This window comes from Anser brachyrhynchus (assembly GCF_964034855.1).
Source record: "Anser brachyrhynchus genome assembly, chromosome: Z".
Classification (NCBI taxonomy): Eukaryota; Metazoa; Chordata; class Aves; order Anseriformes; family Anatidae; genus Anser; species Anser brachyrhynchus.
The window spans coordinates 31,891,467-32,035,645 of record NC_137697.1 but is presented as its reverse complement, the minus strand read 5'-3'; the positions used below and the strand labels follow the sequence as shown (position 1 = coordinate 32,035,645).

General features: G+C 39.5%; 4 protein-coding genes and 1 long non-coding RNA gene across 12 annotated transcripts in view; 3 read left to right on the top strand and 2 right to left on the bottom strand.

The window, feature by feature from the left end:
- Positions 1 to 2,103, top strand: part of SLC24A2 (solute carrier family 24 member 2) — a 145,072-nt gene extending 142,969 nt beyond the window's left edge. For both annotated transcript variants that reach the window (XM_080574494.1, XM_080574490.1), the window contains one exon: positions 1 to 2,103. This exon is cut by the window's left edge and continues 449 nt beyond it. The gene's annotated coding sequence lies outside the window, so the exon portion shown is untranslated.
- Positions 208 to 28,113, bottom strand: ACER2 (alkaline ceramidase 2). Of its 5 annotated transcripts, none has more exons than XM_080574505.1 (6): positions 27,296 to 27,487; positions 20,390 to 20,504; positions 19,345 to 19,486; positions 16,615 to 16,752; positions 4,233 to 4,370; positions 208 to 3,553 (listed from the first exon to the last, which is right to left on the bottom strand). In XM_080574505.1, the coding sequence occupies exons 1-6, from the start codon at positions 27,470 to 27,472 to the stop codon at positions 3,367 to 3,369; spliced, it is 897 nt and encodes a 298-aa protein (XP_080430631.1). In that variant the 5' UTR covers positions 27,473 to 27,487; the 3' UTR covers positions 208 to 3,366. The 5 variants fall into 5 exon arrangements, with proteins under 5 accessions (XP_080430631.1, XP_080430633.1, XP_080430632.1 ...); XM_080574507.1 differs by lacking the exon at positions 27,296 to 27,487 and adding an exon at positions 26,800 to 27,017; XM_080574506.1 differs by lacking the exon at positions 27,296 to 27,487 and adding an exon at positions 26,312 to 26,782.
- LOC308185869 lies at positions 22,789 to 23,303 on the top strand. The gene is made up of 2 exons (XR_013943794.1): positions 22,789 to 22,930; positions 22,962 to 23,303. It is a non-coding gene; the product is annotated as an uncharacterized lncRNA (long non-coding RNA).
- A 138-nt stretch (positions 28,114 to 28,251) lies between the features above and the next one.
- Positions 28,252 to 33,799, top strand: RPS6 (ribosomal protein S6). Its single transcript, XM_080574502.1, has 6 exons — positions 28,252 to 28,641; positions 29,297 to 29,428; positions 30,084 to 30,294; positions 30,646 to 30,792; positions 32,752 to 32,909; positions 33,657 to 33,799. The coding sequence occupies exons 1-6, from the start codon at positions 28,267 to 28,269 to the stop codon at positions 33,750 to 33,752; spliced, it is 1,119 nt and encodes a 372-aa protein (XP_080430628.1). The 5' UTR covers positions 28,252 to 28,266; the 3' UTR covers positions 33,753 to 33,799.
- A 4,400-nt stretch (positions 33,800 to 38,199) lies between these two features.
- DENND4C (DENN domain containing 4C) lies at positions 38,200 to 113,109 on the bottom strand. 3 transcript variants are annotated; one of them, XM_080574479.1, is made up of 33 exons: positions 112,934 to 113,109; positions 89,657 to 89,984; positions 82,428 to 82,680; positions 81,439 to 81,508; positions 80,032 to 80,201; positions 78,234 to 78,475; positions 77,235 to 77,301; positions 76,516 to 76,574; positions 75,068 to 75,212; positions 74,527 to 74,702; positions 71,156 to 71,256; positions 69,489 to 69,707; positions 68,339 to 68,484; positions 66,256 to 66,291; positions 65,876 to 66,006; positions 64,914 to 65,046; positions 64,239 to 64,445; positions 63,442 to 63,570; positions 62,557 to 62,701; positions 62,071 to 62,217; positions 59,760 to 59,885; positions 58,824 to 58,964; positions 56,279 to 57,430; positions 54,774 to 54,950; positions 53,438 to 53,547; positions 51,614 to 51,789; positions 50,685 to 50,867; positions 49,506 to 49,695; positions 48,376 to 48,621; positions 46,897 to 47,014; positions 45,123 to 45,276; positions 43,927 to 43,991; positions 38,200 to 43,223 (listed from the first exon to the last, which is right to left on the bottom strand). In XM_080574479.1, the coding sequence occupies exons 2-33, from the start codon at positions 89,965 to 89,967 to the stop codon at positions 43,087 to 43,089; spliced, it is 5,862 nt and encodes a 1,953-aa protein (XP_080430605.1). In that variant the 5' UTR covers positions 89,968 to 89,984; positions 112,934 to 113,109; the 3' UTR covers positions 38,200 to 43,086. The 3 variants fall into 3 exon arrangements, with proteins under 3 accessions (XP_080430605.1, XP_080430606.1, XP_080430607.1); XM_080574480.1 differs by lacking the exon at positions 112,934 to 113,109 and adding an exon at positions 107,921 to 112,898; XM_080574481.1 differs by lacking the exon at positions 62,071 to 62,217.
- Between the last annotated feature and the right edge of the window lie 31,070 nt (positions 113,110 to 144,179).

The following is a 144,179-nucleotide window of genomic DNA, read 5'->3' as shown; positions in this document are numbered from 1 at the left end:
TTCTGCTTAGAGATTACTTTCCTGGACAAACTGATTTTTTTTTTCATCTATCTCATTGGAGGTTTATCATCCAGTGTTTCTCCTCCTCTAAACTTCTTACCTTTGTGAGGGAGAAGTTACCCTCACTATCAACCGTCCTGCTTCGAAGTATTATATTGGCCGCTGCATTCCTCTCCACAAACGTGATATATGAAGAGGCAAACAGCATTTGTTCTGAATACGATTTAATGTTGCAAAGTATTACATGCTTTCCACAAATATTCAGTATACAGACTTCAACTGAGATGGAAAACAAAACAAAACAAAACAACCCCTTACATACTATTTACTGTATTTTTAGTAACTGTGAATTGGGCAAGTGTTTGCCATCACTGAGAGCTTAACATACTTTCTTAAATACTCTTAAAGCTTAACATTCAAGGAATGATGGATATCACACACCGATATAAACAACCTACATTATGCCCAACACATTACTGCATCCCACTAGTTAAACTAAAATACTAATTGAACCTATGATCCAGGAACCCAGTCACTTCCTACCAGCAATGGAAGAAAGCATTCCTGGATTTTAAAAGCTGAGGGTGCATATACATCACTTCATACTCCAGTACAATATGGCTACTTGTGCGCTTGTCTATTCATCTGTATGATCAGGACAGTGCACAAACCCTTAGTGTGCCAATCACATACTTCTTTGGGTACTGATGTTATCCTGAATTGGAGCCTTAGTCCAAAATATAATCTGTAAAGCTGCGAATCTGGTAAAAACTGCATGTTTTTTTTCTTTTTGGAAATAAAGGTGGCTTTTGCCAGAACATTTAAGTTAATATTAACTTAAGGTAAAGTGCAATAACTGTATCTAAAAATGCTGGACTGCTGTTACAAGAGGAATACTCCCAATCAGTTCTACAGTGGAGTTCTGTATAACAGATAGAGGTGTTTGTTAACAGAATCTCTATGAACAATACGAAGGTTAGAGATTAGTCAATAAATATGCAGGAGATGATTCTTGGCCTGTACCTGCATACATTCACTTCTGCAGTAGCTGAATGCACTACTGCCATTTTTTAAGTTATAAAATCACTTCTTTGTGAGCAGTAAGACTAAAGGGCAGAAAACAGCAGTTGTTTGCAGGTGGATTAGAACCCTTTAAATCAGTTTTCCTACAGATAAAATATTAAGTAGGAAGGCTCCAGTCATTTTGAACAGTACATAAATCTGCAGTTACTAATTCCCCAAACAATACTGAAAATAACTTATTTATTGTAACATAATAATTTAATAAACAATATTGCAGAAATCTTACTCAAAGTAGGGCCATGTCAGGCAACAGCAACCTTAACTGGGTTCCAGCCAGTAAGCCTATCTGTATAAAGGTTCTCATCATAAGATTAATACCTGAGAAGTGTTTGAAACTGAGCATTTCATATTTACGGAGAGAGGAATTAAAAAGGAAAAAAGCAGCTGTCTTTCAATGAGTAGCAAACATTACTGTGTGAATTATTACAAAGTTTGTTTCATACAAAAAATGTGTGTTCAAAAAACACATTTCTCCCAGACAAATCTACTAGCAAGTGGTATAAATGTTCATTGTTCCAGTGAAGTAAACAGATTTGACTGCTTTTGTGATCCGTTAATCAATCTGAGAGTAGGCTACTTACCCGCTTTGAAGTTCTCAAGAAGTCATCTCTTACTAACAACTTGGTTTTAAGTGTAAGAGCATACACCTCAGCTCTTGTTTTCTGTGCATAAATTTGAATACAAAAGTTATCTGAAAGTTTTCACAATGCTTGAAAGGCTAATTGACCCCAAAGTTCTTGTTAAAAGCCATTTTCCTAAAGATGATACTGTATACAGTATGTTTTCACACTGAGAAAAAAATAAGTACAACATGAGACTTACTAGCAAAGCACAGAAGAAATATTATTTCCTGGTCTAGTACTCAAAAAAGAAGTAGCACTTTACTAGAGATGTACATCCAAATCCTTAACCTGCTTACGGTTCTGATATTTGGTGGAATGTAAGCAGACCCCATGTTCTCCGAGACTGCAGCTGTTACAGCTACAACTCCTAAGATTAAAAAAAAAAAACATGCCTTCACTTTGCATCATTTTGTTATCAGACCTAGCGTTAATAGCTTGCAAGAACCATAGCAATTCCTGAACCTCAGTCCCAAAGTACAATCTTAAAACTTGATCTAAACATCCCTTATCCTTACAAAACAAGCTGAAAACAAACAGAAAACCTGAATCTACTATTCCTTTGTAGGAATGCAAGACTGAATGTCACATTTCTTCGATTATTCAAATCTAATTTTTATCTTTGTTTTTAAGAAGTTATCTACGTTACCTACTTTTCCCTAAATATAACTAGCAGAGCACTGGACTATGTTCATGTCACTTTGCAAAACTTTGGTGAGAAGTTAACTCTCAAATTAGACACATAGCTAGGCACACAGGAATCTTTGTAATTTAACCACACTATCAGTCCTTGCTGACCTGTGCTCTGACTGAAGTTAATCCTCACACTTCTGTGTGAGCTTCAACGACAAATTGAAGACCAAATGTGTCTGCAGAGGTAGGAAGGGATTTCCATAACATTCCTGTAAGAAGAAAATATGCAGTATACAAATGTCCACAGATCAGTGGAATTACAGAAACTTTAAAACCCCCTGAATTCCCATTTAGTTTTAGGGACTGAATATTCTGTCAGCTATTTCCACTTTTACACTGCCTAGCTGCAGTGATCCAGATATCCAGTGATAATCACTTTGCACAGGTCTCCTGCTGTACTTAGGGAAACAACCACATGCTCTGTGATTCAAATTGATGCACATCCAGCCTCCCTGTCTTACCCTCCTGGCTGGGAGGAACATGTGCTCTGAGCACACTCTTGTGGTCGTGTGCAAGTACAACCAAATGAGAGCTGAGAAGGACACAAAGATGGCACGTAGGCATCTTTGACAAACTTCTTTTACAAGGAAGGCCTCAAGCCAAGAGTTAACAAAAGTAAATCAAGCACCGGAAGTGACCTACTGCAGAAACATCGAAACGTCATTTCTTGACCCTGATATTTGGAATTAACTTTTGTCAAGTGAAATGCTACATTGAAAACAAAGTGCAAAATAGAGTCAACCAGAGAAAACAGTTGTTACTTTAGTGTTCAAGAGCCTCCAACTTCCTGCCGTCTCCCTCCTCTCCAGAAAGAGGAGGAAAGAACACACTTGCCACGTGTTTCTATGACACCTGGAAGTGCTGCATATCTGAAGAAGAGGATAAAATACAACCCTATTCATTTATCATTATTTAGATACTGTCTGTGCTGGAATGTAAGTTGAAAATCCATCCCATTCCGTGGCTAACTTCATGTGATCTTCACAGGTGACTTCTTGTGCGCGCAGAGGAGGGTGACGTAGGGAACGCCGATGAATGCCCATCTCTCACTGGGCCAGAACTTTATGACAGGGCCCTGCTCGGGGATCTCGGAGGCAGCGTCGAAGTAAGCAAAACAGACACAGCCTAGGTAAGCCGCAAGGCAAATCAAGATGTGCCTGGAAATAGACACCCCCCCGCAGAAAAAAAGAAAAGTTCAGTAACATGACTTCAGTGAAGCTATCAAACACATCAGTAAACTTTAAAATCAGTCTGTCCTTCACTTTCTTCCCCAAGTCCCCCACAGGGCTGCTGTCAACCCTTTGCCTGTAGGCAAAGAATACAGAGAATAAGGAAAACTACAAAACCGTAGCTTATCCTCAGTCTAAACTGACTGCAGCTTTTTGGTCTCTTTCCGCCTTACAGAGTTGGCTAGAAATGCTGAGATACAGCACTTTGGATAAGAGACCACAATTTGCTGGGTGGTAAAAGAGAAAAGGCATCAAAGCTGTTCACTGCTCCCACTTCATATCTAGCTGCTAACAGTGGATGTTTGAGCTTTTATAGTCTGTGCTCCAGCTGAGCAGTGCTGTGGGATTTTTAGCAACCCATATGGCAAGGAGTTCAGTTGCAATTAACCAACTTAGTGCCTGAAGAATCTGATCAGGCCAAAGAGCTTCCTAAATCTGCCACCCTGGATAGCGTGAGACTTGCTCCTGGCTTACAATTTTATCAGTAAATCTGTTTAGCGCTAACCAGAAATAGCCACCAGCAGCCTACGCACACAGCACAGAGTGGTGCAGTGCTGAGGACCTGTCACGTATGAATCAAACTGTGGAGTTTATGCACAACACTTACCATACACAGTGTAAATAGGGGAAGTTAAATGAGGACCAGATCTCACAAAAAGCTTTGTCACTGATCCAGCAGAAAAGTGCTAGCATCCACCAAAGACCTGAAAACAGACCCAGTTTGTACACGCGCAGGTTTTCACACCTGAGGAGAAAAATGCAAAGAAGCTGTTGTAAAACAAAACAAAGTTTGCCTGATGCTGTTTGGCTGTATGCACTTCAGAAACGGGACTTATAAAGCCTCACACCCCTTTAAAATGGCTCCACTAAAAACATCGTGAAGAGAGCTGCTTTACTTGCAATAAATATGACTCTGATACAAGGCACTGGTGAGGTCACAAAAACATTTTAATCAGTAACTGTGTTTTGGGCGTTGTCTTAAATGCCAATGGGCAAATGGTGGGCAAACACTGAAGCATTCCCACACTAAGTGGATAATGTAAGAGGACAAGTGATTAGTTACACATCCTGCCTGGTAACAAACAGCTACTCAGCAAGTGCTCAGATTTGTTCATGTTCTATCTTCTATTGAATTATTACTATATAAGATTGGTAATATAAAAGAACTGGATGAATTTTTGTTTTGTTGGTGGTGGTTTTTTTAATTGGTTTGTTGAATTTTTCCCCCTACTATGCAGCAGTTCCAGAGAACTATGGCATAGGAACCTCTTCCCAGAGGACCCAAACAAGCATGCTTCATCAGATGGTGCCAGCATCCACAACTCACACAGAATTCCTCACACTGCCTAAGCTGCAGTGCTCTCCCTCCACAAGAAAACATACCCGTTCACACAGAGGCACACTACGGAGACAAAGAGCACAGACACTTGCTGTGGTCACAAACAGCATGGTCTGCTGTTGATCATCACTGAATAAGACAGATGCAAGGCTACTTGCACAGCAGTATCTGTGTTGCAGGTCTACGCAAAAACTTAGTTTAATTCCTCAATATGATGGTTTGTTCTTTCCCACGTCTTGGAACTATCCTAAGAGCTGTGCAGCTTTGCTCAAATAGTAAAAATCAAATGAGAAGAAAACGGAGGCATACATATAATCTTCCAGTTCCAAAATGCTACTGAAGTCAATAATCTGCCCTCTGCCTACACTTGCTATTTTGACGTTAGGCCTCTTGGTTCCACTAGATGCAGCTCTGCTGTTACCGAAATCTATAATGCAAAGCTAGACTGGGACATGACAAGCACTATGTGGCTGTGGAAGGCACAGCTCAGCTTCCCTGCCTTCTGCAAGAACAAAGCTATGATTTGGGATTTTTCCCCATGCTTCTTGTTGGTTTGGTTTGTTGATTTTAGTTAATTGTTAAACTCTCAGTGATTTTCCCAGGGATCTGTGATCCTTCCAGTGCTACTAGACAATTTGTGCTTCAATGAACTGCCCTTCTCATGTCAGTGATGTATACAGTAAGCACTCCCAAACCTACTAATCGCATGACAGAGTACAGAATCATAGAATATCCCGAGTTGGAAGGGACCCATGAGGATCATCAAGTCCAACTCCTGGCACCGCACAGGTCTGCCCAAAGTTTAGACCATGTGACTAAGTGCACAGTCCAATCTCTTCTTCAATTCAGACAGGCTTGGTGCAGTGACTACTTCACTGGGGAGCCTGTTCCAGTGTGCGACCACCCTCTCGGTGAAGAACCCCTTCCTGATGTCCAGCCTAAACTTCCCCTGCCTCAGCTTAACACCGTTCCCGCGGGTCCTGTCACTGGTGATAACAGAGAATAGGTCACCTGCCTCTCCACTCCCCCTCGCGAGGAAATTGTAGACTGCGATGAGGTCCCCCCTCAGCCTCCTCTTCTCCAGGCTGAACAGGCCAAGTGACCTCAGCCGCTCCTCCTACGTCTTCTCCTCTAGGCCCTTCACCATCTTCATCGCCCTCCTCTGGACACTCTCCAACAGTTTCATGTCCTTTTTGTACTGTGGTGCCCAGAACTGCGCACAGTACTCGAGATGAGGCCGCACCAGCGCAGAGTAGAGCGGGACGATCACTTCCCTCGACCGACTAGCGATGCCGTGCTTGATGCACCCCAGGATGCGGTTGGCCCTCCTGGCTGCCAGGGCACACTGCTGGCTCATATTCAACTTGCTGTCAACCACAACCCCCAGATCCCTCTCTGCAGGGCTGCTCTCCAGCATCTCGTTGCCCAGTCTGTACGTATAGCCAGGGTTGCCCCGTCCCAGGTGCAGGACCCGGCACTTGCTTTTGTAAAAATTCATGTGGTTGGTGATCACCCAGCTCTCCAATCTGTCCAGATCTCTCTGCAAGGCCTTTCCACCCTGATCCGAGTCCACAACTCCTCCAAGTTTGGTGTCGTCGGCAAATTTGCTCAAAACACCTTCTAGTCCTACATCCAAATCATTTATAAAAACATTGAAGAGGACTGGCCCTAAAATGGAGCCTTGAGGGACCCCACTAGTGACCATCCACCAGCCAGATGTGGCCCCATTTACCACAACCCTTTGAGCCCTGCCCGTCAGCCAATTGCTCACCCGTCGTATGATGTTTTTGTTTAGCTGTATGCTGGACATTTTGTCCAGTAGGATCCTATGGAAAACCGTGTCAAAAGCTTTGCTGAAGTCCAAAAAGATCACATCAGCTGGTTTCCCTTGATCGACTGGATGGGTGATCTTATCATAAAAGGAAATCAAATTTGTTAGGCAGGACCTACCCCTCATGAACCCACGTTTGTTGGGACCAATGACTGCACTGTCCCCCAGGTGTGCTTCAATAACTTCAAGGATCATCTTCTCCATAATTTTACCAGGCACTGACATGAGACTGACAGGCCTGTAATTGCTAGGGTCTTCTTTCTTACCCTTATTGAAAATTGGCACAACATTTGCCAGCTTCCAGTCCAATGGGACCTCTCCAGATTCCCAAGATCGTTGAAAAATAATTGAGAGAGGTCCTACGATGACGTCTGCCAGCTCTTTAAGCACCCTGGGATGAATCCCATCCGGACCCACGGATTTGCATGGATCCAGGTGGAGCAGCAAATCCCGCACACGTTCAGGGTCGGTTTGGAGTTTGTCATTCCCACCATCATGGTCCTCCAACTCAGGGTACCCTGGGTCCCGAAGCCTATCATCAGTGTTGAAGACAGAGGTGAAGAAGGCATTAAACGTCTCTGCTTTGCCCATGTCTTTGTCTATGAGGAGACCCTACCCATCTAGCAGAAGACCTATGTTTTCTTTGATTCTCCTTTTTCCGTTCACATATCTAAAAAAACCTTTTTTATTGTCTCCCACAGACACGGCCAGCTTCAACTCTAGTTGGGCTTTGGCCACACAAATTTTCTCCCTACAAACACGAACAGCATCCATGTATTCCTTCCTCGTCGCCTGACCCTCCTTCCAGCAGCCGTACACTTTCTTTTTTTGCCTAAGCTCCAGTAGAAGTTCCCTGGTCAGCCAGGCCGGCCTTCTGCCCCACCTGCCTGACTTCTGATATTTTGGAATCGCCTGATCTTGTGCTTTTAGGAGGCAGTGCTTAAAGACTGACCAGCACTGATGGACGCCAATGCCTTCAAAAGCAGTTTCCCAGGGGACCTTGCTGACTAGTTCCCTGAGCAGCCTGAAGTCTGCTCTCCCCATATCCAGGGCTGAAGTTTTGGTGACAGTTTTCCTTCTGTCACCATAAATTCTAAACTCAACCGCTTCATGGTCACTATGACCGAGGTGGCTGCCAATTGCCACATCTCCCACAAGACCCTCTCTGTTCTCCAGCAACAGATCTAGGAGGGCACCTTTCCCAGTTTGCTCACTTAGCACCTGCACCAGGAAGTTATCATCTAGGTGCTTTATGAACCTCCTGGACTTGCTCGTGTCAACTGTGTGATGATCCCAGTTGACGTCTGGCAAGTTGAAATCTCCCATTAGGACAAGGAGAGTCGATCTCGAGGCATCTCTTAGTTCTGCAAAGAATAATTCATCAGCGTTGTCGTCCTGGCCAGGTGGTCTGTAATAGACTCCCACAACGACATCCCCTTTATTTGTTTGTCCCTTAATCCTTACCCAGAGGCTCTCAATTTTGCCATCGCCAACTTGAAGTTCCACACAGTCCAGCCCATGCTCCACATACATTGCCACCCTGCCCCCTCGCCTACCCTGCCTGTCCCTCCTGAAGAGCCTGTGACCATCTATTGCAACACACCAGCCACAGGACTCATCCCACCAGGTTTCAGTTATGCCAATGATGTCGTAGCTGCAGGACTGGGCCAAGACTTCTAGCTCATCCATTTTATTCCTCATACTGCGTGTGTTGTGTAGAAGCACTTCAAATGTGCCTCCCTACACACAGCACCTTGTGTAGCCAACCGAAGGGCCTCACTAGCACACAGTCCCTCTGATTCTAGCACACCATCCCTTAGCTCATCACCAGCGTGCCTGGTTTTATCCCCTTCCCCCTTCGACTCTAGTTTAAAGCCCTATCTATCAGCCCTGCCAACTCCTGAGCAAAAATCCTCACCCCTCTCTGAGAGGCGCATCCCATCTGGTGCCAGCAGGCCCGGTGTCACGTAGACCTTCCCGTGATCGAAAACCTGAAATTCTGCCGGCTGCACCAGTTCTGAACCCATGTGTTAATGTGATGAGTCTGTTTGTCAGCATCGATCCCCCCCTATCAGAAGGACAGAGGCAAACACAACCTGTGTCCCTGATCCTTTTAGTCGCCCCAAAGCCCTAAAGTCCCTTTTGATCACTCTCAGGCTTCTCATTGCTACCTCGTCATTACCAGCCTGAAAGACCAGTAGCAGGTAGTAGCTGGTGGGCCGTACCAGGCGCTTGACTTTCTTAGCGAAGTCTCTCACCCGAGCCCCACCCAAGTAATTTGTCTAAAGTTAATTGTCTGAGCTACATATCAAGAGTCAAGCCAATTGTCCAGGCAGAACAATAAGGAAAATTCAGCCTTCATTGGGGGTTACAAGCCCCTGCCTTGTTCTACATCCTAACAGGAAAATAAGTCAATGCCAGGTGCCCCACAGCCCCATCCTCTGTCCCAAGGTCCTCAAGAGGGGCTCCTCGTATCTACATCCATCTTCTTACACCTCTTCCAAAAAGTTATTGAGAATGTTTCCACGCTTTTTCCTCCTCAGCAGATCAAGAGTCAGCCTTCCTCTCTGCTCTGTAGACTTCAACCCTGTCACCCCAGTAGACTTGACACCAAATCACCTTTCTTCTCCCATGCTGATTTACCTCATGTGGGAGATGAGCGAAGCCTGGCAAATTGATACTATAAAGGAACACTTCACCTTGTGACACTCAGAAGCAATCACAATCAAAATGTGTACCTCTGGAGGAGTGAGTAGGAATACGAAAGCACTTCTTTATCCTGTGCACTGCCGTGCTATTTATGGTCCCTGATCATCTTTATACACAACTGTCCTTGACAAATGAATAATGCAGTCTTCTCATAACACAGTGCAGCACAAGCCAAAATGCTCTTTAGTTCTTCTTTCTTCCACACCAAACATTTGGCAGTCTGAAATTTGTTGTTCTAGTTTGATACATTTACAGAGTTCTGTTTTTTCCAACATTAGCTGCTAATTGTCTCTATGGCTGCATGCAGCTTACAAGCTACAGGCTATACTCACTGTCAGTGAAGTAGTAATGCCAACTGTGTCCCCAAGACAAAATTTTTCATTACATCCTTCCTCAGGTGTGAGATGATCTCTTAATTACGTAGTATCAACCAGCAACAAGGATACCGATATATAATGCCTCCTGCCTCTCTGTGGTGGAAAAGCAGAACTGCAACTGCTGCCATGGCTTTGCTAACGGAGTCTAGCTAGGCATTCAGGAAAATCAGAAACATACACGAAGTACGCTGTCCAGGAACACTTCTCTGAATACACTGCCGGTACAGCAGTCTACATGGCTACGATGTATTGCAAGCTAAAAAAAATCTGCAGCTTTTCCCACAAATCTATTGGATATTTTTCACTCTCGAAATGCTGTTTCAGTTGACATTTTAACAGGCTTAGGGATTAAGAAACTCCTACGGGTGAGTGGGAGGCTCCTTTTTAGGTATCGGATTAATAACAAAAAAGCTACCTGCTACTTAGTAATGTTGAAAAGCTAATTTTCTTCTTATGCACAAGCTGGCTTTAAGGTCTGGCATTACCTTCTTAAGCCATCTATAAAAAATGACACATTCAAAATCATCACACCTATCTTTATTTATTAGAAAAAAAGGAAAAAAAAAAGAAAAAAGCTTCAACTACTGTCTAAACTCTAATCTCCTCCAGAAATAGATATTACAATAGTTGTTTCCATGACAAAGACACCTACATGGCTTCCATAAAAAAAAAAAAAAAAAAACAACAAAAAAAAAACCAGTATTTCACATGGCATATAAACCAAAGTGACTTTTTTCTTGGAACTGAATTCTGCAATCCATTTGACAAACAAAAACCACACCGTCAGAGGAGACAGGGCTGGCCCACGATAGCTTCAAGATGGCCTGTGCTGAAAACAGTAAAATAGGTATCTTTCTCCCTCCTCTGAAATAGTGTCTTTAATCTTTAAAGGCTATAAAGAGCATGAAGAAAAGGATAAGGAGATTTTTGAGTTGCGTATCAAGTTCCAGAGCATAGATACAAGAATTCTTCCTCTTGTGAGACAACCCACTAAGAAACATACCCACGATTTGGCACAGTTTTGTAAGTAAAATTATACTAGTTTACTAATCCTCCTCCCTTTCAAAAAGTAAAACTAGACTGCTACTCTGGGCATTTCTGCATTCTGACAGAGCAAAGGGTATGTGTACTGAGAATATGTAGACTTTCCTGGACCTGTCTGAAGGATATAAACAAACACGTGCACTTGCATCCCATTTAAGATAAGAGGCTTGACCTCAAATAGACAGCTCCTTTAGTCAGTGACCATGCCTGCCAACATCTGAGTAGTTTGAATACCAAGAAGAGAGAACAAGTAACATGCATGGTTCAAAGAGTTCAAGGTTGCAAAGGAAAAATGAAAGCTTATTGAAAGAAACTTTCTTATCACGAGATCAGCTATAGAAATGGTACAGACTGTAATGACAGGTTAGTACCACCATCAGGAATCGCAGTTTATTTTTATAACCTTAAGACTAGACGCTGCAGGGTGTGCTGCAAAACACTACTCTGAGGCAGAAAAAGTCAATCACAATTAGCCGAGCACAGACTGTTAATCTGTGCAACACTGCTGGGTTTTCTGTGATCACCCATCGTAGATTCTTCAGCTCCTGCTGTAATCATACTTCCTATGTGCTGAGGAAATGCACGCTAAGGCAACAAGAGAACTGCAAAGCTACATACCTGCCACTGTTTTTACCACAGTGAAGAGAGGCACTGCAAACACTACCTGAACACTGGCAAGACAAAAACCAGTCACTTTTACTTCTGTATAGACACTTACACTGACCATTAAAAGAAGCACTGAAATGGAAACCGTCAGCTAGGGGTCTAAAAGTGCCGTTCATCCTGCTGTCACATGCTCATACCCTAGCTCAGTCTAAAAGAAGCTAGACCACAAAAGCTTGCATTTTCGTTAGTCCCTTTTGCCTACGCAATGCATGGTGTTCTCTGTTTTAACACAAACAGCCACTATTTTGATACAGGAGCCTCTTCAAACACTGGTGTACCCCAGGCATTTGCTATTTGAGGGACTGTGCTGGTACACACTTCCAACAGCATTACCTTCCAAAGTCATTGCATCCCCAACAAAACATAACAGCTTTTCTTCACACCAGTGCAGCTTCTGGATGTTAACAACTTGATTTTGACACAGATATCTCCTTTTACACCCTAATAAGTGTTTTAAACTTTTAACAAGTTTAACCTTTTAATCGAGAAAAAGATAACTTAGAGCAATCTGTGACAATGAAGTAGGGTTCCCCCACATCTAGATATCTAGTAGGAGAATCAAATGTGAGCAGACAGACTTGAAGGTAGGGTGAGCCTTCACTGCTCAAGATTCAGATGTCAGCTGAGAAACAATACCTTACCATCTATCTGCTCAGGGAGATAGTTACACACCTGATGATGACCCACTAAATCATACTCATTTAATGATTACTATAATCTCCATTGTTCTTGGCTTGGAACTGCAAACAACAGGATCCTCATCTGCTTTCTCTATTATCCCATCCCCTAAGAGAGCTCAATCTTTTTCTGTGAAACACATGAAGGGATTGCTTTGGACAGAAATAAGAATTAAGTTTTACAATTTCCTTGTTTTTCAGGAGCAAGTACGCATTTAACTACCTTTTGCTGTTTTCATCATCTCACACCCACAGTACTTCCAAGCAGGGTGTCAAACCTACTAGTTCTGCATTTAAGAGCATAATGCTCTTTAGTGACAACAGTCTCTCCTCACCAAGGATGAATGAGAGGCAGAAAATTCTCATTTGAAAACAAAGTATTTTTGATTCACCAAAATTCTGTACAAGATTTACAGCAGCCTAGAAAGAGAACACCACAACGTATTAGAGCAAAACACCAACTTCAGCATGGAACAGAAGAAACTACTTTAAAGGCTCTTCTCCTTCCTTCCCAGAATACCTGTTTCACAGACTAAGACCCCCTGTAGTCTGCAGGATTCATGTGTGTAGCCCCCTACCATCTATGGTAGTGGAGAACAGGAGAATCACAGGCATTTTACATAATACTTATGTTATCTTTTTTTTCTGAAAAAGAGATGAGTCAATCCCTCTGGGTTTGCAAGAATTTATCTCATTTAAATTTCCCAGTGAACAGCATGGCTGTTCTCAGTCAAACATAATTATTTGCCTTTTACATTTAGGAATTCATCAAGAAACATCATAGGTATTACATCGTCTTGATACACAATTGGCCATATGTCACTCTAGGTCCCTTTTGAATCATCATTTCAGAAGAAGGTTTGATTGTGTCCGTAATTCTCAAAAGAACAGGTAAACTCCACACATTTTAATGAATAATGACCTTTCACAAGGTCAGTGAGTTTCAACAACAGAGTTTCAAAAAGCAAGTACATATAGCCATGTGAATTCCCAGATATAATCCAATAGTATTTAAATCCATAAGACACTAACCATTCATCCTCTCAAGTTACTCAGGAGCTCACGCCTCAAAAACTGGACTGTAGAGAGGTCACATAGATTGCTCACTGACACAATCAAATCTCCTATTGCTCTGTCAGTGGTTTCCTGGTGCTTCCATCAAAATGAGATGCCTCCACTAGCATTCTTCATCTCCACAGCTAACTTCTGTGCTGTTTCCCAGGTTTCTCTGACAACAGAAATAGCTGCTGCTTAGCAGGACATCTAACAAGAAAAGACTCAAGAACACTTCAAAAAAGCATTACTAGCAGAGGCTTCCACTCTATGGGGAAGTAGTGGCAGAACAGGGAAAGGTGGGAAACAGGAAAAGTTCCCTGCTCTAACAGAAGCAGTTAAAATGCAGGCATTTTGTCCTACTCATTTATTTCGATGGACATTTACAGATGCAGTGTGTAAGAGAATATCCCAAGTTGGAAGGGACCTACAGGAATCACAAGGATCATCAAGTCCAATTCCTGGATCCACACAGGACCACCCAAAAATCAGACCATATGTCTGAGCATCATCCAAACGCTTCCTGAACTCCAACAGGCTCAGTGCCATGATCACCTTCCTGGGGAGCCTGTCCCAGTGCCCAACCACCCTCTGGGTGCAGAACCTTTTCCTAACACCCAGCCTGACCCTCCCCTGTCCCAGCTCCATGCCATTGCCTCAGGTCTGTGATACTTTTACTCAGCTGAGCAGCTATGCTCTACCATGGCCACTCTCTCACTCCACCTCCTCAAAGGGAAAGGGTATATTCCCATTTACGATTGAAAGGGCTCAAGGGTTGAGATAAGGACAGGAAGATCACTCAACAGTTATTGTCAGGGGCAAAACAGACTCAGCATAAGCAAGATTAATGTAATTTATTACCTATTACTAACAAGCTAGAGTAGTGACTCAAAAAAAATAAATAAAAACACCTTCCTCCCAGATCTACCCTCTCCTACGCCCTCCTTGAGCAGCACAGCGGAATGGGGGCTGCAGTCAGTCCCTGACATTTCGTCTCCACCGCACCTTCACGGTCCCTCTCTGCCCCTGCTCCCCGTGGGGTCCCTCCCACGGGATGCCGTCCTGCCCGAACTGAGCCTGCGGGGGCTGCCCACAGGCAGCAGCTCTTCAAGACCTGCTCCCACACGGCTCCGTACCACGGGGTCCATCCGTCCCCCAGGAGCAAACTGCTCCAGCACGGGTCCCCCACGGGCGGCAGCTCCCCCCAGACCCCTGCTCCTGCGTGGGCTCCTCTCCACGGGCTGCAGCTCCGGCCCGGGGCCTGCTCCTGCGGGGGCTCTCCATGGGCCGCAGCCTCCTCCAGGCCACATCCACCTGCTCCAGCGGGGGCTCCTCCACGGGCTGCAGCGTGGAGATCTGCTCCGTGTGGGCTGCAGGGGGACAGCCTGCTCCACCAGGGGCCTCTCCACAGGCCGCAGGGGAACTGCTGCTGCCTGCCTGGAGCACCTCCTGCCCTCCTGCTGCACTGACCTGGGAGTCTGCAGGGCTGGCTCTCACTCCTCTCTCCCAGCTGCTGTTGTGCAGCAGGTTATTTTCCTTTTCTTCAATCTGCTCTCACAGAGGTGCAAACAACATCGCTTCTTGGCTTGGCTCTGGCCAGCGGCGGGTCCCTTTTGGAGCCACCTGGAACAGGCTCTCATCTAACGTGGGGCAGCTGCTGGATTTTTCTCACAGAGGCCACCCCTGCAGCCCCCTGCTACCAAAACTTTGACACATAAACCCAATACAGGGTCCTGTTGCTGTCCCCAGAGAGCAGAGCTCAGCACCTGCCCCTCAACTCCTCTTTTGAGGAAGCTGCAGGCTGCCATGAGGCCTCCCCTCAGCCTCCTCTGCTCTGGGATGAACAAACCAAGGGACCCCAGCTGCTCCCCACATCTTCCCCTCTAGACCCTTCACCATCTTCACAGCACTGCTTTGAACACTCTCTAATACTTTTATGCCCTTATTACACTGTGGCACGCAAAACTGCACACAGTACTCAAGGTGAGGCTGCACCAGCGCATAGCAGAGCAGGACAGTCCCTTCCCTCGACCGGCTAGCGATGCCGTGCCTGATGCACCTCTGGGCACAGTTGGCCCTCCTGGCTGCCCCAGCACACTGCTGGCTCATGTTCAACTTGACACCAACAAGAACTCTGGATCCCTTTCTGTGGGGCTGCTCTCCAGTCTCTTGTTCCCCAGTCTGTACGCACAACCAGGCTTGCCCTGTCCCAGGAACAGAAATCAGCACTTGCTGTTGTTAAACTTTATATTGTTGTTGACTGCGCAGCCCCCTAATTTGTCAAGACCTCTCTGAAAGGCCTCCCTACCCTGAGGTAATCAATAGTTCTTCCCCATTTAGTGTCATCTGCAAACTTAGTGTACTTTCAAGTCCTACATCCAAGTCATTTATGAAAACATTGAAGAGAACTGGCCCCATAACGGAGCCCTGCAGAATACCACCAGTGACTGGCTGCCAGCCTGATGTAACCCCATTTACTATAACCCTTTTAGCCTGAGCGATAAGGCAATTTTCACCTACAACAATACATATTTGTCTAGCTGTATGTCTATCTAAGAGCCAACCTAAGTTGTGCAATCCTTCTCAGACTGGAGAAGAGTGGGAAAGGAGGAGTTCATATCCTGATCTTTGCTTTGTCCTTTTTGCAGCAGGTCAGAAGATGCAAAAAACACGCAGCTCCTGGTGCTGTTATCATGGTACGTAGGACTCTTTCAAACCTTAAGACCAGTCTCAGATTCTTCTCAATTTGCATTCTGGTTTCATAATGTCTAAAGCCCTGACAGGTAGCTATCCTCTGCAACCTAGTGATTAACTTTATCTTTGTTGGCCTGACGCCATCATATTACCTGTGTTAGAAAAAAAGTACTGAAGACTCACAATAAGCTTTGAGAGCTGGCACATCTTCCATGCATGCTTGAGCCTCAAGCCATGTTCCCTCCAGTACCCAGACTGTGATTATCTCACCCCTATGCAGACTTTACAGCAGAAAAGCTGTCACTGGAGCAAAACTCTTGCCACGATTCCACAATAAACAAATTTGAGTTAGAACAGGTCAAAGGAAGAGATATGCTGCAAGAAGACAGACAATATCCGACCCAGTATATTCACCTACGGAAAAAAAAAATCCTTGCCAAAAATGTCTGAACTGGCAGAGCAAGCTTATACCAGATCTCTATGAGGGAGAAGCATTTCTGCTCTGCTCTCATAAGCACCGAAGCCAGATCTACTCTATCATCATATGGTGGCCTAAGGATCTCTGAAGACAAAACTGTAGGCAGGAGAAACATACTCACCTCTTCAGCTCAGCAATGAGCAAAGCTGTGCAGGGAACACCCAGAGTCATTAGTGAGATGTTGTTGATGGCAGGCTTAATGAAGGCAAGGCAGGTAGTAACTCCAGACAGGACACCCACAGCAGCTTTAAACCTGCTCCTGAAGAGGGTTTTTTTTTTTTTTTTGGGGGGGGGGGGGGGGGGGGGGAGAGAAAGTATTTTTAATTCCAAGCTTTTAATTAGTAAAACTAGAAATCTTAGTATGACTCTAGCAGTGTAACAAAACTTAGGTTTCTTTAGGTGTGTTCAGAAAGTGCAATGACTGCATACGGTGCATGTGGATCCTGCGCTGGCTTGTATGCATACAGCGTTAATGATATAGATAAACCTTTTCCTGACTAGTCTTCTGAAGCAGCCATGTACACGTATACACACACATGCACACACAGAGACTCACATTAATCACTGGTTTCAAAATACTAAGATCCCACTCCCATTTTCCTTCTCATGCAAGAAGTCAAGAACAAGACAATCTCTGTACCAGCACTGTGCTTCCTCAAAGCAGTTTTGTGTTATCCTTCTTCATGCTTTCAACATTGATTTTTAAGATTATTTTTTATTATTATTATTACTAATGTCCCAGCTTCTAGAGACAGGTTGCAATCTGTTTGGTATATTCTTAGCATAAACGAAATCACAGTTGGGCCATGTATAGACAGCCTGACAACTTTGAAATTAAACATATATTAATTGTTTAAACTTCAAATTTGGAATTTAAACAACCCATTTCTAGACTGTGGCAGGACTATGGCAGACAGAGATTCATCATGCTGCCCCTGAACTACAGTCCCACAGCTGTATCAAACTAGTTGATTTGAAGGATGGCTCTTCTCTCCTTAGTTCTAAGTTTCAAGTAGGGTCTCAGCATATTTGTACAGCACAATTCCCTGGCCACCAGTGTCATCACCCTCATGTTCACCAAGCTCATTACATGTACATTTTGCTTTAAGGATTTTCTTTTTACTGGAAGGCAAAAAGTTACTTAAGTAGGAAGTTTTTATCTGATGTAAGTGCCTTAATGACTGAAGACGCCACAAATCAGTTGTGGTAGATGGTAACATTTTCAACATTAAAAATCTGAGTGCAATGAGGATGAAGAATGTAAAGACCACAGCAGAGAACTAGTATATTTCTAGAAGAATAGAGGTATAATTCTAGAAGAATAAGTTAGGCAAAGCAAAACATATAAAAATACATATATGTGTGCATACGTATATGCGTGCATGTGTGTGTGTAAATCAGACCTGTTCTGGGTTAGGCTTTTTTGCCCCCCAGTAACTCTGTACACTTCAGAAAGGAATCAAGACCTTAACCTCCCTGGCAGACTCTAGGTAGGAACTATTCTGAGAAATTTAGGATGAGAGACATCCTTCATCGCACCTCAGTATTTTATGGGTCTGTTATAACCTGGCAGATTACTATTTACAGTTTTACCAACAAGTTCAACAGAAACAGGATTTCACCCCAGAAATGCTACTATTCCTTCTTTAAAAAGAATACAGTTTAACTTTGTGGGCAATACTACAAATCTGCTAAGCAAACTAGCAGAAAGTAGTGATAGATTACATACAAGAATTCCATTAGGCTTTTGAGGAATAATTTACATGCAGTCTGAAAAATTCTTCAAGAGACAGAACTGCCCTTTATTTGAAGTATTTGAAGTAAAAGATATTTTATCTACCAAATAACCCCAGTAAAACTTGTTGGCCTCTTAAGCTGAGAGGGTCCTGTAATAGCACTGTACACCATTAAAATAGCAATATGCAGAAGTACTAAATTCACACTAACTTGACAAAACCATTAGACTATAGTCTATGCACTGTAATTCAACATATACTTTTCTCAGTGCAAGTTATTTTAAAGAATAGTCAATACAGGCACCAACCTTCCCTACTGACCCCTGACCCCAGCAACTTCTAACTGGGTATATGTCAAGGAAAAAGAGAAGGGAAAGAAAAAAAAGAAGACAACAATAGTATGAGAATGCTAGAGGTAGAAGCCTTAGGCCTTAGCAGTTTTCAGAGAGCAGGACATTGGTGATGTGATTCAAACCTCTCCATAACCTCAATTACTTTACGCATAGAAAAGCAGTATGTACAAAGGTTACAGCATACATTTTTGGGGGGAACAAATCACAAACAGATTCTTTAAACTGCCTACAATGCTTTTTATTTTAACTCTGCAATAAAGAAAAAAACCCTTTGCAGCAACAAGAGACTTCTAAACAAACACCACGTGCAGCCTTTACTTAAAAAGTACTTTTAACCACTGGCTTAGAAGTTCAGATGAAAATTAAGCTGAATTCCATAGGTTCGCTCATATGTACACTCTAGGCTATATAAAAGGAAGAGAGAAAGCGGGTTTCTGTTGCTTTATTTTTTAGCTACAACAAACTAATAGTATAACAAACTAATCATACAAATGTGTCTTTCCAGAATTAAAAGGACAGGCACTTCCAGAGGCACTGGACTCCAGAATCTGAAGTTACATGGCATAAAACCCACCATCAAGAACTATAGACTCAGGACTTCCAAAGAACAAAATAAGATGAGATATAAGCAACTGGAGGAAAATTGAGTGAGAAAAGATAATGGCAGCAGTGGTAAGGTTGGATGATCTCTCAGTGTCATGGCACGGAGGACTATGTGAAATGTTTCAAGAGACAGGAATATGTACCACATCACATGATTACCTGTCATTCCGAAAAACTCTTGGTAGGTATCTCCTAGGGAACCACATGGCAAGAGCACACATCAGCACCCAGAGAATAGCCAGCTCATCCAGCATCTGGCCCAGGAAACTGAGGGTGGCATGAAAGTAAACGGATCCAATTCCTAGAAAAGTCAGGCAAAAATTACAATCAATAGTTACAGTGCTGTATAGAATGAAAGCCACTGCTCATGATCAGGACTGCATAGCAAATGGTTGATACCATTTGGTCTAGAAAAGGAAAAAAAAAATCACCAGCTTTCCTAGAAAAGCAATCCAAATCATCAGCACCTCATAATAATTACAAAACAAACGCATTACAAAAGCAGAAGCTACAGATGCCATATCCTGCTAGAAAAGTAAATGCATGCAAAAAAAAAAAAAAAGGTAGTAAAGTTAAATGCAAAAACAAAGAAAGAAATAATAAATTCAAATGCTTCTTCTGAATTTTCTCAATAGCACAAGAAAGGATAACACAAATGTGGAAAGCAGCATGCGATGACTACTCTGTGATACAAGTTTACATGTGGAAAGTAGCAAACTTCCCCACAGGGCTTTGAGTATCCCTTTACAACTTCCCAATGCCTTTACAATTGAAAAGGCCTAAAAATTTCCCATATACAAAATGGGTAAACCTTTGGGTCTACTATTAAAATGTCTCGATACATAGCAAGATCTTTTATCCTCTCCAGTTTTGATGAGCACTCTCATTAATCTTTTATTCAACAGCATCAGAGAATGGAGGGTCAGCACTGCTCTAGAGTAAGCCCAGATACAAGTAAAAGAAGTTGTGCAAAGGAAAGACAGGAAGGGAACAGAACTAAGGTCAAAGAACCCTCCAACCTCAAACTGCAAAAAGCATTTTCCTTTCAGAAACTACATGTGCTCTAGCTTCAAGCAAGTACAAGCGAACTCCTCTGCAGACGTCAGTACTGCTTTGTTTTGCAGCAACAATCATGCGCAAGCAGGAAAAACTAATTTCCTCTCAGTTCGTGCACACGCAGACAAACAGAGACTAATCAACTTACCGACCACAACTAGCAGAGTCCATATTAAATATATTCCACTGTTGAAGCAGGTTGCATATTGACGGAATAAGCACATACATATGGGTGGTAAAACAAAAAACAACACGTTGCTTATCTGGGAAAATAAAAGAGTACCACAAAGACAGAAAATTAGCAAATATTTAATATCTACAGACTAAGACATCCACAAAAATACTGTCATCCAATGATGCCACAGCTCAACAAATTATGGCCCTCAGTTTCTGTCAAAGATGAACTGTTTTTGCAAAGCATCAATACACTTTGTTTAATTTCATTCAACTAAAAATAGCATAAAAACCACAAACAATGTAAAGTGTGGTTAGTCACATCTTTAAATCACCTTTCCAGTCTATTCCCACAGCCATTTTAGTGAGGATATACAAATACTTGGACTGTTGCAATTCATGAAGCCTACAACAGTAAACAGGGAACTCTAGCAAGTGAACACTCCTCTCAACAGTTGTCAAATTCAGCATGCAAAAAAGGGGGTAGTAAGTTTTATTGAAGTCGAGTCACTGAACAATACCTATGGTCTGGCAGGTCTGAAATACCAAGTTAAGCTAAAAGAGTTAGAACCTTCATTTTGTAGGGTAAAGCAAGCCTGAAGTTGTAAATGTTTTTACAGTTCGTTTTTTTCTCTTGGTTCTCCATTACATAAACAACTGAATATGACTGAAAACAAGTTACAGGAAAGTGAAGAGGTAATTCAGACCACTGCTAACTGTTTTTAAATTTAATATGTAAGACTGGAACAAAGACATATTTCCTCTTGCTTACCAACAAGCCAAAGCACTGTTCTTTAGTTAGAAAATACTCTACCTGTGATTAGCAGGAGCTGTCACTGCAGTATCACGTGGCTCTCTTGGTAAAGGGCTGCCTGTGCTGAGGGCCAGCCGTGGCCCAAGTTTAACCAAGCAGCTATGGAAAGACTGTACTGCTGCCTCACAACGGAACAGGGAGACAAGGATGAGCTCCCAAACCTTGGTTTCCTCACATTCCCCACACCTATCCCAGGCACAAGACAAAATTGTTCCCAGCAATATTCCCCTAAAATGGACACGTAAAACAACTCTGAGATAACAGCGCTCCTTTGGGACAGATCCCCTTTTCTCAGAAACTTACAGACTTTTACTGACACTAACAAAAATCTAATGCAAAAGCATTCATGAATGGCATACAAAGAAGGCATTTGTTCATTCAGCTACTGTCCACCACTCAACACTGTCTCTGCCAGCGTGAGAGCAGAGGCTGCAATGATTAAGACCAACACGTCTCATTTAACATTTGTGAGACTCATCAAATCATACTCCTAGCTGGCACTCAAAATGACAATAACTACAGGAGCAGTTTCTCAGCGCTGCCTACTTCATGCATGACACCTTCCCTCACACTAAAGACACCTCCTCATAGACAAGCTGCATTTCCTTCAAAATTCTTGGCTAGATTTCATTCAAGTGAAATATGAAATACTTAGAAACATCTATCATGCTCAGTTTAGAGCTGTAAAATCCTACATCTTCTCTACATAAAATAAAGCTAGAGAAGCCACCAGAAAAACAGCAGGGAGAAATTTTCCTGTCAACAGAAACCACCATCTTGTTCTTTTGACATTTCAACAAAATCACATCCACAGCAGCGCGTGTCCTAATGCTGCATTAAGTGCACAGGTAATTTCACTGCTACAAGCACCTCGTTGCCTGGCAGCTGCTGGCGAGGGCAAGAGAAGGGAGGGGATGGCCAGAAAGAGGACAGAAAGATCTTGGCTGCTTTTCTAGGCAACAGGCACGAGGCCTGCCACAAAGAGGAGAAGCCACCACGCTCCCTGCAGGTGGGCTGCCAGTCAGCCTGGGGAAACTCCAGTGGCCACTGGGCTGCCCTTCTAAACCAGCGTAGGGAAAGGTGAAATCCTTCTGCCAGTTACCAGCTCCTACAGCTTGTTTTGTCACAGACGGGGCCCCTCACAGACCCACACGTTTTCACAGGGGGCATTCACACTGCTCAGCTTCGGACAGCTGGCTTAGTCCGCCTGCCTCTCCAACTTCTCTAGCCTGTGGTAAACGCTGCCCACTGCTGCTGGGAAGGCCAGAGCCCTACCAGATTCTTTCAAGCTTCTTCACAAACTGTCCTCTGATGAATCCTCTCTCCCTTTCCGACAGCTGAAGAAGCAGGAAATCAGCCTCACAAACCAGACGGGAAAAAGCCGCCGGGGCACTGACTGATGAGCAGTGCCACAGACCAAGCACCTCCCCAGCAGCAATACGAGGACTCCTCTGACAGAAATCCTTCAGCCACCAAGGTGGCAATTTCTGCCTTCGTGGTTCACAAATTAAAGTGAACAAATTGCCAGGTGGGAGGCACCTGGCAATGCCAGAACGCAGGACACAGTATATCCCTGAGGAGACAAGGTAAAGAGCAAAGAGTTATTTATAGAAAAATGTTCTAAAGCAGATTTTAAGAGGTGGATGAATCTGCTTAAGTCACATAAAACCTACACATTCAACTGATCAGGCTTAGTCAAAAGTCAAAAAGTTAGTCAAAAGATTAGTCAAAGCATCTTCTGTTCGCATAAAAACTACCCACCTTTGTGCAGCAGAGACCTATAGCAACATCTGGAACACAGTCATAGACCAGAATTCTGGTGTTTTACCTGCTTTTACAAGCTTGGAGTGGGAGGGCTCTCCTTACTCCGTAAAAAGTCAGAAACATATACAATGACTGGTAACAGGGATGATATAATACGAGCAAGTCCTCTGGGGACCTCAGAGTGCTCTATACATTTTCAGATTTTAGCCACAGTTAGGTCAATGAGAAGTATCAACGAGAGAAAAAAAAAAATTAAAAAAAATTAAAAAGATAGTTACAAACTAGGGAGTGTGAAAGAAACACTTTTCATCTCTACAACTTGAACTAACCAGTGAAATAAATCAGCTTAGGCAATCACAGCATATAAAAGTTAGGCTAGAAAGTCCTTATTCTGCCTAGAAACAAGGTAACAAAGGAAATACAACTACTTGCCACACCTGTAACAACACAGGTTTACATCACTGAGTAGATAACAAAGGAATGCTTCTGCCCTACAGCAATGCTCTTCTGGCACTGAACTCCTCCTGTTCATGCTAAAGTACTGCCTGCAAATCCAAGACCCCACCAACCTGGAACTTGACCGTGATTTATATTCATTACAGTGGCCACCAGGAATATTTCATATCGTTGTAAAAGATGAAATAATTCTGGAACTGAAACTCTTTCCTAATAAGTTTACAAAAAACCATGATACTCATGTCTCTCTTTCATGCAATAGCTTAGTTCTGTTTCTTATATTCCACACGTAGTAATTTCCACAAGTTATATTCAAATCAGAGCTCTGGAACACTTCTGAAATATATAGCTTAAGTTCAGAACCAAATAGGTCAACATCAGAACTGACCTGCTGCTTTTCATTCCCTGGTATCAGCCCAGCTCCCTACAAGAACTACACCCCTAGATATAACACAACTATTAACACCATCCTTCCCAAGCCAGTGAGGCACTTATCCATTGGTCTCTGGTTTCAGAAAGCATTTTGCATATGAAATTTCTGACCTAACACATGATTGGCCTGTATGATTTGATAATCTAAGATGATTTGATTATTTGATAATCTAAGAACTGGAGTACTGCCAATTTCTTTTAGGATCTGCACAAGGCAACAATTCAAAATTACAGTTCTGGAAAAAGGGTAAGTAGCCCATCAATAAAAGTCCATCCTCTGCCTTTATACAATTCTGGACCTTTAGTTTTAATTTTCAGCTATCTGCTTGTATGAAAGTAATATAGGACACAGGCCGCAGATGGAATGCCAGAGCCCAGCTCAGATCGTGACCACATAACTTTGCTCACATCTGGCCACAGTCCTGACTCGTGATGTTTTCCGCAGTCCTACCAAAGATTAAGTATTATTTACTATTTGGTAAGACTCCCAGCCAGTAGCTGCATCATTCGGCCACTAAGGCAACATGTAGCACTACCTCTCTGTGAGAAGGAAGCAAAAACAGACAAAGCAAATCTGCAGTGAGATTAGAGGCTTTGCATCTTCAGCTTCTCAAGAGCACGCCACTCACAAGTGCTGAAAGACTTCTGTAGTTAAAAAAATGCCACCAGAATATAAAAATGCTTTCACACTCCTAAGACAGTTTAGTATTTTTTTGAAAAAACATTTATCTCCTTACTAGCAGGGAACAGAAGAGGAATAAGAACACTGGAAATTTTCTCTTAAAATGGAAATTTGGCAAGAAATATGTATAATATGCACAACTGAATGCAACAAACTGAACTGCAAAGTATGAGCTTCACTGGTAACAGAAAAATGTTACAGTTTTCAGGTGTTTAAAACACAAACAATACTTTTTTTTTTTTTTTTTGCAATACCCCCACAAGTGTTAGCTTCTTTTGACCATATGGAGGCAGTTGTTCATGTTTTAGAGTAGGGTTACATTTCATCAGGATTTTTTTTTCTGAAACTAATAAAAAAAAAACAGGTCTTCCTATAACTATTCTTTTGAGTTATGAAAATTTTCATGGTCTCTTCACTTAGAGCGTGTAACATAAAATCACATCAGACTACTGTACGTTTTAAAAAATTGGTATGATCAATTTGTAAAAAAACCTCCAAATAGCTATTCTCCCACTGATTTAATCCTGATGAGCATTTTGATTTGCTTTTTAACTAGATCATGTTAAATTTATGCAAAATGTTAAGACTGGGACCCAGAAGAATAATTAAATTGATCTTCCTAAATACGTTCCAAATAAGCTGTTCCAGTTCCATGCTTACATGTATACTGCATGAGACCACAACTACAACTCTGACCTTAGCTGTGACAGTTTAAAATGCGGATTAGCAAGGTTTTAGTCTACAGCTTGAAGACACAGATACCAGATTCATGTCTGCTGAAGAGTCCGACCTGAAACTTAAAAAGGTTTTGGGTCAGAACTGAGCCATCTCAGAAGGAATAAAATTCAGGCTCCCCTTAGAGTGCCTGTCAGAGCAGGAGAAATCTTCCCTACTCCCCTGCCAGCATCTGTCTTTTCAGGATGCAGTCACCCAAGCCCATCAATTCACTGCGAATCCAACACTCTTAATTTTCAGAATCTGCAAACACACAAGTCAGTCCATCACAATGACTTCACTACTGAAGAGAAGTGAAATATGTTTACCCTCAACACAGCCTTTCCACCACACCCCTTCGGTGTACAGCTTGCTGGTTTGTACACAGCTGCTGCAATACGAGGGGCTTCAGGGCAAACTTTTCAGTATGTGTCTCTGCTAATCTGTCTGGAAGCTCAGTTATTCACCTGGACGTGCCTGCAGCTCCTAGCATGTTGCAAACTTCTTTGCCACAGCTAATCAGCTCCGCACAGTCAGAAGGATATCCATCCTCCTGCATAGCTGGTCTCCGAAATGCGTCACTTTCTTCAAGAAACTTCTTGTTTACCCTGACCTTTTTCCTCCCTTTGTTTTTGGTTCTTGCATGGTGACATCAGAAACAAAGAAAGCAGACAGTTTCCCCCCACACCCTCCAACTCCTCCAGCAGCACAGACCAGACGCTACCCCGATGACTTTGGCGCAGAAATATGAGAAGAAACAACAGGTTAGCAGTGTGCACTGTGCACAGTGGAATTACTTGTTCTAAGCACACAGCACTCCCCATGAGCCACACTCCAGGCATCTCTTTCTTTCCTTCGCTGTAGCGCAGCACTATCATCTGATGTGGGCGGTCAAGGAAAACAGCTTGAAAGGGAAGGAGAGCTGAGACAAAGATGAAATTTGGAAAACAAACAAACAAGCAAAAAAACTCAGAGACCATTCTGATACAAAAGTCAGACGAAGCAGAAGCCCCAGCTCCCACCCGTGCACCCACCAGCCACCACAGGGCAGAAAACCCGGAGCAACAATGCCGACACGTCATTTGCAGGGCTCCCTCCTGTTGATCTGCCCGTCGCGGAAAGGCAAGCTCCCGGAAAGCCCGGTGCATGACCTCGCTCCCTGGCGGACCAATTTGCCAAACTCTCGGATAAACAAACAGGGCGCAAGGAGCGGCGCTCCCCTCCAAGATGCTCTCCACAGGGCTGCCCGGCTCCGCTAGGGGGGATAAGCTCCTGCAATCCCTCCCCGGCGGCTGGGAGCTCCTGGGCTGGGAGGAGAGGGTTCGGGGGTGCACCGCGGCTCATTAGAAGCAGCGCTAATTACATTACTGCCCCTGACCCGCCACTGCCGAGCGACCCACACCCGCGCAAAGGCGGTACCAGCCGCCGGCACCCGGCGGGGCGGCACGGCGTGAGGAGGCGGGCGGGCTGCGTGCCGGACCCACGCGCTGCCCCCCGGCCCCCGAGCCCCCCGGCCGCGCACCGTGTTGTAGAACTCGGCGATGGCGGGCACGATGGTGTAGTTGTCCTCGCACCAGTCCACCTCCGAGCTGCCGGCCCGCAGCTGGTCCCACCACAACAGCGTGCCCATGGCTCCCCGCCGCGGCACGGCGAGACGGCTCCTCCGCCTCCTCCTCCTGCTTTATCGCCTCCTTCTCCTGCTTTATCGCCTCCTTCTCCTGCTTTATCCCCTCCTCCTCCTCCTCTATCTCCTCCTCCTCCCGCCCCGCTTCCCCAGCCGCCCCCGCCCCCCCCCCGCGGCCTGCGGGGCCGGCGGCGCCCCGGGCTTGCGTGAGGTTTGGCCGGGCCGCGCCCCCCCGCCCCGCCGCCTGCCCCCGGGGCCGGCTCTCCGGGCAGGGGCCGGGCTGCCTGCCCCCACGGGGCTCCGGGAGAGATTCTGTCCTGCTTCCTCGCCGGCTCCGAGGAGCGTGTTCCTCAGTGTATGTAGCCCGCCCGGCCGCCTGCCTTCCTGCTCTCACCCCTCCGTCCTTCGTATGCACTGAAAATGTGGTCGAAAATAGCTGGCGGCTCCTCGTGTTCCCCTGTGCAGGCAACGCAGGGGGCGGGCTGCTGTGTTCACCCCACTTTGCATGTGTACTGACTTTTACACGAGCTATAAACAGGTGTATTGAAGAGGGAGCCAGCTGGGTGCGCATTACATCCTCTGTGAAATATAAAGGCTTAGATATAAAGGCTCAGGTTATATTTTTACTTCATCAATCACCTTCCTGAGAAAGGTCACTTCCAGGTAACCTGCATTCTTTACTTACGCAAGAGGTAAAACACCTCACACACGGAGGTGGCTGATGGAGGCACACTTCCAGCTGACCGTCTGTCCGTCCCTCTGTTCTCCCAGCAGTTACGGACAGCACAGCAGAAGAGAACAAACCCCTGCTACCAACTGCTGCCATTGAAAGCCACATGTTCCACCATGCAAAGACTCCTGGAACCAGGGCAACATTTACCAAGACCTCTGTTGCCATTCGAGGAAAGTTTACCTGAGTGGAAGCTACTCGATTTACAGAAACACCTGCTCTTCTCCTCCGGAACTGTGAAACAACGCGAGTGCAAACAATAGTGGCACTTTGTGCTTCAACAATGTCAACTGCAGATACGCTCAGTTCTAGCATGGATATATAGCCAGGAGTCTCTATGATGCCACTGTTTGTCTTTAAGTGAAAGAGGCAATTTTTCTTACTTCAAGTAAAACTGGAAGGAACAGCCTTCCTAAAGAGTCGGTGCAAAGCTTTTGAGAAGCTTTGTGCAAACTTTAACAACCTAATCATATGTCATAGATGCAAGCAGGATTTTCCTCTGACAATTTATTAGAACACTTCTCAGGTTCCTCACGCAGCGTGAGGAGCTGGAGGCCGGCCTCTTCCCACAGGTAACCAGCGACAGGAACAGAGGGAATGGCCTCAAGTTGTGCCAGGGGAGGTTCAGGTTGGAAATGAGCACTCATTTCCTCTCAGAAAGAGCAGTCAAGCACTGGGACGGGCTGCCCAGGGAGGTGGTGGAGTCACCGTCCCTGGGGGTGCCAAGGAGAGGTTGGGCCTGGTGCCTGGGACACGGCTCGGGACGCCCACGTTGGCCCCGGCCCAGCGTCACCACCGAGCGCGGGTCCGCCAGGAGGCACAGACAGGCCGGAAGCTGCCTCCTGCGCTGCCAGCTCCCCTTTGCCCCGCCCCCTTACGGGCGAACCCCCGCTCGCCATTGGCTCCCCGCGGCGACGCACGGCGCTCTCGCGAGGCTTGGCGGGTTATGTGCGGGCGGCGAGCGGAAGTGCGGCCTTTTCCGGCGGCGGCGCGGCGGGGGCAGGATGAAGGCAAGGCGGCGCGGCGGGGCGCGACGGGCCCGCGCGGCAACGCGACGCAAAGGGGCCCGGCGCCGCCCGGCGGGACACGGGCACGGCGCGATGGGACGCGGCGGCGGGCGCGGGGCGCTGCCGGGGGCCGGATGGCGGTGGATTGCCGGCGGGGCGGGGTGGGGATGGGATGGGGATGGCGGCCGCCATCGGGGCACGGCGCCGGCCGGGCCGCGGGGCTGGGCTCCGGGAAGGTGCCGGGGGGTCCCCAGGCTCGGGGCTCCGCTGCGGATCCTAGGAAGCTCGGGTGTTAGCCTGGGGTTAGCGCCCCTGCCTCGGAGCGCTGAAGCGTTTGGTTTAGCGTTGTGTGCGTTAGGAGGGGGGCACAGCATCCTGCTGCGTTGGGCAGCAGCCCTCTCAGAGGTGATAGTGTTCCTGCTGCGGTAAAGGTAGTGTTCCGAATGGTTAAGGAGCTACTGCTGTGCTAATCTGATTGAGCATGGGTCTGTTTGGTTCTCTGAGCAAAGCATTAATAAGCTAACACTAATAAACACGTAGCTGCTTTTAGATTTTAAATGCTAAGGTAAAATGAGTATCTGTGGCTAAACTTGCATGAAATGTGTTGTATGAGACCTTTCAACTGAAACATTATTTATTGTTTCTTCCCTTCTGTTAGCTGAACATCTCTTTCCCAGCCACTGGCTGCCAGAAGCTTATTGAAGTGGACGATGAGCGCAAGCTCAGAACGTTCTATGAGAAACGGATGGCAACGGAGGTCGCAGCTGATTCTCTTGGTGAGGAGTGGAAGGTAAGGATCAGAAGGGTGTGCTAGCCGTAGCCAAGTTGCTTAAGGTACGGAGCTATTCGCAGTGTGCAGGTGTAATATTTTAGGGTATTTGCATGGTACTGATTTGATGGGTTTATTGAAAGCTTCTTTTAAAATACATACTGAATTCAGTAATTAGGCTAGCGCTCTTCTTAATAAGGTAATCTTTGCTGATGTTGTCTCCTCAGAAGAAGAAATAAAAGCTATTTTTCTCTTTTTACATGTGTATTCGTAACCCATGCTCTTGTGTTGAATGTAGATTTCTAGTTCATGATGCTTACAGGCTTTGGTTAGGTTTAGTGTTAAGAAGAAGAAAAGACAGTGATGGACAAAACTTAGTCCAATGGATCTTGCACAAAATTGGTAATAAGAATTCCATTCTTGGATATGGGTTTGAAGAGAAGTAGAGTAAATATAGGTCATGGTTTGCAAAGATATGTTTCATGTCTGTGTTAAACAAAAATCTTGAACTGTTGGTGGGGTGTTGGTTAAAGAAGCTCTAGGTGTCTGCAGTAGCAGTGACTTCTCCTGAACCACTGGTACAGCAGCTGTCCTTAGCAGTATGTTGGCATCTCTACGGCTTTTGGAAGTAATAGAGACACAAGCAACTAAGAGGTGTGTTTCTCTGTTTTCACAGGGCTATGTTGTCCGAATCAGTGGTGGCAATGACAAGCAAGGCTTCCCCATGAAGCAAGGTGTCCTCACTCATGGACGCGTCCGCCTTCTGCTCAGCAAGGGCCACTCCTGCTACCGCCCCAGGAGAACTGGAGAAAGAAAACGCAAATCCGTCCGGGGCTGCATTGTTGATGCCAACTTGAGCGTTCTGAACTTGGTCATCGTGAAAAAGGGTAAGAGCCTGGGTGAATCAATCAAAACCTAGAAACAGGCACCAGGAGAGAGCCAGTTTGCTGGTGGCTGCAGAGTTCTGTAGAATGAAAATGTTTTCATGGTCTTAGAGTGAAAACGCATCTTGAAATTCCTTCTGTTATATTGTAACTTGAAATATTTTCATTGCTGCCAGCAATACTGTTGCATTAAATTATCAAAGCATAGTCAGGGTTGTCACTACTGCAGGCGTACCCCAAGGATTATCTAGTATTTTGGTTTTTATGCGTTTTAATCTTAGGACTGCTCACAAATTTAACAGGTGGTTGATAGATGCAGGATTAATTAGCATGTTTAAACTCATTCTCTCAAAGGTGAAAAGGATATTCCTGGGCTGACAGACACAACCGTGCCTCGTCGTCTTGGTCCCAAGAGGGCTAGCAGAATCCGCAAGCTGTTCAATCTCTCTAAGGAGGATGATGTCCGCCAGTATGTTGTGAGGAAGCCTCTGAACAAAGAGGGTAAGAACTCAGATTTCATAACTTTTGCCTTGCTTTCGGGCACTTCTCAGCAGAGGGGTATCAAGTTTCCTGCATTTTACACTATCACTATGCTGTGTGTGTTTTATGCTGTTGTAGTAGATGAAAGAGTTGACTGTCCTGGTATTAAAGCTTTGACAGCTGTCATTTGTGGATAAGAAGTTGACACTTCTGTGTTTTCCACGTTTCTATCCCCCTCCATTTGACTCTAAATCTCTTGGCACGATTTATTTTTAACTGTTTTATATACTCCGATGTTATTGCTGGTTCTAAGAACAATCAAAGAATAATTCTAATAAAGTGAGGATAAATCAGAGATAGAATGTTTATGAAATGTTTCATAGAATCGTGGAATCATTAAAGTTGGAAAATACCTCCAAGATCATCTGGTCTAACCAACCCCCTACCAGCAATGTCACCCACTAAACCACGTCCCTAAGCACCAGGTCCAACCTTTCCTTGAACACCCCCAGGGACGGTGACTCCACCACCTCCCTGGGCAGCCTGTTCCAACACCTGACTGCTCTTTCTGAGAAGAAATGTCTCCTCATTTCCAACCTGAGCCTCCCCTGGCACAACTTGAGGCCATTCCCTCCAGTCCTATCACTAGTTACCTGTGAGAAGAGGCCAGGCCCCAGCTCCCACAGCTTCCTTTCAGGTAGCTGTAGAGAGCAATAAGGTCTCCCCTGAGCCTCCTCTTCTCCAGACTGAAAGATTTATATCAGGCGGAGATAGAAAACAAAATACAGAGCAGATATAGGTAAGACTTTTCCCCCATGCTTTTATGACAGTCTGCAAAATGAGCTTTTCTTGGGAGGTCAGTGTTGTGCTATCTGCATGTTTCTTGTGGTGTTTAATGTCTGGTTCTGTTGCATTTGATCAAACAACATGAATGGTGAGGATTTTGAAAAGAAAGATCATGGTGAAATGCAGGCACGAAGGAAGGTTATTGGGTGAAAGACTGCAAAGTGAAATTTTCTCCATCATAGGAACTATACTGTCCACTAAAGAACGCGGTCCTGGTGGACTGGTGGAGACAGTTGCTTGTCACTTGAGTAGTGAAGTTATATAGATGTGTGCATTCTTGTTTGATTGTTACGGACTTTGTGGATTTGTTTTCTGGAGATGAAACTTGAAAGTCTGTGTAGAACTATAAGAGCTTTTTAAATCTGAAAATGCAATGGCTTGGTCTGAAAGCTAAGTGATGACTTTCCACATCCATTAAATACTTTAGGAGTACGGGAAATGTTTTAAGACATACTTGCTGAGAAGCAGGGAATCTTCAGAAAACTGGAGGGAGTTACAAATGCATTACTTAACGTTTCATTAATGATAATCAGTTACATAGCATTAACAAAACAGTTTTAATGTCTGACAGTAACTGAATCATTTCTTGCAAAACCTGTTCCTGCTGAACTCCGTTTAAGTTACAGTGTACGTAGTATGCTACGTTAGGTTCCACTTGCTGTTACAGTAATGTTCTCTTTCAAGGTAGATAGGGGAGGAGGCTTAAGGTCTCTTTGGGAGGAAGTTTGTCACTTCTACCTTTCTACTGAAAGACCTCGGTGCAGCCTTTCAATATTTAAAGGGGGTGTTTTAAGAAGATGAGTAATTTTTTTTTCTTTTCAGGCAGATAGTGATAGGACAAGGGGTAATGGTTTTGAACTAAAAGAGGGGAGATGTAGATAGGATGTTAGGAGGAAATTCTTCACTGTGAAGGTGATGAGGCAGTGGGACAGAGAAGCTGTGGATGCCCCATCCCTGGAGGTGTTCAAGGCCAGCCTGGTTGGGGGCCTTGAGCAACCTGGTCTGGTGGGAGGTGTCCCTGACCATGGCAGGGGGCTGGGACTGGGTAGTTTTTGGGGTCTCATCCACCTGGATGATCTTTGGGTTCCAACCTGAGCCATTCTGTGATTCTACTGACTCATAATTCTGTTTCAGGCAAGAAACCTAGGACCAAGGCTCCTAAGATCCAGCGACTGGTGACTCCTCGAGTTCTGCAACATAAGCGCAGGCGTATTGCGCTGAAGAAGCAACGCACTCAGAAGAACAAGGAGGAGGCAGCAGAATATGCCAAGCTCTTGGCAAAGAGGATGAAGGTACGTGCACCCCTCGTAACTTCACTGTTTAGAGTATCTTGCACTATGGAAACTAAAGGGATTTGATAAACCTGACAGTACACTTAAAATGGTACTGTACTTAGCTGATTTTGACTAAGAATACCTGAATGTGAGTGTAAATGTTCCTGGTCAAACATCTTTTGAGAGTTGCTATTCATTTCTGCCAGTCCTGGAAGAGTTGAATTAATAGGTCTGGTCTGTTTGTGAGAGCTGATTTTGGAGAAAATAATGGACAGTTTATGGCCTGTGACAACGACAACATTTGTGTGGTGGCAGTTATACTTCAAGTTAATTCTCGGTCAGCTAGGGTGTGCAAGCATTTGAGTGATTGTGTAGAGGAATTGGATGCAGTAGCCGGCCTGGATGGAAGGTAACTTGGCAAGAAGTTGTTTGGATGAGTTTGCACTTGAACCTAAAGCAGCAGTGACTGAAGAAGCAATACTTTACAGTGTTTAGCACAGTACTTGAATGTTTTGTGACTTCTGGACTGTAATGGAAGGTAGACAGAACTCCTGTGTGTTCTGAGCTCTGCATTAGTATTTTTTTCACTGCAGTTTTGGACACCGATCTCTATTAGTTAGACGTGTCTCTGTGGGTTTGGGTACTTGTAGAATTCCTTTGGTCTGGGAAGAAGGGATGCTGGATTCTGCTTTAATGACTGTAAGAGTAAGTGGTTGATAGCATCTGACACCAAGATTACTTATTTCATGCTGCTTTGCTTTTCAGGAGGCCAAGGAAAAGCGCCAGGAGCAGATTGCTAAGAGGCGCCGGCTTTCTTCATTGAGAGCTTCTACATCTAAATCTGAGTCAAGTCAGAAGTAAAGATATATGTGATACTAAAAATAAACCCTTTTTGTGGTTGAATTTAACTGTGAGAGTCATGTGCATCTTGTTCCCGGCTATATCTTAGAAGGAATAGTAGTCCAGACTAACTGCATCGCCCAGACCTAAATGGAACCACAATCCTTGGTCTTGAATCTCTTCTCTTTTGAGAACTTGGAATGCCTATTCATGCTTTTAATGAAAAATTCCAGTTTGTAATAACTTTGTACATGCATCCTGATTCATAGAAGCAGAATTTACCTGCAACAGCAATATCCTGTGTTGTGGTTGAGTAGTGGTTCTTTTTTTTTCAGTCTTAAGTACAGGACAGTGTTTCCAGATGAGGAAGGAAGATTTTTGGTACTGAGCATGTGATGGTAAAAGTCTAAAGCCTTCTGGGGATTCATAGCAGAGTTAACTTCAGAATGGTAAAATACTTGCACTTAATACTGAATACAGAGAACCGGTAAGCCATTTACTAAAAGGTTTGCTGTAGTAGTTTCACTTGAGGATAAATGCTAGTAACCTGTACGTATTTAGAACCCATTTTGTGGAGATTTATTAGTCTGGTGGGAATTCTGTGATTTAGGAATATATGAAGTATTGGCAATGGATTAAGCTGTGTCTAAATAGATCCTAGGTGCTCTTAAAATAGTAATCAGGATCCACCTCAGTTCTTTGTTCAAATAAATTCATGCTTCTATTTCCACTATAGAAGTTAAGAAGCTTAAATTTTCCTGTGTGCACAGCAAGGATATTTAAGTTATCACCTCACCTGACTGGAAACAATTTTTGAATACCTTGAGTGTTGAATCTGGACTCTATGAAATGAGAATTGCTAATCTTGGATGAGGGTAAAATTTGCTATGAAACAGATGCATGTGACTGAAGTCTCAGACCAAGGAAATTACAGAAAGCAGTTAATCCCAGCTGCCAGTCAACCTTTCTAACAGCTTGACTGCTCAGGTGGAAGAACTGTATGGACTATAGTTGATTTGCAATTTGAAATATATAAGTAGAAAATGCAAAGTAAATAGGGTTAACAATAGTGTTTAAAGCGTAAATTAAATAAGAATGTTGGCTAGTTTCATAAAGTGAAGTTCTTAGAAGTTACCATTTTATGTAAAATGAAGCAGGTAACTTCGGTGTTTTTTTTTTTATGGAGGCCATGTTGGAAGGGTCATTTACTTCTTGGTCTTCTGAACCAGAGCAACTGTTGCCCCAGTTGTGTTAGTGGCTGAAAAAAGGTGGTGGGATACTGGTTGTCTTTCTCAAGGACAGTTTGACGATTCATAGCCTTGTCAGAGCCAGGAGATTCCAGTCCTATAATGCAGAAGCAGAGGCACCATTCTTTAGGCCATCACCAGCTCAAAGGTTAATGAGACAGAATGCTATCTGCGTGCACTTGACCACTTTGCTACAGTAGGATCTGCACTAAAACTCTCCAAGGCCAGCAGCTGTGGGTGTCTTCTAACATGATAGCATCAGTTCAAAAGCTGTGATGATACAAAACAGATGACAAAGAGGAAGTGCTGTCTGGTAGCAGCAGCTTTCCCTTGACCCTAGTTGCAGTTTTGGCAGGATTTCAATTGTACAAGGCCAAAGTTCTTCAGAAAGGGTGAAGCTCAGCTATACATAACATCAACATATATAATCATTTAAAACTGATACAGTCTAAGTTCAGGTAGTATTACCCTACAAAATAAAATGTAAAAAAAAAAAAAAGATGCCCAAGGAAACTTGAACAAGTGTGGAGGAGTATTGTTCTGGTAACCAGGTGGAGGGATGGGCTGCCACCCACCCTGTCAGAGCTCCTGAGGCTGGCGGGCAGCCCTGGATGTCTAGTCCAGTCAGGTATGAGCGGTTGGTAAAGGATGGATCCCACAACCTTTCCAGGCAACCTGTTGCAGTGTTGGAGCACTCCTGCAGTTAAAATGTTTTCTTCAGTGAGTGGGTTGCCCTGCGGTTCACCCCGTGCTGGTTGCTTCTTGCCCTCACACGGGTGCACTGGCTCTCACTGGCGTGGAGCTCGCTTTCCCCCCCAGCAGCCCCTGCCCTGCGTGTGCAGCTCAAGCAGCCCAGATGCCACACCAACGTTTGGGTTACTGCTGAGCTGTGCGGGCGCAGCACCAAGGCTGCCCTACAACATCCCCTAGAAGTCAGCAGGCTGGGGTGGGCAAGAGGTGGGAAGGGGACGCAGCGGGGGCAGCCGACCTAAGCTGACCTAAGGGGTGCGCTGTGCCGTGTGGTACCATGCTCAACAACAAAAGTTGAGAAAGGGGAAGGGGGGCACGATGAAAGCATCTGTCCTGAGCAACTGCTACACATGGTGAAGCCCCGCTTCTCAAGATGTGGCTGCACGTTGCCTGCTGACGGGAAGTAGAGAGTGATTGCTTTCTCACTGAGCGTGCATGGCCTTCGCTGCTATTTATTTTCTTCTTTCCCCTGTAATTAAACTGCTCCTTCTCTCAACCCATGAGCCTTCTTTCATAGTTTCTTCCCATGCCCTTTTGAGGAGGGGGAGTGAAAGAGTAGTGTGATGGAGCTTTGCTGACTATCACTGTGAAACCACAACAGAGCACTTTTAAGAAGAGTTTGGCTCTGTCTCCTCTACTCCCTTGCTGTCTCATTCATTAGCTGTTTAAAACCAAAGATGAGATCTTCCCCCCTCCGGCCCCCTGAATCTTCTCCAGCCTGAGCTGTCTAGCTCTCAGCCTCCCCCTGCGTGACGTATTTCAAGCCCTTCATCTGTGCGGCCCATCACTGGACTTGTTCTACTATGTCCTGCTCTTTCTTGTACTGGGGACCTGGACACAGCACCCAGACACATCTCACAAGCACTGAGCAGTGGGGAAAGACCACCCCCCCCCCATCCACCCGCTTGCCATGTTCTGCCTAGTTCAACCCAGGACACCGTGGTTTTTTTTGTTTGTTTGTTTTTTTTGCTATAAGTTGAGTCATGGTCATGCCAGCATCCCCCTGGAACCCTAGGCCCTTTCCTGCCAAGCCTCTCTCCAGCAAGTCCACTCCCCATCTGTGCTGGTGTTTCCCCTCAGAGCCCATCTGATTTTCTGTACTCCTCAATGTAGATACAAGAAGTTTGTAGACACAAACTTCTGCCAGGGAGAATGACGGCTCTTGAGCTTTCTGAGGGTGGCTCGGAGCACAGGAAGGCACAAAGCTCCCTGAAGTTGGCTCTGTCTGCTATTGCCTTCTACCATCACAGTCCTTCAGGGTTCCCATCTGACTGTGGCATAGGAGGGAACAGGTCCTTCCTCACTGTAGCTTCAAACACAAAGCCTGTGTCCATGCTGCTTCAGGAATTCCTCAAATACAAGCTTTTATTCCTGCCATTAATGCACCTGTCTCAGTTCAGTTCTTGTTAAGGCCTCCTTCAGCCTCCTTTCACTAGGCCAAAGTAAAGGCAGCATGGTAGGAAGGAGGTGTAATACGTTTAGCAGGCAGCATTATTAAAGAGACAGCAAAGGACCTGTGAAGAAACAGAAACAACGAAGCATAACAGAGCAAAATAAGCAAAGTCACGGTGATGTTAACAAGGTTATAAAAGAACTGTCCAAAAGACAAACTATTCCTGCAACTCCTAACTAGAAATAGACCTTAAAAGATTGTTATGAATCATCTCCACAAGCCACTTCTGTTATATATCTGTTTCTTCAAACAGAAAGGTCTTTAGGGGTCTAGTATTCTTATTTTTACAAAGAGATTAATGGAGTGATTGCCATAGATGAGACAGTCTGAAAGATACTCAATTGTGAAGGAAGGCCTGAAGCACTTGGCCAGTTAACTGGCAATTTCTACTGCTTAAATTTCATCTCAGCCTGAAATGTATTTACTTTCATTTAGAACCAAAATGTACAAATATGTTTTGAGGCAGGAGGTGCACCAGCATCTCTTGCAATCTGCGAGGGTCCATCACTGCGAAAGCACAACTCTATTTCCTCCACTGCAAAGTCACTGAAACAAAAACAGAATTCCCAGCAGGTGTTAAGCAACATACAGCCACAAACCTGCTCCCACCCACCTGATCAGGGATGCCTTTCCTGGCCAGCAGAGAGCAGCAGCTCTATCAGTAGGAAGCCAGGGTCCTTGACTTCCCTGCAGACAAGGTTTCTGCCTCCATCAGACCGTTTTTCATTTTTCTCTGCCTTTATTGGCCTTGCTGTGTACGTATGGCTCACTTAGGGTGCCTCAGAGCCAATCTCTCCCATGAACAAAATCTGCCCAGGAGAGTCCTTTTTGTCTTTCCCCCGCCCTGCCTCAACTGCTCCAGCTCTTTCCCACCAATTTACCGAGATGCTCTGCAAAAAAATCCAATGAGGCAGTTGAAAGTCTCTGGTTTTGCCCAACTACAAGCTGAATTTGCATTTAAGATTAAATTATGTCAAGCAGGTAAGGTCAAATGGTAAAAGAAGCTGAACAAACGAAATTTCACAAAGGATTTGTACATACTTTATTTTGTGAAATACAATAAAAAATGTTTCTTCCTCTAGAATATCTATACAAAATTCAGAATATGCAGAGTGCCCTTTTAATCTCAAGCAACATTTGTCACATGTACAAAAACATTACAGAAACACTCGTTAATTAAAGCACAGTAAATGGATGCCATTTTTCAACAACTCAAAACAGCCTCTAAACCAGTGCAAATTTTATTGCATTATAGAAAATTCCCCAACTCCATAAATTCATAATTTATTCACACCACATCCTTTCATCCTCATTACATTACAGTTTAAAATAAACTCCTAGGAGGAGTTTAATGTGCTTCTAAAAACATCGAACAATCCCTTTAATTTGCACCACTGATTGATGCAGACTGAAAAACAAAAAGGTAAAACAATCCGTTTTATCATATGCATAATGATATACAGCACAGTAGGAAACAGAACTACAGTCCAATTCAAAAGTTGAGTTTCAAGATTTAGAAGTTACAAGGGTGTTTCATTTATTTATTTTTTTAAAGGTCCATGAAGAAAAGCTGAAACATAGAAGGCACTGTGAAGTTTTCATTAGTTAGAAGAAAGAAAAGGTGGTATAGTTCTGCAACGTGTCCAGCTTACCATTTAATGAAATAAAGTTATCTGCACTGAAGTAACTTCAAAAAGAGAAAATGAGTAGATTCTTCAGTTACTTGTATTTAATAATTTGTTTAAAAAATACAATTTCTATGATCTAATTTAATATACACTTTGAAAATATGCACCTATGTTGCAGTTATTCAAGGAAAGCTGTAAATTCAAAGGAAGGTGTATTTTTCTAACTGCAGCAATACAAAAAGCCATTAATTCACAGTTACAGTGGAATTTAAAATTAAAAATTAAAATTACTCATTAATAAGTGCCATGTAGCTTGAGCTTAACCAATGTGAAATTCCACTAGTACTAAGTTGTTTGCAAAACAAACTGAGTTTAAAACACACATGCTGATTTCAATATTTTCCATCAAACTTTTATTTTCTAAGCTTGAATTATAGAAAATGTGAAGACAGGATATGACTGTAAGTAATATACAGGCGTTTCTATTAACATGTGAAAGCTGGTACCTGTTACTGTGCCAATACTGCAGCCATATCAGTCCCCTATGCACACTGGGGTTTCAAAGTTATTATATGTTGATAATGTGCCAGAATATATTCATACTAAAGAATCTTTCAGAATCCTGATTTTAAAACTTTTAAGACTCCTATTTTTTTTGTTTTAATTCTACAAAAAAAATAGGTAGTTTGATATAAGCACACAAGTTGTACGTAACTGTTTTATAGCTGGGGGAAAGGTGCAAGATAATTATCTTCTCAGCACAACTGACTGCAATTGAACGTTCTTAGGGCAACAATTCTAGGAAGCTTCTCTGTGATATCAGTTATTCCAATACAAACCTTCTGACTTCTTGGGCTTACTTGAAAATTCATTAAGAGTTTGCTCCCACATACGTAAACAGTTTGGTTTGCACCCTCATTTTGTGCAAACATCACAGGTTTTGAATTGAATATTGATCTGTGACCATTTTCTTCAAGTTTATAAAACACGTTCAAAAACCCATCTCCTCCTTGAACACTAGCTGCTAAGTAGCTATAGAATATTTGGAGGCAAGGATTTTCTAAGTGAGCAAAATGCTACTACTTCTGCTTCAGTTAAGAGGAAAACAGAATCAACACCAAGTTTATCCACCTCCCTCCTCCCCAGTACCCTTGTCCAACTCATTTATGCATTACGGATTCAGATAACTAAGACTTGGATTACCAGGATCAGGAACATTCGTAGGCAACTAAATCATTCCTGCGAAGCCCAAAAAGTTTATGCTGTTACTAACTGCAGAGAACAATGTATTAGGCCTTTACTGCCCCATTTTTCAGAAAGACAGAAGTGTTTGCAATGAACTCATATGAAGCTTTTGGACGCTTTTCCCCTCTTTAGTTTTAGCAGATTTTAGAGTGTATGGGTATTGAGCCGTGATCAGCACTTTTCTTAGGCATGATCATAGTCCTTTTAGCATTTGAATTAGGAAAGTCTGCATCTCAGAAATCTGTCTAGGAAAACCTGCAGTCTCCACCTGTTTGTAGGAGACCTAAGAGTCAGATGGAGGAATAGGAACTGCCATCACACACTTGGAAGGAGAGAAAGCAACTTAAGAAGTAAACAGTTGGTTCCCATTCCTTTCAAATTTTTTTGAACGTCTTGTTTTTGTTGTTTTGTTTTCTTAAAAAGAATCTCCTTATCTGAAAGATAACTCAATAAACCATCTTCAGAATTCTCCTTTTTTGCTTGAATTATGGATTTCATTCAAGAGCCAGCTGAATGGTAAGCTATTGAAAACTATGCGTTAACAATCGAAATTAAAAAGACTAAGTGCTCACTTTTGGCTTTACCTTTATATTAAAAGAGTTAATTTCAGTAGGCATTTCATGATTTCAAATAATTCCATGCAGGACTTCTACCACTCTAAAATCGAGGTACGTACAACAGGAATAGAAGCTAATTTGTAGTGTACAGAAACATCAATATGCAGGAGCAAATCAAAGCAAGTTCAATCATCTGCAAAGATGACCTGAAATCATGCAGGTATCCTTTTTCCTCAGGTAATATTGTTTTTTTTCCTAGTTTACAGTACATACATACAGAAAGCCTGACGTTTAGCACTAGATGATGTGACACAATCTACTCTGTTTCTACCATACTACTGCCCAATTAATCAGTATTTTCATCAACAAGTGAGAAGGTTGTTTTAAAATGAAGGTTTATTACTATTATTTATTTCTATATTACCTACCATGGTGTAAAAGCAGTCTGAATATCACCAGTTATGTAGAACAGGACTTGCTGTACATATTTTTCTTTTTAATGAGCTGGGAGAATTAAGGATCACTAGAACTTGATTTCTTGTAAGTTGAGTCACAATCATATAGTTGTTTATCCATTCAACACTCAAAATTATTCTTGTATGGCTGTACATTTAATATCAGTATACGGTTATACAGTGAAATTTGCCCCTTTTTCTTTGTAGAGGTATTAAATAGGAAGAATGCTTCAGAGAAACTTTTTGTTTAAAAGGATGTAACTGTGCATGTAAATTATATAATAGGAGAAGAAGATTAAATATGACGAATCAGGCTCAACCCTTTCATTGTGATATAGGTCTGATATCTGCAAGCACCCATGCACATAAACCCCAAAGAATAAAGAACAAAAAAAGTCATTGTGTTCTTTGCCTTTAATTGTTGAGACAGCACAGTATTTTCATCAGGAAAGAATCTGTCCAGGCAATATCCCCAATATTGACTTAGGATCAGCACTTTTAGATGAATGCAAGGAATCAGTCTATTATGCAAACATATTTTGTCACAAATAGTGCAAATCCTTTGTTTCATTGTTATAAAAAAAGATGCTTTTGATGTTTTAGCTGGAAGCTGTTTCAGACAGATCTTCATCCCTCATCATTTTCAAGAATAAAAATCTTTAAGAAAGGTTAGTATGAAGTAAATACATTCATACTCAGATGGGATTACAGTTTGAGCTATGCTCCTTCACCATGCTACAAATCTCTCTTCTTTCTCCAAGAATCACTCCATCAGAAAAGCCACTCAGTTAAATTTCAGCAAAAAAAAAAAAATACAACTGGAATAAATCTTGTCATACTTCTCAAGTAACAGAAACATTTAAACTGTAGACCCATGTCCAGGCTCTTCTTGCCAAGGATACAACTACTGTTGTAAGCTAAATATGTGAGGTGAGAAAGTATCTAATTTACAAGATGCAACCTAAAGATGGATTAATCATCTCTTCAGACCATTCATTCAAGCACTTCATTTGTGTGAAGTCACACCTTGACGACCACAATTATAAATACACTTTAATTGAAATATTAAATTTGGACTATCAGTGCAAAACAATTAACCCACAGGCTAGCATGAAACCATGGGGGAGGGCCATAAAGAAATCAAGGAAAAGACATTTTCAAAACATACATGCATACAGTATAAAGCATAATGTTTTCAGACAGCATCTGTTTGACAAACCTCTGAATCCTAATGTTGTCTAAGCTTCCTACCTAACTTGTAGAAAGCCATCCACTTTCAAGTGGCTAATCGGAGAAACCTATAATTCTCTTGCAGAAAACATCAGTATGTTCACAGGATCTTCAATTTGTCAGGTAGAGAATACAGGAAATCTGAATGCAAGTTTCTAGATTTTATGAGTGTAGACACACATTACGAAAAAGTCAAGTCAAAGATCATTTTGAATACTAAGTGGGACAAGGGTCAGGAGAAGGGTAGAAAGTTTAGGTACTGTGATCTGAAAAAGGCAACTTCATTGCAATTTCCAAAACAAGGACTCAAATATTTACATTCATACATATATACTGCACAACAATGCAAAAGGTCATTCTAAAGAAGTACTGACGTACCTAAAGAACCTAAGCATTCTGCAACAGGAAAGGTCTTTCATTAAAATACACAAATATTGAAGGCCCTTAAAGTCACCAACTATAGGCTCCTGTTTAATTATTGCCTTTCTGAACAACTTGAGATTGTGGGGGAAAGATTTGAGGAAGGAAGAGGAAAAATATATGCAGGAAAGAAATTGCAGATAAATCATTAAAACCAACTCATCCTATTAATATATTTTAAAAACATTTTAAAATCCTTTACACTGTCTCATGAGATGAAAGACAAGGTTATATGCTGTAGATCGATGAAATCACTGACAAATTGCTCAGTTATCACCTTCTAGGATTCAAAAGTATATATATCCCCATACTCCTTGTTTGTTCACCTACTTTTGTCTTGCAGAAGTTTAGCATATGCTTTCCTCTTTTTTTATATAAAAGGTGCTCCGAAGTACTTCCTGCAATACTCAACTCTGCTGCTTGGTGGAGCATCTATTTTCTGCATCTTTTCAAGATCATCCTTTGGTAGATTTTTATGTGCAAGTCTGTATTCACTATCAAAGACCTCTGAAATAGAGCATTGTTGAAGTCATTTAAGAAACCATGTACAGAGCACACTGCTGTTACTAATTAAAATACTTTTGGTTATTTTTATGTAATAAAAAATGATTATCTTAAGTTAACTGAACTAGGTACTGATTTGTTTTGCTTTTTTCCCCAAAAATACAACCTCTCAGGAAACTTGAAAAGCATTTTCAGGCTGTAATGTCAAAAAGCATTGCAGTGGAGGCCCAAACTGCACTGTGCGGCTTGCCTGCCTTTAGAATACTTCCTATCAGATGCCACAAGGGAGTCTCCCTTGTTTGCATAGTGCCAAATAAATGTTAGAGTAGGGGACAGCAGGAAGCAGTGGCAAGCAGGTGTCTAGAAGACACAGAACAATACTACAGGGTACATGGGTCAGGGAAAGACAGACAAGAATGGGAGCAAGTTTTCAGACATAAGGCAAAGCTTTAAAAGCTTAAAGCTTTTAATCTTTGTTTAAAATAATTACTTCTTTCAAAGCGAAAATTAATGTCCCCATCTGGACTAGATTTTCAGAAAAGCAAAACCTATGACAGCATGGACCTCTTCTCTAAAAACGCAGCAATTGAACAGTTACTCGTGGATCAAGTGCTGAATTTCTTCACTAGTTTTCATACAAAGTATACACATATTTTGTACACATACCACATATATTATAATTTTTTTTATTATTATTTTTACTTACCAATGTCAATGTTCTCTCTTCCAAGAGAAACCAGAGATAGGAAAAGGATTTCTCTGTAAAAACTCCTAGGAAATATTGTGAAGGATAAATAAGTGAAAACATAACTATTCTCAGTTTAGAAAGTCACTGTTCAAGAGGTTGATCATCTGTTATGCTCTTTCTGTAACTGTACTGTTAATCTTGCTTGTGGAGAAAGCAATTGATCTAAATGATCAGTAGCTTAAAGTTTTTTCATGCCTGAATATTTTCCGTAACATGTGAAGTTATATTAACCCCAACTCCCAGCAGTTACAATGACTATGAAATCTCCCTGCCAAATACACCATAAAGCCTCCAGAAAAACAAGAAATGTAAAATATAGCACTTTTTTTTTTTTTTTTTTTTTTTTTAACTTTTTAAGCACATTCATTAACTAATTCCTGCCTGAGGGTTAAGGACAGAGAGCAGCCTTATTTCAGAGATCAGCCATACTTTGTTATTTGTTTCAGAAGGTCAAGATCTATCTCAGAATCGGTACTACTAAACAACTGGATATTAAACCTTTCCTTGTGGAACTGATAAAGATTCTTCTTTATGCAGATTAGTCCTTTTTTAGTTTTTAGTACCTACAAACCACAGAAGCAAAGATTAACTTTACATGACAGACTCTTTAACAAACTTTGCATCTATGGTAATTTAATCCAGACTACGTCCTCTTGTATGAAAACCTTTTTGAATTACTGTGCAGATGGCAAAATGTACAGCATCATTTACAAATCTCACTTTGCTTGTGGATCATGTTGTATCCACTTTTATTAGCTAGTACTCCAGGTTGGTATAATATCCATAGCTGTATTTAGGTTGTTTGGAGAACATTCCAGGTACTGCAACAGGATGCTGCACACTTGGACTTAATCTGCTAGGTGTGGAAACAACACCCCAGTCTACGTAATCAGTATCCATGTTTTTTTAATTAATTTTTAAAATGCTCATGGTGATTAAATGATCATATTTATCCATTTGATTTGGATGAATTTTGCATCTGTCTACAGAACACATTTTTTTTGTAAACATGGGGAGTAACAAATATTTACAAATAAACACTTATTTGGTAGACGCAGAAGAAACTGAGTATTCCTCAGAGATCCTTATGGAATTATGGTCTGATCTTATTTAACTTTGAGTGGGAAGCAAGAAAAAAGAGATTGTCACTTTACCTTTGTCGTTTCACATCTGGTTTAACGTTCTGTAGAAGGAGGTGGATTGGCTTAACAACATTGTTGTGTTGAATACTTAGTTTGATGTTCTCCAACAAAGTGTTCACTGCCTGCTGATCTTCTGCCACGGTGGACAGCCTCTTTTCAGAAGAATCTGGTAAATACAGAAGTTTAGATTTTTAAATCAGCAAACATAATTCACTTCAACAAGCAGAAGGCATTTTCAGAAAATGAGATTATATATATATAGAACCTCTAATCTACAGAAACGTGTTACCACAGAAAGGCTTTGTCTGCTTTACTTCACCACAAAAGTGACAGAATGCATCAAGTACTCCCACATGACACAGAAGTACAAGAGACTGAGGAGACTCCAGCTTTGGATGTTGCCTGTCATATTTTATTAGCTCAAATATATTACTGTACTTAGCCTTCTTAGAATGAACTTTTAATTAGTTAATTAATTTTTACACAAAGTAGAAAAGAAAGAAGCAAACATTTGCACATTTCTTATCAAAACCTTTCCAGAAAGACACTTGCAAATTCATTGATAACTTTGGGCTACATATTGAAATAAAGCACAGCTGCATCAAATGGGAAAGAAAATTATCAAAACATTTACCATCATGATTTGTTGCCTGCATTCCTAGTTCTAGAATAATACTATTTTTTTTTTAAGAAAACAATGCCTCATGAAGGTACAAAGTCCATTTACTGGCAAAAAAAAAAAAGCTACACATTAGGCAGTAAGCACATGATGTGTAAATGAAATGTAGACTTAGCCAGGACCCTAATCATGCTGACTTAAGAGTTTCATAAAACTGTCATTCATTATGGTTTTCCAAATACTTTCTGTAGAGCCTCTCTGCAATGCTACCGCCTTTTTTTTCTTTTCCCAGCACATTTAAAACAAGCCTTTTGCTCCTCTATGTATATAAATGCATATATTTATGCATTTTCAAGTCTAAGTGCTTTGGGGAAGCTTTTCATATATTATACTCAAATTAATATGCTTCTATAGAAGTTGAGGAAAATACATCTTATTCTGTGCTCTTGAGTAATTTTCTGATCAGCCTGCTTACTTTTAGGACACTTTGGACAACCCTTTTTTTAATTCCTTAGAGCAAGAACTGATTTTTAGCCTTGACTTTAAAAGTTAACATGTAGACTGAGAAGTTAGGTCAAAGGTTGTTTGTTTTTGTTTGTGTGCTTTTAGCTGATCAGAAGCAAAGGAATCTTAAAGTTCTCAAAAGTTCTCAGAACCAGTCTGCCACATGATGCTTTTTCATCCTTCCAAACCAAACTACACTAGGCAAAGGCTTTCTTGGATATTATTTTATGACAGCCAAGTAGGCTGTCAAATGTACTTATTAATGGGACTTGCAACCTTTCATTCATTTATAAAAATACAAGATACTCTTTTGTAGTACAGTCTTTTTCTTTCTGTCTGTACAGATACATTCAGATATCGCAGTGAAACAATCAAACTGAGTGAAGATTTTTTAACAACAAATCTAGAACAAATGCTTCCAACCTGTTTATAAGTGTATGGCATATAAAGAACAGGTTACATATCTTTTCACACAGATCAGGAAAATATCATAACAAATAATTTGACATTGAAACAATGTTAAGTACCTAAGAGACTGTAGATGCTTCACACACTAAAAAAGCTTTCCAGCTAGGTGGGTGGTGTACCTTCAGACACTACAAAAAAGCAGTTTCTTTCTATAACCTCTTCACTCTGTTTATCTGTAACACTTATTTTACTTACTGAGATTTCTCCAAGATATATACAGAGGCTCCCCAGGCTCTTGGTGGAGGTTGATGTTGTCCCACAGAAGATGAATGTATACTAGCTTGCTATCTTGAGCGAGAGATGTCAAAGGAAGCTAAAAGCGTGAGGAAAGGGAAGAAGTTTTAAGAACATCAGTACATCCTTATTGTTCAAAAAAACTTTTCTGATACTCATTTTGAAAACAAAAAAAAAATAGCTTTACTTCACTTATATTGAATACAACAAATAAGAACAATTGATGTCTTCCAAATGGAAACCGTATTTGCTAGGAGCAGAGCCACATGCACTGCAACATTTAATAGCTTCTTCTAGTTTAACTTGACCTATGAAGATTGCTCAGTTTTCTATGTGTATCTGCAGAAAGTATTTGATGATGTATCCTGAACCATTTTTTGTGCACTAAACATATTGCTCAATTTGTACTACTTTTTACAGTCTTAGAGTGTTCTGATTTGAGTGAGACTTGGTATGCATAAATATGTGCTCATCTTTCCAACAGCTGAAACAGAAGCTGTATTTGCATACTAATATGAACCATTATTTCCATTATAAAATATCTGTCACTCAAAACAATAGCTCCATTTTTTATAAAAATACTAAAAAATTATATTTTATAAAGTTAAGTGCCACTGGAATCACTAATACAATAAGAATCAGTGGACAAGTAAAATATGCCAGTAGTGTATGAATTTAAAGTAGTAATCACAATTTCATGTCCCATCTTGTATTTTCGCTGCTAATGCATTGTATTTTTCCATATGCTTTAGATTTTATCAGTATCAGTTTTCAGCCACATTTCTTAGAAAATTCTATGTCACGCGCCACAGTAGGTTTTTTTTTTTTGTAAATTGAGTGACAATTTTAAAATTAGAGTGTTTATTAAGTAGATAGGAAATTACTTATCACGTGAGACAAATATAAATACTCAAGGAATTTGGGATTTACATACACAATTCATATAGGTATGTGAAAAACGTCTGTTCCTTAAAATAGGAAAGGCAAAATAATGAAAAGATAGCATTAATTATTTTATTCTATTTATATAGCAGTGGATCTCAGTGGAGCCTGAATCGCAGAAAAGAACAAAGAATCTTGCCCAAGAACTTTAAAATTTTATGTACCAAAGTATGGAGTCCACAACATGTGTATTACAATATATTATAATCTGTTATATCTCCACAAACGCATCTTGTTTCCTTCAGTGAATCTTCTCTGGCTTTTTTGTTTTGTTTTTTAAAGAATAGCTTGACTAGAATTTGAGTGCTGTTTTCATTATCTTTCAAGATTCTTCGTGGAAAACAAGCTTATCTGCTAGTAATATATTAAAAAAACAGTTACACACCATTTCTTATTTAATCCAAGCTATTCAGAAGGCATTTACCTATTTTTTAAAACCAAACCCTCAAATATAGCTTACTGTAATATGTTCACTTCTAATACAAAAATGTCACTAACCTGCACTCCATCATTACAATGTTCAGATGTTAGAATGAGTCCAGGTAAGTTGCTAGGTAGGTCCAACCGTCGGAAATACCAGACTAGGTTCCAGAAAATTATGGGATGCTGATTAATGAATTTGGATGTATGAATTACTTGCTCTCCCTCATTTTCCAGTAGTGATTCAAGTTCCTTACGCAGTACCAAAGGGCTCAAGTAGGGTACAGATACAGGCAGAGGGTTAGGTCTTTTTATTAAAGGATCCTAAAAAAAGAAAAAAAACAACACACACACGAAAAAATGTTATTTTCCAAAATCAAAGATTCTTCTTGAAAATGCCCCACTGCACTATTTCTTTGAAATTTGGAATAAGCCTCTGGAAGTACTGAATACACATTAATTTTAACAGCATCAGCAGTTTTGACTGCTGAGGTGTTTCTTAACTTTACAGAACAATCACCTAAGCTCACCTAACACTCTCTTAGGTGAAAAAGAGAAAACGCAACTTGTCCCCGACTACACAGTTTGAAGCTACCTAAACCTGTACTAAGCCAGCAGCAACAGATATAGCAAAAAAGTATCCAATTACATTATCTATGAACTGAATCACAAGTACATGACATATTAAAAGAGCCTCTTGCCAATAAAAAGCTCTAAGACAAAAGAGGACCTCCATTTCACTTGCATGAATAATGCAATATTCTCAATATGTCCTCTTACTTTCTCCCATCCAACCCAACAGGTAAACCTATTAGAATTTAGAGGAGAACTATAAGTAAACATGTGAAAAAGGAACAACCTTTCATTCATTGAACCAGTCTGTTGTCTACACTATTTGGCGTTTAGTCTGCTGTAGAAACTGTGTTGTTTTTAAAACAAACTTCCAGTTTAGAAAAAGACAAAGAATAGCTCAGTTCTGCCACAGAGAATGCTTAAGATTAAGCAGCTACGTTTGTACCATGTACTAAAGAAGCAGTCTTTGAAACTTTTAGACAAAAGGAACCCAGAAGACACCCACGATTTCTTTGTTGTAAGAATCTGAAAATTAGGCTTGACAATTTCTGTCCCCAAAATATGGGACAAAGCTAGTAGAATGACTTTATTCATTGTATTCAATATTTTGCTGTCAACTGAGTGTGCAAACTTACCACAACTTCTTGCAAACTATTTGGAAGACTAACTGTTGAAATGCCATGAGATGGTCTCTGGGAAAGATCTATGTTTTGCAGTGGACCTCCAACACTGTGGCTCCGAGTTAAAGACACTCCCCTTTTTGGTGGATTACTGGTAGATGTCTTCATCGTTCCGGGATCTTTGCTCTGTTCTTCTGCCACATCACTGTTTGGATTTTAGAAAAGAATATGCTAATATGAAACTATTCAGCATTCCTTCTGCAACAGGAAGGAAGCAGACAACACCTGCCAAAGAACTACACCAAAGCAGGTTTCTCTATCAACAAGGAATTCTATTTGCTCAGTTAGCTCCACAGTTTAGGAAAAACAAAACAAAATGCCTCTCAGATCAACATGGCCCTCACACCAAAAAAGCAGCTGGGTATAACCTAACACGTCAGTCTGCAAAATCTGCACTAATATATATAGGTACAATTTCTCTGCTACAGTCTTACTGTGCTTAGAAAAATAGTAGATGTAGATTTTTGTTAATATACAAATATAATCCTGTTCTGTGTTTATTTTTACCTCATTCTTTCCTTTATATTTATTTTCTCTGAACGTTACTAACAGAGCAAAGATGCTATAGGAGATGATATAACTTGTTAGTCAAAATAAAAGAAAAAGAAAATTGTCATTGTCAAACTCCTCCAACAAGGTAATTTAAGCAAAACTCCTATTACTGGCTTGTCAAATTTCATCAATACAAACTAACTACCTGCAGAATGTTCATTTTGTGCCACTCATAACTGAAACAGTGCATTAAAAAAATTAACTAAAATACAGAAGAAAAAAAAAATACAAGAGAAACAAAAGGTGTCTGCTTCCAAATAATCTGCAGAGACACAAGAGATTAAGTGTGGCTTGTTAAGTTTCATAGAATCACAGAATGGTTTGGGTTGGAAGGGAGCTTAAAGACCACCCAATTCCAACCCCCTTCCATGGGCAGGGACATCTCCCTCTACACCAAGTTGCTCAAAACCCCATCCAACCTGGCCTTAAACACCTCCAGGTGCTTAATCATCAACAATCATCAAGTTACAATTGGATTTTTCCAACATATTTAGTGCTTAAGCCATCCATCACTCTAGGCTAGAGTAGAAATATTAAGTGGTGATACATTTCTGACAGAATTAACAATCCTGTTTTACCTACCTCTGCTCAGATGCAGGGCTGTTTTCTTCAGCTATGGCATGGCTGGACTGTGGGTGATCGGAAAAACTGATCAAATCAGCAACAGCTGGACTGGACAACAATTTCTGTTCCAGAGGATCCGTGGTTAATGGAGTATTACCACTCTGTAAACTATCTCCTGAGGTACTTTGCTTCAGGAAGAAGCTAAGTTACAACATGCATGGGAGAGGAGGGGAAGTAGGTTAAGATGTAGGCATAGATTCATTTAATTTAGTATTTTCTACGGTTACTTTCAAAAAGCAGAAAAAATAAAGGAACACAGCATTTAAAAGCTTGAAAACAGAACACAAACTTCATCATATTCTCTCCATGGCAACCTACATAGGGACAGTAAATGAACACATATAGAGATTGGTTCCACAAAATAAGGACACCCACTTTGGAGGTATGTAGTTACAAGGGAACTTAGATTGTAACAGTTTCTAATCAGTAACAATATATCAATATCTATATTGTAACAGAGACTAGAGACTATTACTGACACACAAAACAGGAACATATCTTGTTTTGGGAGTTTTTTGTTTGTTTTTACTTGAGTACACACACTACTGATGTTCTGTTTCAGAGTTAAAGAAACGAAAAGAAAACAGACTTAATACCTTCTGTGCAGTAATGCTTAACAAAGAAAATATGAAAAGAGTGGTAAAGAAATGCAACCACTGTTGTCTTTTGGCTATTTTATTATGAAACTCAACAGCTTACCCTATTTATAATTTCTTTCAGTGTAATCACAAGTGTTGCACAGTTACAATCTTAAGAACATCCGGACAAAAATACTGGGATATATAACTAAGAATAAAGAAAAGACTGTACTGTCTTGAAATTCTTGAAAGAATACAACCATGTACAAATGCGAAGGTTGAGAGAGAAGATCTGCAAAACCCACTAACCTTGCAGAGCCACGTAGATCTTTAAATTCAACATTAAGTAAAGGTAGGAAGGTACTTTTACAGAAAGGACAGGTAGTGTTCAAGTTTGAATCATCTGGTGTCCATCCAGCCATGATTTCTTCATCATAAACCAAAGCACCACAAGCTCTACATTGAGAGCAGCTTGACATCAATACCTAAAACCAGCAAATAATGAATGCTATCAGTCTTGTTTTAGGATTCCTTTAAAACTGGCTTTACAGGCTTAATATCTACAGGAGTTTAAAAGGTTGAGTATCAGAATGCCAGTCTGGAGATGTGAATTTATCACTGCTTACTCATCATACTCAAGAGTTACCTTTTCCTCATAACTTTCACTATGAAAGGCTAACACTAATCTTTTTTGGTTAGGTGTTCTGAGAGCTGGAAGAAGAATTTACCACTTGCAATTGCTTGGTGCTGTGAAGTGTGCAGCATACAGAAATTGTTTAAGTAAATGACTGTCTACTTTTCTGCAAAAGAAGTTAAAAAGAAAGCTTTAATAGTGGAAAAGAGAGAAAGTTAGTTCTTACCTCGTAAAAGTCTCATTACTAAACTAGATTAAGAACTAGAGAAAAGGCGCTCTGAAATAACACTGTAGTAGCTGAGAAATGGTTTATTATCTTTAAACTTTCTTTTACTTCACTGTTTCATTCTCATAGTAAACAACAAAAAGCACCACAAAAAATACAATGGCAATGTTTTAGACCAACAGCAACACTCCTTTCACAATCCGATATCCCTTATATAAGGTAGCGCAGAAGTTTGACAAGTCTAAATCTGAAGATTAAACATAAAATAAAATTACATGGGACATAACCAAAATAACACTATGGAGAGTGATCAAAGCAAATTAAGTGACCATCCCCTTTGTTTTTTTCTAAGTTTGAAAGCATCTACAAGCAACAACTGAAACAGAGTCATTATACTGACACTGAGTCATTGTACTGTGTTTGACTGGTATAGAATTGTTCTTTTTCATAGCAGCCTTTATGGTACTGTTTTATACTGGTGAACAACACAATGTTGTTAACGCAACAACATTTTAGCTGTTGCTGACAAGTGCTCAAAAAACACCAAGGCATTCCCCATCCCCCTACTCTGCCACCCCAGCAAGTAGGCAAGAGGTTCAGAGGGGACAGAGCAGGAGACTTTCCAGACTGTATAATGTCATGATCACCAATAAAAAATGGGTGGGATGGAGTGGGTAGTTTTTCCAGGCAGCTGTAGCCTAGGGAGCACTCACCATCTGCTGATGGTGAGTAACTGAGTTTGTATTACTTGTTTTTTGTTTTGTTTTTCTTTTTTCCTCTCCTCAATTCATTTGAGAAATAGTATTACTTATTAAATTGTCTTCATCTTGACTCTCAAGCCTTTTTCCTTGCCTCTGCCCTTCCATTTCTCTCCTCTATCCTGGTAAGGTGGAATGAGTGAATAACATGGTGGGGAACTTAGCTAGTATGTGGGGTCAATCTACCAAGTTACCTGGTAACAATCCATAATTTTCCTAAGGGGAAAAAAATCTTGAAAGGAGAAAAATCTTGTTTTCTCCTCAACTTCTGCTGCACCTTAAGTTTTACGCTTTCCCTAAATTGCCTCGTCTCTGAGATACATAAAAACATTTGAAACACTCTTCTTTTTTACAGCTACTGTCACACCTGTGGATAAAAGTATCAAGCCTCTCTGCAGCAGAAAAATGTAAAATTTTTATTATGAAAAATCAAACCACAGTCCAACTAAACATAATTAGTCCACACAGACAAATCAAGTAATTATATATTTCACTTATGAATTTATTAATCTTACCTCCATTGCATAGTTCTGGAAAATGCTGGATAAACTAGTATTATGAGAAGAGCTGAGCTCTGACTTCTCAGAATCTGGAACTTTCATACTTCTTGGGAATGCAGCTTCACCTGCATAGAAAAAAATAGTTCAGGTCTTCATTCAAGGAAAGAACATTCCAAAAGAAATCCAAAATAACAGATTTATTTTTTTTTCAATCAAGACAGAAAACAGTACCAGAAGATCTCAAGAGACATATGTAACTCTTTATCTTCATTGATATTACATAATATAAAGATATCATTTTTGCGACTAACATTCCAAATCTATTTTTGTCTAAAGTATGCAACAGACTGGTAAAAGGAAAAAAGCACCAGTGAATAAAATCTGAAAATACAAAGAAAGAACAAAGAACAGCAAAGAGCAGTAAGATTGCTCAATATATATACTCTAGAAAAGCTGTTCAAGATTTCTTGAATGATGTATCCATATGTAAATAACAAACAAAGATAACACTGAGCGAGGCACACAGTAACACATGTACCATTACTGTGGTTAAGTACTCTCTGGCTTATGTTGCCATAAAATAAATAACTTACCTTTCGTAAGGCTGGTATTTAGGGTTATGAGTTTAGCACAGGAGAAGAGGAAAAACAGTTTGAATACCAGAAGCAAATGGTTGGAATCTGCTTCAGGAAGCAAAACTATCAGCATTACTTCCTCTGACAATCACAGTCAAACTTTCCTGTTCAAACCCACTGACAGAGTCCTCCTATCATGAAGAAAGTTATTTTGCTTCTTCATGATAGTTCTATCATTAGAGTGCTACAAAGACAGTTAAACCAAAACTCAGGGTGGTCCTGCAACACATTTTTCTCAAATTATGGATCAAATCTCACTGGAAATGATAGATCTGCTTCAACCTGTTTTAGTGCTGGGAACACAGATGACAGTTTGGCATACAGTCACATATTCATCATTTGTTTACCTTCATCAATTCAAATCAAGTATGCATCCAGTAACTCCTATTCCACATTAATGCTGATATGCTGTTTTTGGAGATCTGGTTCTACCTCCATTACTTACACAACTATTTGCAGTTCTTGAACACAAAGGAAGTATTTTACAGTTAAATGCCTGTAGTTTTTATCAACTCTTTATACATTGAACAAAGAGACGCATTAGTTATTTGCTACTGGAAAAGTATCTATAAAATAGAAATAAAAATATTATACTTAAGGGCTTGAATTAATTTCAGATTACCACACCTTCCACTGTATTGAATATTTTCCAGACATAACAATTTTACCTGTTTGTTACTTTATAAACTAAAAACAAAGGAAAAAAATAATCTCACCTGCACTGTAATGCTGTCTTCCTGCATCTCCACTGCTACTGCTACTGCCAAGACTAGTAGTGCTTTGGCCAAGTTCATTCGCAATTAGTCCTGGGACTCCAGATCTTGATGACAGATTATCTCCTAAAATATTATCCTCAAAACCAGCAGGGAAGTTAAAGTCTGGTCGACTGTTTTCTTCCTTTAACACAAGAAGAAAAATAGCTTTTTTTTTTTTAGTACTTCTAGATCCATTATTTTACTTCCACACTTTACTCTAATAATTAAAAATCAAAGCAGCAGATTAAGACAAAATCTTGATGTAAAGATTTTTTTTACATATAAGATACATTTAGGCAATCCCCCCGAAAGAGCAGATATTGGACGAAACAGAAGGATATTGGAAAAAGGTTTTGACAGTTAGAATACTCAGCTGATGATCAAATTCAGTGACAAATGTGTTTTCTTCTTCATGACTGGAGAAACAAGGGAATGACGTATAAATTGTGATATGAAAGACTGGCACTTCACAAAAGAAGAGGAATTATCAGGAAAAGAATAAAGGTCTGAGTTCCATTCTGAGGAAAGATCTTAAGATAGAAATGAAATTTCTATCAGTAGGAATTCATTCAGTAGGAATGATCCAACAGTGACACAGTCACTAAGACACACAGGAAGCTATAAAATATAACAATAAAATATAACAATGAAGATATTAAAAAAACAGGAGGTTGTGGAAATGGGTAAGAAAGAAAAAATAAATTAATAAAAATTAAAAAAAATAAATTAAGGGGATTATGATGAGCCCTTAAAGAAAATTCTAAGGAACAGATCAATATAACAAAAGATATCCAGGAAAACCTAGCTCACGGGGAAAAAAATAATAAAAGAAAGTACACCATTACACTACAACAATGAGTTTTCATTGTCATAAGCAAAAAAAATGGAAGAAAAATCTTTTCTATATTTACTAGAAAAGATAGAATTAGTAACATCAGTTAAATCTGTTTAAAGTAGAAACAAAGCTAAACAGCTGTTTCATCTCTTCTCACCTCTTATGGAGATAGGGAAAATAGGAAGAATTTGAAAAAGGAAATAAGAAGCTGGCTAAACAGCCTGAAGAGAGAAGACAAACCCTTAGAGAGCAAAACACCAGATAAAGGGGTTAATCAGATCAAAGGCCTTTCTAAAGAGAGAAAAGTAAATTTGAAGGCACAATAACAAGATGTGTTACGGAAAGTCAAAAGTTATGACATTTATCTCCTCTTGCATTTATGTCACTATACTCTAAAGTGTTTTATACTAAAAACATTTGTTTTTAAGGACTTTCAGATCCAGATTAAAAAAAAACAAACAACAAACACACACATCAAGTGTGCTTACACAGGTACTGCAACATTTTATTTCCAAATACCTGAAGACTATTTTCTAGAGCTCATGCTGTCCTTTACTTCTTTCAGCTTTAATACTACTTAGGTAGTAGCACTCTAACTTTGCCTACCCTAATTTTTTGTATTGAAAAATACTTGCCTCATCATCTGAGTAGTTATACACTGAAGTTACAACTCCCCACATCTTACTGGCCACATTGGCAGCCTGTTTCATGCCTGATTTCAGAACATCTATTTTTGGTCCAGACAGTATATTGTCTAACTTCAGATTGGATAAAGTCGTTACAACTGATCCTAAGGAGCCATGTGGAGAAGAACGACCCAGTCCTGTCAAAGATGAAGAACGCTCTTTTTGAATCCGTGGATGCATTTGTTGTTTTGGTCGCCCAGTAAATGTTTTGGATCTGGAGACAGAAGGACTTCTGCGATTTTCATAGGACTCAGACGATGGTGGGATGGAATCCAAAGGCAGGCTTGACCTCCGTTCCTGGGAGTGAGCAGGTGTACCAGGGGCTTCTGCTTCCCTACCTGGCTTGTGCAGTTCCATGCTGGGAAACTTACTGCCCAGTGGGTTCTTGAGATTCATATAGCTCTCTATTTCATCTGCCAAATTGCGTGCTGCAACTGGTGACACCAGCTTTTCCTCTGGTTCAGGGAGTCTTGGTTGGATGCTGTCCGTAGCCAGCAAAGACAAAGGATCCAAGCCTACTTCAACATCTTCCCTTTCGATAGGCTTAACCACTCCATAAAAGCTATTCCTTTTAGGAGCTGTATCTTTGGATTCTGTTTTCTGGTCTTTGGACTCAGCTAACTGTTCAATGTTCATTTCTTCCACGTTGGATGCATTTTCATCTCTTCCGTTCTCAAAATGCTCCTGCCCTTCCCCAGGTTCTTCCAGCACTGGTGAAGTTCTGTGCTCCAATTCCCAATCACTATCAGTCACACGACTCCAAGAGCCACCTTTGCCAGAGACCTGCTGGTCAACAGCACTATCAAAACTATGGGATTTATTCATATAACAAGGTGAAGTTTGGGCCCCAGATAAAGCTGCTGTTAAAATCTTGGCATCTGCTCCCATCATTATCGCTATTTCTCTGGAATGCAAGTCCAAGCTCCCTTTTTTCAGCAGCATTCCTGCCCTGCTTTCACTGCTGAAACTGCAGCTTCTCTCTGAAAACAGCTTCTGCCTCTTCTGTCCTTTTTCACTTATTTTCTTTGGAGAAACGTCACCAAAGACCACATCTTCAACTGAATCCTGAGTTATGAACAGCGGGCTTGAACCAGTTTCTAGAAGAGAAAAGGCATTACATATGGTATACATAGCCATCAAGACTGTTTCTTTTCTGAAGTTATGTGGCCTCCTTATCACTGAGAAGATTGGGGGCGCCACAAATCTCAATGTATCCATTAAAAAGTTTAACACTGATATTATCAAGTTATTTTACTGGCTGCAAAGGCATTCAGCAGATCAAAAGTCATCTACTCTTTTTGATTCCCTGAATGCAAAGTTTTCTGGCTTCTACCTCCCTTCCACATGCCACCTCAGACCAGAAAGTAGGTACTACATCCATAAATGAAGAGAAAGTACAATTATAATTAAAGATATACTTTATTTTTTCTCTCTCCCAGAGCTACATTCACAGATGTATACATCAAACTTCATAGTTCATTCTGGTTCTGAACATAAGCATCATGTGTCTGCACAACACAGAAGCATAGTTTTGCTTATGACATATACGTATGTGAAAGAACATAATATTTTATAAATGCTGAATTTAACTAATCCTATAGATGTTCCCATTTCCCTGGGGCAATATATGCCTAGAAAACTGTGTTATCCAGGCAAAAATGCTGACTTTAATTATCTCTGTAAGGAAGGTAATTGTACTATTATATGAGGATGCCAACAGAGGACCAAATGCACCATATCCACTGCTTGAGAGTGTTTGAATCTAGTATTGATGACGCTTCTTGACTAGTCATTAGTTTTCATAATGGTCAGAAAGGTTCTGAGCAAGTTCCTGTCTGAGACTCAATGCCTTGCCATCAAAGTACATGCCAACTGCCCTCTTAAAAGTCCCTGCTGTTTTGTCCCTAATCACTGAAGCTGGACTACATTACCTTAGTCAAGGACAAGCACAAAGGTAGGGAAAAAAAATACGTGCCCCAATATTTGGATCTCATATATCCTTGTCTTCCTCATCATAAAGATCCAGAGATGTAAATAAATTTCATATGTCACAAAGAAGATGTGTACTGTTCCCAGATTATACATTGGCGGCAAGGGCCACTGGATATATAATAGAATCATAGACATATACGACCTTTCCAAGATCAATGAGGTTTAGGTGACCAGAATTCAAGAGTAGAGACCCTAATTCTCCTGTTTTTCTAGTATATTACCGAAATACACTCAGTATGGGACAAGGAAAATCTTGATTTCAATCTACTCAACACTACTAATCTTCAACCTTAGAATCCACAGGTACTTTTTAAGTCACCTAAAATGATAATGGTGGGAAAAAAAAAAAGGATAATGGTGGAAAGCACATGTTTTGTAAGACATTTGCACCTCTGACAGAAGTGTTGTTTTTTTTGATTAAATAGAATCCAAGAGGTTACAAAACATTGTAGCACAAGCTCAAAGCTTCAGGAAGTTCTGCTTCACCCAGTGACTCACCACCACTGTTTTTCCTTCCAATGCTATCAAAAATGCCAGATGGAACTTTGACGATACTGTTACCCCAGGCAGGTGTGTCTGTTGGACTATGAGTCTCTATATTCAGCTGTTTATTTTCATCACATTCCTCAATGCAAACGTCTAAAATAAAGAAAATGTGAACTTCAGTTAATGTAACTAAATAACTATATTTACACTGTTATGGAAAACAAATAATCAAACACTGTTCCCTTACCCAGTTACAACCTAAAGAATCAGTCCTACCAAATACTTCCAGCATTTCCTGGAAGTAGTATCTCAGGAGATGACAGTAGTTAGTATTACAGAGAGAGTGCATAGCTGTTCACAAGGTTACAGTGTGTGCCAGCTTCATCCTTCGGTATATTTTTAGCTAAGCAAAGTAGAGCAGTAACAGCAGTTCTCATTTTTATTTTTTTTATGCAGGGCTATTTGTTTAATGATAGCATCAGAGGCCCTAATTGACATTAAGGGCCTAGTAACAGATATGAAACGGAGTCAGTAATGAAATACAAAATACAGAAGAACTAAGGACAAAATCTGGAAAGAAGACAGGAGATGATCATATTTTCTACAGTGGGGAAGAGCTTGTAGGACTAAGTAGTGCCTCTTATTAGGCTAACTGGTACAACTTTAAAAATGTTCAGGTGTTTAAATATACAAATTAGACAAATGGAATATAAAATACTGTATGCCCTAGCGCATCTCCAATTTTTTTGATCTATATGAAGTTGGTCAAATAAAAGACTATTTTTATCTAGATATGTTCCACTGATATTATCTAGCGTACAGCAGAAGTCCAGCAGATTATATCATGTTGAATTTTGACCTTGACAACATTATGTTATTTGTGGTAGTCTAATGGATGAAGTAAATTTATTTTACAAGTCTTCGTCAATATAAACATGCATACTTAACCTCCTATTAGCTCTTCAGCTTTAGAAGAAATGTCTTTCTTCATTTGTGTTTCAGTTGCAAGAAGACTATCTCCGTCATCCTTTAAAAGTTCATCCTTGGATCCATAGCCCTGGTCTGACTGACCACCTGTTCAAAGGAATACAAACACTTGCCTCCAACTTCCTTTCTAAATCTTTTATTTTTCAATAAGAAAATAAGTTTTTATTTCTACTGAAATTCATTTCTTTCATTCTGTTTTGCCACAAAAGTTCAGAGTAAGAATCACCAAAATGTCTCATCTGTGTACAGATCTACTTGGTGATGTTGACAGCAGAGATAATTAGTTTTCAATGCAAACTTACTTTTTTAATATACATTAAATTATTGTGATGTGTTATCCCCCCCAGAATAGTACAGTGACTGATTAATTTTCCTGCAGTGTATCTTCCTTCATCCCTTTCCCCTTTCATCAACATCAAATATTTCATTGCTGTGCAAGCTAAATTCTCAACATGATCTACAAAAGAAAGTTACACATATACAATAGTAATCAAGTCAGCTTCTAACAATGAATACATCCATGAAAATTATTCTACTATAAATTGTGCTACATCTTTGTGCTAAGGTACAAACTATAGAAGGTGACAGAAAAAAAGCAAAAATCTGTATTTTAAAAAAGGCTTTCCTCCATGATAGCATTTACATTTGATAGCTATAACACATTCTTTAAAAAAGTAAATAACTTTTTTTTTAACAAAAAAAAATCTACCAAAGAAAACAAATCAAAAAACACTCTTTTTTTTGTTAACTTTTATCATAAGTGATGCTGTACACGCAAAAATACACAACTACTATAAGGGACATATCCCACAGCAGGATGTTAAAACATCCCTCAGAGTACCTATTACAACACCTGACAGTATTTAAAAAGATCGAAGTGTAAGTTACTGAGTATTATATGAAAAGTATTAGAAGGATCCGTAAAACTTGAAAGACAGACATTATTTATCTATAGTATATATTACTACTTATTTTTACCAACGTAGAGCAAACGTAGAAAAATTAAATTAAAAAGTCTAAGCAGTCATCAGTTAATGAATTTGTCTACTGTGTAGGATAACCTTTTATACACAGAATTCACTCTGACATTCTTTGGTCCTTAATTTCTCCCTATCATCAATTCAGTGATGTTAGTCTCTGTGGTTTGCACTGAAGTGAAAATACCCTATCAATAAATGGGCAAATTACCTGCAGAAGTAACATTCAAGGGTAGAATTAATGCACACGTGCATCCACGGCTTCACACCATATAAAGTCTGCACCCCACACCATGATAGTCAAGGACAAATGCAGCACCCGAGAGACGGCAAAGAGCAAAAAGCAGAGCAACAAAGAGCAGAAAGAAGGAAAGTTCAGTAATCTAGGCAGGCATATCAGATGAAGAACAGGAATCAGACTCAAAGTTATCTTTAAAGGAGGACTTGAGATATTAAATATCATGAAGAGTGTGTAAGAACCATTTGTACAGTAAGTGTTGAGGTAAACAGAAAGGAAGCTTAGTTGAGACTGTGCACAGGTAATATGTAATCAGTACTAAGGCAGACACTAAGAACCATGAATTTTGTATTGCTATCTCAAGTAGTTAACTTTCTGTGCACTCTTTTCACTCCAGTTTGGCCTAGAAGAGTACATGCCAAATTCAGTTTTTCCCCAGCTTATCAACTGTCTTTCCATTCGTACAGGGTGCCTTATATGTGGTTCTGATGATTTTTGTATTTATTCTCAAATCAGGCAAACACTGGTGAGAAGCCTGAATATGGCTCTTAAAAGCATGGTTTACTATGACCGAATGTAACATGCTAATTCTAGAAACGCAAATTAGACCATCCTGGATCAAAGGATGATCAACAAAGAGCAACATTTCAAAACATTAGCTTCTAATCACCTCAGCAACTTTCACTCTAACACTGATGAAGGTTTTACTCACACAGACTATTCATTTCTATGAACAAATAATCATATGCAGAAATCGAAGACTTATGTCAGAGGCTTTATGCCTTTTATAATGATTAGCACAAAAAGTAAAGTTCATGAGACCACAGCAAGACATTTAGCTTAAGAGTACTTCTGCTACAGTTTACTCTAAATTACAGAAGCTGCATGAACTGTGGTAACGTAGAGACTGTATTTCTTCACATAGATCAACTCCATGCTTCATTCTCTACAGCCTCAAGAGGGGAACATGGTGGCAGTGGAGGGGAAATCAACAGGAAAACAGAAAATTTTGCCTTTTGGGGGACTGTTAGTAGTGAAACCCAGCAGAATCTAGTACCTGTGCTAGAGTGATTATCATTGGAATCAAGCCTGACTAAGTCACTGACGAAGAGAGTGTGCTCCCCACTGTTAGCATCATTAGAACTATCCACGCTACCATGGCTCACCATGTCCCCATCACTTCCACCCGTGGTATTCCGCAGAGCTAAAGACATGAATGAGAGCTGGTTAGTAAGAGAGGATTTAAAATTTCAGATCTTCAAATACATCTAGCCTCTTCAGACAACAGTAAATACTTTAGCTTGCACATATAAAATGCGAATATGAAATTCTAGCAATAGAACTTAGACAATTCATTCTTCAGTGTAGGAAAGACATTGTAAGACAAACAGTCTCAGCATCAAGCATCAAATTGACTATTATCAATTTTTATACATTTAGGAAAGATGTTCTACTTGTAAAAGCCAGAATGTTAGGTGCAGTCCTTCAGAAAGCAAGTCATGCTCTCGTTCAGCAGAAAAATTCATTTCACCTAACTTATTACCTGAGATCACAGGTACTCGTGGGCTCTGCGTTGCTTTCTTTAGGCACTGCCTAAATTGTGCTGTGCCGCGAACTACATTTCGTACCTTTGTCCACAGAAATATGCCACTGCGGTTACTGCTAGGCCAAGGAGACTCTAAGACTGCCTACAGAGAGAGACATTGCAATAACAACACAGTAACAAATTTACACTAAGAAACACAGTACAGTGAGAAGCTTCTCTTTCCATACTCAACAAAGGACATTTCCTGCCAACAGTGTGAAGAAGGACAAATATTAGAGTTTTAGCTGTTCCCTTTTATCCTACTGCTGTGGATACACTGGCTGAGTGGCAACTGAGTATGGATCAAGTTTTCCTTAATTAAAGGAGACAGATCTTATTCATACGATTAGTGTATGGTAGGAACAAAAGACCATAGTAGAGATTCTTCTGCAATTACTTTGCATAGTTTACTGTGAATTTCCATTAGAAAATTACAGAAACATGGAAGCAAGGAAAGCATGAGGCAGCTACTTCAACTAACCTAATCCCAATCTTCACCAGTCATGGATCCTGCGACCTTAAAGGATACACCTAGGAAGAGATGGCTGTGACATGGAAGTAACTAGACAGGTTCAAACCTTGGAAATGGAAACACTATAAATGTATTTCAACAGAATTGTTGGTTAGACAAACAGCACAGGAATGTAAAAGTAAAAAATGTAAAACCATACGTTGTAGGTCAAGTCAAGTGGAAACTTGTCTGAACTGCTGGCTTGCCCAACAGATACAGCAAATTCAAGTGAAGAGCTGTAATAAACAGTCTTCACATCATGCCATAGGACAAAGGGAATAAAAAGGCAAGGGAGACATTGGTCCAGTATCCTTTGCCAAAATTTCTCCTACCTTATTGTAATAGCCATAAGTGATAGCATTTGGCTGTATTCCAGCATTTTTCATTTCGAAGAGGACTCTCACGGCCTGAACAGGCTGACCCCAGAGTCCACAGAGTTGCATCACAACTCTGTAGCACACCTGACAAGATACAGAAGTCCATAGATTAACAGATGACAAGGATTTTCAAACAGCTTAAGCTCTTCCCAAATTTCAGACAAGTAAAATAGAAAGCCATGTGAAAGCAGCTACTCAACCAACAGCCAGAAGAGGGAGCAAAAATTAAACAGGAAATTACACAAGCTGAAATAACATCAGGAGTCACAGACAAGTGCTTATTTTTTTTTCCCCACTTGGCTTTTCTGTTTGCGAAATAAAGGAGGGAAGGAAACACCCACGCAAAAAAGTGGGATAACTTGCTTCTTTGTGTCTGCGTATACTACTGCAAGAATGGAATGCTGCACACAAATCCATTATCCCTTCCTTCACTTCAGTATGATTGCAGAGCATTAATTCAAAGCACATTTTAAAAACAGAGATATTCAAGAACTGCCTTCTGGAAGAAGTCTGGAAGAAGATGAGCAACACTAAGTTGGATTACATGATTAAGCTGATGCTATGTCAATGATAAAAAAAGAAACGTTTCTAGTTGTCTTAGTTAAGCAGACTTCTGTAAGACCATTTTGATGTAGCTTTAAAACAGGTCAAACTGTGAGAATGCTTAACCTGCTGTTGGCAGTGAAACACCCTATATTTGCACTTCGTCGTCTGCTCTGTGCTCATGGTAATGATATTTTATTCAGACTTGCCTCATCTAGTGGTTCCACATCAGTTTTCCTCATTTTAATTAGAACATCATATGCCTGCTGCAGTGCTTTGACCTTGGGATGTGCAACTCTGATGTAGGCTGGCAGACAAATAAACCATAAGCTGTAACTGTGACTGTAGAGACATTTAGCCCACTGTGGGGGGCTTACATAATATTTCTTGGCTAACTTATGGGCTGTTTTTATTTCCTGTAAGGGTGAGAAAAAACAAAGAAGACGAAGATGGAACAACCAGAGCCTAGAAAACATTACTAACTCAGATACTAAGCTATTAAAAGTAGGCATTTAATAACAGTGGACAAACACTAAACTGCCATTCTATTCTTAGCACCCTCTTTTGAAGGTTCTCCACAAACAAAAAATAGGATCTGAATTAATCCCTCCCGCCTTCCCCTCATTTTAAGCATTCATTTTAATTTAGTTTTGTTTTATATCATGGCCTAAAGCTTAATGACTAGTCTGACAATAAACTTGTATCTCAGATGCTAATTTGTTGCTTTCCATTTCTTTTCCTGGCAAGTTTTGCTTCCCAATAGTTACACATAGACCTAGTCTCCAACAAAGTAATTTGTAGTATAAATAGGCAGCAGTAATTTTATCAAAGAAGCTTAATATCTTTCAGTGTTCACACAGTGATTATGGTAAGACTTATCTGACCTGTTTTGTCCTCTTTGCCATGAGTGCTGGACTATTTGAAATGCTGCTTCCAGCTGGGTGTCTGCTGAAGGACAGCGTGAGTTCCTGAGGCCTGTCAAAGAGCTTGAAATCTAGTCGTGGAAAGTTTTTATAGCTATATAGATAGTTAAAAAAAAAAAAAGGAAAAAGCTTTTTATATATCTGCTGATACCAGGAAAGCCTTACAAAGACAACTTGCATGCAAAGAACTGATAAACAGGAAAATAAAGGAACCAGGGGATTTACATGTATGTTTATAACAAGATACTTTTAATTCTGTTCACAAAGATATCACAAAAAAGAAGATGCCTTGGACATTAAATCTCAGTAGACCATGGATATAAGAACCAGACCACCATCCACACCACGTAGGTCTGGGAAGCACTGATGGTAATTCGTAACAACAGCTGGAAACAGAACCTTCTTTGCCTCCAAGAAAGAGGAGGAATAAGCATAACCACAGTGCATGCAACTCCACATTTCCTGCATAGGGCTGAAAAACACTGAATGGAAGAAGTCTGAAAAGTGGAAAGGGTGTTTTTTTCTTTTGGTTCACCAGTTGCAGATCAATAGTACTGGGCAAATCCATTACCCACCCCCTGTCATTCCCACACTGGAACATAGACTGTACTACAGTTCCTACAAAATCCACATAAATGGCTCAAAGAAAGATAGACATTAAATACATGTAGCAAAGCATAACTACAAAGTTGGCAAGTAGTTACTAAAAATTACAACCAAAAGGTACTTGCCCTCAAACATGCCCACACAAAATACTTCCAGGCCTTCAGAAACTTACTGGAGTCCAGGCAGATCACATCTTTTTAAAGATGTCCTTACCTTTTATTAAGGTAAGTCTTGTGCCAAGCTGAAATATCTGCCCTGCTCAACATCATAAGTGTTCAAGTACTCCAGTTTCTCTACATCAGTTGATTGAACTGTACCTGTATTTTGGTGCTCGGTCTTGTCCATCATCAGGGGGAGGTTCTGGTGGCATTATAAACACTGTGTGTTCACTTTTTTGTGACTCATCAAGCTCAATCAACCGTGCATCTTCAACAGAATCTATGTCAACCTGGAAACAGAGTTTGTAATCTGAGTCCTGAGTTTAGCTTTGGGATAAAATGTACATTTTAATATTAGCTATATTAAAATATATGTAAAAATATACTGTTTCTGTTCTTGATTTTATACATTATGCATAAGCACAATACATAAAATGTATTGTATTTGTTATCAATGCTCAAATATCAGTTTTATGGCCCGGTCTCTTCACTTTTATTACACTGTAAATTATCTCTGAACATATTGAGGGTCAAAGTACCTTGTCTCCTTTTTCTGTTCCTTTATCTGGAAAGAGCTAGGAAAAGAGAAAAAAAGGCATCAGAGTTTATTCTCAACAGAAAAAGATCCCAAATAATTCTATTACAGCCATGTGTTTTACTGAAATATTAAATGAGTAATACCAAGTTTTCACATTAAAAAAGAGAGAAAGTGCTTCCAGAGTAAATACTTACCTTGCTGAAAGCAAGAAGAGGTAGTTATCAGGATGCTTGCAATCTGTTGACATTATGGGCTAAATACAAAACCTTAAATCTATTAAAAAACTTTTAACTTAGCCTAGTTGAAAGAAACTGTTTTTTGCAGATATTTTCACTATGACAATTTAAGTATACAACACATTAATAACTTGCAATTATATTAAGTTATCAACATTACTAAACAGAGCACAATCTAGACACATACTGGAGATGCACACCCCCTACTAGGCAGAAAGAAAAATAAAGGCAAGGATACTTTGAAACATTTTTTTTTTGTGATCTGTTTTAAGCGGTATTTTGATTGGAAATGATACTGAATCAACGAGTCATTCTAATAACAGCTTAGTGCAAAAATCAATGTTCTGTCCAGAAGGCATCATATATATGCACATAAAAAGTATATAAAAACCTCTAGCTCCTAAACTTTATCTTGTGAACCTGTCATTTTGCAGATGAAGTTATAAACCTAATAACTTATGTAGCCTAGAAACATGCTGAAGAGACTTGGCTTCAAAAAAACACGAATGGATTACAGCAATCTTTCTCATATAAAATACACACAATGAAATGAGGTCTTATCTTTATAAATCAGTTCTGACCACAAGCCTGAGCACTAGGTATGTTTTTATGTTTAAAGTTTGTCATGTGAAGTTTGTCATGACGACACCAAGTTAGGCGCGTGTGTCAATCTGCTCAAGGCTAGGAGGGCTCTGCAGGAGGATCTGGATAGGCTGGACCGATGGGCTGAGGCCAACTGTATGAAGTTCAACAAGGCCAAGTGCCGGGTCCTGCATCTGGGGCACAACAACCCCAAGCAGCACTACAGGCTGGGAGAAGAGTGGTTGGAAAGCTGCCTGGCAGAGAAGGACCTGGGAGTACTGGTTGATAGGCAGCTGAATATGAGCCAGCAGAGTGCTTAGGTGGCCAAGAAGGCCAACAGCATCCTGGCCTGTATAAGAAGCAGTGTGGCCAGCAGGGCTAGGGAAGTGATTGTCCCCCTGTACTCAGCTCTGGTGAGGCCGCACCTCGAGTACTGTGTTCAGTTTTGGGCCCCTCGCTACAAGAAGGACATGGAGGTGCTCGAGAGAGTCCAGAGAAGGGCAACGAAGCTGGTGAGGGGTCTGGAGAACAAGTCTTACGAGGAGCGGCTGGGGGAGCTGGGGTTGTTCAGTCTGGAAAAGAGGAGTCTCAGGGGCGACCTTATCGCTCTCTACAGGTACCTTAAAAGAGGCTGTACCGAGGTAGGGGTTGGTCTATCCTCCCACGTGCCTGGTGACAGGACGAGGGGAATGGGCTAAAGTTGCGCCAGGGGAGGTTCAGGTTGGATATTAGGAAGAACTTCTTTACTGAAAGGGTTGTTAGGCATTGGAATGGGCTGCCCAGGGAAGTGGTTGAGTCACCATCCCTGGAGGTCTTTAAAAGACGTTTAGATTTAGAGCTTAGTGATATGGTTTAGTGGAGGACTTGTTAGTGTTAGGTCAGAGGTTAGACTCAGTGATCTTGGAGGTCTCTTCCAACCTAGATGATTCTGTGATTCTGTGAGATGGCAGTGGTAGATAATTCTAAATTAGAGTGAGGCAGATTACCGTTTAAATATCATTGTGTTAAAGTGTCATGAACTGGTATTTCTCACATTCTCTTACAGCTTGACATCCTATAGGGCTTTAATGACAGACTCCTATATTAACACAGAAAATGATGACCATGCAAGAAGACGAAGGAAGAAAATGATTCAGCAATAACAACCAAGAATTCCCGTCTCTCACACTTGTTACCATGGGCACCTGCCTTTACGAGTAAAAGGCAGGACAACAATAAAAAAACCAAAACAAATAGAAGCATGATTTAATTTAGTATGTTTTTCACCTTTTCTATGCAGTCATCAAAAAATGCCAAGCCAGTATCCTTGTCACTCACAAAACTGCACTCTTCAATAAAGCTGCTGAATATCTGCGTTTTGGTGAGATGTGTGTAGAACTTCGTATAGGCACGGTCTCTACTTTTTAAAAATCCTGGTTAGAAAAGAAACAGAAGTAAATACTAGTCACAAGTTCCATAAGAAACTAAAATATAAAGTGTTAATATATAAAATATTGGCTTTATTAGTATAAACAACTACTTATCATCACTTGCATTCAGAAGATTAAAATAACTTTTTTTTGTATGACTTCTTCCACACAGTTAACAATACATGGCATGCAGTCGCCCCCATGTTATCACATAATCTGTTTGCTGATTTGTTAACTTTTTATGCACAAAAAAGGAGAATGTGACCTCATCCAAAAGCAGAAGCATTTTAGACAGTAATAAAAAAAATCCCTTTCCACTATCCTAGAAGGTAAACATTTATGACTTCCAAGTGTTGAAATAAGAATCCCATCTCAAATCTCTCTTCTAGCTAATTTAAAACAAAACCAAAAAAACACCACCAACAAAAACAAACCTCCCCCCCCCCAAAAAAAAAAAACACAAAAAACCACCCACCCACAAAAAAGAAAAAAGCAAACAAACAATCAGACAAAAACAAAAGAAGACAAGCCAACAGTGACATTCTGACACTCAACTGATGAACAGATATGAAGAAGTCAAGGTGATACGGTGAGTGATAAGGTGAAAAAAGAATAAGATGGCCTTTGCCAACTATCATTTTGTTATGTTTCTGAACGCTGCCCAGTACTCTTTTATTTTCCCATGTATATCAAAAACATTACTTTGCTCTTCTTCATTGGGCTTCTGGCATTTTTGCTCCATACAAATTGAGAAATATTCTTTAATTCCCAAGAGGTGCCCTTACGGAATGTGACAAGAAAACAGGGCATCCCCCTATTGAAAGGCAACTTTTCTAATGTCAGACTTGTTACAAAACAGGATTCTATTTGTGTGTATCAATATTAATCAACTTCAAACAGCTTGATTTTATATAACTGCAATTCCAAATATTGCCAAGAGTTGCATAACCAAAGGAAAATTTGGGTTAACTCCAATGCTATCAGCAGTTTATTTGTCTCAACCTCACCTTGATGATCAAACAAGGAATCAGCAGCAGTTGCTTTATTTGAAGGTGCCTGGGTGATTGGTTTGAGGAACGTTCTGTAACCCTTTAAAATAGATGCCATGAAACGTAGGAAAGCTTCCTGGATCTCCATCTCAAGTTCTGTCATCTTCTTCTGCCAGGAGAAATCTGCCTCAATAGGAGTCATCTCCACGGCTGAGCCTTCTGGAGTTTTCTTGTGAACTAGCAAACAGCAACATATACAATCCTGTATTAAAATGCAGCATAGTTGGATAGACAACATTTGCAAGATGTTGAATATGATTTTTTTTTCGTTTTTATTTCCCACATTTAGAAATTACTAACACTGTAAATACATTCTCTTCTTGTCCTGTTATTACTTTCGAGTTGATCTGACCCATATAAAGGGTAGTTATTTCAGGAGTTGCTTATGTGTTTTTCTAACTTATCAAGGCCTCTGTGACCTGAGAAAACGAGCATTAACTTAACTGAGATTCTGCTATCACATTCCCAACTAGACGTTGTCTTTCAGTAATGCATCAACACAAAGGATTCTGTTTTCCCTGTTCTGCTGATTACCTAAGATTGCACATCAAGGAAAAAACAGTGCTTTAAAATATTTTTCCAGTGAAAATTTTAACATTTTTGTATACCAAAGGATGGAAGGAAGCAGATGACATAAAGAGTTTATTCTTGGCCTCTTAAAAAACAACAAAAAAAAACTATCAGGTACTGCTACCTTTGAACACATAGTTCCAGATTTTTGTTATAATATAAATGTAAATAATAATATAAAATAATACAGTTAAAATTGGAATTCAGTCTGCAGCATTTACGTATGAAGTAGAGTATCATGCCTGGCTGATAAAACCAAAAAAACAAAACAAAACAAAAAAAAGCTGAGGTTTTCTAACAGACTAAGTAAAGGCAATCTGGAGAAAAAAAAAGTAAGAAAGAAAGAAAGGAAATTGAGGCAAGAAAGCCCAACGCCTAATTAATACATTTTCTATTTTCATAGTTTACCAACTTTTTTTTTATATCTGTTATATACCCATGAAGCTATCGTTGTCTCCTCTATAACAACACAACTGAACATACTCAGCACAAGATTGTCTTAAAGATCCTGTCTACAGACAGATAGAAGATATACCTGCAGAATATTTTAGTTACAACTTTGTTCTTACCTTTCCAAGTCATTAGTATGATGGTCAGTTTTTCCTCTTCCTTTTGAAAATACTTTCAACATTTTGCTACTTGATTATTTTTGTAGAAAAGTCAGTATCTGAGATATTCAACTGTATCTGCACGATACCTGAAGTATTGTGCAGTATCTTACTCAAACACTCATTTCCTTTATTATTTTTGATCAGAACTATGAACATTGTTTATGCTGAGATCCAAAATGTGTTTCTGTTGAATCCTTGTTTAAATATAACTTAATCATTACTAAAGGCTGAAAATTCCCAAATTTGAGGAAGTGACAACAAATAAAAAAGTCTAAAAAGATCTACACCACATGTTACAAAGAAGTCCTTACATTTATATGCTACTTATAATTTAAGACCTGTAGATGTGTATCAGAAAATTTAGTAGTTTTCTTTTAATATTTACTTTCCCTGCTTTAGGCAGTTTCTGTTCTTATCCCTTCCCATTTATTTTAGATATTTCACCTGCTGCCAGCTGTGGGTGCAGTTTCTTTAAGGTGCTGAGCAGACTTTTACATGGCTTCTTAGGAAACTGCTTCCAGTTTGTGCTCTTCTTATCATCTGATCTAAAACACAGGGGAGGATAAAAGGATATATAAAATACAGACCATATAGAAAAGAATAGCTTCCACTGGCCTAAGTTAATTCATTTTCAGAAAAAGGCAATCATTTTGAAAAGAAATCTTGTCACTGTCCCTATTTGTCATAAATAATAAAAACAATAAAATGGGGTGACATTAACTCAGCACTTCATTTCCTCAGAAAAGAGCAGTATAAATTGAGTTGTGGGTAGTTTTCTCCAATCTGGAAGGAGGACCTGTACTGAGATCTAATTTAGACTTTTTGGTTGAAGTTTCACGTTGCTGTCTTTCCTTTCAGAATCTGTACCAGTCTCAATAATATAATCTGAGCACACTAATCTGTATATGATTACTAGTTTATACTATTGTAAGCTTGCTGTACTGCTACTGACACAAATAAAGGCAGTTTGGAATACCACATGAACTTAAATTCCTGTAAAATGCCGGAAGACCAGTCAGGTAGCTCTGTGCTCATATGCTTTATAGTCACTGTCACATGTCTATGACAATTAAGTTCCCAATTCCAGCTTCAATCAAAGGCTACCAGGGACTAGAAAGTTTGGAAATTCAGTTTATAATTTGGAAATTATGTGGTTGATTAAGCAATGGGATAAACTGGTCTGAAGGTATGCTCATCTTTGTCAGAGGAACAAAAGATACACTGCCAGACCTCATTTAACAGATGAATATAGAGACAGAAGGGAGAGAATCACAAGAACTCCTAAGCTTCTTTGTGGGAGACAGAAAGTGGAACAGAAATTCCCTAATGTGGTGTACAGCAAACTTTGATGCCACAAGACCTAATGAGTTATTACTATTTGAGCTGATGCTGTCACTGTCACATTGCACTTAGCATCAGTGGAACTGTTTGCTCAGTTGGCAGACACGTAGTTTTCTTAAGGAGGAAGCATACATTTAAAGTATTAAAAAATAAAATGAATTAATGAATTAAAAATAATAATTTTAAAAAAATGCATGCTTGCGGATATCATCTCCTTTTTCTTCCCCACCACAACAGCATGCCAATGAACAATATAAGCAGTACTGTTCCAAAAATGCAAGAAACACACTATTATAAAAATAAAACCACCTCTCAAATTTGCACCCAAAAAGGCTACTTTCCTTAATCAGCTTTTGATGTTACTTTCACAGAGATGGTTGAAAACATCCAAGAAAAGACTTTAAGGAAGATGCTGAATGAATAAAAGACATTCAGTTGTTCTGGCAGTAAATGAAGTTTCAGTCTATCATAAGGAAGATACCAGCAAACTTGCCCTAGAAAGATGCCAGTCAGACAGACTGACGTACTAGAAAACACTGATTTTTTCAAATGTTATTCTTCTACTATGCAGTCTTTCACAGTCAGCAACAGTGCTATTAAATGCTTTAACACCTTAAAAATATAACATTGCCATAGAAATAGAGATGGGCAAAAATAGCTTTGCATAAATAAAACAGAATTCTAAAATACTACATTATTAGTAAAGATTAATATTCTATATGATCTTCAACACAAATTGCTTTATGGAGATTTGATTTTACCTATATATCTCCAAAATGGAGAAATATCCTCCTTTCCAGGTTAAAAGAAGTTTTATAATGCAGGTACCAACATATCTCATTTACTTGAAGTCAAATGTTAAAGAAGTTCAATTCCTCTTAAAGTCAAGTAAGTAGTATAGATGAAATGCGTCCAAAATGGACAGCAAAAGACAAAAAGATCAGTTAGCCACCGAAAAAGAAAAGGACTTAAAAGACACTAAAGGAAAAGGTGCCAGAATCTTTTCAGTTGTAGATAAATAAGACATCAGCCACTGGTAGATTTTTAGTTCAGTAACTAGTACCCAACTTTATCTTTCTATGACTCATTCCAACAGAATCTTTACAGTCTTCTCTCTCTACTAAATGTACTGTTTTTATCTACTTCGTTTTTTTTTTTTTTTTTTCAACCCAGCCATCAATTTCCATTCTTCTTATGGAAAAAAAGAAAGATTTTTCACTGCAAAGGATATCTTCACATAAACAAGTTATCTTCCTTGCATTTCTTTCACACCTGTTATAATTATTCATTTGATGGCATAATATTTATATACAATGTTGAAAATGTTTTTTTGCAGTGTTTTTATTGGGGACCCAAGAGAAGAAGAAAAAAGACAAAAAATATGAATACAATCTACTCTGTTGTTTACTCTTTTCTTTGATGCTATTAATAACACAATGCATTTCAATAACTTAAAGGAAGTGTTTCAGTAGAGCATCACAGGAAGGGTCCTTCTTATGCAATGAAAAGCATGAAAGCTTTCAACTGACCCATAGATCAAATGACTTATTTTGATTCAAGCTAGTGAAAATGAAAATCAAGAGTTAAAGTGACACGAGATGATGTAAGACTATATTTTCACACAGAAAAGACACACATTATTTGGTGATGTTTACCCTCATATAGCTTACATCCCTCTAATTTTGATCTAATTACTCTAAAAGGAAAAGATAATTTATGAATTTAATAAATCATTTGCAAATCAGGTATTTACAATCCCATTTCGATTTATTTCAGAAGAAATTTATTCTAGATTAGCCTCTCCTACAGAAGTTGTAAAGAAACCCTTCATGCAACACTCAAATTTATTTAAGACAAGCATTCAAAACATAATTAAGTGAAAATATTTTAAAACAAACATAGGCAATAAAAAATGTTTTGCTTGCTTGATCTGACTGAGAAGTCAGATCTTGTAACTTAAGAAATTATTTTTTATTTCATTACACTGACAAAAAATGTCCTGAATTTAAGACAGCTTCAAAAGCTTCATGAAGGGTCCTGAAACTCTCATGTTCCAACCCAATATTCAGTGAACACAGGCAAATCAAATTCTGAAGTGGTGGAGCAAGGTGAAAATGCATAAAATGGTGGCACAATAAAAATAAACCGTTCTTCCTCTATTCTAGCTTTTGTCCCATTTCCCTAATAATCAGTATGAGAAGTGAAGGAAAAAGAAAACAAACACGCATTATCATTTCAAGCAATATCTTCAGCACATTATTTATTTTTTAATTTTATTGGCAGCCCCAAATGCTGACCCTTGACTTAGTAAATTTCAAGTCTCTATGAAGCATTAGAAGCAAGATGAAGAACAGAGGATAGGCAGAAACAAAGCCATATTCAACGAAACAGTTTTTAAATAAAGTTTGCTCTCTCTCAAGTAGTTCAGCAATTTCTCCATCTATAGATAGATGTAAAAACCCCATAGAACTTACATGTACACCATGTTTGTGTCTAAGTCAATGCACACAATGTCCTGTGGTGGATCATACAGATCAAAATACCGTGAATCAACTCCAACAATAAATGGAACAGGTGCACTGAGTACGGTGGCCAGAGACAAAGGACATAGGGGGATATATGGACATTGCCACTGAAATGGAAATATCATCTGAAGGAAAAATGAAATGAAATCAACTCATTAAAACAGGACAACAGACCTTGTACAGTATGAAACAGGTGAATTTGTTACATGCAGCATGTTGAAACTAAATTGCTAGGAACCCTGTTACTGTCAAAAAAGCATCTTCAACTTTGATCACTTGTTTACAGTACATTTCTTACTTATCTATGCAAAAGCATTGATCATTTCAACAATTACAATAATTAGACATGCTAGAGTGATTTAACTAAATGCTATTGCTAGGAAAAAATGATGATTTAATGCATCAATCATTTTAACGTACAAATGCCTCATAGTAATTACGGTGTTTCCAACAATTTCCCTTGCTGCTGTACAGAACCCTTTGTACTTACAGCTACTACAGCTTCAGCAACTCCTGTCAATACAGCTGGTCTAAGAGAATGAAGGAGAATCTTGCCTTCTAATAATACAAAGAGTAGCAGGGTGGCACAGTTTTCTGGTCCAAGATTCATGAGTAGAGTACTGAAGTCTGCTCCACTAAGGGGCGGGTGGAAAGGAGGGAGGGGGAAAGAATGTTACAGGATTTAAACATTAAAAGTGAGAGTGAGGCACTTGTTGAATAATTCTTAGATTAAATTCAAAAAGTTGAATAATTCTTAGATATTTTACGTGCGGTAATAACAGTATTTAATAGCTACTACCTCAGTAGGAGACTTGTACTGCAACAGAAAAACCTAAATTCAAAATTACTGTTACAGAAACATATGCCATAATATGCTACTGCTAACTATGTGGTTTATGGCTCTCTCATATATGCACGGGTACCTCGTCTTCCTAACAGTAACACAGATCTAACTAGTTACCAGCTAATCCAAGCACAAAACAATACTATTAGTTTCATAGGATGAGTTACTTCAAGAATAATGAATTACAGTATCTAATCTTAGTATCACTATATTAAATTCTAACACTAGTCAAGTAGAAAATAAATAAATAAATCCAGCATTCTGATACCAATATGCATTTAGTTTCTACAGTTTAACCTCCATTTCATTTCTTTGGACACTATACAGGCATTTAGGAATTTTAATGACATCTGTAAGAGTAGTAGAGGGGTGTAAAATCTGTCCTTAAAAAAGTAATTACATGTTACTTTGTAATTTGGTGGCTAGCTGCAATTTTTCCCTTAAGTGGCTGTGTAACAGCTGTGATTTAAACATGGGATCCTTCTGCATATACAATATTATATATAACATTTAAGGAAAAAAATGTAAAAAAGGGTGAATTTTCTTTTTTTTTTTTCAATTAAAAACAAAACCAAAGCAAACAAACAAAAAATCATGTCATATTCATAGGGAACTCTAGCCCTGAAGGTGTTATCCACAGAGATTGCATCAAGCCTCAATCACAAATATTAAGTTATAATTTTGAATTTTCAAAATGTTTGTGCACTTGGGCATTTATTGATTTCACATAATTGCTTAACATATATGTCTCCCTTGGAACCAAAAAGGGATAAATAGATCAAGATAACAAAAAGTCTATCTATGGTATTTTAAAAAAAGTGTTTACTACTTATATTCTAAAGATGTAAGATACTTAAATACATGTATTATTTCCTTACAGCCTCTTTCTTCAGGATAATCAGTAACACTGTTCTTTCATAAGGGACAGGTCTATGTCATAAAAACAACACTGTCTAATATTTCAAATACGTATTGAGCTTTCTGTTTATAAGATCTAATAGTATTGAAATAGTGTTTGGCTTTCTTCTATGCTTCATTTCTATTTGCCTTGCGATGGCTCGAGTACAATATGTTTAAAACATTGATAATGGTACCTTAGTGGTAATGGTGTAGAAACTGGCTGAGACAATATTAATGCATCATGGGCAGAAAGCTGAAACACAAAATAGTTCATGATTGGCAAGAACAATTCCAAAGTTAGTGAAGTAAAATATTCCAATGTAACTACATATCCATAATATAATAAAACTCCTGGCGGACAGAGTCACAATGTCATGCAAGAAATGTGAATCAAAAACGTTTGGAGCTTTTGTTCACTAAGTCAACAGAGCTTGTATTAGTCACCAAAATAATTCTCAGAAGTTACAAGAAACAGTTTATGACTCATTGTTGAACATGTAGCTACTGCTAGGTGATTAAGCAGAGATCACAAGAGAGAGCGCCCCAGGGGACTAACATATGAACCACAGTACTTAGTGGACAAGTGAAAGAAAGATAGAAAACAAACAACCCCCAATGGCACAGTGCGAATGATGTCTATAAAATGAAAGACCAATATATGGCAGAAATTTCAAAAATGCAATTAGGACGCTGCTGCAGTCTGTACCACCCAAAATCTGAAATAGCTTACTTTGCAAGGTTACCCCAGGTTTATAACAACGTAAGAGAAGGCTATTTCACCCATCTCCTCCCATCTCCCTTCCAGCAGTTGGATATTCAAAGCTGAGTAAAAAGCCTAAAAGAAGAATCCAGACTTTCAAAGGCAAAATGGAGTATTATGATAATTAAAAATGAAAGTAAATGTTTTGCCTACCTGCACAAGAATTCTTGGCCTTTGTGGTGAAGGGAAAGGTATATTGTGCATAAAATGGGATATGTGCCTGAAAAGAAGATAAGATGTTAGAAAAACAGCATTGAGGACTAAACAGGGACTGAAAACAATGTCACATTTTGGATTTTGTATGTACCATACGTTATAGAAGTACAGTTACAATTTATTTACTGTTTTGATAAGTTTAGGAGCCTATTTACACAAACTGAAGAAAGAAGCCTCACTCACTCACATTTCATGAGTGAAAATTAATAGTGGCAGCTTCATATGTGCGTGCAAAAGTTAAGAACACACTGGCCTTTAGGCAAACCATGTAAAAATCTCTGGTAGACTGTAAAAATCTCTTCATGTTACAGAGTTTCTCATCAGGCTTAGCCACGAGAAAGTATATGCTTCACTACCAGAAGCCAATGCAATTTTGAAGATAACAAGTTTTCAGTGAATTTTTTTTTTTTTTTGAATCCCATACAATGAAAAGCATCCTCTATAAAGTTTCATATTTTTATACATACATATATATGGGGTGGGGGAGCAGGGAGGGGAAAGGGGTAAGGGAGCAGAAGGAAGAGGGAGAGAAACAGAATTCATCTGCAGTAGTTGCAGAGCTTCAATATAGACACATACACACTGCTAATGCAAAGAGTCCCTGAGCTTACATTTAATAACCTAAAATACAGGACTGCAAGTACTGGCATGTCTCTTACAGCTCAACCATTTTTCGTGTCTGACAAGTATAAAAGAAAATTACACAGGCTTGAAAAATTTTAACAAAAAAGCAATGGTAAAAATCTGCAAAAGCTACTCATTAAACAGAAGAAACTACGATTTCTCTCAGTGCAACCAGTAACAATGTAAGCTGTACAGGGCAACCAAGATAATGGTGGAAATGCAGCACTTATGAAAGTGTGACATATATATAAGATGACCACTTGAGCTGATATAACCATCTTTACACGTTAGCTTGAAAAATGTTTTACGTACTTTTCAATGGGAAGAGGATGAGGTCCAGAGACAGACAGTTTGTAGATGAACATAAGGAATTTTCGAAATGCTTCAAAGAAAGGCCAATGTGAGAGAAGGCAGATACATTTATTAGAATTGATGGACTTGGAAGTAACCACTTTCCTCTCTACAGCTGTCAAGAGACCCAGCTGCAATTGTTGCTTTTCTGTTAGCAGCTCCCGGGGATAAGGCTCATAAAACTGAATAGCAGCACCATAAACCTAAAAGATGAAGAAACACAACTGAGCAGACTCAGTATTTAACAGCAGTTTGGGTTACAATTTTTGAACTATTCATAAGTCATTGGTGTCTGCACACATAGTACAGTGGTTTTCTTAGTAGCTTGTGAAAACTATTTTTCATTTATATAACATACACTAAGCATCCTTATAAAGGAAATGTTAAATATTTTGGACTCTTGTGCCTCTCTTCCTTTTTGTCATGGCACTCAAAGTATTTATACTCAGTAAAATGAAAGGGAAGGAACCAAACCGCATTCCATAACAAAACCCTACCTATTAACTGTTACTGGTCAAAAAATCACTTCACAAAATGACTGTATGCCGTAACATTCTCTTATCTTTACCACGCTAAACAATAAAAATTATTTTAGTTTTGACTCTATTTTAATCAAACTAAACAGGGACCAATCGTTTCTAATATTCTTTTCTTTCTTGCATAAGTTTCATAACTGACTGAATTATTCTAGCAAGTTCAGCAAAAGGAGAGCAGAAAGAGATGGATACCAGAGCATATGTTATTTCTGTGAAAAATACTGGCAGCTACTGTATTCACCCTTGCAAATGAATTATTAATACCTTGGAGAAACACTTTTTCTTGTTTGGCCATAGAGAAGTATATAAACTTCTCTGATGGGGGACTGAGACAGAGTGAAAGTTAAGTTGTCATCATTAACGAGGCCAAACTATTGTTTCTTGGTCACAGACAGCTAACCACATACTACAATCACTTACTCCCTTTTGTAGTTCACACACAAGTGCACAGTTGGCAAGCTGAAGCAACAGCTGAGAGACCAACCTCCAAAAAGCACTCCCTTGTTTTTATCAGGTAGTGTTAATCCTGGAGTCTTTGTCTGCATATAGCAGACACTAACTTCTTACACGTGGGCTGAGTCATGCAGCACATTTTTGTTGCCTGTGGGTGCTGCTGGGCTTTGTAAAGATTCCACGGACTGTTGGTGTTCTAAGTTTATCAGTTCATGTGAATTCAGACAGCACCATTAGTTGCAGGAGATCACCAGTTCCTGACCACCTTTCACATACTGCCTCTCAGCATGTAGATTTCTGCTCTTCTCTTGTTTTCTGATAACCATCTTCCTGCCCATACACACAGACACCTGCACAGCCAATTCATACAGATTCACACAGAACCAGCTTTTGATGTGATCATGGGAAAAGCACAACTACTTCAACATTTCTAACACAGGGTAAGTGAACTTCACCTTCACATGTAGGCTACATTTCAGTTGCTGGAAAGTTTTCTTGAAAGAACAGAGAAATCCATGCCTTGTGATTTTAGGTTTGCTAAGCATATAGTTCTGCTTATATGGGTCTACACAGCACAAACTCTTCCATCTACTTCCTGCTTTGGTTTACCTCTACCTCATAAGAACACTTAAGACATACAGTTTTAAAAGTGAAATATTTAACAATTTCTTTAGTACTATTTATCAAATACAGAAGAGATGATGCCTATTTTATCTCCTTATCAGACATTTAAATTAAAAGCAAAGAACAGTCACAATGTGCAGCCATACCTTTTCTGCAGAAGAACAGGTCAGTACAAACGTTGAGAACACTGGTAGCGGATATTTGGTTTGAGGGTCCCAGCATTCAATAGTAGCTCCCATAGGAAGGCAGAAGAGAGGTACAGATTCTGACAATGGGAATGACTCATAGTTCTCTTGAGGGTATCTGAAAATTAAGCCTTTGTTATGGGAGAAGTAAAAGTTAGTGAATTTGCTCTGGAAGCCCTAAATAATGTAAGCTATATATTTTCCACAATACAGAGATACGTCTGTTGCTTATCTGGACTTAATAACTTAAGATTGCATCCACAGAAGAAGAAAGTCTCTAATTTAACAGTGAGACTAAATCATCCATGTAACAATCATTTAGAAATTGTATGTGAATGCTTAACATTTCCTTTCAATAACAGCTCAATTACCAGTACATAGTTAAAGCTTATTACTGAAGATTTTGACTTTAAATCAGTCAGGAACTTGTCCTATTTAAATGTGCCATTGAAACAGATTTTATTACAAAGAAATTCCTATGAAGAAAGAGCTAATTATCTATTGGGATAGCAGTACAAGTATCTCCACTGAAAAGAGGATGAATTAGGTCTGTATTTTCTGCTGAGTTAATGTGTTCAATCTAAACAAATTGTTACCCCATTTTCAGAAGTATATTTAAGTCTTCCTTGTAGAAAATGAGTCCACAATCATCAGTTTACTTCTGCTGTTCAACCAACTTTTTTAATGGTACACTGACTTTGTTATTCTGTGTGTTTCGCTTCTACTTAATAGTTTACTCTAAAAGGAACTTATTGCATTTAACGCTCAGTAGAAACTTTTGGAAGTTTTTCTTGACTTCTGGAGGAAAAAAATCTGTGGCAATGCATTAAAATTTTTTAAAATCTTTCTTTTCCTTTATGTCTTTCTCATTTATTGCTCAAAGTATTTTCACATTCCTTTAATAAGAAAGGAGTGAATAGCTCTGGAGCTGAAATAAATGAACACATTTAAATTTCCAATTAAAGACACTGCATTAACTGTGAGGCATGGAAGGAAATATGAATAAGGTTGATTGGAATTTTCAATTACTCTTCCTTCTCCTTCACCACCAACACAAGACACAAACTATGAAGTCATTTGTTACATATGAAATGCCTGCTAGACTTTTCATTTAAACTCCTAAGCCACCTAACCTGTCATGATACACACTGAGTTAATACAAAACAATGCTGTTTCTATTAAAGCTTTTTGTTCGTTTGTTTTTCCTGGAAAAATTGAGGAAAGCAAAATTTCAATTTCAATTGACATGCTCTATGAAAAGAATTTTGACAGACAACACTCACCTTTTAAAATTTTTATTTGAATTCAAGAAGGTATCTGAATCTTTATGTTAACATGCTTAGACGGTCTGCTTCTAAAATTACTTACCAGCTTTATATGCTATGGAGTTAGAAGCTGGCACAGACTTCTTATAACAAAGGTATACACTGGAACCCCACTGGAAGACACAAATTTCATCTTGGAGCAAAAAAAGACAACAACAGGCACCACAGAAATCAAGTATAAGCATTTGAATATACTCCCACTTACAAACACAGCAGAAATTTAACTAAAATATGTTACAGAATAAAATTACTGTTTGGCTGCTGAGTGCATTTAACTCAAGGAATGTAGAATTCACCCTTTCCGCATTCTTAGAGATTACAGATTTACATAAAATAATCATACCACCACACTGTTCTTTGACTTATTTCCATGTAAGAACAGGGAAAAGTGAAGCAGATTATTTGCAGCTTTCACACATTACATTTTCTCGGTTATACAAAATGAGACACTCATGGGTAGTGAAATTCTAAACACCTCCAGTGTTTAATTAATTATTTAATTCACTGGAAGCCTTTAACATACTTCCAGAAACTGCCTACTTGCATAGTCTTTTTGCAGTTTGCCTACCATTTGAAAAAAATCATATACTTCAGCCCGAAAGAAATAAACACAAACCAGACTAAATACAAGGAAACATTAAAAAAAAAGTGTAAGCACTAATTATCGTTCTTACATATCTTTGTAACATGGTCTTAATAATAACAAAGAAAAAAAATTTTGTTTCATCCTAGGAGTATCAGCATCACCAAACAAACAAAAATCCTAAAGAGTACCCAGACATGAATATGCAAACTAAAGTAGTAATCACTTTTGAAGGAAATTCCTAACACAAAAGGAAAAAATCAGTGTAACACAATACAAAATTGAAGTCTCACACGAGGTATATAGAATGAAACAATTATGATGCAGCCATAGAACACCATCTTAACAGTGCTGGGAAAAGTTCAAAGTGTTCCTCCTCCTCTTTTTTTGTTTGTTTGTTTGCAATTAAAAAAAAAAAAGGTAAAAATACTTAACACTTAAATACTCACCATACCACAATTTAAATTCTTATCAACTTTGCAGAATGTATGAGGAGGGGTTTCTCCTTTGCTGGTAACAATAACACAGATATCTGTCACTGCCAATGAATTTTGAGGTCGTATTGGAGGAGCCCTTCGATATGTGATAAAGATCCTCTGAGAAGACGTTGAACTATTATTAACATTAGCACAACGACCATAAGGAGTAGCTTGAATCACCTCACAGCCTGAAATGATACGTTCCTTGCCTTCATACAGAACTCTGCAGACAGGAAGGAAGCAAAATATTACACACATTCAGGTACATATGAAATTATTTAGGCAAATGTACAGAAATAGTCCACTCGGTGGCAATTGCCTAGCACAACAGATCTGAGCATTTCCATCACTTAAAAAAAAAATTTAAAAAGGCAACAACAATAATAATAAAATTAAAGAAAAAACAACAAAATATAAAAGTCTGCTTCCCACATCAATTTTAAACTAAACTAATCAGGGAAAAGGAAAACCAGTAAGGATTTACGTTCGTAGTTTGGCTAACATTTCTTAGTCTATAACAAAAAATAAATAAAAAAACAGACACAAAAAATAACATTTTGGACTGTAGAAAAGAAAGAAATAATAACTACAGTTATTCCTGTATTCCTGGAAACCAGAATACATGATAAATGCCCGTTCTGCACCATTTACATGTTATCTGGATTTTTTTGGCCAGATCACTAGATTAGATCTCTATATTTGAGGTATGGGGCACCCACAGCTTCTCTGGACAGCTTGTGCCAGTGGCTCACCACCCCCATAGTGAAGGATTTCTTCCTAACATCTAATTTAAATCTCCCTTCTTTTAGTTTAAAACCATAACCCCTTGTCCTATCATGTTTAATCAAAAAAACTTTTTTTAGCTTATACAGATCCAGCAATCCTCAGAATTTTCAAAGTAATACACCACAAAGCTTTTAAAAACCCCTTGAAGATTATTGACCATCTTTAAACTAGAATATAAAAACGTGATTTCAGAGAACAAACATGTATCTTGTCATAGTATTGAGGACATATGTTGGCTACAGCCCTAGAACTCTTTAATAAAGCAAGAGGAATCACACAGGTTGGTACCTATCAGGCTGCCATATAAATTTAGTCAGCTAGTTAATGCGGGACAATACCCTTCACCTTCAACAATTTTTTCAGTTGTAGATTCTTCTCCAAACATTTTTGCTACATTTAAAACAATGTGTAAACAGTATGATCTTTTTGAACCTGAGTTAAGTGTTCCTGAACTACAACATTAGTTTTAATATACTACTCCACTGGTTTGCAATACATTTACAGAAAGTACATGTTATCCAAATGACTTCTAAGCCACATACTTATCTGGAAAAAAGATGTATTTTGCTCTTCTTATTGGGCTGCCTACTTTAGCAAGATAAACAAAAAACAAAAACAAACAAAGAAACAAAGCCACGTGCAGCTGTCAGGTCACCTTCATTCAGGTGTCTGCATAAACAGTTTACGTAATCACTTCACATCACTGCCTCACATTAATGACGAAAGCATATTAACAGACCAGTCTCCAATGTCAGCTTCAGTTAAAACACATTAAATCTAAATAAAACCGATTAAAACTCAATAATTTAAAGGTATTCCAGATCCATTTGAAAGCTGACAGCTTTTGAGAAGGAACACCATATCAATTAGACAATTCCAGCAGTTCAGTTTAAAAGGTTTACAAGTACTCTCAGAAAGATGTTTAAAGACTGTAGAATTTCATTTGTGCAAATACTTCTAAAAGCTAAGGGGGCTGACCAGTTTTAAAGGCTGCAGCAGTGGAATCACCTCCTCTCAAAAGCAAGAATAAAAAAAAAAAAGCAGCCCTCATCTCTACACATACGCCAACAGAAGTATTAAAAACATACCATTTCCTGACCTCACACATAGTAGGGAGTTTAAGAAAAACAAACAGAACACCCATGATCCAACACCCATGGATCATTCAAAATAAACAATGTTTTTAATGATTCAGATCAAAACATTCGGAGTGATGCATGAAATATTTAACATGACACTGTATACATACAAAGTCCTCAATACGAGAATAAGTTTGCATCTACTTGTTTCAGCTTCCCAATGTCTCCCTTCAGGTTAATTAGTATTAATTGGGATAAGATTTGTTTCCTGTTTCAGCTTTTGCCCTCATCCTAAGTGCACCTTACTACATTATTTTATCAACTTCTATTCTACAACATGCTCTATCAGTAAAGTTCCATTCCAAGCAAAATGTCACCTACAGTTTCCTCTAGATGTTAGGTCTTTTATTTCTAAGTAAGACCAAGAACTCTGTTATCTCTTTGTAAGGCTGTGTGTGTAATGTTGCAAGCATAAGTTCTCTCTCTGACCAGTTTTGCTGATTTAAAATCTTGTCACCTGGTATCAGGTAACAATGCTTGGATAAGACCTTCTTGCAGATCAGTTAAAAGCCATAATCCACAGAAACTGGGCTTCTGGAAAATTATTTCAAAATAGGCACACTGTTGCAAAATTGCATAGTATGGGCCTGCTCTTCAGCTTGACTCCTCCTTGCGTTCTAACTACATTTCTGCCTTTTAGATTCCTTATGCTCTATAACTCTTTACAACAACTCTTATCTCATTTAAGAGAAGGCAGTGCACTAATGTTAGATAATAAAGGAGCTAAAATGAATACACTAGGCAGTAGGAGTGTCAGAGGTTGGATCAAACAGAGGAAAAAGATTGAGTTCTATTTTCTATTCCTACTGCCACCACTATTATTATTTATCTTAACATACAAGTGATTAGTTTCCTCTTTATTATCCTAGGCTGTTCCAAATGCCCTACTGCAGTTGCCACACGAGTGAGTTTAAGGAACAATGAAAGATGATGGCTACTGAGAACATCCTCCGTTTTCTCTTATGCTCCCTGAACTTCAGGTTCACTTTTGTTTCTAAAATATATCTCTAGTGAAGAAAAGCATTTGCTCAATCAATATTACTGTAAACACTTTCAGAAAACAGTTACACAGAATGAGATGCATCCATGGCACAGAACCACTAACTATCTAATTAAGAAATCTAGTATTTCTTAATTTACACAGTGGAAGGTACCTAACTTTAACCTTATTCAGTAAGAGAAGAACCTCTGCATTAGACAACAAATCGAAGACTCTCTCCTTATTCTCTTCCATAGTAAGTGTTACAAACAGCAAAATTACTTAGACTTTTTAAAGCATTTTTCTGTCAAGTTTTCTTCCATTTAAGAAACAAGTTCTGGAACTCTCCCCCATTCCTAATAACTGACACTCAATGAGGAGAGATCTTGTTGCGAAGTCCCACTGCACTTAAACTGAAGCAAATCTCAAATCTCATTTTTCCTGACATTCCAGAAGAGGCAACAATTATTTGGAAAAAAAGCAACAGAATGACTAGCAGCTGAATTATTTACAGTCATATAAGCTTAAAGTACTGAATTTTAGAGCTATATATATGAAAAGGATCTAATGGGGATCATTATTCTAGGATCAAACCTTTATTCTTCCAACTAAAAACAACCGCAGCAAATGCAACATTCAGAGGAATGGTAAATGGTTTAACTGTGTGCAAGTGAGCAGCTGCAACAGGAACTCACTACCAGCTTACAGATCCTTCAGCTTAAGAGCCAGTAGAAGAATAGGAAGGTCTGAGGATAGGAGTGAAAGAGGGTAGAAGGCACTGAAACACAGAACACAAGGAAAATGGCAGAGAATCAGTGGAGAACACCCTCATCTCCCCCCTTCCTCTAAACAGCATTTGTTTAACCTGTTTCCCTAAAAATAACCCTGAAAGAAATATATATACATATATTTATCAATAATTATTTGAATACTCAAACTGCATGATAACTCTGCTTTAAAGATATATATTAACCTATAAACACATTTATTTACAACCCTAAATAGTATATTTGCTATATAATACCATAACTGTAGATTTAATGTATTTACATTTATTTTATATTTATGTTATTTTATAAGCAGTTGTATTAAAGTAGTATATGTAACATTTACATAGAAGTTGTTTGTATATATACATATATAGGCCAGTCAGTCTCACCTCTGTGCCTGGCAAAATCATGGAGCAGATCCTCCTGGAAACTCTGCAAAGGCACGTGGAAAATAAGGAGGTGATTGGTGACAGCCAACATGGCTTCACTAAGGTCTCTTTGAATCCAAACCATTCTATGATATATGTGTATATATATAAACAGCATCTAACCATGGATTTGACCCTTCTAAGGGATATAATCTTCCTCTACTTACTACATCCATTCAGCATGTCAGCTGAATTAACAGATACTTAAGGCTCAATGCTAAAACATTATTTCACACTTTTTTTTAACTAAAAAAAATATATTAGAGAACAGAAGAAATTAGCCTTCAGACCGTACATTTGACTTGCTTATACTACCTCTCTTGCCCAAACTCCACATTTATTTGAACATACTGAAATTTACAAAAAAAAAAGTTTGCTCTAACCATCTCTTGAATGTAGTTGCAAAACAGCAGGAGCAGCAAGGGGAAAACATTCATATGCATCACTGCTCAGAGAGAAAAGCCTGCCATTATTTGTTAGGTATAACACTCTAACTAGATCTGTGTAAAACAAAATATAGAATAAATGCTACTTGCCAAACACAATAGTTTTCCACCCATCATTTAAAACAGAGTATCTGCCCAGGAAGCTCATAGTCAGTCAACTATTTCCCTGTTTTGCTTATCAGATATTCCCTGTGAAACCAATTCCAGCATCCATTGTAAAGTTAAGGGGGACATGAAAATACACATGTACTAGCAGAGTCCCTTCCATAAAGGCATATGCTGGAGACTACCGGTTTAAATATCACTTTTAGGAATTACCCCCTCTACTAATTTTTCCTCTTGCTAAAACTTTGAATTATATGACAAAGTTCATAATAGCATGCTGAAACTCTACGCGTTCAAATCTCATTATAACAGTTATCTTGCAGTTTCAGTCACACACATGGAAAACAACTATTTTAAAATCACTGTTTCACTGAAAAGTATTAGAACACACCTTAGATAGCCAAGATGAAATGAAATTGGAATATACAAGGTTAATTGTACAACTTGAACTACGATCCTTAGATCACAGATCTTGTCACATAACTTATCTCATTACTAAGATTTCACTACCAGTTTTTTCCAGACTGGACTGTACTTGTCAACTGGCACTCATATACTGGAGGTCAAAAGCAGAGCACGTAGGCGTTGTGCTTGACGTGCTTAAACTTACAAATGAAATTAACTAAACTTACAGGTTTGGTACAGACACATTCTTTACTTTACTTTTCAGTGCTTATTTAATAAGGAAAACCACACACCTTTCTTAGTCTACCACAACTGTAGCAGTGATGATCCCTCCCTCCCCCATCTTCTGTTTTCTTTTTATCCAGCAATTCTCATCATCCTTATCCAATCCAGAGAAGTAATGGTTCTATATAAACAGGTCAGACAATACTGCAGTGCTTCATGAGTTGTTATAGATGGAGAATTACCTCAAGATGCTAGTATCACAAAGTATAACCTTCAGCACCTCAAGACTTTGGGGGATTTTTTGATCTTGCTCCTGAATATTCATACTTAACCCAGTATTCTGTAAGTAATAAAATCAGTTCAGAGCTTCACTGTCCTCCGTCATTTATTAGGCACTAAACTTCCAGTACTCTTAATGACCAACCACACCACTCAGTCACGTCCACTCTGCTTTTTTCCTTCTCTACAGCTTACCAGTCTAAATTCTCACTTTTTTCAGTAGAGAAACTATATAGATATATTAATTTGATAAAACCTCAAGTATATTCATCTGACTTCAACAAATATTTGTTTATTAAGCTATATACCTCCAAAACTATTTACAGAGACACAGATGTTCCCAAACTTACTTTGCCAAAAGCAATTGCAGCAGCAACTTGCAGCCAAGCACACATGTAAGATAATACAGAAAATTGTTGACATCTCAGGAAAACAAGAAACAGAAAACTGATATTCAGATCAGCTCTACTGCTAGTACTGATTTCAGAGTTAAGAGTTACCAAATTCCACGGGGAAAAAAAATAGCTTTATACTGTAAAGACTGAATCTTACAAAAGCTGAAGAGATGATTTTTTTTAAGTTGCAAAAAGCAGTCTCAGACACTCTAGAAATGGGCATAAAAGACTGCAATTTCAGAATTAAAGAAGTTTTGGAGATAAGTAACAAACAGATTTCTCCACAGATTTCTCCACTCTGAAAGTCCGCACTGAAAGTTTACCAAATTAAACCATAAGTTCTGATTTAGACTTCATGGAAAAAAATGTTCACATTTCTAGAGAAGAACAAAAAGGTTTTGATTTATTGGTTATGAGAGTATAATCATTAAGAATTATTGCAGGTAATCACAAGAAAATATTAAGTAATTTCATGGAATTTATAAATACCATAGACATGTTGTTGCAATACAGTAAAATATACTTCAGGTTTTCAAACACAGTACTAGTAACTCTTCAGAAACTTAAGCATCAGACAAAAAAAAGTGTGTTTTTTGGAATACAAGTCTGATTAGAGTTGTCAAGAGACTACATAATCAATCAAGTGTTTGCAGACAATCATGTCAGAACTTGTAAGCAACCTCAAAAATACTGCGATCTGACAGTAATGCAGGCTACAAGATCCTTGGTAAATGGATTATTTTTAGAACTTTATTTCAGTGTTCTACCATTTTTAAGTGGTATCTATCAGCTTGAAGTGTATTTCACATGATAGTATTTTAGTTGTCTTCTCAAGTCATCATTTCCAGATGAAACATTACAGTTTGGGTTTGAACTATACTATTTCTATACATCAATTTTGTACTGTTTCCTTACCTTTCATAAAACTGCAGCAGGGAATTTCTCATATTTGATTTGCTCCATAATATCTTTTTAAGCTAAAACAATATCATATAATTTTAATCTAAAACATTGTAATTCCTTCTAAAAAGGCAACTTCACTAGAAGACTGACATGTTTTTTGAACTTATTTCAAAATGAAAATGCTACATGGATATAAACACAATAAACAGTATATATTCAAAGTGCATATGCTTTCAGAAGCTTTCTCACATCTGTTTTCAGCATTGTCTGTGAAGAGTAAGATTTGATCATTACTGAAGGAGTAGTTACATTATTGAAGTATAGTTACAAAAGTCTCACCCAATGTCAGTAAGAGGTGGTTTGTCTCGGCCTCTCTTGTAGCAGAGAAAAAGTTCAGGGCTCTTAAGACTTCCATAGTTTAGGTTGGCTTGAAGGGCTGTAGGGGTAGCTTCAACACAGGTGTATCCCTCTGGGACAGTTTCACCAGCTGATTTAATGATCACAGCGATGTCAGTAATTGGAGCCTTTGGACCAGTTGACTTTGTTTCCTGGCGGCTTATTTCTTGGTCCAGGAGGGTTGCAGTATCTGTATCAGTGAGTCCTGCCACTACAAAATAGTCAGCCACTCGTGGACCTTTGTCTTCTATCATGGTTATGCTAGTACTTCCTGGAGAAAATAAAGAGAAAGAAATCAAACAGTCTGCTTTCAAGATAAATCCCTTCCCTAAACATGTATCAAAATTTGAAACATTTGAAGAAGGTTCAGCAAATCAAAAAATTCCATGTAGGCTTCAGAGATTTCAAGAAAATTCTAGGGAAATCCAAAACAAACTTTACTTTATGCTGCTCAAAAAGATAACTTTGTAATTTATTAGATTCCAGTTCTAGTGCCATAATAGAAATGTTTTGGCAAGAATAACATTAAATTCCTAAGTTTCTTCCTTCAAAGTTCCTAACACAGCAGCTACACAGAAAATTAATTGGCATTACCTGTTAGACCATTCAAGCTCTTCACATGCCTTAAATTAATTCAGATACCCCTAACTAAAAGCATCTCTATTTTTCTGGCATTACTTTGTGAGTAATTTGACTACAGAATCTTGCCTTTTTTTTCCTCCCCTTCAGAAGACAGAACAACTCAAAGTATATGCTCACTAGTTTATCATCTGCACATTTCATCCATTTTGTTTCATATTTTAGACCTAACAGCACAGTTTTGAGACATTCAGCTGGCAAGTATAACATCTGGAAATCATTTACAGAAATCACACATCCAAACCCACATTTCATCAGCTGATCAAGCTGTACACATCATTGCTCAGCTGCACATTCCAAATCTGGAAAGAGTTGTTCTCCCAACACCCAGTGATGTTCACTAAACATCTGATTTTAAAATACGCAATGCAATTTTCTCTTAACAGCAAAAGCGGCTGACAGACTATATTTAAATTTCACAAATACAATTACAAGTATTGGATTTCATAAAATAACTATCCTTTTAAAAGCCAACTGAGAATTATTTAAACAACAGCTACCAAGCAAAAACCTGAATAATGTCATACCCCTTCAGTGAGGCAGGGGACACCTTCTTTTAGATGCCCCTATTTCTTTCACCAGATTTCTGGGGATCCCATCTATATAGGTAAACAAGACCAGAAGTCTTGGCTTCCATCTTTGAAAACAAGCCTGCCACAACTCCAAGGTCCTAGCTACCAAGGAGTTGTGGTCCATGAACATTACTCATTAAGTGCATCAAAAATGAGAAGCATAGCATTCAAAATATGCTTACTGCCCTGATAATTGCAGAAACACTAGCCTCCATTAGCAGAAAGGTGGTTTGAGGAAAAGAGTATAAACCTATTCTCTGCAACGTGCCTTCTCCTCCAGTTCTTACTCTGTTCTTACTGAAGTCGGACAGGAAAGGTATCTTCCCCCTTTACAATTTACAAGATTTCTAAAGCTTGTTATCAAAAACATTGATTGGACAGCTGAAGAAAAAAAAACAAAAACAAACAAAACCAACACAATGAGTTATTCATCCTGCATGATTACTAAGAAATGTTAGCATAAGAATACACAACTAAGGCACCAACCACTATATTGCAAGGTGCTGTAGAACAAGATGAAGGGGGGGGGGGAGGGAATAAGACATTCATATTCATGCAAATTTGAAGTACATCTATACTGTAAATAACTCAATTTTTGGCTTTCTAACATTGAAATTACAACTTTTCAAATCCATCTGGAAGAAGAAAGCCTACACCCCTTAGAAGACTTCTCTTCTGTAATATTTTCCCACAGTAATTTTCACAACATTGACTCAGTGTTCTCTGAACACTTTGGTTAACAGCTTTTACAGGATAATCCATAAACACAGATCCTGGGAACAGACACAAAAGTGTTTGACTGCCCTGAAAATAGGAAAGCCATGGTACAGCACTAACATGACTGAGTTTTCTGGTCAATGAATAAATAAATACATAGACACATATGCATATATAATATATGGATGCCTGATCAACAGGAACAATGTAGTGTATTCTATCTCATCAACTGTTCTGTGCCTGGATCTCCTGAAGAACAATACAATGACTCAAAAGCCATAATTACTTGTTAAGCTTCTGAATGACTTTCAGCTGAACAACTCAGAACAGTTTATCCTTCTTGCCAACATAAACAACATTAAATTAATGAAAAAGCTCTTTACAGGTAAGTAAATCATCATGAAATGCGGGGATTAATGGCTTCAATTTAATCTCATATAAATTAGTGCTTCCATTAAAAAAAAATCTCTCCTTATACTGCTACTGCTCACTCCCACCTTTTCTTTCGACCAGAACCAGAGTTTGTGCAACCAAAAATGAACTGGAACAAGAACTACTCTGGCTGAACACTAACCTGGCAAAGACTGCTTAGCGTTCGACCAAAGCAGTTCTCCAGTGATTCACTGTGTCAGCACAAACAGCAGTGTAATGCCCCTTTCAGCAGCAGCACTGACTTGCACTGGATTAATCGTAAAACTGCACAGTCTAAGATATTTCAGTTTACCTCTCAGATGCCTGGACTTGTTCACAGATTTATAAAAATAAATAAGGAAATAAACCAACCTCTCCCTGCTCCCTTTAAAAGAAGGGCAAGTCCCGTGCCAGAACATCTCATATTGTGGAAAGTACTGGTTGCACTTGACATAAGTGATACCAAATTACTGGAACATGATGCTAAAAATAGCAAAATGGTTGGCATCATCTAAAGGGTTTTACTAAAAACAAAATCGTTGTTAAAATGATCCAGTCTTTTACTACCCACTCCAAGTTCACACAGCTCAGTAGGATTTTATATTTTTCTCTTAGCCATAGTTATGTTTTAGTTCATAGAAACTCTCTGTAACATGCGGCAGGTAGAAGTCAGTCACCAGACAATTCAGCTCAGAAACTTGGCACACAAGCCTTGTCTGTCAGCACAACACTGGGGGAGTTTGTCAAAATGTTCTGAGACGCTCACAGCAGTTCCCTTCCTTTTCCACAAGGATAAGTAAGGTTTCAAGTAAGCACTACAACACAGCTCTTCGAGAACATATTCTCCTATTTCAGAGAGATTTAAAGCAACAGATCTCTCAAAAGAGACCTTGAAGCTCTTAATTAAGCCATGGCCATCTTCTTAAATGCAAGATTGTATAAATGTAAATACACACTATGCTACAAATTACCAGATAGCCACCAAAACAAATAGAAACAGATCTTCTGCAGGCTTCAGTTAGTCTGAGAATATTTTGCTTTCTGAACGGCAGGAAAAAAAAAAAGTATGACTTGTATGGCAGCAAGATGAATTCACTGCTATTTTCCAGCATTTCTGTAATACTTCACACAAAAATTAGCAGGAACATTACTCTCAATTGACAAGGAAACAAACATACTTGCAAAGGACCTTTCATCATAAATTTTGTAGAATCATTACAACTTTTCCCCACTGAAATTTCAAAAGATGCTGTCCACTATCAGTACTGTGACGTACAGAAACTTACTCATATAAGACCAATAGGAAAACTTGTAACCCAGAAAATCTAGTCATTTTTATTCTAACATCCCATTCCTCCACAAAATAATACCTAAATACCAAAAAAAAAAAATCTAAAAGGAAAAACTGATACCTTGGTGATATCTTGGTGTTGGATGATGAAAGTGCAGGTAATACTGAAACAAAAGCCAACTGCCACTAAGAACGAAACCTGTGAGGTGTCAACTGGACACAAATACTTATGGTCAATTCCATTCAAAGAGACACCAGTTTCAATATAAAATATTTAAAATATACATAATTCTATTAAACATTTTTTAAATTAAAATTGGGAATTCTGCTTTAAGAACGTGAGCAATACTGTCTGAGGAATTACAAAACTCAGTATCTGTATAGCTCCACAAGGACTACGGAGAAATGGTTAAAGTGAAGTTAGTTTCCCAGTTCATTCATTGGCCACAACAGGAAAGTTTGCTATGAACAGTTCAGGACCAAAAATTTATTTTTCCATAAAATAAAATAAGAAAGCTTAATAATAGAAGATTTACTTTTAAAATTCACATGCTTCCCCTGAAGGAATTCCTACTGGAAGCAGTAGGTTTTGTAGTTGAGTAACAATACTAGCCTGCACAGACATTTAAAGGCACTTAATAAGCTCCATGTAAGTCAAGACTTCTACTCAGCAAAAAAAAAAAGAGTGAAAAATTCACTTCTTTTCACTACTAAAATGCAGAAATATAGCAAAGTGATCTGGTCTTCTTCTCCCACAGTACATTTAAGGTTGAGCTTTCTAAAAAGACAGAAGTCTTTCTAACAACTGCAGTGTAACTTTCGTGGCACTTCTATAATGTTCTATCAAAGATACAAAAACTCAGCTATCAGCTTCAATAGGTCATAACCATTTCCTTAAAGACAGATTTCAAAGTGAAATTGCCTTTGGAGAAAAGTTTCCATTCTAATGATCACTAAAACACAAACAATTATGAAAAAATTACTAAATTATTAGAAACTGCTTCAGTGTTTATTGACTGCCCCATGGTGTACCATCAGTTAGATTTTTCTTTCAATATAACTCATTGGCAACTCCCTCTATTTACAGCTAGCTAGAACCACAACAAGAAGTGTTGTTCTTGTGAAGACAAAAATTTGTGAGAGCCTATTATAAGCAGCCATGAGGAAATGAAGATGAAAAAAGTATTGCATATGTATTCTATTTCATAGCTTTTACCATACACTTAATAAGCTTTTCAATTTCAAAATGGAGATATGATTTAAAGTTCTCAATCTTCTTTTAAAGAGATCACCACAGCTGAGGACTTCTATTCTTAAATATTCAAGTTTTATTCTGTATTACCTGAAAAACATGGAAAACAGAGAATTCTCTAACTACTATTGATTTGTGGAAGGCTGCTTCAGCTACCTGTCATAATATCAGTAACAGCAAATATTTACCTTAACACTGTTGGATCCACAACTGTTTTCCCAATACTGCTTTGGATAAACTCATTAATGACATCATTTGCTTTACCTCTGTGCAAAGATTAGTTGACTATAAATAGTGGACTTAAAATTCCACATAAATAAGCACTGTCAGCACTACTTAATTTCTCAAGCATGGGATTACAGACAAATGCATGTCTGCTCATCTTAAGTGAGGAAACAGAGTAAAAAGGAATACCAGCAAACTTAGTATACAAAAAAAAAGAAAAAGATTTCCTAGAAATTTTCATTTATTTTCTATTACATGTCAAAAAGTTGCTAAAGAAAATAACAACACTTGTGCAAACATTTTAAAATCTATTTGCAAACTCAGAAACTACAAGTTCAACCTTTATTTCCTTGTTTCATTTTAAAATAGCATTTATAGAAAGTAAAATTCCTTCTGAAAACAGTATCAGAGATGTAAGATCCATTAACTTTACCCAAAGTTTAGGCCACCTCATTTATTCTTGAAAACAACATACTATTAAAAGGTTCTTTGTAATGATGCCAGGAGGGGCATCTGGCAGAGACACACTTATTGTCCCAAAAGTTTTCAAAGTATTTCACAAAGCATATAAAATACACTTTGGACAACCACACAACAAACTCCCAAGTTTATACCAAATAGCATTGTGCAAGGCAGATACACTGTCAATTCAGGAACAAGAAGCAACACAACCATGAAAGACTAACTGCACTCCAGCTAAGGTGTGCTTTTTGATCTATGAACAGAACGTTTGCAGGTATCTTATTTTCAGGATTAAACTGTTATTACTCCACCACACTGCCCTGACGCCACATGAGCCTATCGTGTAGAATCAAAAAACTTGGGCGTTTATAAGCCAACCTCTAATGCACAGTTTAGACCTGCTCAAAAAAGTGGTGGAAAAAGTGAAACATTGTCCTCCACTTTCCAGGAACCTTCATCTTAGCAGAGACAAGAGGTCATTTTTGCATTTTTTCATTCCTAAAAAGTGACACAACTTATGACATAACTTACAAGATCTTCCTTTGAAATAAAATGACATAAGTCCAGAATTCTTAGTACAGGTCTACCCTCACCCTAAAATGTTAGTACTGAATTATCCTCTAAAATTTGACTGGAAAGACAGTAAAGCTTTTTGTCAAGAAGACTTAAAGAGGAAGCAAGCTATATAAAGCTGCAAACAGCAGCAACAAGCGAAAAAAATGTTTGTCAGAAGGACAAATCTGATAATTTACATACAAATGTAATACTTATACCCGACACTACTAAGGAGAAGCTATTCTTGGAAACGTATGTGTATGCACTCACTTTAGAGTAAGAATATCCACTCCTGAAGTGGGTTCAGAGGTAGTTGTCCTCTGCTTATGTGCAGGCAAATCCTTCAGTGATTGCTTGTTCCCTCCAGTTTATTCATATAAGTGGCACAAATGTTGGTATCTCAACACACACAAAGACTAAAATGAAGTTATGCCAAGAGTGTGTAGATATAAAAAGTTTGTTCTGAAGTGATCTCAAAAAAAAAAGTGTAAGACTCACTAGGCCGACTAGAATAATTTTACATGGAAAAAACAAGGTGGTGTTAAAAGACCCTTATTTACTATTCTGAGAACACTACTACCTCCCTAGAAAAATTACTATGTATAATAAACACAAATTGAATTTTAAAAGTTCTTCCAAAGTTTACTTTGTACTCAGTAAAAAGCCTGTGAAATTAAGTTGAACTTTGTTTTATAAAACTCAGTTTCAAAATTCAAAGCAATTGTCCCCTAGGAATAAATGAAATCAGATTAGCAATAGCCTAACATCTGAGAGAAATCACTTAGTTTTAGAGAAAAAGCACATGCAAATCTTCCAGCAACCAAAAAGTTAAATTCACTGCTTACTAATGCAGTGTAATTACATTATGTTATACAATACGTCCTTGAAAAAGCTGAAGACTTGTAAGATAGACCAAATCTTTCCCAAAACCTACCACCTTTCCTTTCACCACCCACATGAAGAGTCATAACTGTGATATTCTTGACCCTAAACAGCATGAAGCTGCATCAGGGGACATTCAGACAGGTGTTAGGGAAAGGTTCTGCACTGAGAGGGTGGTCAGGCACTGGGACAGGCTCCCAGTGGGCAGCGGTCACAGCACTGAGCCTGCCGGCGTTCAACAAGCAACTGGACAACGCTTTGACACAGTCTGATTTTGGGGTGGTCCTGTGTGAAGCCAGGAGTTGGACTCGAAGATCCCTGTGGATCCCTTCCAACTCAGCATCTTCTATGATTCTAAATCACAAAAATAAAACGACAGCTTTTCAGCCTATTTTCAATATAATCAAAGTCCAGAAATGTAATTAAATGAAAATACTGATGAACCGATGGTCAAAGAATTGAAAGCTTAAAGGTATTTCTGCAAGTGATAAATGACTAACGCATGACTTTGCAATCTATTAAATTTACTTCTATCCTTTTTCAGACGCTAACAGTATCAAAGAATCACAAAGAATAGAAACTGCTTACTATTTACAATTTACTCAATTGTAAATGACTGAAGAACTTATAAAAGATGGCATAGTTTTCTCAAAACAGAAAATATTTTTGTAACAAGACTGCAAAGGAAATAAGTTTCATTCCAGACTCAAGAATAACTTCAGCATTTTTTGTGGACTGTGGTTGAAAGATAGATTTTGGAGGCAACCAGCCTACACGATTAAGACTTTTAAGCATAGATGTTAAACACAACTCAGGACTTCTACATAAATGCTCTGTCTTGTAAATGAATTATACTTGGCTATTGGCAGTAAACAAGTTAGAAGAAAAATGTACATGCATTCTACCCTCTGGATTTATTCCTAAAATGAGCTGGCTTGAAGATCAGGAAAGATACTGGATTCACCAAACTAATTTAAAAGACAGAGACTCTAGTGGTTGGATACAAGGCAGTGTGTCAGGAGGTCATCTGCAACACTTGGAAAATTTGCTGGCTACAATCCAAGTAACAGAGAAAATTTAGCATGCTTTTTCAACCAGTGTGCTAGGCAAAACTTCATAGACCCCACAAAGACTACCATAAACAATCAATTCCCCATTATAGAACTTAAGCTATGTAACCAAGTCTTTATTCTTGTAATTTCTCCATTATTTCCAATGAACTAATCAGTAGGGAGAAAAGACATGGGAAGTTTATTTACCTTTACGAACTTTCAAAAAGAAATGCTCCTTGCCGTAGTACAGAAAGGGGAGAGATCTGGTTATTCTTCTTTACTCACACAGACATTTATTTTATGTTGTGCTGAGAGTAAACGATGTTAGTTGTTATGGAACAGGAAGAACAGTTTGTTTCCCATTTGTATAAAAGAATCTTCACTGATGCTGCTTAAATTTCAGCTTTACACCACAGCAACTAGTCCAGAATTCCTTTTAAAGAGTCACTTTGGTAATGTCTCTGATTCACATTAAAAGCATTACACAACAAACACACATTAGGGAGTTTAAATATGTAACCAGCAAGACAACTGTTCTTCCTGAGATAAAGTGGCAACAGCTACTCTAAAACTGAAAATGGAAATAAGTTAAAATAAGATTTATAAATGTCTTTGAAGAAGCTAAATCACTGTCATACACAGCAAAGAAGTACAGCTAGGATACACTAACCCTTCAGCTTGCCCCCGCCCTTCCACTTCAAATGCCAAAGTCTTTAAGTAATATTTCACAGCAGCTGTAAAGATAAAGGCTTGACAATATTCGTGTGAAGAAGTTACTTTGGACAGGAGAAGGCAGAACCTTAGGGCCTGAACTTAGCAAGTTTGACCGCCAGTGTGGAGTTGGACACCCAAGAGTTTTATCTCTAGGGCCATCTATTAAAAAAATTAAAAATAAAAAAAAAATGCAATACAGTTGTGAAAGGACTGAAACTACTATTGCTTATAAAGTTTGTACTAAGACTATAAATACAAATTATTATTTTATTTTTTATTTTTTAGAACTTGACAGAGGTGGAATTGCATCAACAATATTGCATTGACAATACAATATTGCACCAACAGTACTGCTTTCTTCATTTTTTTGAATTATTTCCTAGTTGTATTTCATACCCCCAGGAAGCACACAGTGAAGGCAGTTCTTATTATTAACTGTATTCAAGAAAAGAGAATGATTGCTTTTGTTTTATATGCCTCAGATTTAGTCTTTCTTTAACTGGATTTTAAGAGGTATAAGTTAATAATCGAAGTCACTTGGAAAAGCAACCAGGAACGTAATCATGGACTATACTTGGCAATCAAAACCTGTTTGAGTGTTTTTTGTTTTTTTTTTTTTTAAACACAAAATATAGATGTGATTCTAGCACATGGATGTACCCACATAAGCCCTAAAGCGTAAGCAGCGTATGCAAATAGTCACCAATGCTGCAGTTTAAGAACCAGAACGTACTGGAGCATACACAAGTTCTGGAAGAGCTTGGGCTCCAGCTGTTTGTCCATCCCAACATATCTTCACTAATATCACTCACATCAGCATGCTTTTCCATACATTGCCCTTCCAAGCAAGCCCATTTGTACTCGGACAAGCACACAACTCCAGCCCATACATCCAAGTTTGGTACAAGTGTAACAACATAAATCAGGCCTTACACATGCATCACAGGTGATGATTTAAAACTACTACAAAGCAAAACATTATAAATTGGAATATTCAACAATGTTGAACTAGTTCATCCTAAATGATGCAGTTATCAAACACGTAAGTGTCGTTAGTAACACACAGGGAAATCGCATAGACATGTCTACATGAGTTCTTCAAAGCACACTTTACTACGTGTTAAGAACACACCACGTCTATTAACAACAAAAGGTAAAGTAATGTAGCGTATCATTAATACTGACCAGGACTAAAACAGAAAAAAAATGTAGTCCACTGTTTATTAGCTGCATACAATCTGCAACAGAAGAAAAATAATTCCTAGATGTGCATTTAAAGACTCTCTTTTTGGAATGCATAATACATTGTCATAAATCATGAAATGTAACAGCAGTTACAGTCTCTTGATTAAATCACAAGATCATTTAAAAATCCAGAGTTGCAAAAATAACTTCATAGACATGCAATGCCCCACTTTCTACCTGTCTTAACAGAACCAGCTGTGGAACAAGAATGGTAGCATGTCACCCGAGACTGGGTCTGAACATGCACATATGCAAATAGAGGACCATTCCTTCATAACAGTTTTCAAGTAAACATTTGAGAATGCCGTGGTTGCACAACTGAAGGACCTTACAAGCTACAAGCTGATTATCTCATAGAAGTCTATATTACAATGAAAAGCAAATTTAAGGAAAAGGTGAAAACAAAAGGCATGTCTATTTAATGAATTATTCCTATGGCATGGCCTTTTATCAGGTAATTGAACTTCATCCACAAAACAAGCTGGGTCAAGGCCTGGTACTGCAAATAATAAAAAAATGACTTTTTATGCTAGACTGTTGGAAATTTGCACATATTCAAAGGAGAACAAAAGTTAACTCTGTACTAGCTGGTTGTGTACCTGATTGCTTCCCATGCATAAAAGTCAGGCATAAAATGAACGCAATGAACTTGGCAGGGAAGTTTTCTAAAGCCTTCAAAGTAGATTAGGGCATTACAGTAAGAAGATAACAGAAAAATCATATCAAACCACCTCTTGTAAAAAATTCCTATGGAAACAAAGGCACCAAGCCTAGAAACAATTAGATCAAACTTGCCTTCCCTCCCCACCCTCACTTGTAGAAGAGACGGTTAAGCAACATAGTTCTGCGAACTGTGGATGTTTGAGAACAAAACCCCTTTTGTGTTAAGCTTCTGAAATACTAGAAAAAAACCTGCATTTTACAACTTGATGAAACACAAAAACCCAGCACCAAATTAGCAGACATACTTAAAACCCAAAGACCAAAGGCTAAAACACCACAGGTGGGGAAAATAGTATCTTTTTTTTTTTTTTTCCACACTTTCAGTTTTCATAACATTTAAGATGGCTATACACATCAAGAATTCTTTAAAACTTCACTAGGGCAGGCATTTGGTATCTCTGGCTATTATTGACGTTTTCATGAGCACCACTAACAAATACACCACTTGTATAATGGGAAACAGGTGCCTCTACTCTCCCAATGTAGTTTTCCTTTTCAGCTTCAAGCTCAGCTTGAAATGACAGAACGGTGGGCTTCATATGAAGAACGGATGGTGAGGAAATGAACTCAGTTTTGTAAATCCACTATTGTAATAAGTGATAATTACCTAAGTCGCTAATTTTGCGAGGCGCATATATATATATATGCACACACTGCCATTTAAGCATCAATTTTATTATTGAGAAGTCTAACAGCTTTTCTGGCCTGTTCTAGGAATAAATAGAAGCCATTTAAAAATAATTTTACCCGTGAACAAAATATATTATTGTTCTTCATTACCCTGAATTTTCCTTGGATTTTTATTTTCCTGTCCTCTGTGCAATTCCTTGGATTGCTTGAACAAAAATAATCAAAGCAAGAGAGGAAACGTCACAAGTTTTCAGCTTTAATAAATTGGAATTATTCTGTCAAGACAAAAATAAACTACTGAAAACATCATATTTGAAATGAAAACACCACATTTTTTTTAACTGTGCTTTTGAGCACAGATTTTTTTTTTTTGAGATTGCCAGCAAAACGAGTTACTGTTGCTGCAAAACTGTGAGCCAATGATATTATGATATATAAGCTTGTGTCAAACACAGCAATGCTTTCAGAAGTGAAGTTGTGCAGTAACAGCTTGAACAGCTATTTATGAACTACAAGTGACTGAAAATGACACTCGGTTAACATACCCTGTGATCCAGGATGGTCACGAGTGTGAAAATGCCACTCAGGAAAATCTTACTTTGAAGGGATTGGGGCAGTAAGAAATAAAACCTACTCCAGTCTCTCTCTGCCATACTCTATAGTTCGTTTTTTCTATTGCATAGTAATTCCAAGTTGTCCAGTGGTATAAAAATTGGAGTGGTTACAGACTGTGAGGCCAAAACACAAATTCTGAAGTGACCTACAGGGACTGGTAGAGAAACAGCTGGAATCAATGAAAGCAAGTTTGGTACCAGTAAATGAAGTTCTATTGCCAAGGACAGAAAGCAGAAATGGAAAAGATGTGAGAAGGGAAGAATGATAATCAGCAAGCAGTTCAGCTATACTCATTTAATAAACTAGTCTCATCTTGTTTTATCGGTGTTGTATCCAAACTGTTCTTTCATGTAACAGAAGATAACTACTCCAGACACTGGGCAGGAAGAGTCCAAAAGAAAGAATTAATAATAAAAATATTATAAGAAGATTAATAAGAAAGATAACAATACTAATTCTCAGAGCAAAAAAAGTACATTATAAAATGTACTTACTGCCCAGTTGCAAGCTTTAAAGGTTAGCCATGCTCAGTATTATGTAATGACTGAAACATCTGCAGCCCTGGAAACATTCTTTGTTAGAGAAGGCTTTCTGTAATTGGAAACTCTGTTGGAGCAAAGCCAAATATAGTAGCCTGAAACAAAAATAAAACAGTAAAGAAAAAGTCAAGAGACAATAGTCCAGTGGTTACATGCCCTCTGGGAGCCCAAAATCTCCTAGACTGTTTTTTTGGTAGCTTCTTGGGCCTTTTTTTTTTTTTTTTGAGCGGGCATGGCTGGACTGCGTTTTGTTTTTGAGAAATCGAAAGGAGAGTGGAAAAGATGTTCTGTTTCAAATGCACTTCAGAGGTCACCCACAAGTTCTGTTTACCAGGCACTTGAAAGTTAAGTATTAGCATTGAAACTATTTTGCCAGAATCTAAAGAGATCACAGAATCATCCTTCAGTTTCATTTCTGTTAATGGTCCACAACACAATCAACCAAATGCTTCTTGAAATCTCCGTAAGCAGGGCTCCACAGACCTCGAGTATCTCTTTCACTGGCTTTGAAGGAACACTGACTCCCTCATTTTTATCTTTTGGGGAAAAAATGGTGCAGGAGGCTGCAGATTGTCATTCTTCTCTTCAGATCTCTCCTCTGACATCTTTATCGCATCAAACACAAGCTCCTTCGTCCACACTTCCAGAGCTTCGGAGCCTATCCCCACCCCACTAAACACCCCCAGTTATCAAGAGGATGACTCGCATTTCTATTTGGCCTATGACAGCAGCCTCAAATCACTCAGTTTCACGTCAGCATTTTCATTCTCTGCTGCTTTTCAAGCTTGGCAGGAGTTTATTAACACTTCAGAAAGTCTGTCTTTTAATCCTCTTGCCAATTTCTCATTAAGAGACACTCTTTTGCCAAGATGGCTTGAAAAGGCCCAAACCACATGCTTGATGGAAGTTAGAATATTCATGTCTTTTGTTTTATGTTTCAGCAGTAAGGAGCCTAGTGGAGGAAGTGTCTTTTTGTTCTTCATGCAGCACCAGCCATATCACAATCTTGATCTGCAGCATGGTTTTGCAGTGAGGGTTTGCACTAGCACATCTGCAGCAAACGCGGAAAGAGTATGAGCTAGGCCTCAGAGTAACTCTTCTGCAAGGCGACCTGTGAAGTGGCTGAGGTAATGAAGTTACTACAAACACAAATCAAGCGTAAAAAGCTTAGGCAGGCGCGTAATGCCTGAAATTGTGTGCCTTCAGTTTTCAGAACTGCTTCCTGCATTGTCAAACGTTACAGCAAAACCTTCTGAAGATAAGCCCTTTGTTTAATATTTAACGTGTTCTTCCCGTTCCTAGATAAATGATAATAAAAAAACGGATCACAGCAATCTCAGGATGTACAGTAACAGCCAAGAATTGCCTCCCATGCTTTTTCTAACTTATTTTAAAGGATATTCACAAGAATACCCATGCACCCGCACTCCAAAACTCCAAAGGCCAGATGAAAGGGACCAAAACCACCCAGCAGATATGAAAGGGATCTCGATATTAAAAGTATGGAAATAGAAAAATGTCTACAAATAAGTCATCAAGTAAAATGTGTACCTTCAAAGCATACATTAGAAGTGACTCAAACTCTTCATTATGACTATAACTCTTCCTCCAGAATAAACATGAAAATATTGCCAAAGTTTGTTCTGACAAAAGTAATTTTTATTCATAGGCTATATTCTATGGAAAATCCAATGTATATTTTCTCATTTTTTTAATGCTAAAACGATCAGTCACACGTGAGGCAACAAAAACATCTCATTTTTACCACAAACTCATCACGAAACCAAAAAATCTTTTCCCCCTTTCTGAATTCCACAATATATTTTAATAAACTTACCCTTCCATCTCTTGAAAGCCCTTAGTTACCAATCCTTGTTTCTTGTTGTGCTCACTTATATACCTGAACATTTACTCAGGAGAACTGAGTATTTGAATCCTCTAAAGCCTGAGTGTATGGCAAATGCGAGATTATTAGAGTACTGAAATGACATTGTTTATTATACAAACTCCTGAAGAAAACAGTCATGAAAGATTATATATTAGAAAGATACTACTACTTGCACAGATGAATGTATCAGTAAATATTTTCCTCAAGCAATTAAAAAAAAAAAAGCTGTTGAAGAACAGCAAACCTGAGATTCTTTCTGTCATTAAATCCTATCATTCACCAAATGGCAAGTAAATGTGTAGGTTGATTACACATATTTTGACTTTCCTTATAATATTATCATCTAACACTCAAAATATCTATGCTGTATGACTCAGTGGTGGAGTTCTCAGGCAAGACATCTACAGGAAAGTGATTATATACAGACTTTAAAAAAGTAAGATTGCTTAAGTCAGATCTTACAAAGAACATACCAACACACACAAAAATCAGGGAAGAAAAGCTTATCTTTAAAAAAATCAGCCAACATTACAAGCAGTATCCAACATATCTGCCTAAAAATCTGGAAAATATCCATTCAGAGAACCTAGAAGTTACATACGATAGGATTCTGAAAGCATTCTGAAAGCAAAGTTGAGTATTAAATCATACTCTATTGTGCACAGCGTGGATTTACTGTTTAATCCTGTTGTGCCCCTCATCCTATTGTTATTACCCTATTTGAAATAGCTATTTCTGTCAAAGTTTAGCATACGAACTTGTCTTTAAAGTGCTTATGTTAACATATGCACTCCTATTTAAAATGCTGTTCATGCATGTTTTTATGTAGTTAGTAACTGCTTTAGTAACTCATTAAAAAGAAAGGAAGTATGTCCCCTTAGAAAAAAAATATCTGTTTTGTTCCTTAAAGAAGGCTATGGCAATTGTGGATGTAATTTACTATTGCTAGCGCTATTTCTAACTAAATCATCTAGGAAGGGTCAAATTCAATTTAGAGGACTGATCTCCTTCTTGTTTTTCTCAAGGCTGTTAAAAAATTCAAACAGACAACCTTTCCCAAGATTTGTTTCCCTGCACAACTTACACAACAGCACAGACCCATCACTAAAGCCAATGCCTAGTTGCAGTGGCATACACACAAGTATGAGGCTACATTCAGGGTGGACTGAAATTCAAAATTTCTCACTTTGCAAAAAAAAAAAAAGTATGCCAGCTGTCGCAACCCATTCCCTGTTGTATACAACTGCATACAGCAGTGGAACATGCTCTTTCTCCTCCACTGATACTGCTCCACCATGCAGTTACCTAACATGCTGCTGTCTGCAGTAAGATGCAGGTTGGCCAACAGTTACATAGTGAGAGCATTTCAGTCCCCGCTCAAAAGAAAGGAAATCACACAGACCTCTGTAACACCGTTTTAATGCCTTCAATTCTGAGATTTTTTTTCTCTTCTCGCTCTGTCATTTGTTGACAGGGTGAGGGCAGCACCAACACTGAGCACTGACAAAAAGACTAGGAACGCAAACAGAGTCATCTGCAATAACTTTGAGCTTACCAACCTGGACAACTCAAAAGCGAAGTACTTTAACGCAGATGTTCAATCCAGTCTTCTTCCCTTTGAGGAAAGTCAACACACAGAATAGAGGTGTGAAAACTCTTCAAGGATTAAAAAAGCTGGGTAGGATGACTAAATGTTCACAGCAAAACCTGAAAAATGTTTTCTTCTGCAACTCAGAAGAGCTTTCTGTTCATTACAAAGTCAGTAACAACCGAACAAAATACACTACTGAATAACACCATAGCTTTTTTTTTTTTAAAAAAAAAAAAAAACAGTGAAGGGGAAAAATAAATAAATATACAGATAGATAGATCACCAGCAGTATGATCTGCCAAATTTGCCTGAAATATTGTAGGCCATGTTTCAAGCTTTGGGGCATTTATAGCACAGGTAAAATATCTCCAATGCCAAAAAAGAATTTTCACTTCTGTTGAGCAAGCATACCAGTTAAGGATGAGATTTTTTAAAAGGTTCAAGAGACAAAAGGCGTTTGAGGCTCAAAGCACAATTTCCCTTCTTGGATTTGTTCATCATCTGGTTATACAGCTAGGAAAGCAGTCTAAAGTTAGAGGAACGACTTATAGATTTTTTTTTTCCTCCAACCAGAATCAGTTAGTTCAGAGAGATTAAGAAGCAAAGGTTTTGAGGTTAACAGTGCAAACAATGTACGTGTACTGTGAATCTCACAGAAGAAAGGATAAAAACTATAAAGATGACTATGTGCAGCATTTGTTCTGTTTTCTTTAAATTAAACTGAAATGTCATATTAGTCATTACATTCATGGTGAATGAGTCATCATAATCCAAAGGAACTTAAGGCCTTCACATGTAATTATCTTACAAGATGACATCTACAGCAAAAGTTAGAAACAGAAAGGCAATGAAGTATATATACCAGAGTTTGAAAAAGACACTGCCTTTTTAAGGAAAGCAAGAGACACACACTATGTGTTTTTTGAAACAGAAACTATCTCTTTGGTTTACCTATTCCTGCACAACTTTCTCCTTTGTTTACTAAGCATAATGTTAATGGCTTAGTTTTTCCCTAGAAGAGTTGTACCAGCATAGCCAGGAGTGAAAAAAAAAGAAGTCTTTTCAGAGACATACAGGTATTATGGTATAAGCCCCCGAGCAGGTACACCACCATCAGCAAAACCAATTTTTTGTTTGCAAAGCTTGTTTCTGTTTATGACTTGTGATTTTCTTATACTAGTGAGGCTTCCAGTTTGCTTATGTAGTTCATTAGTATAGAAAGCATTAGTGATGCTCTTCTCCTATTTTGTCCAGGGAACAAACCAAAAAAAAGATAGTGAGAATGACTCCTTCAAGCCTAAGGCAAAACCAAGAGGGGAAGTAAAAAAATAAAAATAAAGAGTTAAGTAAGAATGCATCCCCAAGGTTATGCGTAATTTTAAGGTCAGAAAAAAGTCTAGTCTTTCACTGCTGAGTCTAACTGCAAGAATCAACTTCAAGAGTCAAATTAATGTTGTATGGGTGACTGGTAGACTTTCTTTATCTGGTTTAATCAGAACTCTGAGAAAACAGTCATATACCTATGCAGTTAGGAAGTTCTCCCTTTTATGTCCTGCTTACCCTCTAATATTCAGAACTGCAAACAAACCTGGATGAGGCATAATGCACCAGTAAAACATTTTAAAATTCTACTCAGTTCATTAACAAACCACATCTGTGCATCACAGTGGCTCATGATTTAGAAAGCTTACAAGAAAGTGACTTTATTCTTCCTCCTCCTGCTAGATCCAAATTTTAATTTGTAGATGTTTCTGGGACCTGTTCAGAAAAGAACACCTGACCTCAAATGGTTAGCTTTCCAAAGTTCCTTCTACAGGACCTGGAAAGAGAAGCTTCAAAGGGTAATTCAGAGCAGCTACAGTGAGGCTTTTACTGGAAATTGCTCCCTAAGAAGTAAGCTGTGAACAGCAGAGGAAGAAGGGAGCCAAGAAAGATGGGTCTCCCTAAGCTAAAATATACGTCTTTAAATATTCCTCTCTTTAGTCACATCCTCAGTGTCTTCAAAAACTTAACAGTTGCAAGATACATCCTTTACGTGCATTAAACATTTCTCAGGCTATCCATACCCTTGCACGGATTTCATCTGGTAAACACACAGCATATTTTTAATCACTTTAGGAATCTTGGAAAAGATATCATCTGTGCTTTCAAAAAGAAAACAAAACACACACACACAAAACTCAGTATAGCTGGGTTCACATTACCTTCAAGCACAACAATTTTCCGCCACTTACATCCAGATACCCGTCAGTTTATATTCTCATTAGGGTCATTCACTACTCAAAATGTAACTGGAAGAACTCAAAATGTAAAGAAAACAAAGACATTGGTCTAAATTATTCCCTGATCTAGTCAAGCTGCTGCAGTTACTTCCAAGGATGGCTGGTCGATCAACTATTGAAAAAACTGGCCACACCTGTTCGCAGATTTTGCAATAGTCCCATTCAATGATTAGAGTAACTGACTGAATTACCTGTCGCTGTGACTCAGCAGTTTGCCTTATGTTTCCTTTCTATAACTTTCTATTAGACTGAGACAGATATCCTGTAGAAATTCCAAAGCTTAAATATCTAGCTATAGTTTGCCTCGATTTCTTGCTTTTCCTGAAACATTAAGTGCTTGAATGTCTTTTTCATCATATGCTGCTCCTAGCTAACTGCTCTCTAGTTGTTGTATCCTCTCCTACATTCAACCACATTTTTACATCTTCTTAAAGCAGAAAGAGAGTTTCCACATTACAGAGACAAGGCAGGAAGACACCTTACTTGCAAGATTGCAACCTACATCAGGTTTCTTATCTGGGTGAGAATCTAGTTTCTTCCCCAAAGAACAAAAAAGAAGGCTAGAGTCATGCTATGTGACACCAGGAATAGCATCGCTGGGTTAGGGGGGAAGTTTTGCTTTCACCAGTAACACAATGCCCCAACATGAAAGACTCGCAAAGGGGAAGAGGAGCACTGAAGAATGAATCAGTGACTGGACTTCAGCTTAAGCGTTACTGATCAAAGACTGTAATTAATTAGAAAGGCAAAAGCTGTCACTGAAATGAGTGAGTCTGGGGAGAAAGCAAAAAACATGGGGTTCTTTGCCTCCCTAGTGAAAAATAGCTAATTTTTGTAGTAGAGCTGCAATTCGTTCAGAACTGGAAAACACTTTCATTTCAAGAGGTAGAAAGCTTCAACTACTTTGGAGACTTGTAATTGTAAACTCAGCTTTTGCTGCCAGAGTTGAACAGCTTAATTTGCAAGTCAATCCCTGATTTACACTATTTGTAACATCTTTTAAACAGAAAAGCACAGGCTTTTGGTTGATGTTTGAAAAGCATCAAGTCTCTTTAGAGACGTTTTTGAGAGTAAAGGAAAGGAACTGTAATGTCACAAAATGAAGACAGAGGAAAGAAGAATCTGACAGAATTGCCTCAATATATCTAACTGAAACAAAGTAAATGGAATGTTTCATGAGATGCAAGCCAACTTTATTCATGAAATTGTAGGTATATTTTTCTTGTTCTCTGTATCAACAATCTTGAGACTGTTACTTTTTACTCTTCAAAAAAAAAAAAGAAAAGAAAACCAAGTCACATGCATAAGCAGAGAATAGCATTATAATCTTTGGTACTCTGAAAACCATCTCCAAGTTTCCTGTACGCCAAAACCAACAGTAAACATCAGGACCCCAGTTACACCCTTGAAGAACCCGTAAGCGAAACACAGGAGTACAGCAAGATATTAACCGAGCCTCAGCCTTCTGCTCTATTCCACTTTGGAATGCATAGCCCAGTATAACTGTATTCCTAAAACTTGAGAATATGCTTGCATGCACATATTTTATGATAGAGGTAGTCACAAGAACAACTACACAACAAGCAGTCACACTCCACCAGAACCTATTTCGCAGTCCAGAAACTGTCTTGAATTCACCTTCTTAGGTTCCAACAACTGTTTGCACAGAAGCCACGGCCAGCCTTTAGCTCCACGACTTTGCAAAAACAAAGCATGGTCATTATCATCATAAAAATGGATTATTTCCAGCAACAGTAATTCTTTATCCCACAGGAAAGAAGCAGCATCACATTTTTATATAACCAAGGACAAGAATTTTGAGTATCAGAGTTTGTAAGAGGGATGATTTTTGTAGCAAGACGGAAGCTAAGAAGTAGATCAAAGTCCAAAGACTTCAGTTTACAGTCTCACAGAAGCACTATATGAGGAAAGCAGGTCTCGTGCTGCAGTGTAGCAAAGTGATTCTCATTTTACAAATATGAATAAGCAGTAACGGACAACTACTTGGCAATTCACATGGGAGGCAATTTAATAACATGATTGTGAACCCCATTTTTAGAGTTTGCCCACACCAAGACCTTGAGTATCTTGAATATCATTCAAGAAAGTGACATGCTTCGGGTTGACAAGCAAACACATTAACATAAAAAAGTTCCACCAGCCAAATTTCTACAGCGCAAGTTACCTCTAAACAAAAAAAGAAGCCAAATTAGAGGTTACAGATGCTTTTTGCTGCCTTTTTCCACTCAGAAGACTGCATCAGGAAAGGAGGCCCTGCAACATGAGAACAATATATAGACTACCAAAGACATTAAACAGTCTTCACACATACTGACTGCTCTATGCTTGTAGTTGCCTCTGAAATTTATTTGTAAGCTCAACGAATAAGAGATGCGATCTTTTACATGACAGTCAAAAGACTACCTTAACTTCCTCTTGCATGTTTGGCAATTATACCTTTCCCACCTCATTCTGCTAAGACTTTATTCCGTCTTTATATTTAAACAAACACAGATCTGCACATCAAAGCTACCTCTGGAACTTATTTGTCCTTAAAGCATACCAAGGTTGAACTCCAAACACACTTCTCCACTGGTCAAAGACAGACCAAAGAAAGAACCACATTTATACAGATTCTGTTCCAAGCACTGCTTGGAATATGTGGCACTGCTACTCCCTACGAGAATTCATACACGTTGAATCAGAGGGATGCTATCCATATCATTATTTGGATATCCCAATTTTACTCAAGTTAGATGGTTAGCACAGAAGGAAACATCTTTACTCGTATGAGATTGCAACAGTTAATCAGAAAGAAATCCAATACACAATCTTTGATTATTCAAACACTCAAACAAGAAAACAAATGTGCACAGCCCAAGAAGATCTCATTACAGTTAATTTAACCAACCTTAACCTAAGAAGAAACAGCCAAATGTAATGTTATCCTTATCCATATGTATTTAAGAAAAATGTTCGTCTTAATTTATAAGCCAATTGAAAGAAAATGTATTTTTTGTTATTTTTACAGCTATTACTGCTATGTAACCTAGTAAGCATTTTAACATAGAAATCTGAAGTCTCGTGTATTGGTTTCCCTCCTGAATTCTTCCACTGCACTACTCAAGACAGAATGCATTATTAGCATTTCAGATCCACTGGAATGGTAAAAAACAACCAGCCAGCCAACTACTGAAGAACTTATTAAAAAAGACTTACAGTCATCATACATAATAAAAGTACATGCTATCTAACAGGGTTTTTTTTGTAGTTTTTTTTTTTTTTGGATTGTGTTCTTTGAGACAAGCATTTGAAATATATGCGCTAGTCTCATTAGTCACTTAAGTTTGGTTATAGTGGCTTTCACAAAAAGTCCAAATTGTCATTTTCCAAACAGGTACGAAGTAATTTGCATTCCATCATTATTTCTCCCCTAAAACACAGAGAATGCTTACTCCCTTAGCTTCTGGCATACTACATTAAAAAGAATGATGCAAAAACTTTTACTAACCTTGATTTTGGTAAACACAAGAAAAGAGCTATCAAAAGTAATCAAAAGCAAATAGTTTTCTTTTTACCAACATCTGCAGGCTCAAATTTAGACTGGTCAAATACTCCACAATAAGCCAAGAAAATACTACAAGTACAGGAAAATACTAGTCCCTCAGAAGTCACACTGATGCAGTTTAGAGGGAAAAACAGAAAGACGATCAAATCAAACACGCTGTTTGTTTACAAGCTAAGCCCTCCTGTAGCAGGTCGAAAAGTCTAGCCAGGGGCGTTAAGTTTGGAGTCAGCACAACGGCCCGCGTTGGGATACGCTTGACCATAGCGCCAAAAGAACAGCAGATCCCCACGGACCAGGCATTTAATCACAGAGTGGCTTGGGTTGGCAGGGCCCTCGAAGATCACCTAGTTCCAACACCCGCTGCGCGTTAATGTAATTCTGTTCGGGTTTTGAACCCTTTCTGAGACGGACGCATCAACAGTATGTGAAGCGGTGCTTGAACGTTTCGGGAGGCGACGCTTGGCACTGACAGGAGACTGGATCACGTCGAAACCTGCGGACACCTTTGCGGACAGCCTTCCCCCGCTGCCCCAGGAAGGCGCTGAGGTACCGCGAAGCCCCGCTGCCCCGGCAGACCACCCGGACGCGGCGGGGCGGCCGCAGCCCGTCACCGCCATTACGCGTGCCCTTCTGACAGCCATGGCGCCGCCCGTCTCCATTTCGGCGCGGGTCGGGCGGCACAGCCCGGACACGGGGCGCTGGGCAGCCCCCGCGCCGCTGCCCTGCCCTCCTTCCAGCTCGGCCCTTCGCACAGAGCTGGAGGCTCCCCGGGGAAGGGGCCTCGGCCGGCAACAGGGAAAAAAAAATGGGGAAAAGGGAGGGCGGGCGGTGTCCGCGGGTGGCTCACCTGCGGCGCACGGCCACCTGCGCCCTCACCGCGGCGCCACCGCCCCTCCGGGGCGAGGGCCGGGCACGGCCCCGAGGGACGGCCGTCCGTCCGAGGGGGAGCACGGGAATTAGGGATAATAGCGAGGGTTTTAAAAGGAAAAAAAAAAAGAGAGAGAGAGAGAGCTGAGAACTCGCCCCCGCCCTCCCTACCCTGCGCGGTGCAATGGCTCGCCGCGGCGCAGAAGCGCTGCCGGGGCAGGAGGAGGGAGGCGAGCCCTCGCCGGGACCGGGGGAAGGCTCCGCGCCTCCTTCCCCTCCGCCGAGGAGGAAAACTTAAGAGAAAGGGGCGAGGGAAGGGGCTGCAGCGCCGGGGCCAGGAAGGGGCGCTCCCCGCTGCGGTGCCGGCTTCCTGCCGCGCCCCGCGGAGCGGGCGGTGGAAGGCGGACACGGCGCCGGGTCCGGTGCCGCTCCGTCTCCCCGCCTGTCAGGCCCCCTGCCTCCCTCCCCGCCGCCCGGCCCTGCCGCCCGCGGCCGCTCACCTGCCCACAGCCGCCCGGAGGGTCGCGGAGCCTCGCCCCGCTCCTGCCGCCTCAGGAGCAGCCGGACCCGCCGCCGCCGCTCCCGCCCGGGGAGGAAGCGGCCACCATGTTACTTTCTCCCCCGCAAACGCCTACAGGCGGCTCCAGGGCCCGCCCCGAAAGGAGGCGGCGGCGGCCGCCGGGGCAGGGGAGCGGGCACGGGGCTCGCCCGGAGCCGCTGCTGCGGCCAGGGGGCGCCCGAGCCCGGAGCCCCGAGCCCCGAGCCCCGAGCCCCGAGCCCCCGGGCCCGGCCGCCGCCCGCCCGGGCCTCGCAGGGAGGGGGGCGCGGGGCCCTCTCACAGCCGGCGGCCAGGTCACCCGGCCGGGCCCAGGGAGCTTGGGAGGAGAGCTCACATGCCGGGGTCTTCCTTTGGGGCTGGTTTCCCAGCCCGCAGCCGGCCTTCCTGACAAGATAAATTAGAATTTTCCCAGCTCACATAACAAGCCAAGGGCTCTATTATGCATAAAAGATGAGACTTGAAAGGCAGACTTTAACTCCAGATCATACCTGTGTTGGAAGTGGTTGGGCTGTATTTGAGCTAAGATGCAGCCTGCTAACTCTGATTTAAAGATGCAGAGTAAAGATTTATATTCATATCCAACACAAAGAAGGGTAAATCATACGAGCTACAAAGTCATGAACATTTCAGTAAGTTTTGCTGATTTCCTATTTATGAAAGCTTGCAGGGTCGGTAGGCTTCTTGAAGATTAGGACTTTACAAGTCTTAAAGTATGCAACAGCATACCTGAGCAGACTTTGCATTCGTTATAGTGTTATCCATGCTGTTATTTCCCAATAGATACTAAAATCTAAGAAAACACACAAACTAGAGCGTTGTTGCTTGAATATTGGTGCTGAATACCGCAGATGTACACTGACTACTTATACTCAGTGCACTTTTCTAACAGTTCTAACAGTTTTCTAAACAGTTTTTTGTGCTGACATTTCAATTATATTCTAAATAATCCAAGAGGAGTAGTACTAGAATTCAAAAGCGTTCATTTCACAGTTTTCCGTCTAAGGTTATGTCTTTTGAGTTAAGGGCTAAGCCTTGTCTTGTAATTATTACTTTGCAACATTGCAGTGCCAAATGTACTGCAAAATCCACTATGCTGATGGAGGAGTAAGGTGTAATACTGTAAGACTTGCTCATCCATAGTCTTGAAGAGACTTCAACCACTCTAAACGTGGAGTAATTTCACATCAGTAGCATTACTTGTCTCTGAAAAAATAGGTGGGCACTGAGTTTCCCTTAAAAAACTATCTACCTTTGATGAGTGTCTCAACATTTGAGAGTTTGAGGGAATTACAAGAGACATAAGGATTCCCTGATTCCCTTATCCCTCCTGGCTGCACATTTCCACGACCTCACGCCAGCTCTGACAATCACCAGAACTTGCAGTAAGCCAGTTCAATTCACTGACAGAATAGGAAACTCAGAAGGCTTTTTTGCTGTGTTAGTGGGTTGAATGTGGTCCCCAAACAAGTCACTGGGCAGCAGAACCAGCATGAAAAATAAGATGACCATCCTTTTGGTAGCAGTGAGCCACTGTATTGTTCGAGTCATCGTTAAATTCCACCCCCTCAAAGGAGGGAATGAGGCCAAGACAGAGACAGGTAATTTATGTCTTTTTATACCTCTTCAGCCCAGAGAGGTAAGCTCTGCTCCTTGTAGCTAAAAGAATTTTTCTGGAATATTATGAGTTTCTTGATTCATCCTTACTATCCTTTAGCAGGATTTAGCACATAATCTAAGAATCAATGGTCTTTTTGTTCAAGAAATAATACCTAGTAGCATGCATGTGCCAGACAGCTGCTGACTTATGCTGAAAGCCTGTAATTTAAGAATCTTATGTTATTGCAAATGATTCATTTTCATTTACAAGTAGCACAAAATTCCCTGTTCAAGGAAGGTCCAGATAATTTTCAAGTCATTTCAATGAAATTACTTTAATTTGCCACCAATTGTCAAATCTACAGCTTCAGGAAGACCTGATTTTTTAGTCTTATTAGAGCAAATAATACATTTACTCTATCTGCCTCTGACATGCATAGATAGGGATTTATGCAGATTGAGTCCGTGATAAGCTTACTCAGAGTCCTTGGAAATAAAAATACCTTCTCTTTACAGATTCCTGACTAAGCACTTGATAATTTCTTCATTTCATACTTGCTGGAAGTTTTCATTCTTTAATCCTGTAGTTGCCTCCAGTCATATGAATTATGGCAATGACATCAGTGAACACTTGATCTCTGGCCTTTGCAACTGTCCTGTGGAGTAGAAGTTTTGTCCAGAAAGTGGATAAGGAAAATGAAACAAATGTCCCAAGCAGTTGTGCTAGCTGAGATCTGTTCAAAGAATGCTTGAAGCAATGCTGTCACTGTAGTATGTGGAAGATCCTAATCATTGTTTAACTTTTGAAGAGCTGTTTAAAACAGAAAGCTGGAGTCCAAGTGTCTCACCTTATTGTACAGCTGGTCATGGTTTCACAATGTATTGCTGAGATTGTGTGATAGGGGGTAGAAGCTGAAGATTCACATGCTCTTTCTGGCTTTAATCATTTAATCAGTGACATACAGAGACAGGACAAATGTACAATTATTGTCGTACATAGATCCAGCTTAAAACATATATCTGATTCACGGCAATTAAAAATGTAACTGTAATTGAGAACTCCATTTCAGCAACTCCATCTATCTGAAAGCCACCATTTTGTAGGAAAATGTCAGAATTTTTCTGGCTGTCACTCTGTTGCAAGATCAAAAACCTAGTTAGACAGGATTGTCTTGCTAGAGAGGTCTTCATAAATACCAGTGGTGGAGCTGACAGATCCCTTTCTTTATATGGTCTTTGAAGAATTAACAGATGCTGCTTAAAATACTGGTCTAAATTCAGGAATACTTTAAAACTGTACATTTAAAAAAATCAAGTTATCTTGGTCTTTTCTGCATAAAATGTGGCCGGATTTGTTGATTTTTTTGTCTTCCTAAGTCTTTCTCTGTTTATTTCTTTTTTTGAAATACTATGTTCCTTTTCCCTCTAAAAGCTTTCAGTTACTGTCTCTCTTCATCCAGCCTAGAAGATAATAGGTCTTAGACTTGTTTTCAAAATGCACGTGATTCCGTTGTATTATTTCTTATATGGGTCCTCAGTAACTGAAAAAAAGAGATTACTCCTGCTAAGAAGTATAGAGGATAGAACCTCTTGGTTTTGGCAACCCATGGGAAACAGGTTTTAAAATAAACACAAGATTCTTCTCATGTCTGTTTCTAGGAATCTCCATTGTCTGGTCTTCACTGTTAGCTTTTTTTTTTTTTTTTTTAGCATACTCCTGGATAAGCTGTTACACTACATTCGCTTCTCTCTACTCAGCTGAATGTTCCATATGGTGCTGCATGCTGAGCCTAACCATTCAGATTCAGGTAGTGAAAATGCACTGGTTTTGTAAGTTCTCTTAGATTTATGATTAAATTACTTTTAATCTATCATTAGTTGCTCAGATAATCAATCCTATACTACTAGAAATATCTTTGGAAATAAATTTTGTTTTAAATATTGGGTTGGTTTATGCTGATTCATCATGTCTCTTGCCTGTTTAATCTCTAGGTGCTTACTGAGGTCTTATTGGCCATGGTTAGTAATATAACCTCATTTTTAATTTCATTTCTGAGAAAACTCTTTTCCTGGAATCAGCTGAGTACCATAGACCCTGAAATAATCGTAACCTAAAGTCTTCATTGTGTTTGTCAGAATAGCCATCGAGGATAACTATTCTTGTTCTATTTGAATGTTTGCTATAAAATAAGGACAGCAAAGACAGTTGAACTAGAAGACCGTGAACTTGATTTGATTCTCTTGCACTCACAATCACATTATATACTGTATGATACAGGTACAAAAAAATAACAAAGTACGAAGAGTATTCTAGTGATTCATATTAAACAGAGAATGTTGATAGTCTGTGGCAGAAAAGGCTATCAGTCATTGGGGGATATTGTTTTGTGAAGATATCTATTGGTAGTTAGTACTGAAAAGGGCAATGTTAAAGAAAATGGATGTATAGGTTAGTTTAGAGATGTTATAATTTCAGCAGAGTTTGTAGAAAATATCTGCAGATGTCTAACATCCAGACTAAATGATCTTAACTTGCACAGTTTATCATATGATCTGGGTTGACTTGATTAGAATAAATAAGTACCTTCACAAAGACTAAACAGTGCTTTTAAAATTTAATTTTAATAACAAGAAATAACTGCTAGAATATAATGGCATACAAATTCAGCTGACAAATAAAACATATTTGACAAATAAGACATATTTCCTTGCTGTGTAATAATAACAACCAATAGAACCAACTGAAATGATAGATATTTGCTTTCTGGATGCTTCTCTGGAAAGTATTGTTTACTTCTGTAGTCTAAAGAAAGCGATATGAGCTAACTTTTTTTTTTTTTTGGCTTTAGCATCTATCATTAGCTACCAACATTCAGCTTGATTATTTTGAAATAGAGCCTGCCCAACTAGCCTTTTTGTTGGTCTGGTGAGGACTGATTGGAATTGCATAACACAAAGCAATATCCATTTGTTATTTTATTTATCCTTAACAGAAAGATGGAGGGTATGTGTGGAAGGCTTTGTAAATATTAATAGCTTGTTCCTTGTTAAGTCTCATGGATTCTGTTGGAAATGGGCACACTCCTAGAAAACTGAACAAAACAGAAAATGACACGGGAGCATGTAAACAAAAGCATTACCATTTATATTCTGTGTGGTAGTTTAGCACTGATGGACAGCTAAGCCCCACACAGCTGCTCTCTCACTCTGCCTCCTCAGCAGAACAGGAGGAGAAAAATACAGAGAAAAACCTCATGGATTGAGATAAAGACAGGGAGATTGCTCTCCGGTTACCATCACAGGCAAAACAGACTCAGCATAGGGAAGATTAATGTATCTTCTTGCCAACTAATAACAACCTAGGGCAGTGAGATCTAAAAGCAAACTAGAAAAACCTTCCCTCTATCCATCTTCTTCTACCTCCTCCTCCCAAGCAGATTAGGGGAATGGGGATGCGGTCGGTCCATAATGCTTCACCATCACCATTCTTCATCCTCACTTTCTTCCCTTGCTCCAGTGTGGGGTCTTCCATGGGAGACCCCACAATCCAATGTGGGCTTCCCACAGGCTGCAGTTCTTCAAGACCTGCAGAGGTCCCTTCCAACCTAAACCATTTTGTGAGTCTGTAATCACTCCAGCATGGGTCTGTACCATGGTGTCCATTCTTCAAGAATGGACTGCTCCAGCATGGGTCTCTCACGGGCAGCAGCTCCCACCAGACCTTCTGCTCCAGCATGGGCTCCTTGCCATGGGGTGCATTTCCTGCCAGGAACCTGCTCGTTAGTGAGATCTCCATGGGCTGCAGCTTCCTTCCAGTCATACCCACCTACTCCAGCGAGGGGTCCTCCATGGACTGCAGCATGGAGATCTGCTCTGATGTGGTCCACAGACTTCAGGTGGACAATCTTTTTCAGCATGGTCCTCTCCATGGGTTGCAGGGGAAGTTCTGCTCTGGCACCTGGAGCACCTCCAACCCTCCTTATTCACTGACTTTGGTGTCTGCAAGGCTGTTTCTCTCACATTTTCTCACTCCTCTCTCCCAGGTGCTGTTGCACAGCAGGTTTTTGTTTTGTTTTGTTTTTTTTTCCCTTCTTAAATCTGCTCTCCCAGAGCCCCAACCAGTCTCTCTCATTGTCTTGGCTCTGGCCAGCTGTGGGTCCCTTTTGGAGCCAGCTGGAGCTGGCTCTGATCTAACATGGGGCAGCTGCTGGGCTCTGCTTACGGAGGCCACCTCTACAGAACCCCTGCTCCAAAACCTTGCCAAGTAAAACCAATAAATGCTGTTTTCATTTAAGAATTAGAGGATTAACAATTCTTATACTAAGAAAGTGCAGAATGCTTTACGAGAAGGGAGCATGGAGGTGGCTGGGGCTGGAGCTGTTGTAAGGGTGTTCTTCTGTGAACCCAGGCATCTGGCAGCTGGCACTGCGTTGGTTATTCCTTACTGGGAGTGGGAGATTTTCTCCCTGAGTGTTAAACACAGATCTCTGCTGCTTGACTGTAGATTTCTCACAGCTTTCCTATCATATGACTCTACATTTCCTCTAGCCACTTCTTCCCTGATACATCTTATATAATTTCAATCAGCCAGGTAGCCTCAGCCTTCCCAATCTGTGAGGATATTTATGTGGGGGAAAGCTTCCTAGAAAGAAGTTCCCACGCTAGGATGGTTGGCTACTTACTAATAGAGACTAGATTTAATATGTCTGCAGAGACAGATGTCTTAATGCAGTCTGAGATGCATTAACTCTGTGATTCCAAAAAATCTTTAAGCCAAAGGAGGGGGGACTCCATCACGTCCCAGTTGCGTTTCACAGTTTTCTTATTGCCTCCTTTATGCAGTCAAAACAGTTCACATACTTGTGCAGTGAATAAAGCCAGACAACTAACGTGTATATATATATATTTATTTTTAAAAAGAGACCAAGTTCAGTTTTCATGTGGCTTCACAAATGCTTTTGCTAGCAAAAAAAAGGCATTGGCAAGGGCAGAAGCATTCCTTTCCCAAGTTAGTCGGTCAGAATAAGGAGTCCTTCAAAAACAGCCTCTGAAAAAGTGTCTACATACTCATAGCAGGTCTAGTTACTGTGGAAGCAGACAAGCACTGTTCAAAGTGTGGGACGTGAGGTAGATCTGCCTCATTCACACAGTTCAGGCTTCTGTAAAAAAATTAACAACTTACCTTTGCAGTGTGTTGTATAAATGAACTAGTCCACCATTGCAATTTTAATCCAGAAGTACCTACCTGAGACCTTTCCCTCAAGGGAAGAAATAATCAGTCAGTGAAAATAATGGAGTTTGGCCTTACGTTCCAGAGCATATGTAAATATATCAAATGGGTGTGTGTATGGTTTTATTTTCCCCTTCATAGTTCCTTTTCAATTTACTAAGGTGATTTACAGGAAAAAGGGTGGGAGGTCAGATGTGAAAGGAATAGGCTAAGTACAGAGGCTGGTTTGTATGTAGACATAAAATATTTGACCCTGTGGGAGACTATTCAACTACAGAAATGCTTCTCTTTCAGGGCTCCACAGGTAAACAGCTAGTTGAATGCTGCCAAGCTGTTTTGTTTTCTCAGGTAATGGTGTTTTCATCTGAACACAAAAGACTGCAGCCTTCCCAGAGACCTCTCTGTTCAAGTTTTATATCTCCTGCTTGAGAAAGTTAGGGGAAATGACCTTGTAACATATTTCTGGCACAGGATGAGTGAGGAATGAGGTAGAATATCTCCTTACCCAAGGTTTATGTCACTGACTCAGGAGTGACTCAGCCTTTCATCTTTCCAAAGTAAATAAATAGAGTTCTTTGCAATTTACCATGGGTGGTGGTTTCAGTCATGACCTTAGAAGTTTGCGTTCTCTTTTCTCCATGTATTTCTCTCTCTCTCTACTTTTTTTTTTTTTTTTCCCAGGGTAACTATTTTCAGGGTAATTATTCATTCTCCTTCTTTGCTAAACCTTTGTTAAAGGTTTCCACTTCTCTCCGGATTTCATTACAAATCACATGACCAAGAGACAGCATGGATATATGATACTTTCAGTATTATTTGGTTATGAAATGTTCAGATATGCTTGATATGCATATTGGTCATGCGTATCTTTTCAGGAAACAGACATTGTATTTCTACCTCTCCCCGTCTGTTTCAAACTAGCTTGTACAAAGGGAGCGGAGGGGCAGGCGCTGAGCTCTGCTCTCTGGGGACAGCGACAGGACCCGAGGGAACGGCATGGGGCTGGGACAGGGGAGGGTCAGGCTGGGTGTTAGGGAAAGGTTCTGCACCCAGAGGGGGGTCGGGCACTGGGACAGGCTCCACAGGGAGTGGTCACAGCTCCATGCTGCTGGAGTTCAAGAAGCATTTGGACAATGCTCTCAGACAAATGTCTTGATTTTTGAGTGATCCTGTGTGGAGTCAGGGCTCGATGATCCATGTGGGTCCCTTTCAGCTTGGTATATTCTATAATTCTGTGTTTCTATGAATCCGTTAATCTCTCTATGCTGATTATAATATTGTATAAATAATATTTTCTCTAACATACGGGAAGATTTCAGGATGAAAACACAACAAAGTACTATAATTGTTCATTATTATTGACTAACCAGAAAACTCAGGACTCAAGTAGGAAAATATTTCTGCTATAACAATGTTTTCAGACTTCATTGAACTATTATGTGGGTTTATACATGAAACACTGCAAACCCCTGCTAAGACTTTGTTTCAATCTGAGGTAAGTCAAACACACACAAACAACAGATTTTCCTTCAATTGTCCAAAAGTAAATGTTGTCTTACAAATATGTAAAAGCATGAATAAATCTGTTGTTAGCACTGAGTGAAAGACACTGATATGAATTAGTTCAGAAATAGCTGATGTTTGCCTGGTAAAGTAGTCAGCCTTGCTTGTATGTTTCCCAAGCACGACAGACTTAGAGTAGCTAGATTTAACTGAAAGCATGGACTAATGTCATGTGCTCTATGACAGTCTGTAGAAGTATAACTTCTAAGGTATTTGTTGCAGTGCAGTGATGCTTGGATGTTCTTTTTAATGTATGTGTATGATGAGACAGTTCAAGCTTTGTATACATTCTAGTATTCTTTGTCATATCAAAACATGGAAGCTATTAACTGTACATTTTTTTTATTTTGAATATATGAATGTTTAAAATGACTGAATGATTAATATTTGATGAAGATCTTTGAATATTCAGAATCAGATGTTATACATCACCAGAAGCTTACTTTTGGTGTCTTATATTACAAGCATATATGAACAATTTAACACATATATAGTGATCTAAATCAATTTCAAAATAGCACTGTACTGTGCTGGAAATCTAGCTGGAAATCTAAATTTATGTAATCATAATTCCCACATTTCCAGAATAACAAGTGTTCTAATTTGCAAAACTGTAGAAATAGAAAGGCTCTAGACAGTGCTAAAAAAGACATGAAGGACCTTTTGTGTAATTAGAAACTGGATCACTATGTACCTTGGTGAGAGACTAGTATTGTATGTTCCATAGTGTCACGTATTTTGACATAGAGTGTATTGAAAGAAGGACAACAAAGATGGTGACAGATCTAGAGAGGAAAACGTATGAGTACTGTCTGAAGTCCCTTGGTTTGCTCAGCCCCGAGCAGAGCAGGCTGAGGGGAGGCCTCATGGCGGCCTGCAGCTCCCTCACGAGGGGAGCGGAGGGGCAGGCGCTGAGCTCTGCTCTCTGGGGACAGCGACAGGACCCGAGGGAACGGCATGGGGCTGGGACAGGGGAGGGTCAGGCTGGGTGTGAGGGAAAGGTTCTGCACCCAGAGGGTGGTCGGGCACTGGGACAGGCTCCCCAGGGCAGTGATTATGTCATTAGGTCTGCCAGTGTTCAAGAAGTGTTTGGACAACGTTCTCTTAGATATATAGTTTAATTCTTTGGTTGCACTGTGTAGAGTCAGGAGTTGAACTCAATGATCCTCATGGGTCCCTTCCAAGCATGGATATTCTATGGTTCAGTGATTCCTCTTTTAAGTTTACTGTTTTTACTTTAAACACTTAGGAAATTTTTCAGAACTGCCTATCGTTACAGCAGTATTAATGACAATCCATTCTAATCAAAAGTTACTTAGGGAAGGTGCAGTTTAGGTTTAGCAAACACTTTCTTCTCAAATTTGATCAAACTAAGTATTTAAAAACATTATTTTCTATACTTTTCCTTACTGTTACAAGTATTTGTATTAGCGCATGATAATCTCTCACTAGGGTCTTGCCATTACCCATGTCTATCTAGTTCTGGTTTTCTCCTTTTGGCTTTTTTCTGTTTTTAAGTAGGAAAAAAAAATCACAAGGAAAGAAAACGGTGATATCGGCAACTAGAATGTACATTGAGCTGTAATCCTATTAAAGAATAATTTTATTCAAAGAATAGTGAATAAAATGCTTTTTGAAGTATCTTGTGGTATGTTATTGGTTGCTGTTGATACACTCTTATTAGATTGCAGAGCACTTATGCCACAATGTTCATCTGACATTGAATTACCATGCATGGAAGCATGGAAAGGTTATCTGCTTTCACAAACAGACTAGGAGAAAATTACCCTTCTCTGGAGCAAACAACTAAGCAAGTCAGTATCATAATATATATATCTATATTCTTGTCCTCCATAGACAATTACTAACTCAGCCTGAATCTGATGCCCATTCTTTGGTGGCTTAGCATCTAGACCCTGAGAAACACCACAACATAAAAGCTATTGTAGTACTAAAAAACGTTTCATAGAGATCTATCACCACTGAAGGTATTCTGTCATAGTGTAAATGCAGGGTATACAGATTCAGCTATATATGTATGAGAACAGCATTATTTTTTGGAAGAGGACAAAATATTTCAAACCTTAGTAATTTATGGCACTGTGGGATAATATATTTTAGCTTACATATTACTATGTTCACAAGAATATTCAAACTGAATTACTTACAATAAGAATCCAGTTTATGCTACCATATGTACCTTCCCATTGTCATTCCCAAAAATTATAAGAAGAGTGCTTTTCATTACGTGCACTGGAGTAAATACAGAATTTGTACATATCTACCAAAAAAAAAAATAATTCTCCACAGCATGTCACTGACTTTGCTTGATGTTCTGTGTTCCAAGTTCATGCCTGGTTGGAAAAAAACAAAGAAACTGTAAATACCTAATGAATTAGTGCATAGATCTTTGAGTGGCATGCGTGAAAGACTTTCTTCTTATCCAAAGAAAGCGTGTTACACAAGTAACTAACACAATATAGAACAAAGCTTCAGCAAATAAAGCAGAACATAATGATCAGATCTGCATGAATGTAAATTCATGTAGTTCCCTCAAACACTGCCAATCTTTGCCTACTAAGAATCTTTTGTATTATTTAAAGTATGAATAGGGTAACAGAATGTCCCGTTCTTTGGAAACAGCCGTGCTAAATATTGACATAGCTCCAATGACAACAAATGTTCATGAGCTGTTGATTATATGAAGGCTACTGGTGCTTCTTCACTATTGCTGCTATAAGTGCCACTCTTAGTGTTGTTTTGATATAACGATGTCTGTTGCTTTATTTGTACCCTAGGGAGTCATGTCTTTGAATAGCAATTATATAGAAAATATGAGGTGGATAGGAAAATCTTTTCCATCCTGACCATTAGGTGGAGCTAAAAATCCTGCAAATTGAAACGTTGATCTGATTCCTTTCCACCAAGTTATCCCCACCTGTATTTGGTTTTGATATGCTTTCAGTTTTTCATGGTAGAGTATGGCCTTTTTATGTAGGCTTTCTCAGAAAACTTCTGACTTCAGTTTCTGTAAATATTTTCAAAAGTCCAGCAATAAGAATCTTAAGAGTGAAGACTTCATTTTCAAGCTGTACTTTCTACAGAGTGTGAAATGTTTATCACAGTGTTAAATATTTCTGTTGTTGTTTATGCTGGGTTAAAAACTGTGTGGACGGCTGGGCCCAGAGATTGGTGAATGGAGTAAAATCCAGCTGGCGACTGGTCACCAGTGGTGTTCTCCAGTGGTCAGTGTTGGGGCCCATCCTCTTTAACATCTTTATTGATGACTTGGATGACAGAATTGAGTGCTCCCTCAGGAAGTTTGCAGATGACACCAAATTGGGGGGAAGTGTCGATCTGCTGGAGGGAAAGAAGGCCCTGCAGAGGGACCTGGACAGGATGGGTCAATGGGCAGAGGCCAATGGGATGAGGTTCAACATGGCTAAGTGCCGGGTCCATGCTACAGGCCTGGGGCAGAGTGGCTGGAAAGCTGGGCAGAGGAAAAGGATCTGGGGTGCTGCCTGAACATGAGCTGGCAGTGTGCCCAGTTGGCCAAGAAGGCCAATGGCATCCTGGCCTGTATCAGGAACAGTGTAGCCAGCAGGACCGGGGAGGTGATCGTCCCCCTGTACTCTGCTCTGGTGAGGCTGCACCTAAAGTACTGTGTTTAGCTTTGGGCCCCTCACTACAAGAAAGATATTGAGGCCCTGGAGCGTGGCCAGAGAAGGGCAACGAAGCTGGTGAAGGGTCTGGAACACAAGTCCTGTGAGGAGCAGCCGAGGGAACTGGGGTTGTTTGGTCTGGAGAAGAGAAGGCTCAGGGGAGACATCATTGCTCTCTATAACTGCCTGAAAGGAAGCTGTGGGGAGCTGGGGGCCAGCCTCTTCTCACAGGTAATTAGTGATAGGACTAGAGGGAATGGCCTCAAGTTTTGCCAGGGGAGGTTTAGGTTGGAAATGAAGAGACATTTCTTCTCAGAAAGAGCAGTCAGGCATTGGAACGGGTTGCCCAGGGAGGTGGTGTCATCACCGTCCCTGGGGGTGTTCAAGGAAAGGTTGGACGTGGTGCTTAGGGACGTGGTTTAGTGGGTGACATTGCTGGTAGGGGGTTGGTTGGACCAGATGATCTTGGAGGTATTTTCCAACCTTAATAATTCCATGATTCTAAAATGCTTCATGCTAATCCATACTGAATCCTTACAGACACATTGTTTTCTAGAAGGAAAAACGCAGGGTCAGAGAGGATTTAAGGATATGTCTATGTTCAAGGCATTGGTGTGGCCTTACCTCAGTAAGAGGTGGTGTACCTCTTACTGTGTACAGATTTGGGCACCACAATATAAGAAGAATATAAGAACGAAACCATTAGAGAGCATCCAAACGAGGACAACAAAGATGGTGAAGGCTCTAGAGGGCAAGACGTATGAGGATCAGGTGAGGTCCCTTGGTTTGCTCAGCCCCGAGCAGAGCAGGCTGAGGGGAGGCCTCATGGCGGCCTGCAGCTCCCTCACGAGGGGAGCGGAGGGGCAGGCGCTGAGCTCTGCTCTCTGGGGACAGCGACAGGACCCGAGGGAACGGCATGGGGCTGGGACAGGGGAGGGTCAGGCTGGGGGTTAGGGAAAGGTTCTGCACCCAGAGGGTGGTCGGGCACTGGGACAGGCTCCCCAGGGCAGTGGTCATGGCACCGAGCCTGCTGGAGCTCAAGAAGCCTTTGGGTAATGATCTCAGACATGGGGTCTGATTTTTGGGTGGTCCTGTGTGGTGCCAGGAGTTGGACTCGATGATCCTTGTTGGTCTCTTCCAGCTCAGGATATTCTGTGATTCTATGATTCTATGTGGTTGTGAAACCCCCTAAATCGGTACGTTCGGCAATATTATTTAAGTTAAATGAATATTTAATCACCTTACTAGATTGGATCTCACGTATTCCTCATGTCAGAATTGATGCACTAATATATTGAGTTAAGCCTGCTTTTCACATGGACCTTAATACTTACCTAACTATCTGATGTAGACTTTCTATTGTAAAAGCAGGCTAAAATTGATAATGTGGAACGTCTTGACACTGCAAGTGAATTTAAATGTATTGGGTCCTGTTGATGTTACGTGGACTTTGTGTGGACAGTGTTAGTGAAAAAAGCTTCAGTTAGAGTAGCAGGCTGTAATTTCAAATGTGAGTGTCTTACTTTTATTTGCAGCCTACAGAATATACAGAAGTATTGAAAGACGGAAGAAAGGGGAAGATTTGTGGTTTATAGGATTTATTCTTCCATGTGGTGTTGGGAGGAAGCCTGGTAGTTCTAAAAGTGTTAACAATAGTGTTACTTTTGTAGAAAAAAAGGAAAATATTTCAAATTGTAGCTACACCTTCCAAAAACCTGTAAATATGTTTGTGGTTATGAATTATACATAGAAAAAGCCACTGTTTATGTCTGTGATATGTTAATATTCCACAGAGATTATCTGAAGAATTCTTGGCTGTTCCCTCCCACCATCCTTCATACTATAGCCTTTTGTAAGGATTCTGCATTTTTTAGTAATGTGTGCAGCATTCATAAGGAGATATTTCAAATTTTACGTAATTGTTTAAACTTTCCTTCCTGTCATGACACATGCTTCTTTACATATGTGTCATACAAATGTAGAAGTTAACATTCTTTTAATATGTTTAATTTATGTCTTTTTTTTAAAAAAGCCTATAAACTGTAAGCTGTAGAAATATTATTGAATTGGGTAGATGACACCTGAAAGGCAAAAGCAAACCATCCAATCCAACTGTTTTTATTGAGGAGAAAGTTGTACCTTGGGAAGAAAAAAAAGAAAAAAAAGATGTCAGATAACTCATTATCTTATGGTATTTGAAGGACAGAAATTGGAAACCGTAATCTGCTGCTGTACTGCATAATGCTGTTTTGACCGAAATGATAATTACCACCTCCACTGGTTGTCACTATTTTGGAATCTGGTTCAGAGACTATTTTGCTCTCAAGTTAAATAATCCTAATTAGTTGTCTCAATCTATTGAAGGCTTTTCCCCTCTAGAAAAGAATTCATTCCTGCCCCTTTGCACAGTGAATTCTGGTCTGCTGAGGAAGCTTCAGAAGTCAGGAGGAATTTCATGTGTTTTGGGATGGTGTTGCTTGCCCTCTGATAACTGGTAGTCACAACAGCCATGTGACTAGGGTGGACCATTTGTTAACATTTTGTAGGATTAACAAAGATTCTTAGAAGAAAACAAGTAAATAGGTAGAGAAGGAATGACAGATTTTTTTTAGACTTAGTATGATTAGTTACTCCTACTGTCCAGTACATCCATATCCATATTAATAGAACAGAAATGATTTTTTTTACTCCAGTGATTATTTCTGTGCTGAACAAAAACGTTCAGCTATCCCACTAGTATGGTTAAGGGTTTCGTATGTATTTTATAGAACGTGGTATGCTTACTCCTGAATCACTTCCTCTTGAACCATTGTTTTCCTCTTCTTCCTCTTCTGCAGATTTTATGCTTTTATGCTGATGTATGTGGAATTGCACAACAGAACTGTTACTTTCGTATGAAACTTTGATCAGTCTCATGATAGTGACAGGCTTTATGCTGTGTATCTTCTGTAGACTCTAACCAAAGGACAATGTACTAGAATTACTGGTAAGGTCAGCTGTGTCATAGCACAATATCAGAAGTGACTTAGAAAAGCATTTTTCAATCAAAAATTCCCTCAAAAATACAATTTAAAAAAGATAGGAATATATACTGACTTAAGGAGTTAGCAGGGTTCCCTGGGAATCTGCTTTTCAGACCTTAGGGGTCCAAAGGAGCTGGTTACTTTTTAAGAATCACCTTTTAAAAACAGGCAATCCCACTGCGTTGTAAGTTGAGTAAGTAGGGCAGAAGACCTGCTTGGCTGAACAGGGACTCTTGATGGAACTCAAACAGAAAAAGAAAGCATATGATCTCTCTAAGCAAGATCAGGCCACACAGGAAGACTACAGAGCTGCAGTCCACATTTGTTGCCATCGCCATTGTAAGGAATCAGTTGTATCATCTGAATGTTTATAAATCTGATGCGATTCATCCCTGGGTACCGAGGGAGTTAGCAGATGGTATAGCAGAACCCTTCTCAATTGTCTACAAAAGGTCTGGGGAGGTCCCCATTGACTGGAAATCCCAGTTTGACAGTGTTATCCCAGTTTAAAAGAAGGGCATAAGAGAAAACCTCAGAAAGTACAGACCTATAATTTTAATTTCAGTGTCTGGAAAAATTATGGAGAAGATTATCCTGGGTGCTACTGAAAGGCACTTAAAGGATAATGTTGTCATCAGGCCCAACAAACATGGGTTCACAAAAGAAGAGTCCTGTCTCACTAATTCAATATCTTTCTATGAGAAGATAATCCACTTAGTGGTTGAAGGGAAGGCAGTGGATATAGTTTTTCTGGATTTTAACAAAGTTTTTGATACTGCCCCTCACAGTATCCTTCTGGAGAAATTGTCCAACTGTGAGATGAACAGGTACATGATGTACCGGGTGAAGAACTGGCTGAATGGTAGAGCTTAAAGGGTTGTAGTGAATGGGACTGCATCAGGCCAGTGACCAGTCACTAGAAGCATTCCCCAAGGCTCAGTCTTGGTTCCAGTTCTGGACAACATTTTTATCAATGATCTGGATGCAGGAGTTGAATGCATCCTTAGTAAACTTGCTGGTAATTCTAAACTGGAAGGTGGTGTTGACTCTCTTAAGGAATGGGAGCCTTTGCAGAGGGATCTACACAGGTCGAAGCATTGGGCCAATAGCAATGGCATGAAATTTAACAAGAACAAATGACAGATTCTGCATCTAGGATGTAGTAATGCCAAACACAGGTACAGATTGGGAGGCAAGTGGCAGGAGAGCAGAAAGAGATATGGTGATACTGGTTGACAGCAGACTCAATACAGCTGTTTTCACATTAGTCTTGTCCAGTGCTGCACAGTGGCACTGATTAGAGCAGCTCTGAAACAAAGACAACAAATCTGATAGCTCAGTGCTGGAAGCAGCTGCATAAGAAAATTACACAGAAAGATAGTTACAGGGCTGGTCACTGCAATTAGAGCCTGTTAGTGCACTCAGGGACCTGACGTATTTCATATGCATATATACTGGTCCTGCCACTAATCAATAAATTGTTGCAGCAAGATGAAATCACTGCCCCTGTTCCGTAACTCTGTGTACAGTACCGACATTCTCCTTGTGTGCAATATATCTGTTTTATATAGACCTAAATACTGCACTTCGACTAAAGCATGAGTTAGGCTGTTGACTCCTCTCCCCAAGAGCTTTGGCTGTTTTGAGCTTGTTTGATTTGTTCACTTAAAATTTTAAATGCAAGTATTATAGTGCTGCAAGCTGAATCAGACTATTACTGCCATGGTAAAAGGTGGATATCACTATATTTGTTCCCTAGTGCTTGCTTCTGTTCCAGCTGCCATGATCCATAGTATCAGCAGAGGTGTTCATATAGGTTGTGGTGATTTTAACCTCACAATTACAAATTACAAATTAAAATTACAATAATTAATTCTGCACAGTAATTAACTAAGCAGCTGCCCAGATAATTTTGCTAGTGTAAAAGAGCAGGCTAATGCAGATGTAGAGGCAAAAACAAGAAGTCAATGGTGGGGGAAGAGAAGGTCATCTCTTTTAACAATTATGCTAACCCAGCTCATTTTCATGGCCTTTTGGAACCTTGGAGAGCATGCTCTTAAATGTACACATCAAGACTGTGCTGCTGTAGAGATCTCAACTGCCTGAAGAAATGGGCTGATGGGAACCTCGTGAAGTTCAATAAAGAGAACTTCCAAGCTCTGCATCTGTAGTGGAATTGCCTTGTGTGCTCTCACATGCTGGGAACTGACCAGCTGAAGAGCTGCTCAGCAGAAAAGGCTCTTGGGGTACAGCTGGATACCAAGCTGTTGATGAGCCATCAGTGTGCCCTTGCAGCAGAAAAGGACAATAGTGCCCTATGCAGTAGGCAGAGTATTGCCAGAGGGTTGAAGGAGGTGATCCTTCCCCTGTACTTGGTGCTGGTGAGGCACATCTGTGTTCTTTGTCCAAGTCTGGGCTCCCCAGTACAAGAGAGACAAGTAGCTACTGGAAACATTCCAACAAAGGACCACAAGAATGATTAAGATACTGGAGCATCTCTCCTATTAGGAAAGGCTGAGAGAGCTGGGACTGTTTAGCATGGAGAAGTGTCAGGTATATACTACCAGCATGCACAAATACCTATTGAGGGGTGACAGTAGGGAAGATGGCACCAGACCTCTCAGTAGTGCCCACTGACAGGACAGAAGGCAATGAGCACAAACTGAAATACTGGAAATTCCACTTAAATATAAGGGGGGAAAAAAAAAAAAAAAAAAAAAAAGCACACCTTTTTATTGTTATGGTGGTTAAACACTGAACCAGATTGTCCAGAAGAGTTGTGGACTGTCCATCCTTGGAGATATTCAGAACTCAACTGTACACAGACGTTGGAAACCTGTTGTAGCTGGCCCGGTTCTGAACATGAGAAGATGGAACCAGACTTCTCAGTGGTGTCCAGTGATGGCACAGGAGACAACGAGCACAAACTGGGCAAGGATTCAATGGCAGGGGGAAGATAGCATCATCTCATTTAACAGTCATGCCAACTCAGGTCCTTTTCATGTCCCTTTGGAACTCCAGCATGCATGCTCTGGAGTTTTATTGTGATGGTGGCCAAACACTGGACCAGATTGCCAAGATGAGTTGTGAACAGTCCATCCTTGGAGATACTCAGAACTAAACTGCACTCAATCCCTGGCAACCTGTTGCAGCTGACCCTGCTCTGAGCATGGAGTTGGACTAGAGACTTCCCGTAAGTCCTTCAAGACTCAGTAATTCTGTGAACTGGAATGCTGGAAAGAAAAAAGTCATTAGGTACAGAATTAATATTGTCAGAAAAATCATATTGCCTGTTGTATTTCTAATTGCTATTTACGGGGATAGGCATGACCAGAATGTGCAGTACTCTTTTCAAGTACAGATAATGTGCCACATAGCTTAGTAACATACGAGGAAACAATGAGGTGTTCAGAATGAGCTTTCATTTAGTAGCCAACATGCAAATATTAGCAAGAAGGTCAGACATATTTTCACTATCATGTCTTCATTCACTTTTTTCCTTAAAAATTTGTTCTAGCTGATATCTCCTGTAAACTTTTTATTAATGTTAGTGGGATCTGTTATGAACAAAAAAGTCATAAGTTCTTGTAACTTCCATAGGTTCTGTATAAGGAGAGAAAATATCAGTAAGACCATATGATCAAAATGAGTTATTTTTCATGTTGTTACAAAATCATGTAAGTGTTGCAGGATATCAGAATGGTATCTCAATATTTAGAAGATAGCAAAAGGTTAGTGTGATACTACATACGTATGTCAGTAAACAGAAATAAGAAGTGAGTCTTTCCTAAATATATTATCAAAATTATTCTTAATATCATACAGTTGTGCAGAAATAACTTTTACAGAAGGATTCTAAGCAGTACTATAGTAACATAAGAACTTACAGGAGCTTGTAGGAGCAAGTAAAGCATGGAAGAGAGCTTGTGTGAAATACCTGTCATTGTAAGAAGTAGGGGACAATCTCAAAATTGTTTACTGTTCATGATATCATACCTTTCTTTCTACATAAAAACAAACATTAGTTTTGTAATAAATTTGAGGGGTTTTTAATAGTTAACTTTAGTTCATTTCACTGTGAAATATTAAATGTCATCTAGCTATGATGCAGCTGCAGAAGTTCCCGTAATTCACTGGTACTGAAAAGCATTATGTGTATATGCAAATAATTTTAGTAACATGGGTGGAGCTAATACTTAGACAGTATTATGAAACAAATGAAATAGATCCCCCCCCCCCCCCCCCCCACAGTAATCCACATCAAAGATCAAGGAAAGAAATGCACACTCATTTTAAATTATTTATATATATTGTTCGAAGCTTTGTGAGAAAACCTAGAAAGGTAAGTGCTGGGTTAAAAGCATCTTAAAAAAATGCTGAAAAGCTGCTAAAGCCATAGTTGCTGACAAGGAGAAAGATTAGTGGTCTTATGCATTATATATTTATCTACTGTAGCAGTCCATAGGTCAGGTCTACTCATTTTTTATTCAAATATAATCTGCACTAGAGTTTGCTAGGAGCCAGTAGACTCAAGGAATTTGAATAACTTCATAAGTGCGGTCTTTTGAAAAAGTGATGTGAAAGTGAGCATGAAAGTTAAGTCATTCTAAAAAGTGAGTTCAAGACTAAGTGAGACTGTTTCACCTAGGGTAGCAGACCCTTTGCATCAGAAATATTAAATTACATGTGCTTTCATTGTTCAGTGTAGTGTCTCAGCTTATGAATACCAGCCATCTTACAGCACAATGCTTTATTTTTGGTTTGATTCATATCTAAATGAATCATTATCTGCCAATAACCCAAGAAAATACAACCTTTTTCCCCGGAATAACTGTCATAGAACAAGAATGGCCTCTAAATCCTGAGAGATTCATGCAATACATGGTAGAATTTGTCTGCTTCTTGAGGGATGGTGGACAGATCACTTGTCACCCTTGTGCTTTTGAAAAGTTAATGTTTTTTTCTTCAGAATGACATTTACAAATGTGATTGTGGGTCCAAAATTTAGAAGTTCGTATGAAACACTAACATGCAGTTATTCTTTTGTGTGTGTGTGTGTTTGTTTTGTTTTGCTTTTCTTAGTTGCAGCTGTTCCAAGAAATATTACATGCCTTTAAAGGAAGCCATGATGTTTGTTTCTGCTAGAGGCTCTGTGATCTTCTAGCTTTATCAAAAAGACAGCTTTATAAGTAGGCTCCACTGAAGAGATTTAGAAAAAAAATAGGGGTGCTGACATTAATAATTTAGTAGAAGAAATTATTTTATCTCTGCTACGTGACTAGTTTCGCCTTCAATATTTGTGTAAATGCAGTTACTGATCAGAAGGCTGATCAAGTAACAAAGAACTGGGGGAAAGATCACCCTAATTTGTGAACCTGTTTCCTTTTTTTTTTTTTTTTTTTTTTTTTTAACCATAAGGGCATTAGTTTTGGCACAAAAGACTGGGAAAGTACAAAAAGATAAAAAGGAAAAAGAAACTAGGGGAAAGGTCAAGGATGAAGTATGAGGCAGTCCTGGTAAATATATAGCAGTCTGGCAGTGCTCGTCTGACACATCATACTGTGTTACAGAATACTAATGCCGCAGAATAGGAGGGGATAGGGTCTGTTGACTCACTCAGGAAGCCTGCTATCTGCTGACTCAATGACTCACTGTTCCTTCACAGGCAGAAAAAGTGGATCCTTACAAAAAGAGGACTTTAGAATCAGCTGAGTAGTTGAGGAAGGTCAAGGAAAAATCAGGTTTCATTGTAAGTGTAAGCAATAGGAAAGAAATGGGTTTTAACTTTACATGACATACAGTGTTCTGTTTTGTTTTGTTTTGCTTTGTTTTGTTTTGTTTTCAAATGTCTGTTTAGCTAGAAGAACAATATCAACTGAGGTAAAAAAAATACCTGCAATAAAACCAGATTGTAAGAAAAATAAGAAAAGGTGGGGAAGCCTGGGATTTTGTTAGGTGACAGAAAGAAATATTAGTGATACCTTTATAGATAATGACTAAGGTGGGTTCCACCTGCTTAAGATAACAAGGGAAAATGCTGCCCACAGAGTATTTTGCAGATGTTCACAAAATGTCTTCAGAAAATAAGCCTGCTGCGATCCTCCCCTTTGCTGAGGCAGGAAGGACAGGGATATTCAAACGAATCTGTGTGCATCTTGGGCTCAGTGTGTGCTTGCTGGGATTTGGATGAAAAAAAATCACCCTCAGAGGATTCTTTGTGTTCGTTCTTACGTGATTTTATAAGCACTTTAAACAATTCTGTCATTGTTACTAGACAACTGCCCTAGTTCTTATTTGAAAGACCAGTCACAATGTTATTTACTTACCAAGCAGCTAAACTGGGATGAATTTCTCAATCTATTGGCCCGACTTCTCTGAGGAAAAAAGAGACATCCTGTTACGTCTTTATAGCTGGCATGTGGTAATTTAGACAAGTCCCCTCTCCTTCCCTTTTGTATCATCCTTTTTCTTTTAAGCTTAATTATAGAAACTTTAAGTATCCAGCTGAAGCAGGAAAGAGACAAAGGAGGCTGGAAGGAGCAAGAAGTTGGCTTGCCAGAGCAGGAAAAGGGCTCTCAGGTCTTGAGTTAGTGAGGTTTTTTTTTTGTTTCTCTTTAATCCTCTCTGCAGCCATTCATTGCCTACTGTGGCTATGAAATGTATTTTCTGTAAGGGCCTAGAGAGCACCTCTCTTCCTGGGGCTTTGGCTGCCTGGGCTCAGGGCCAATGCAGAGACAGTGCAGCTGACACCTGTCCCCTCCCTCTGGTGTCTCTGGAGAGATTCCCCCCAAACAGCACTGCAGGGAAGCCGGGGCTTCCCATGGGAGCTGATTTAAGCTGACCTTCTAGTGCTTGGCTCCCAGCTGAGCCACAGCTGCCACTGCATTGCAGCCCTGCCTACGCCTGGCCATGGGCCCACTGATCCAGGCCCAGATGCTGACTGACACGCTGACACCCCGGCCTTACACTGGACCTTCCTCATCACTGTGGACCTGCCTGGTGACCCTCACAGAGCCTGATCGTGACCCTAATTTGCTGACTTGCATTCCTGGCTTGACCTTGGCCTTCACCTTGAACCTGCCTGATGTGATGGGCTGTGAGCTGACTCTGGCTGCCATCCCTGGCCGTGCCCTACTCACCTTGCTCAGGGTTGTGAGGCAGTTCTGTGGCTTGCAAGCTGTTGGGATCTCCCTCAGCTCCCAGCTCCCCTCCCCTAGGGATCAGCCGGCCCATGCTGCATGGTGATGGTTAGCTCAGGCCTTCTTCACTCCTGAGCACAGATAGCCAAACCTCCAGGAGAAGGGATGCTCTCACAGTGCTTACACTCACTGAGGGCTGTTACTTTCCTAATGCCTTGCTTTATGGGATGTAGGATTAAACAGAGTTGTTGCTAATTTTTATATATGTTAGTATACATACATGTGTCGAGGTTTGGGCATTTCTTTTGGTGTTTAAAGCAGTCAGACTGCTTGGCATCCTGGAAGAAAATTGTGCCTGTGAACAGCATAACAGCATCAGAACAATAAACAGTGAATGTCCAAACCCAGGGAATTAGGGGCTTAAAAACCAAAATTAAGTCTGCTTACAGCAAACTGCTGAGCACAAAGGGGAATGGAACTATGCCAGGCTGTAACAAATACACCAGATTTTCAAAATGACAAACATATCTTTAGGAGTTTATCTGCATGCAGAATTCCACTCCAGTATCAGCTGAGGGCAATGCACTCACTCCCCCAAAGTTACTGGTAATCTTGAGTTTTCCATTACATCTTTCCTTTTTATAGTCAAACTGCTGTTACTTACATGATCTACTGGAGGACTGGAATATGCAGTTCCAACAAATGTGCTTTGTTCTTTTTCTACCCTTGTAATTCAATCTGCTTTTACCTTTGATCTGAAATCTCTTATGAGCTCAGAGCACAGGCTTCCTGTACAGTTTTTCATAGGTACAAGTCAGCATCTATTGTTCATTTGGTTACACAAGAGAGCTTTACAAGCAGAGCAAGGGCAAAGACCTCATTCAAAGTTTTGATCTGAAATAAATTTAAAATTGAAATCCTAGGAACAACTAATCACTAATCATGAAATTTTACTTTAGTGAGAATGTGATTCTACCAAGTTTTGTTCCATGATGATCTTACTGCATGATTACAGTTTTGGGTGGGAAAGACACAATCTCCTTTCATTTCACCAGTGCTGATGCAAGAGATTGTAACCCTTACTGAAGGTTACCACAGTTTCAGATCTAGCAGTTGAGCTGCATGTATGAATATTCATTCACTAACCCACATGAGTTAACAAAGATATTTAAGCAGTCTGAAACAGTCTACTTTATTTTGATGGACCCGGACTGGGGAGCATTACACAATTGGCTCATTGGGCAGATCTGAGAGGGTTATTTTTATCTGATATGGCAAGGAACAGTAAATAGATGGGAACAAGATAGGGTAGCAGTTTTTCTCCATTGCTTTGTATCGTGTTATCTTTGAAATTTGTCTGACTGGGGAATCAGAGAAATATGAACTTGGTGGTTTCGTTGACAAAAATGCCTTTCAGCTCACTTTTTTTTTTTTTACAGGTTTCAGAATGCTGGGTCATAATATCCTAAAACAGACGTAGTTGCTCCCCTCCAAACAAAAAGGGTATTAATACAGTTGATACATTAATTATGTGTGAAGTTGATACAAGTGGATACATTATGATGGATAATTACTAAGCTATCAAAATAGTTTAATAAAAGATGATGACAGTTGGAGTTTTGCGCTTGTGTTATGTTATAGATAGCTAGATGATGGAGTAATAGTAAGGTGTGCAGAAAGGAAGACCAGGTCCTTTAAACCTTTAGAATGCACTCCACAAAATTATCTTCTCAGCAGAACTTCTCCACTTTCAGAAATTCAACTAAACTTGTAGAGATACCATTTATTTTTATTCTGCTGTAAGTGCATTTTCTTCTGCTGGGCTCCATTACAGTTGCTGTTACACTCCTGGACTGTCATGGACTTCCTGATGTCTGTACTCCTGTTGTGTTAAGTGGAAGCAAGAGCTGGCAAGGAACAGCCTTCAGTGTCTGTCCGTTTTACTAGCTTTCCTTGAACTTCAGGGGATAGAACATTGAGAAATATCCTCCCACAGCCTTAGTTGCTTGTTGTCTGCCTTGAACCTGCCTAAGCTAGTTTAACTGATCTTGCCAAAACTGAATTAAGTAATACTCCCAGGGAGTCCTTTGCCAGTAAATCTAAGGACTTCCTACTAAGTAACTTCATAGAGCCAAAGGAAGACAAACAGCTAGGGAAAATAACCTCTTCAACTTGCAAAGGAAAAGAAGGTGACTACAGTCTCTTAGCCTTCTCTCAAAAATAAAGAAAGTACTCTTAAATTAGCCTACTGAATGTAAAATCAGTGAAGGTGTAAGATTCACACAAACTAACGGATTAAAAACTAAGCTTTTCAAAGTCTCTCACTTCTAGAAAATCTACAAACCTTTCCTTCATTATGATTCATTCTGACTGAGTTAGTTCAGAGGAAGAATATTTTGTTGCTCAGATTCAGAAAACTTCCTGCTCCTGTAAAAAAGACAAAGCTAAAAGAGTGCTAGTTTAGATACAGATGCCTCTAAACTAATAGGAGCTTTTCCATTGATTTCAGTAGACATTGATTTAACTCCTAAACAAGGAGTTATCCAGATGTTTGGTACTGATGAAATAAAGTCCCTTGTGCAATATTAACAAACCAAAAATGTGAAGACAGGAATGACTAATACAGAAATCGATGTTGTGCATGATTTATAATGTGCTCTGTAACTCCCTACCTACCAGTATAGAAATCCTTCACTACAGAATCAATATAGTTCTAATGCCCAGAATAGCAACATTTCAGAGCATATACATGTACTATTAATAGTACGTGTTATCCCTGCTTGAGGGATACTCATGAATGTCTTTGCACACGGAAGCTTTTGTGAATGCCCACGGCAGCCTGATTCACAGGCCTTTTGTGGTAGAAACAAAGTGGAACAGTACATTAATCAAGGCTAGAGATAAAAGAGCCACTCCAAAGCAGCTCTTCTGCAGTTCTCTAGCCCATCTCAACTCCAGGAAAGCACAGCACAGATGTTTGGATTGTATTCTTTGGGAAGACTTCAGTCAAAGAGAAATTTAGAACTTTAGACCATTAAAACAAGGATTAAAATATCAAAGTGGAATTCACAATCATTGCCAAAACAGCTGTTGTTTACTGTCCCTTAACAAATCAGATGATTTACGAAAAACATTTTCTTAACAATCAGATTACAGGAAGTCCAGTATTCCTAACAGATATTGCAGGCAGCCCTGAGCTTCTGTTCCAGCTGTACTGTTATATACCTCGACAGTCTTTGTGCTTTGTTCTATAAGCAAACCTATTATCCCCAATGCACATAGCCAGGAAATGTCATGGAGGAAAAGGGAATCAACATGAGTGAGCCTCACGATGTTTAAACAGACCAGTTTTCATTAAGTGTGGATCATTCTTGGTTGAGTCCTGTTACTTTAGCCAGCAGAAATCATTGACTGGTTGTCTATGGTTGGTAAACCAAACGTTCAGCGCTTTTGACTGTTATCTGTTCCCTTACTCCTCTTTTCAGTCATTCCTGTTTCATCTGAGATGTTATCAAAGACCAGGATCTGGTTTATAAAACCTTTTCTTCTTTGGCTTCTTGACATTCCTGAGCCTCTGTCAAGAACTTGTTGAACACACATAGCTATTCAGGACTGCAGATTAAAATTTCCCCAGAGGCTGAAGCTCATTAAGGGCATCTCATATTTATATGTTAATAACAAAGTGAACTCAACATGTTTGTTTTACAGTTGGGAAGATAAAAACACTGAAGCTAGAACTCAACTACTCTGATAGCCTCTGATAATGAATGTCCAATTTGGGCATGACTTTCAGAAATGTTGAGTATCCAGGATCTCTACCTGGAGCTGAGGAAGAGTATGTTCCTGTGCAAAGTAATATTATCTCCCTGCCCAGGTTCTCCCATTTCTTAAAGGAAAATTCTACATTATAAAACACAGTAGGATATTCATTTAAAACAGTTACATTAGCATTATGGGTTGGCTTTACTGCTGATTTTGAGCACTATGGGTGAGGGGCAGTATTTCTGAGCATCAGAAAAACATTCAGAAGTAAACAAGTTATTAAATGTCACAACATCCATGTGGAGCATTTAACTACCACGGAAAAAACTAAGTAACTAGCCCCAAACTCTGTAGGTTAGGATAGATCAACACAGGTGGACACCAGCTCAATGGTTTTATGCTCCTGTCTCACTGGGAGACGAGCATCTGCAGTCTGGAAGCCAAATGGGACACCCAAGCTTATATGCTCTGCCTCTCAATGTAGCTAATTAGTGTGAGAGGAATGCCATGTTAACAACGTGCCAGAACTTCTAAATCACTAGTTTTATATTTAGCCAGTATGAAGTCTAGGGGAGGCTCTCTCACAAGTTACCAGTGAATTTTGAACCTTGATCTGCTGATTCTCTCTCCCCTGCATCACTGACCAGAATACATCATCTTGTGTACACGTGGAATAATTCTGGAATCTCAGGCCAGCTCCGTGGAATACAGTTCAGCAAGCATGTAATAGTCAGTTTTAATAGCAGTGTTTGATTTAGCAGGTTGGTGAACTATGTGCTACAGCAAAAGATGAATCATTGTTTATAGATGGTGTCAAAGCAGCCAAGTGGAGTTTAACCAGAGTTTGCTAATGTTACTGTGCACGAGTTACACACCAGTAACTCATATTCAAGGCCACTATCTTGTCAAAAGGACACTGTCCAGTGTGCTCCAGCAACACCAACACGCTTTAGAAGAGAAACCTCTTTAGCCATGTTTAAGAAAAAAGCCGTAGAGGTGGGGAGTTTGTGAAAACCTCAAAGTAGCAGGGAAGGACACGTGAAGGAGGAGGAGCGAGGCTGCAGTGGAAGCCTCTTTGAATTCCAGCAAAAGAACATTTTTCATGCAGTGAGACCCTAGACTTGATTCTGTCTCCAAAAGCTTTTACAGCAAGATCTTTTGGTGCTAAGTCAGCACAGATCCACTGAAATCAGTAATGCTGAAATGATTTACAGTAGCTGACTGGCTGGCCTTGTTTTCTCTTTCTTTGTCAAGTATAAGGAAACATAAGCAGAGAAAGCTTGAACCTCCTTTTAGTTTTCTGTGAAATGTATTAAATAATCTTCTTCCAGTAAGGCAGCTCTTTGAGCTTAATTGTTGAACAGCTTTCTCCTAGAACTTAAAGAGATTGTTTAAGCATTTTCTTTAAAAATACTGTCTTTGTGAAGTTAATGTTTTATTTAGAATTTAATCCTTTAGGTGTTAGAAACCTCTGGCAAATTTCTTTTGTCATAGGGAAAAGAGGATAGAATAGTATTCTTCATTATTGAAAGAAAGATAGAAAGCTGTCAAAAGAAAATACAATACTGTTCACATATGGTACCAGCCAACAATCAATTCATCTTTCCTTACAGATCTTTCCTTTACAAGTGTATGGGGTTTGCAAGTGAATGGGTCAGAAGTGGCCAAATCCCATCTGTATCAGTATCAAGACAGAGGACCTGATCTTGAATCCTTGTTTGCTTTGGAATCCACAATCAGCATTCAGCATTCAGCACAGTAATATGGGACCCGGTTCTGACTATAGTAAAAGCTTTTCATCATAATGTAAAAAAACAGACTGTACAAAGATGGTAAATAAGGAAAATCAAACTAAAAGGATAGGATATTCTATGCTACAACCACAGAGATTGGCTTATCTTTTTATGATTGCCTGTAAGAAACTTATTTATGCTGTATTCCCTTGTGCTGCATGGGGTAGATATATTCTAGAAAGCTAAGTAAGTAAGTGACACTAATTTAAACTATGCTTTGTGTGGTCAAGTTAAATATTTAATTAAAAAAACTATAATAATCTGAAATGCTTTCCAAAAGTGAAAATTTCTAATAGTGCCTAATATAAACTCCTGCAGGCATTGTTGGGTGCTAAATACAATTTCTTTGAAAGTGTTCAATCTTTTGTTGAACTGGAGAAGGCTGCAGAGGAAGGCACAGAAACAAAGAACTTCTGGTTATTTTTCAATTTGAGATAGCTGATTCATTCAGTTCTCCTTTCGGTACTGCCAATGATCTGTTATATGACTTCAGGTAAGTCACTTCTAACTTTCCATATCTCTCATAACCAACTATAGCAGCCTCTTTCATTCCAGCATCCTGCCCCACTGTGTGTTGTATTACTTAGGTTTGCTCTGTGTTTAGCTCTATGGGCCTAGAATGTAGTTAGATTTTTGCAGTGTTACTGAATAACAACAGCAACAACAAAACATTAATTTTCTTCAAGGAAATAGTCTAAGTAATGTCACGAGTAATCTCAGTCACACCTTATCATATTGCAAAGGTCAGGAGTTATCTGATGAATGGTAACAGGTCTTTCAGAAAACTTCAGTAACTTATTACACACTTATGAAGGGCATCTGAATGTTACTCTGGCTGTCTGAAGTATTGTGTTACACTGGCATTCATCCTCTTGAAATGTGGAAATATACACCACAATAAATAACTTGAAATATGTAGGAAAGCTTTTGAAATTAACTTGGCTTATTAGAGAAAATGGAGATACTGTCTAAATGAGGATAAAGGATGAAATTCACTGAAGTTGAATGCAAAATGTTGCTTGATGTCAAGATGTCTGCACAGGCACTGGATAATGAACCATTTGTGAGGTCGTTCTTCAGGGAAGACTCTGAGGATCATAACAGATTACAGTCTAGCTCTAACTATTGCTTTAAAACTAGGATAAAGATCAATATCATAGTGAGATCCTGGTAATATGGATTGACCAGAAGTGTTTCAATGTAAGAAAACAGCTTCTACTTCAGAAGAAGAATGAGGATCATCAGGCTAACAAACATGGCCAAAGAAAGGCTGAATGAAATAAAGCCCTTCAGCCTAAAGAAAAGAAGAATAGTACCTGATCTCTATTTTTGCAGAGCACAGAAGAGCCACCAAAGTCCTTTAAATGCACTGGGAGTCACTCAGTGTAACCATTATAAATGGTAAGATTCAGATTGCCTGGATTGGTTATGAAACTTGCGTTGTCAGAGGGTCTTAAAAACAGGTTTAACAGATTTCTGCCAGAAATGACAAATACTATTTTAGACAAGGGAGTGAAATAATGATCTCTTACAATGTGTCCCAGCCCTCTCTTTTCTAGGATAACTGACATCCCATCAGCTGATAGAGTCATTAGTATCACCTAGATAAGCAGGTGAAGGAAAATGTAAGAATCTCTGCATCCATAGGACTTCTTAAGGGCTTTAATTGCAACTTTATGTCAGAGCTCTGAGTTCACTTATAAAAACCTTAATTGCTGTGACTGGTCTTACAGAGCACCATCACCCACAGACCCTCTGCTCATGGCCCTGGCACATCATTTAAGTTTAGGCCTGAGCAGTAAACCTTTCTCCATTCCTGCTTTCTACTGCTCCTAAATTGTTGTTTTTATTTCCTGGCTTCACCTAGAATCACAGAATCATAGAATGACTTGTGTTGGAAGGAAACTTAAAGATCATTTATTTCCAACCCCCCTGCCATAAGCAGGGATGACAACCACTAGATTGGATTGGCCAAGGCCCTTTCCAGCCTGACCTTGAACACCTCCAGGGATGGGGCATCCACAGCTTCTCTGGGCAACCTGTACCAGTGCCTCACCACCCTTACAGTGAAGAATTTCTTCCTAACATCCATTCTAAATCTATCCTCTTTTAGTTTACAGAATCACAGAATCATCTAAGTTGGAAGAGACCTCCAAGATCACCGAGTCCAACCTCTGACCTAACACTAACAAGTCCTCCACTAAAGCATATCACTAAGCTCTACATCTAAACATCTTTTAAAGACCTCCAGGGATGGTGACTCAACCACTTCCCTGGGCAGCCCATTCCAATGTCTAACAACCCTTTCAGTAAAGAAGTTCTTCCTAATATCCAACCTAATCCTCCCCTGGCGCAACTTTAGCCCATTCCCCCTTGTCCTATCACCAGGCACGTGGGAGAACAGACCAACCCCCCACCTCGCTACAGCCTCCTTTAAGGTACCTGTAGAGTGCTATAAGGTCGCCCCTGAGCCTCCTCTTCATTCCCCCTTGTCCTGTCATTATCCATCCTAGTAAAGAGTCCCTTTCCATCATTTTTATAAGACCCCTTTAAGTATTGAAAGGTCACAATGAGGTCTCCCTGGAGCCTTCTGTTCTCCAGGCTGAACACCTCCAGCTCTCTCAGCCTTTTGTCACAGGAGAGGTGCTCCAGCCCTCTGATCATCTTTGTGGCCCTCCTCTGGACCTGCTCTAACAGCCCCACATCCTTCTTGTGCTGGGGGCCCCAGACCTGGATGCAGCACTCCAGGTGGGGCCTCACAAGGGCAGAGCAGAGGGGCACAATCATCTCCCTCCACCTGCTGCCTATCCCTCTGTTGATGCAGCCCAGGACACAGCTGGCCTTCTGGGCTGCAAGCACGCACTGCTGGCTCACGTCGAGCTTTTTGTCCACCTGAACTCCCAAGTCCTTCTCTGCAGGGCTGCTCTCAGTGAGTTCTCCCAGTCTGTGCTCCTGTCTGGGATTGGCCTGACCCAGGTGCAGCACCTGGCACTTGGACTTGTTGAACCTCATTAGGTTCACATGGGCCCACTTCTCCGGCCTGTCCAGGTGCCTTTGGATGGCTTCCCTTCCTTCTGTTGTGTCAACTGCACCACTCAGCTTGGTGTCATCTGCAAACTTGCTGAGGGTGCACTTGATCCTACTGTCTGTGCCATTGATAAAGATATTAAATAACACTGGTCCCAAGACAGACCTCTGAGGGACACCGCTTGTCACCAGCCTCCACCTGGACATAGAGCCATTGACCATTGTTCTCTGTGTGGCCACAGAGCCAATTCCTTATCCACCAGTGGTCCACCCTTCAAATCCATATCTTTCCAGATTGGAGATCAGGATGTCATGTGGGACTGTGTCAAAAGCCTTACAGAAGTCCAGATAGACGACATTGGTCAGTCCTTCCGTGTCAACTGATGCAGTCA

Bases quoted from the DNA above. Each gene is read 5' to 3' on its own strand.
- ACER2 (XM_080574505.1), bottom strand. From the start codon at position 27,472: ATGCGCACCCAGCTGGCTCCCTCTTCAATACACCTGTTTATAGCTCGT. The intron at 20,505-27,295 runs GTGAGAGCAGGA...TTATTTTCCCAG, and splicing joins TGCATACGAAGGACGGAGGG to ATAAGCAACGTGTTGTTTTT. The intron at 4,371-16,614 runs GTGAGTATGTTT...TTTTCTCCTCAG, and splicing joins CTCATTGCTGAGCTGAAGAG to GTGTGAAAACCTGCGCGTGT.
- RPS6 (XM_080574502.1), top strand. From the start codon at position 28,267: ATGAGCACTCATTTCCTCTCAGAAAGAGCAGTCAAGCACTGGGACGGG. The intron at 30,295-30,645 runs GTAAGAGCCTGG...ATTCTCTCAAAG, and splicing joins CTTGGTCATCGTGAAAAAGG to GTGAAAAGGATATTCCTGGG. The intron at 30,793-32,751 runs GTAAGAACTCAG...ATTCTGTTTCAG, and splicing joins GAAGCCTCTGAACAAAGAGG to GCAAGAAACCTAGGACCAAG.
- DENND4C (XM_080574479.1), bottom strand. From the start codon at position 89,967: ATGATAGAAGACAAAGGTCCACGAGTGGCTGACTATTTTGTAGTGGCA. The intron at 81,509-82,427 runs GTGAGTATTTAA...TGTGTCTTCCAG, and splicing joins AGAATTTAAATTGTGGTATG to TGGGGTTCCAGTGTATACCT. The intron at 80,202-81,438 runs GTAAGTAATTTT...CCCATAACAAAG, and splicing joins CTCCATAGCATATAAAGCTG to GCTTAATTTTCAGATACCCT.